Raw genomic sequence first — 144,179 nt, forward strand, 5'->3', positions numbered from 1 at the left:
ACATTTATATGTAAACTGAGATGTTTGAGTGTACTTCTGAATTCTCCTAAGTGGTTAGTCAGTTACCAAACACCACTATTAAACAGTTGATTCTTTTCTTCTTGGCAGATAATTCCATCAATGTCATGAATGAAAGTCCAATTTATACCTGAATAAGTTTTGGTTCTTTTTATTCTATTAAATCACTGTACCCTGATAGATATCTGATGACAATTGTGAGTGTTAGCTAACAGGTATTGCTGTTAATTTAAAGGTTAGAAATGGGTAATACTTCTATTCATAACATACAGCTTAGCTATAATAAGTACGTGGAAACACTGAAGTACACATTTTCCATACTCACAGGTAATGAAATTTGGTCTAATGAAGAGCAGAAAGAATTGTGGGTCCAACCTTGTATTGAAATCTTATTCATATAAATAACAGTAAATTGCCTATACTATCACTGCCATATAATTTTCAACCGTGAAACAAGGCTAATAAAGCTTTGGATAGCTTACAGTGAATGATGTTGGACTCTTGATCTCTGAAGAAGATTTAGCTTCGGGACCAGGGACCAGATTTGATCACTCAAGAGCTTTTGTGTGCAGAGTTTTATTAAAGTAAGAAAAGGGACTGAGAAAGCTTCTGGCATAGACATCAGAAGGGGGACATGTAGTGCCCCCATTGCTGGTGTTGGCAAGGGAGTTATATACTTTTTTAAATTGGTTATTACAATTAATCAAAAGAATGTCTCAGGTTGTAAAGATCTTACTAGACCCACTCCCATAATTTACATTGTAAAATAGCAGGATTAGCCAGAAGGTTTTCAGGAAGGAGACACTGTCCTCAAGCAGGATACATTGTGGTTATATAATCCTTGTCCTTGGTACAGAGTTTAAACTGAATTTTTTGTTGTGTAATCATCAGTTCAAGGCTTAAAGAAAAAACCATTGTATGTGACTAAGACTAAGGGATATAGAGGGGAAAAAAGTTTGTCCTTTCCCTCTCCTTGAGAGTTTCAGACCCCTATATCCTTCTTGAGAAACGGACCATTTTCTCCTCCTCAGGGACCCTGGACTTCTTATCAATCTGCCTAGGAATTGACTCTTTAATTTTTTCACAAAATAAACTTCTTGCAACAGTATAAGCACTCTATGAAGATTAATGCTCCCTCATTATCATAACATCAGAACATTTCACTTTAATTTACATCATAGTATGTCTTTAGCCATGTCCTTCTCTTATACCTTTTAACTTTCAAATAGGTATCATTTCTCTGGAAATCAGGATAGAGCTGTAAATTTCAATTCAATTGAAGGTACTGCTTTTTCATAGAAAATTGTAACTTATTTACAGTTATGTAAATGTATAAATGTTTTTGAGCTTATTTCTCCTATCCTAGTTGACTTTTATTATTCAATATCCTTCCTATTGCCTTTGCTTTTCTTCTTTTCTACCTGATAATTTGTTTTCCCCTAGTCAGTACTTTCAAGCTGCTTTGTGTGAAATATACATATATAGATATATATTTTTTCTCAGTGTTTATCTTCATCATTTTAATGATTACACTTAAGCATAGGTTTATTTATTTATACAAAAACCAAACATTTTATAAGTCTTTACTTCCACTAACATATTTCCTCATTTTCCCCAACGCACACAAACTCTTAAGTTTCATTAAATAAACTTTTGAATTTAAATCCAAGTTATTTTTTTTTCTTACAGAATGCTTCTTATATCAACAGTATTTTTCACAAACTATTATCAATTTGTACTAAATATGAGTTATACTGGATTTATTTTAAACTGTGCTTCCCTGATTAACTTCTGTTTTTAGATATTCTGATACCATTTTCACTCAAATGTGGGGTTTTCTTGAGTAATTTTCTTAGAATATGTGTATCTCTTAAAATTGTCTCAGAAAAATATACCTCCATGTGGCAAGTATGTGTGTATGTACCTAGCTTGCTTCTTTTTTCCTTCTTCCCCCCCCCTTTTTTTTTTTGTTTCTAATTTTCCCTTTTTCTTTGACAAAAGAAGGAGTTCATGGTTTAGTCTCATGCTATCTTCCAGACTTCACTGATGCAGATGAGATGAGGGACAAAAAATTGACTCCTTTTACTCTCATAAAATTTATATACTTTTTCAGTTTATCCTTGGAGTTGAGGAACTTTCACCAGGCTAGGGGTCTGGAAATGTATCTTCTTTTGATTAATCACACTTCGCACACTTGGTAGGCATGACTTAAAAGCTCGGCTGTTTTTCAGATAATGTGAGTACTCTCTTCATGGTTTATGTGTTTTCTCTAATGGGTTTCCAGAATGCCAGTCGTTCAAATTGAATCCCTGTGTTAGGTAGGTAGAATAGGGAAAAGGAGTCCAAAATAGCGGTGGCTAAAAGACAAAGAAGGGAAAAGCCTGCAAAAATACAACAAAAGAAGGTCCGAGGACCAGAGTGAGGACCTCAGGTAAAACAAACAACACTCCTGGCTGGCCCAATTTACATAGGACAGGCCCAGGGAGAGATAAACATATAAAAAGAGGAGCCAAAGCTAGCTCCCCCAACCCCCCCACCCCCCCTGCCATTCTTCTCTTCACGTCTTTGGGTCAATGTGCCCTCACAACTCAGAGATGGATTTTCCTGCTATCTTCTAAATAAAATAGAGCTGTAACACTGAACTGTAACACTGATTTGTCTAAGAGCTTTAACATGGTCCTTTTGAGACCTGAAAGCTATAACATGGTCTATCCAAGACCCGAGAGCTGTAACACGCCGAGGGGGCTTTAATGTCTGTCACTCCAAATCTTTGTTGTGACGAGACAAAGAACCGAGGAACATACACTCATGTGACATCTACGGTGCCGTGACTTGGATTTAACCTGGCTGAAACAACCTCCCGGCGGCGGAAGAGGCCAAGCACAGCAGGAGCCCAACTCAGCGAGTGGTAGAAGCAGAATGTGAAGGAAATCCAGCGCAGGGGAAGGCCCATCGTGCTGGAAACTGGGACAGTGAAAAACAAACTCTAAGTTCATGCGGCTCGGTCTCAGATTCCAGAAGACCGCCGGTTAAGGTAGGAGGTCCTCGCTCCTATGGCTTGAGGGACTTGCCTACTGAAATCTTAATTCCTTTACAATCTCTCGTTTCTTGTTTCCTGGAACCTCCCTTGAACAGGAGGGCAGCAGTGGGCACAATTGGGGGACCTTGGAGAGGCTACTCCTCAGCATGTCCCAGAGGCGCTATCTGCTGAGCCCCAGTAGCTGTTACACAAGCCAGTGAGGGTTCTTCTGTCCTTTCTCTTCTTTGTGCCAAGGATCAGACCAATGAAACTGTGAGCACCGGTCAGATATTTAACACATTTTCCGGCACGTTTTCCCCACTGCTTTTTCCTCCTGTCCTTCAGCTCTCTTTCCCTGACCAAAACCCAGGATGCCTGGCTTCAGGACCTAATGAAGCTCAGGCTCTGATGTCTCATTGCAAAAATTCATTGAGAGTCAAAGCGATAAGTAAGAGGTGGATCTCCTAGGATTCAGAGAAAAAGTGCCCCACTCTACAGAGTACAGGCTAAGGAATGTGGCCTGGTTAGGTTTTGCGAGCAGGGTGAATTCATATGCTAATGAGTGAGAGGATCATCCCAGCCTTTGGGGAACCACCCAGTCCTCCCTCTTCTGACCTCGTGCCTTGGAGCTGTCCTGCCACCTCTGTGTGTGTGTGTGTTGGCTTATAGATTGGAGATTAAGGTTTCACTGTGTTGGCTTATAGATTGGGGATTAAGGTTTACTTGAATTTGACTTGTCATCTTGGACCCAATTGATTTTAATTGGTTTACTTTATACCCTTGTGCTACTTCATTCTTTCAAAGGTTGTGCTCTGCCCCATCCCCTCCTGTTTCATGCTCTTTTCCTGAGCCCCATCCAGGCCCACAGGGTTGCCTCTACAATCTTCTGGAGAAACAACCAGAAAATAGCTGGCCTTGGGAGGGAAATACTGTGTAATATCCAACCCCCTAATCCTACCCAGCACTGGTCACGCTGGAGACATTGGGGATGCCCAAACTCCAGTCCAGGGGTCCCAGGAGGTCATCATACTTTGACCTGCCTAGTGATCTGGCCCTCAAAATGTTGTCACGCCTCAACCTGCTCGGGGATCCGCTAGTCCCAGGGGTCTCAGGAGGTCGTCATGCCTTAACCTGCCCAGGGACCCAATTCTCTGGAGGCCATCACGCCTCGACCTGCCCAGGGATTTGATCTCTAGGAGGCTGTCACACCTCAGCCTGCCTGGGGATCTGCACCCTGACCTGGGGACGCCTGGCTCTCAGGTTACAACAGTACTAGGTAGGATGAGCTTACATCATGATATCTATTCCTGTCCACGGTGGGCAAACTAGCAATGAGCTACAAACCCCTTAATTCTACCCAGCACTGGTCACGCTGGAGACCTTGGGGATGCCCAAACTCCAGTCCAGGGGTCCCAGGAGATCATTACATCTTGACCTGCCTAGGGATCTGGTCCTCAAAAGGTTGTCACGCCTCAACCTGCTCGGGGATCCGCTAGTCCCAGGGGTCCCAGAAGGTCATCATGTCTCGACCTGCCCAGGGACCCAATTCTCGGGAGGCCATCACGCCTTGACCTGCCCAGGGATTTGATCTCTAGGAGGCTGTCATGCCTCAACCTGCCTGGGGATCTGCACCCTGACCCAGGGACGCCTGGCTCTCAGGTTGCAACAGTTCTAGGTAGGATAAGCTTCAGAAAGACTCACCCCTAAGGAAGTCCACCCATGGAAACAGAAGGAAGCCTATTATTTGTGGGACTGTGCCCAGTCTTAGCAATAACTCAGGAGCCCAATGAAAACCCCATTGCCTTTCTGGAAAGGCTAAAAGAGGCCCTCCAAAAGTTTACCAATCTGGACTTAGACTCTTACGAGGGATAGGTGATTTTAAAGGACAAATTCCTGTCCCAATATGCATCAGATATCAGAATTAAGTTACAACAGCTACAACAGCAGGACCCTGCTGCCTCTTTAGATGAGATGGTCCAGACAGCCACCAATACCTTTTATAACACAGAACAGGAGAAGGAGGCCCAGGAGAGGGAGAGAAAGAAAGAGACAAGGCATGCCCAGATGCTGGCCGCCCTCCAGAGAAGCTCTATGGCAAACCCCGAGTCCTTGAAGGACAAGGCATGAGACAAATGTCTGATCTGTAGGCAGGTGGGGCATTGGGCCAAAGAGTGTCCGAACTGTGACAAGACTCCTAGAACAGCTTGCCACAAATGCCATCAACTGGGACATTGGGAAGCACTCTGCCCTCAGGACCCAAGAGTCTCAAGGTCAAGCACCAAGCCTACCCTCTCTAGGACTCAGTTCAAGAGGACTGAAGCGGCCCGCTCTAGCCAGCCTGCCTGTCACAGATAACCATCACGGGGCTAGAGCCAAGGGTGCAACTGGATGGGCAGGTAGGTCCAAGAATTTCTTGGTTGACACAGGAGCTACCTACTCTGTCTTGATCTCCTACTCTGGAGCCTTGTCTTCCCAAACCTGTACCATTTTGGGTGCTACAGGAAAAGCAACTACTAAAAGATTCACCCGAGCACTTCTTTGTTGCTGGGATGGACAAATATTTTCCTACCAGTTTTTGGTGGTCCTTGAGTGTCCTACTCCCTTATTGGGAAGAGATATACTCACTAAACTGGGGACCACCCTTGTGATGGGAAGTTTTTCAGCCCCTAGAGCTCTACAGCTCCTGGTTACTACTGAAGAACCCATTACACCTTCAATAGAGAGGGACCAAAAACTATGGGAGGACAAAATTAACTCCCATGTGTGGGACCAGGTGATTCCTGGACGAGCCCACCAAGCTGAACCGGTCATCATTGTCCTCTGAGATCCCACTCGGTTTCCTAACCGGAAACAATATCCTCTCAAAAGAGAGGCTCGGGAGTGACTACAGCCTTTAATAAATAAATTCCTTGCTTGTGGGCTATTGGTCCCCACCAGTTCGTCATGTAACACCCCAATCCTCTCAGTAAAGAAAAAAGATGGAACCTGGCGAATGGTTCAAGATTTCCAGATCATAAATGAAGCTGTAGTCCCCCTCCATTCCACAGTACCCAATCCCTATGTAATCTTGGGAAAAATCCCACCCAGTGCCAAGTGGTTCACAGTCTTAGATCTCAGAGATGCATTTTTTTTTGCATACCACTGGCTAAAGAATCCCAATATCTTTTTGCCTTTGAATGGGAGGCCCCAGGAGAAAAACACCAACAGATGACTTGGACAGTATTACCTCAGGGGTTCAGAGATAGCCCCCACCTGTTTGCACAGGCCCTTAGCTGGGATCTCCTAGATCTGGACCTGGGACCTAATGGGAAAATATTACAATACATAGATGACCTACTAATCTGCTCTCCAGATGAGAAAAGTGCTCAACAACATACAATTCAGGTTCTAAACTTCTTGGCAGAAAGGGGATATAAAGTCTCCCATGCTAAGGCACAGATGGTCAAGACAAAGGTCACTTACCTGGGAGTTCAGATTACACACGGGTCCAGGAGGTTGTTCTCTGATCAGGTACAAGGAATCCTCCAGTTGCCCTCCCCCACGACTCAAAAACAATTGCGAGCTTTCCTGGGGCTAACTGGGTATTGTAGAATCTGGATACCCCACTATGGTCTAATTGCCCAGCCCTTATATGAAAGCTTAAAGGGATGAGATGATTCAATCCCATTGATGTGGGGAACTCCCCAAAACAAGGCAGAGGCTACACTAAAACAGGCCTTAACTCAGGCACCTGCCTTGAGGTTGCCAGACCCAGAAAAAGCATTCCAACTTTATGTCCATGAAAGAGAGGGAATAGCCTTGGGAGTGTTAACTCAAAGGTTGGGATCTGTGCCCCAGCCTGTAGCTTACTTATCCAAGAAGCTCGATCCAACCACCCGAGGCTGGCCCCCCTGCCTTCAAAATCTTGTAGCTATTGAAATCATGATAGAAGATGCTTTAAAACTCTCCTTTGTATAATCTCTTTAACAAGTGGTGCTGGGAAATCTGGTCAACCACTTGTAAAAGAATGAAACTAGAACACTTTCTAACACCATACACAAAAATAAACTCAAAATGGATTAAAGATCTAAACGTAAGACCAGAAACTATAAAACTCCCAGAGGAGAACATAGGCAAAACACTCTCCGACATACATCACAGTAGGATCCTCTATGACCCACCTCCCAGAATATTGGAAATAAAGGAAAAATAAACAAATGGGACCTAATTAACCTTAAAAGCTTCTGCACATCAAAGGAAACTATTAGCAAGGTGAAAAGACAGCCTTCAGAATGGGAGAAAATAATAGCAAATGAAGCAACTGACAAACAACTAATCTCAAAAATATACAAGCAACTCCTACAGCTCAACTCCAGAAAAATAAACGACCCAATCAAAAAATGGGCCAAAGAACTAAATAGACATTTCTCCAAAGAAGACATACAGATGGCTAACAAACACATGAAAAGATGCTCAACATCACTCATTATCAGAGAAATGCAAATCAAAACCACTATGAGGTACCATTTCACACCAGTCAGAATGGCTGTGATCCAAAAGTCTACAAATAATAAATGCTGGAGAGGGTGTGGAGAAAAGGGAACCCTCTTACACTGTTGGTGGGAATGCAAACTGGTACATCCACTATGGAGAACAGTGTGGAGATTCCTTAAAACACTGGAAATAGAACTGCCTTATGATCCAGCAATCCCACTGCTGGGCATACACACTGAGGAAACCAGAAGGGAAAGAGACACGTGTACCCCAATGTTCATCGCAGCACTGTTTATAATAGCCAGGACATGGAAGCAACCTAGATGTCCATCAGCAGATGAATGGATAAGAAAGCAGTGGTACATATACACAATGGAGTATTACTCAGCCATTAAAAAGAATACATTTGAGTCAGTTCTAATGAGGTGGATGAAACTGGAGCCTATTATACAGAGTGAAGTAAGCCAGAAGGAAAAACATAAATACAGTATACTAATGCATATATATGGAATTTAGAAAGATGGTAACAATAACCCAGTGTACGAGACAGCAAAAGAGACACTGATGTATAGAACAGTCTTATGGACTCTGTGGGAGAGGGAGAGGGTGGGAAGATTTGGGAGAATGGCATTGAAACATGTAAAATATCATGTAAGAAATGAGTTGCCAGTCCAGGTTCGATGCACGATACTGGATGCTTGGGGTTAGTGCACTGGGACGACCCAGAGGGATGGTATGGGGAGGGAGGAGGGAGGAGGGTTCAGGATGGGGAACACATGTATACCTGTGGCGGATTCATTTTGATATTTGGCAAAACTAATACAGTTATGTAAAGTTTAAAAAGAAAAGAAAAGAAAGAAAAATAAATAAATAAAACTCTCCTTTGGGAGCAAACTAGCTATTTTTACCAGCCACCAAGTAAAACATCTCCTAAATGGGAAAGGCCATTTATGGATGTCTGATCAAAGAATCCTCAGATATAAAGTAATGCTGATGGAAAATCCAGGCCTCACTATATCCCCTTGTGAGGTTCTTAACCCAGCCACCCTCCTGCCTACCCCCGAGGGCTCTCTCTCCTTTCACTCTTGTCTAGAAACCTTGGACCACTGGACAAAACCCCGAGAGGGATTGTCAGAAGATCCTCTGACCAATCCTGAGGAAATCTGGTACACTGATGGAAGCAGCTTTGTTTTGGATGGAAAAAAAAAAGAGCCAGATATACAGTAGTTTTGAGACCATAGAGGCTAAGCCTCTGCCACCAGGTACTTCAGCCCAATTAGCTGAGCTCATAGCCCTGACTCGAGCTTTAGAGCTGGGAAAAGGAAAAAGAATAGCCATTTACACTGACTCCAAGTGTGCCTTTCTGGTGCTACATGCATATGCGGCTGTTTGGAAAGAAAGGGGCCACTTGACCACCCGAGGGTCCCCAATCAAATATGGCGATCAGATTCTTAGACTCTTGGAGGCAGTCCATCTGCCCACTGAGGTTTCAGTCTCCCACTGTAAAGGACACCAAAAAGAGAGCACAGAAGTGGCACGAGGGAACCAAGCAGCTGATCAGGCAGCTACAAGAGTAGCATTACAGAACCATGACCTAATAGGGATTGCCACCTTAGTTACACAGACTAATTTGCCAGAAACTACTTCATATACTGAAGGTGAGACTCTTAAAGCTAAGAGCGAGGGCTTTCAAGAAGATCATGTGGGGTCGTTCCAAAAGGAGGGAACGTCCTCCTTTTTTCTGCCTAGGAACGTCCAATGGAAGTTGGTAACTCCTTACATGCCACCACTCATTTAGGAGAAAAGTCCCTCCAAAGATTACTAGAAAGGTCCTTCAGAGGGACAGGCTTCCAAACAACTATAAGACAGGTGGTCTCCTCTTGTCCCACTTGCCAATTAAACAACCCCCAAGGAGCTTGAAGACCCCAGCTGACCCAGCCCATCCAATGACGTGGGACCTATCCAGGAGAGGACTGGCAGATGTTCTTCACCCAGATGCCAGTTTCTCAAGGGCATAAATACATATTAGTCATGATAGATATATTCACAGGATAGATTGAAGGCTTTCCCACCCAGACTGAAAAGGCTGAGGAGGTGGTAAAAAAAAAAAAAAAAAAACTGCTCCATGAAATCATTCCAAGATTTGGTCTGCCCAGGTCATTACAAAGTGACAATGGGACATCATTTACTTCTAAGGTCACAGAAGGGGTCTTGAAAACACTGGACATTACTTACTATCTCCATTGTGCCTGGAGGCCTCAATCTTCAGGAAAAGTAGAAAGAGCCAATCAATTCTTAAAATTAGTGATAAAAAAGATAACCCACGAAACCTCCCTGGGATGGAAAGAGGCTTTACCAATAGCTCTCCTCCGCACCCCTATTGCCCCTAAGGAACAGGTTGGTTTTAGTCCTTATGAGATGCTATATGGGAGACCTTTTGTTTATGTCAATGACCTCTTCCTAGATCCAGAGGTTCAGACCCTCCAGTTTTATACCATGGCCATTGGGCAATTCCAACATGACATACACTTGTGGGGTATGAACAGGACCCAAAAGATTCTAAAGAGTCACCACTATATGCTCCAGGGACTCAAGTCCTAATTAAAGTCTGGAAAGATGGGTCCCCAAAGGCTCAACTCCAGCCCACATGGAAGGGCCCCTACCCTGTAATACTTTCTACCTCCACAGCAGTCAAGGTACCAGGACATGACTCCTGGATTCACTACTCATGAATCAAGCCATGGAAGAAAACAGAAGAGGACACTCAATACACCTGTGAGCCCCTGGGAGATCTCAGATACCTATTCAGGACTACAAATGAGTGCCATTCTAATGAACATCCCCAAAATCTGGCTTCTGGGGATAAGATTTCTCAAGATAGCTCTAAAGAGCCAACGCAGCTTGACAGAGATTGTACTCCAAAACAGACAGGAGATAGATCTTCTGATCCCTGAACAAGGAGGGACTTGAGCCATCCTGGCGATGTGGATTTAAAATTGGCTAATGCCCCTACTAGTCCTTGTTGTGCTATACTGATGATGCTTATGATTATTCCATGTACTGTCAATTGTCTAACCTGTTTTGTCTCTGCCCAGGTCAACAAGCTACAACATGCAGTGCCAGTTCAACAAAGATATAAAACTACAGCCGACTATGGAAAATATCATACACCCTGAGATGGACACTGCTATAAGGACTTTGAGGCTTGAGACTGGCAAGAGGGAGAGGCCCAATACCCCTCGCCATCCCAGTTCAGCAGGAAGTAGCCAGAAAGACCTCAACGCCCCTATTCCCAAAGAATTGGGCCTCCCATCTCTTGAGGAGGGGAATGTTAGGTAGGTAGAATAGGGAAAAGGGGTCCAAAATGGCGATGACTAAAAAACAAAGAAGGGAAAAGCCTGCAAAAATAGAACAAAAGAAGGTCCGAGGACCAGAATGACGACCTCAGGTAAAACAAACAACACTCCTGAGTGGCCCAATTTACATAGGACAGGCCCAGGGAGAGATAAACATATAAATAGAGGAGCCAAAGCTAGCTCTCTCTCTCCCCACCCCACCTCCACCACACGCTGGGGCGCTCTTGTCTTCGCATCTTTGGATTGATGTGCCCCCACGCCTCAGAGATGGATTTTCCTGCTATCTTCTAAATAAAATAGAACTGTAACACTGAGCTGTAACAGTGATTTGTCTAAGAGCTATAACACGGTCCATCCAAGACCTGAGAGCTATAACAAGGTCTATCCAAGACCCGGGAGCTGTGACACACAGAGGGCGCTTTAATGTCTGTCACTCCAAATCTTTGTTGTGATGAGACAAAGAACGAAGGAACATACACTCGTGTGACACCTGGATATGTTCATTTCTCCTGTTGCTCTTACTCCTGATTTCCAGTTCTTCATAAGGTTCTTTTGAGTGGTGGAGAATTTTGCCAGTTTCCAAACCATTAATTCAGCTTTCAGCATGTTTTCCAGTTTTTCTACTGAATATCTTAAATTCAGAGATCACATTAAAATGAGTTGTTAAACTCTTATTCTAAGATTTTTATTCTGTAATAACTCTGTCTCCTTTAAAATTACATTCTGTAAAATATATAATTTAAATAAAACTTTACTGAATAAGGTGAAGAGAAATTAGCTTCTGGAGGCATATTTCTGAAATCAAATCCTGATTTTGCCAGTTACTAACTTTTTACTTTTCATCCTTGGACAAATACTTGGCCTTTTAAGCTCAAATTCAAGAAATTGTTCAGAGGATTAAATGAAATACTTTGAGAAGCAATGCCTAGTTCACAGTAGGTGCTTAATAAACTGAATTATTTGCATTAAAGAAAATGAAAACTCCAGGGCGGGGAAAAAATGTCTTTTACATGAAATCCTTTTAACTAAGAACAGTTTTGTGTATTGAATACCATTCATTATTATCAAACACAATGTCTTTGTGTTCAGTGTTTTTACAGATTATACTTGATTAAAAGTTATTACAAGATAATGGCTATAATTTCCTGTGCTGTACAATATATTGTTTTTGTTTTTTTTTTCTTTTCTTAAACAGGCTTCCCTGGTAGCTTGGGCAGTAAAGCGTCTGCCTATAATGCAGGAGACCCAGGTTCAATCCCTGGGTCTGGAAGATCCCCTGGAGAAGGAAATGGCAACCCACTCCAGTATTCATGCCTGGAAAATCCCATGGATCGAGGAGCCTGGTGGGCTACAGTCCATGGGGTAGCAAAGAGTCGGACATGACTGAGCAACTTCTCTCTCTCTCTCAATGGCTATAATTCCCTGTGCTGTACAATATATTGTTTTTGTCTTATATATTTTGTACATAGTAATTTGAATCTCTTAAACCTATATGCCTAATGTGCCCCTTCCTCATTCTTTCTCTCTACTGGTATTCACTAATTTGTTCTCTATATCTGAGTCTATGCGACAGTGCAAGAGCGGCTGAGAGGAGCTACCACATGTCCGAGGTCAAGGGTGGCAGCCAAGAGGAGTTACCCTGTGTCTGAGGTCAGGGGCGGCAGCCGAGAGGAACAACCCCACGTCCAAGGAGTGGTGGCTGTGCGGGCGCAGGAGGGCCTAGAGGAGCTACTCCACGTTGAAGGTTAGGAGGGGCGGCTGTGAGGAGATACCCCTCATCCAAGGTAAGGAGCAGTGGCTGTGCTTTGCTGGAGCAGCCGTGAAGAGATACCCCATGTCCAAGATAAGAGAAACCCAGGTAAGATGGTAGGTGTTGCAAGAGGTCATTAGAGGGCAGACACACTGAAACAATAATCACAGAAAACTAGTCAATCTAATCACACTAGGACCAAAGCCTTGTCTAACTCAATGAAACTAAGCCATGCGCGTGGGGCCACCCAAGACGGGAGGATCATGGTGGAGAGGTCTGACAGAATGTGGACCACTGGAAAAGGGAATGGCAAACCACTGCAGTATTCTTGCCTTGAGAACCCCATGAACTGTATGAAAAGGCAAAATGATAGGATACTGAAAGAGGAACTCCCCAGGTCGGTAGGTGCCCAATATGCTACTGGAGATCAGTGGAGAAATAACTCCAGAAAGAATGAAGGGATGGAGCCAAAGCAAAAACAATACATAGTTGTGGGTGTGACTGGTGGGAGAAGCAAGGTCCAATGCTGTAAAGAGCAATATTGCATACAAACCTGGAATGTTAGGTCCATGAATCAAGACAAATTGGAAGAGGTCAAACAGGAGATGGCAAGAGTGAATGTCAATATTCTAGGAATCAGTGAACTAAAATGGACTGGAATGGGTGAATTTAACTCAGATGATCATTATATCTACTACTGCAGCCAGGAATCCCTTAGAAGAAATGAAGTAGCCATCATGGTCAACAAAAGAGTCCGAAATGCAGTATTTGGATGCAATTTCAAAAATGACAGAATGATCTCCGTTCATTTCCAAGGCAAACCATTCAATATCACAGTAATCCAAGTCTATGCCCCAAACAGTAATGCTGAAGAAGCTGAAGTTAAATGGTTCTATGAAGACCTCCAAGACCTTTTAGAATTAACACCCAAAAAACATGTCCTTTTCATTATAGGGAACTGGAATGCAAAAGTAGGAAGTCAAGAAACACCTGGAGTAACAGGCAAATTTGGCCTTGGAATATGCAATGAAGCAGGGCAAAAACTAACAGAGTTTTGCCAAGAGAACACATTGGTCATAGGAAACAACAACACAAGAGAAGACTCTACACATGGACATCACCAGAGGGTCAACAATGAAATCAGATTGATTATATTCTTTGCAGCCAAAGATGGAGAAGCTCTATACAGTCAGCAAAAACAAGACTGTGGCTCAGATCATGAACTCCTTATTGCCAAATTCAGACTTAAGTTGAAGAAAGTAGGGAAAACCACTAGACCATTCAGGTATGACTAAATCAAATCCCTTATGACTCTACAGTGGAAGTGAGGAATAGATTTAAAGGGACTATATCTGAAAGATATAGTGCCTGAAGAACTATGGACTGAGGTTCCTGACATTGCACAGGAGAGAGGGATCAAGACCCATGGAAAAGAAATGCAAAAAAGCAAAATGGCTGTCTGGGGAGGCCTCACAAATAGCTGTGAAAAGAAGAGAAGTGAAAAGCAAAGGAGAAAAGGAAAGATATAAGCATCTGAATGCAGAGTTCCAAGGAACAGTAAGAAGAGATAAGAAAGCCTTCCTCAGCGATCAATGCAAAGAAATAGAGGAAAACAACAGAATGGGAAAGACTAGAGATCTCCTCAAGAAAATTAGAGATATCAAGGGAATATTTCATGCAAAGATGGGCTCGATAAAGGACAGAAATGGTATGGAACTAACAGAAGCTGAAGATATTAAGAAGAGGTGGCAAGAATACACAGAAGAACTGTACAAAAAAGAGCTTCATAACCAACCAAGATAATCACGATGGTGTGATCACTCACCTAAAGCCAGACATCCTGGAATGTGAAGTCAAGTGGGCCTTAGAAAGCATCACTATGAACAAAGCTAGTGGAGGTGATGGAATTCCAGTTGAGCTATTGCAAATCCTGAAAGATGATGCTGTGAAAGTGCTGCACTCAATTTGCCAGCAAATTTGGAAAACTCAGCAGTGGCCACAGGACTGGAAAAGGTCAGTTTTCATTCCAATCCCAAAGAAAGGCAATGCCAAAGAATGCTCAAACGACCGCACATTTGTACTCATCTCACACGCTAGTAAAGTAATGCTCAAAATTCTCCAAGCCAGGCTTCAGCAATACGTGAACCGTGAACTTCCAGATGTTCAAGCTGGTTTTAAAAAAAGGCAGAGGAACCAAAGATCAAATTGCCAACATCCGCTGGATCATGGAAAAAGCAAGAGAGTTCCAGAAAAACATCTATTTCTGCTTTATTGACTATGCCAAAGCCTTTGACTGTGTGGATCACAATAAACTGTGGAAAATTCTGAAAAAGATGGGAATGCATATAGGTTTCTCAAGATCTGCCTCTTGAGAAACCTATGTGCAGGTCAGGAAGCAACAGTCAGAAATGGACATGGAACAACAGACTGGTTCCAAATAGGAAAAGGAGTACGTCAAGGCTGTATATTGCCACCCTGCTTATTTAACTTCTATGCAGAGTACATCATGAGAAACACTGGGCTGGAGGAAGCACAAGCTGCAATCAAGATTGCTGGGAGAAATATCAATAACCTCAGATATGCAGATGACACCACCCTTATGGAAGAAAGTGAAGAGGAACTAAAAAGCCTCTTGAAAAAAGTGAAAGTGGAGAGTGAAAAAATTGGCTTAAAGCTCAACATTCAGAAAATGAAGATCATGGCATCCAGTCCCATCACTTCATGGCAAATAGATGGGGAAATAGTGAATACAGTGTCAGACTTTATTTTTCTGGACTCCAAAATCACTGTAGATGGTGACTGCAGCCATGAAATTAAAAGATGCTTACTCCTTGGAAAGATGACCAACCTAGATAGCATATTCAAAAACAGAGACATTACTTTGCCAACACAGGTTTGTCTAGTCAAGGCTATGGTTTTTCCAGTGGTCATGTATGGATGTGAGAGTTGGACTATAAAGAAAGCTGAGCATGGAAGAATTGATGCTTTTGAACTGTGGTGTTGGAGAAGACTCTTGAGAGTCCCTTGGACTGCAAGGAGATCCAACCAGTCTATTATAAAGGAGATTGGTCCTGGGTGTTCTTTGGAAGGACTGATGCTAAAGCTGAAACTCCAGTACTTTGGCCACCTCATGCAAAGAGTTGACTCATTGGAAAAGACTCTGATGCTGGGAGGGATTGGGGGCAGGAGGAGAAGGGGACGACAGAGGATGCGATGGCTGGATGGCATCACCGACTCGATGGACGTGAGTCTGAGTGAACTCCAGGAGTTGGTGATGGACAGGGAGGCCTGGTGTGCTGCAATTCATGGGGCCGCAAAGAGTCGGACATGACAGAGCGACTGAACTGAACTGATTAATATTATGAAAACTTATCACTTTTATTTGTACTTAGGCATTCTGTTATATGAGCCATCTAGTATGTTAGTTAGTTTAGTCACTCAGTCGTGTCCGACTCTTTGCAAGCCCATGAATTGCAGCATGCCAGGCCTCCCTGTCCATCACCAACTCCTGGAGTCCACCCAAACCCGTTTCCATCGAGTTGGTGATGCCATCCAACCATCTCATTCTCTGTCTTCTCCTTCTCCTCCTGCCCTCAATCTTTCCCAGCATCAGAGTCTTTTGAAATGAGTCAGCTCTTAACGTCAGGTGGCCAAAGTATTGGAGTTTCAGCTTCATTAGTCCTTCCAATGAACACTCAGGACTGATCTCCCCCAGGATGGACTGGTTGGATCTCCTTGCAGTCTAAGGGAATCTTAAGAGTCTTCTCCAACACCACAGTTCAAAAGCATCAATTCTTTGGCGCTCAGCTTTCTTTATATTCCAACTCTCACATCAATACATGACCAGTGGAAAAACCATAGCCTTGACTGGACAGACCTCTGTTGACAAAGTAATGTCTCTGCTTTTGAACATGCTGTCTAGGTTGTTCATAACTTTCCTTCCAAGGAGTAAGCATCTTTTAATTTCATGGCTGCAATCACCATCTGCAGTGATTTTGGAGCCCAGAAAAATAAAGTGAGCCACTGTTTCTACTGTTTCCCCATCTATTTGCCACGAAGTGATGGGACCGGATGCCATGATCTTCATTTTCTGAATGTGGAGCTTTAAGCCAACTTTTTCACTCTCCTCTTTCACTTTCATCAAGAGGGTCTTTCTCCTTTTACCCTTTCTCCCATAAGGGTGGTGTCATCTGCATATCTGAGGTTATTGATATTTCTCCTGGCAATCTTGATTCCAGCTTGTGCTTCTTCCAGCCCAGCTTTTCTCGTGATATACTTAGCATATAAGTTAAATAAGCAGGGTGACAATATACAGCCTTGATGTACTCCTTTTCCTATTTGGAAACAGTCTGTTTTTCCATGTCCAGTTCTAACTCTTGCTTCTTTACCTGCATGCAGATTTGTCAAGAGGCAGGTTAGGTGGTCTGGTATTTCAATCTCTTTCAGAATTTTCCACAGTTTATTGTAGTAAAGAAGAAATACAAGTTAGTTCAAAGCTTACCTTGAAACATTTTCTAAAAGTTTTATCATTGATCATTTTACTTTTAGAATAAAAGAATATTCATTTTAATTATTTTTTCTATTTATTGGAATATTGTTTGTATTCCTAGTCATTTCAACAAGTAAAGGAAGCTAAACAAACTCTTTAAGTCCTGTCTGTAACCATGGCACCAGCTAACGCACAGAATTTTTTCAATTCTCTGCTTCTCCTTTTAACATATCTGAAATTAGAGTCTCCTTATTAAAGACACATTTTACTAATGTATAATTACTTCCTCCCATTCCCAGTCTTCTGAGAAGCTGATAGTAAATAGTTGGTGAGTATTACAGTTAATATATCAGAGGTACTTTTGTAGCCTGGTAAATCACAAATAAAATGTGATTAGTAATCCACCGAACAATTTTTGTGTTTGCTTCCTTATCTAAAAAAATTGAGTTAAAAAAGCTTGCCCTTTCTACCTAACAGAGGTATTTCAAAGCAAACGACACATTTCAGAAGCACTCTATACTTACAAGAGGTACCCCTTTGTTGAAATCATTATATGCTATGCTCTCCAATAGCAGCACCAAAGACGCTTCACTGCACAGTTGCCTGAGAGCATGCCTTGCAGAGAGCACTATAGGAGCAGTTGCCAAGGGTGGTTTTCCCTTTCTCATTATGCCTGGCATTTCTGAAGTGAGTCTCTGCTTGCCCAGGAGCTTTACATGGCACAGAACAGGGCAGGACTAGACTTTACTGAGTAGTAGGAAGCAGATGCCCCAAACAAATATAACAACAACAACAACAAAAATGAGTGATAGGTTGTAGTAATAAAACAGGAGTCTTGAAATAGAAGTAAAATATTTTGTTTATTCTAATACAGTGAGGGAATACCAGACCACCTTACCTGCCTCTTGAGAAACCTGTATGCAGGTCAGGAAGCAACAGTTAGAAATGGACATGGAACAATAGACTGGTTCCAAATAGGAAAAGGAGTACGTCAAGGCTGTATATTGTCACTCTGCTTATTTAACTTATATGCAGAGTACATCATGAGAAACGCTGGGCTGGAGGAAGCACAAGCTGCAGTCAAGACTGCCGGGAGAAATATCAATAACCTCAGATATGCAGATGACACCACCCTTATGGCAAAAAGTGAAGAGGAACTAAAGAGCCTCTTGATGAAAGTGAAAGAGGAGAGTGAAAAGGTTGGCTTAAAGCTCAACATTCAGAAAAATAAGATCACGGCATCTGGCCCCATCACTTCATGGCAAATAGATGGGGAAATAGTGGAAGCAGTGTCAGACTTTATTTTGGGGGATCCAAAATCACTGCAGATGGTGACTGCAGCCATGAAATTAAAAGACACTTACTCCTTTGAAGGAAAGTTATAACCAACCTAGATAGTATATTAAAAAGCAGAGACATTACTTTGCCAACAAAGGTTCGTCTAGTCAAGGCTATGGTTTTTCCTGTGGTCATCTATGGATGTGAGAGTTGGACTGTGAAGAAGGCTGAGCGCTGAAGAATTGATGCTTTTGAATTGTGGTGTTGGAGAAGACTCTTGAGAGTCCCTTGGACTGCAAGGAGATCCAACCAGTCCATTCTAAAGGAGACCAGTCCTGGGTGTTCATTGGAAGGACTGATGCTGAAGCTGAAACTCCAGTACTTTGGCCACCTCATGTGAAAAGTTGAATCATTGGAAAAGACTCTGATGCTGGGAGGGTTTGGGGGCAGGAGGAGAAGGGGACGACAGAGGATGAGATGGCTGGATGGCATCACCGACTCGATGGATATGAGTTTGAGTAAACTCCGGGAGTTGGTGATGGACAGGGGGGCCTGGTGTGCTGCGATTCATGGGGTCGCAGAGTCGACACGACTGAGTGACTGAAATGAACTGAACTGAATGCAGCGAGATAAAACACATGTCCCGTATTCAAGACTTAAAGAGAACATTCACAAAATAACCGTATTTCCTGATTCTTTTTTTCTTTACTTTGACTGGAAGAAGTTAATGACTCAACTGTCAGTACAGCTTCTGCTTTGGTACTTGAAATGAGGCTAAAATCTGTGCTTAGCATTCTCAAAATGCTTTCCATAAAGAGCCACAGCTGCAGAGATACTGTCATGGATTCTCTCACATATTCCTTGGTATTTTTGGTTTACCATTGGCAAGTCGTGCAACCAGTAAGGAAATTGGGATTTAATTTTCATTGCTACCAAGCAATATCAAATGGTTAGATTAAATATGTAAATGAACAACTATAACTATAATTAAGAATGCCTACTTTGGAAAAACGTGCCTACGTTTCTATAGTGTCCAGTATGTCAAGGAAAAGAAGCATTGCTCACTCACACTGCACTAAACCTTTTTAAACCAAAAAATTTTAACAGTTAGATTAATACAGTGTGTTGCAGCCACAGTAAACTACGAAACAAGGACTATGATAACAGACAACTCAACAACATAAATACATGTTTAACAGTTTCATCTTGTGAAAGCTTCTGTTTCCATTTGGCCAACACAAGGTCTACCATGAGAATAAGAGTCCAAAATAAGTCAAAAGACATAGTAGATGTTAGGTATGAGGCACAAGTTTAAAGATGGTAAAATTAAATTGAGTCTCAGGCTGACATCTAGATTTCATGCAAAAGGAGGAAATATTTTTATAGTATGGACTTAGTGCCAGAAGCCTGGGCTGAGCATTACTTTGGGGACAGAAGTAGGAGAAGAGAAATTTCAATTAGAGTAGCCACTTCGAGGGACAAAACTGAGAACAGAAATGACTAACAAATTTTGTTCTAGTTGTCTGTCAGGGCAGTAGAGTTTGTTGGTAACTTTTACATATGCAATCCCATTATGGTGAGATGTGACTTCAAAGAAAGCACACTTTTTTATCAAGATACAGATCTATTCAGAAATCTTGAAAAGAAAAGTACTATTCATCGGGCTTCCTGGTGGCTCAGAGGTTAAAGCATCTGCCTGCAATGTGGGAGACCTGGGTTCAATTCCTGGGTTGGGAAGATCCCATGGAGAAGGAAATGGCAATCCACTCCAGTATTCTTGCCTGGAGAATCCCATGGACAGAGGAGCCTGGTGGGCTGCAGTCCACCAGAGTATGACACATTACTAGTTCCTAAATCATTTGATCCCCTCACCTTGGGTTTTGTCTGCAAATCTCCAGTGAATCTCTTCTCAAAGCGAAAGTTTCTCAGTTGTGTCTGACTCTTTGCAACCCTATGGACTATACAGTCCATGGAATTCTCCAGGCCAGAATACTGGAATGGGTAGCCTTTCCCTTCTCCAGGGGATCTTCCCAACCCAGGGATCAAAGCCAGCTCTCCCACATTGCAGGCAGATTCTTTACCTACTGAGCTATTAGGGAAGCTCAGGGAATCTCTTCTCAACTTAGACTATAAATACCATTACTGTGTTGAATATATGGAGAAGGCAATGGCACCCCACTCCAGTACTCTTGCCTGGAAAATCCCATGGACCGAGGAGCCTAGTAGGCTGCAGTCCATGGGGTCGCTAAGAGTCAGGCACGACTGAGCGACTTCACTTTCACTTTTCACTTTCATGCATTGGAGAAGGAAATGGCAACCCACTCCAGTGTTCTTGCCTGGAGAATCCCAGGGATGGGGGAGCCTGGTGGGCTGCTGTCTGTGCGGTCGCACAGAGTCGGACACAACTGAAGTGACTTAGCAGTGTTGTATATAATCAGACAAAATACTTTGCCATAAAATAATCTGGCTGTTCACAGACTAAGTCATAATAATGTTTCACTTATATCCCTGATATAGTTTTTTTTTTCCTTCAACTGTTATCATAGATATTTCTATCTGTATCTATAAAAATACCTCCTTATCGATTCTTCTTTTATTTCTTCTTGTTATGTATTTCCCTTTTCCTAGACCTTTTGTTGGAGATTGCCTAAATTTCAATTTCCATGAACCATACATCTTCTAGATAATGTCTTCAAGATTGGAAAGACTTGCTGAGTAATAATAAAGAGATTAGATCTTAAGTGCCTCTTGCATAAGAAGCTACATCATTAGTTCTTTTTCCTCTCTCCATCTTCTGAAGAAAGTACCGTCAAAAAGCACTTAATTTCCTAGGGCTTCCTTCACATTTACTTAACCTATGATAAAAAAGAAGGCATATCTAATGCTTCTTACAAATCCCACCTCCCACTCCAGACCTTTGTACTTAACATTGATGTTTCTGTCAGGGCTGGTTTGGAACCTCTAAGCACATTGTTTACTGAGTGTATGTAAACAAAAGCATCTTTGATACTTTTTGTGAATGAAAGGAAAGAAGGAAGAGGATATAAGAGTACAAGAATTGAAGAGGGAAGCATAGAATTTGGATAATACACAGGGACCAAAAAGTTTTCTAAAAAAAAGGAGGAAAATTCACTAGCTGATGAGTTCTCCAAAGTTAGGAACAAAGTTTTATTCCTCAAGCATATTGGCTTGAAAGAAATTTCTAAATGAATAAATATGAATTCATCCTAAGAAAATTCAGTAAGGGAAAGAGGGGAGATTTTGATGCTCTTAACTAAATTCGGTGTCCTTCAGTGTGTGCACAGGTAATCTAAACACAGAACTTGTAGAACTGGGTTGCAGTGAGTCTCATATCTTTAAAAGTGGGTAACTTCATAAAGTGTAAAAAAGATTTCCTACCTCTGCCCATCTACACAGTTCTTATACCAGTACAAGAAATTCTGCTTAACTTTCTGGCTTATGTCTTTGATTCTTGTTGAAGAAAAAAAAAGAAAAAGAAAATCCTCTCCTTTCTTCCTTCAACCCATTCTACACACATATAGGAAGAGAATTAGTATTAATATTTGAATGCAGTGATGTAAACAATAGAGATTCTTTCTTAAATCACATTTTTCAGAGAGTAGTAAAGTATACAAAAATTAATCTCTTGGAACAGCCAAATGCAACTTTTTCTCACTCATATTAGGATAAGCCTCATTGCTAATTTTCTTACAAGTGTTCATATATCTTAACAAGATGTACATCAGTCAGTTCAGTTGCACAGTCGTGTCCAACTCTTTTCGACCCCATGGACAGCAGCACACCAAGCTTCCCAGTCAATCACCAACTCCTGGACCTTACTCAAACTCATTTCCATTGAATCGGTGATGCCATCCAACCATCTCATCCTCTGTCATGCCCTTCTCCTCCTGCCTTCAATCTTTCCCACCATCAGGGTCTTTTCCAATGAGTCAGTTCTTTACATCAGGCAGCCAAAGTATTGGAATTTCAGCTTCAGCATCAGTCCTTCCAATGAACACCCAGGACTGATCTCCTTTAAGACTGACAGGTTGGATCTCCTTGTAGTCCAAGGACTCTCAAGAGTCTTCTCCAACACCACAGTTCAAAAGCATCAATTCTTCAGTGCTCAGCTTTCTTTATATTCCAACTCTCACATCCGTACATGACTACTGGAAAAACCAAAGCTTTGACTAGACAGACTTTCTTGGCAAAGTAAAGTCTCTGCTTTTTAATATGCTGTCTAGGTTGGTCATAGCTTTTCTTTCAAGGAGCAAGCATTTTTTAATTCCATGGCTTCAGTCAGCATCTGCAGTGATTTTGGAGCCCCCAAAATAAAGTCTCTCATGGATTCCATTGTTTCCCCATATATTTGCCATAAAGTGATGGGACCAGATGCCATGATCTTAATTTTCTGAATGTTGAGTTTAAGCCAACATTTTCACTCTCCTGTTTCACTTTCATCAAGAGGCTCTTTAGTTCTTCTTTGATTTCTGCCATAGGGGTGGTGTCATCTGTGTATATGAGGTTATAGATATTTCTCCTGGCAATCTTGACTCCAGCTTGTGCTTCATCCAGCCCAGACTTTCACATAATGTACTCTACATAAAAGTTAAATAAGCAGGGTGAAAATATACAGCCTTGAGGTACTCCTTTCCCGATTTAGAACCAGCCTGTTTTTTCATGTCCAGTTCTAACTGTTGCTTCTTGATCTGCATACAGTTTTCTCAGGGGGCAGGTCAGGAGATCTGGTATTCCATCTCGAAGAATTTTTCACATTTTTTTGTGATTCACACCAAATTGGTGTAGTCAAAGAAGCAGAAGTAGTTGTTTTTCTTGAACTCTCTTGCTTTTTCAATGATCCAACGGATGTTGGCAATTTGATCTCTGTTCCTCTGCCTTTTCTAAATCAGCTTGAACATCTGGAAGTTCATGGTTCATGTACTGTTGAAGCCTGGCTTGGAGAATTTTAAGCATTACTTCGCTAGTGTGTGAGATGAGTGCAATGGTGTGGTAGTTTGAGCATTCTTGGCATTGCCTTTCTTTGGGACTGGAATGAAAACTGACCTTTTCCAGTCCTGTGGCCACTGCTGAGTTTTCCAAATTTGCTGGCATATTGAGTGCAGCACCTTCACAGCCTCATCTTTTAGGATTTGCGATAGCTCACCTGGAATTCTGTCACCTCCACTAGTTATGCTCATAGGGATGCTTCCTAAGGCCCACTTGACTTCACATTCCAGGATGTCTGGCTCTAGGTCAGTGATCACATCATTGTGGTTATCTGGGTCATTGATATCTTTTTGTACAGTTCTTCTGTGTATTCTTGCCACCTCTTCTTAATATCTTCTGCTTTGGTTAGGTTCATACCATTTCTGTCTTTTATTGTGCTCATCTTTGTATGAAATGTTCCTTTGGTATCTCTAATTTTTTTGAAGAGATCTCTAGTCTTTCCCATTCTATTGTTTTCATCTATTTCTTTCTTTACATTGATCACTGAGAAAGGCTTTCTTATCTATCTTTGGTATTCTTTGGAACTCTGCATTCAAATGGGTATATCTTTCCTTTTCTCCTTTGCATTTCACTTCCCTTCTTTTCTCAGCTATTTGTAAGGCCTCCTCAGACAACCATCTTGCGTTTTTGCATTTCTTATTCTTGGGGATGGTCTTGATCCCTGTCTCCTGTACAATGTCACAAACGTCCGTCCATAGTTCTTCAGGCACTTTGTCTATCAGATATAATCCCTTGAATCTGTTTGTAACTTCCACTGTATAATAGTAAAGGATTTGATTTAGGTCACCTGAATAGTCTGGTGTTCTTCCCTACTTTCTTCAATTTAAGTCTGAATTTGGCGATAAGAAGTTCATGGTCTGAGCCACAGTCAGCTCCTGGTCTTGTTTTTGTTGACTGTATAGAGCTTCTCCATCTTTGGCTGCAAAGAATATACTCAATTTGGTTTCAGTATTGACCATCTGGTGATGTCCATTTGTAGAGTCTTCTCTTATGGTGTTGGAAGAAGGTTTACTATGATGTACATAGATTTGCTATTTTCTACTTAAGTACCTTCCCCATTGGAATATGATCTCTTGAGCATGGATTGTCAATCTGGCACACTAGCTGCAGAGCAGCTGCTCAGTAAAATGGTTGAATCAATGAATGAATGACTTCAGATGTCTTTGACTCTGAATTTGTATTCTAATGCTAGCAAATTATGAATCATTCAGTATTACAAGTTATAAGCTAGTGTTTAAGAACATAATTCATTCACTTCATGAGACTAAACTTTCATACTATGAAGGTCAAGTTGGATTTCCATTATACTGATATGCTCATGATTGCAGAGCAACACTGCTGAGCCTTTCAAATGATGTTTAGAGGTAGCTACACTACTAATGCTGAAGCTGAAACTCCAATACTTTGACCACCTCATGCAAAGAGTTGACTCATTGGAAAAGACCCTGATGCTGGGAGGGATTGGGGGCAGGAGGAGAAGGGGACGACAGAGGATGAGATGGCTGGATGGCATCACCGACTTGATGGATTTTAGTTTGGGTAAACTCCAGGAGTTGGTGATGGACAGGGAGGCCTGGCGTGCTGTGATTCATGGGGTCACAAAGAGTCAGACATGCCTGAATGACTCAACTGAATTGAACTGAACACTACTCCTTATTTGCTCTATTCAGAAATATGTATGTGATGGATGGTGTGTTCTTATGTGGCACCACTGGCTTCCATGTTACAGATTTTTGCTTAAATTTCTTCCCTTGAGGAGTATCTAATGTTTTACTGGCTTCAACATAGCAGAATATCTTGAAAGATCCTTCATGATGTTTCTCTAATTTCTTTATTCCCAATGTCACCAGTGTCTTTTCTGGTATTAGCACTTAGAGCAAATATAATGACCATGTAACTGGATTTCATGGACCTAGATTATTTTCCGTTTCTCCATCTGTTTATAGATTCTTCTCAAAAGTCTTAATATATCCCTGCTATCTAAGATATAAAGCTTGTTTTATAATTAAGCTAGCATTTACCAACTTCCATTAGTGTCTCACAACATTTGACTGGCATTGTAAATTTACTTCTGCTCAAGTGGATCACTGCAACTTTGTGTCTTTGCTAATTCTATTATGCCCATCTAGAACTTATTTCACTCATTCTTCCAAATGCTGAAATTTAAAGAAGGTAACGATAACCCTGTATGCGAGACAGCAAAAGAGACACAGATGTATTGAACAGTCTTTTGAACTCTGTGGGAGAGGGTGAGCGCAGGATGGTATGGGAGAATGGCATTGAAACATATAAAATATCTTATGTGAAACAAATTGCCAGTCTTAGTTTGATGCATGATACGGGATGCTCGGGGCTGGTGCACTGGGATGGGATGGGGAGGGAGGTGGGAGGGGTGTTCAGGATGGGGAACACATGTACACTCATGGTGGATTCAAGTCAATGAATGGCAAAACCAATACAATATTGTAAAATAAAACAAATTAATTAATTAAAAAAACAAAAAAATAAAATAATAGAGAAAAAATGTGGATTCATGTCGAATAGAAGTCTCTTCTGTTTGCGATTAGGATATACAAAAATGATGGTAGAAATGTTTTTCTAGGAATAAATAAAGAGAACATATATTTTTAAGAGCATGAGAAGAGTTCTGTGTAAGGTGGGTTGCTACTCAGACAACTGGAGTGTTGAGGAGAGATTAGAAGGGAGAAAAGCAGAGAGAAAATCAGGAAATGATGTGATCCTGGAGGCTGGGTGCGATTAAAGGATAGTGAGGACTTTCTAGTAGTGGAATATTTGTTCCCTAATACACGCCCTGTCCCATTAACTGAATACTCTATAAAATCTACTAAATCAACATTCTTATAATATCTATTTGTGCCTTTTATCTGCCAGCTGAGGAAGAGGTTGAGCTAGATCATCTAGAACCTCTTTGATCATCTAGATCAAAGAGCATGTTCTCCAACAAGATGAGGAAAAGTACAGTGGAGCTTTTCCATATCCAAGATTCTTCAGCTCTTGGGATGATTTTCATTTGTTAAGGACTGGGAAACAATCACGATATCTGAGATAAGCATACTGAAGGTAGAATTGCAGTTCTCTCTTTCTTGTTCTTGATCGTGCTCTTGATCTTTCTTTCTCGTTCTCTCATTTTATTGAAGAGTCTCTTGTCCACATGGCAGGAGTGACTTCTCAATCTTTATTACACATACAGAATTAGAACACCTGCATTCTTACAGCATCTGTCGTACACTGCCTTGTTTATGATAACTGAATGAATGTATATTTATAGTAAGTCACATCCTTTTTTCCCTTAATTATATTGTTACTTCTTTGAATCTGTTAAAGTTTCTAAAGTTCTAATTAAATACCTTATTGTTGGTGATTGATTTGTTGATAGTAAAGCATACTCAAAAGAAAAACGCCAGTGAAAATGTAGAAAATAGGAAAGGGAAGAATGGCCCTAGTTATCCAAAGGAATCTCTTCCCAAAGCCCAGAGATGTTAAGCTCTGGAATTTGTTGTCATCCAATTGGCAGTATTGGTGAAGGCTGCAGTTCCCCCATATGCTAGTTTTAAATTATACATAAGTATTTTTGATTAATTTTAAAATCTATGAACCTATCTTTTGTCTTCTGTTATAATACAAATAATTAATACCCCCAATTTACTGGAAATAAGAATACAATAAACAAGCTGAAATTTTCTCTTTGTTTAGAGTCAATAATATTTTAGGCATTCAATCCAAATGAAAATGAGACCTTGGTCAGGTCAAATGTTATAGAAAATGCAGTAACAAATAATTGCATTTTCTACAGCTTTTCATTTGAAATGTTATACAATTAGATAAACAGTAATCTTTCTTTTTGGCAATAAATGTGAAATGCTGGGAATTTTATTCTGCTTTCCCCCTATCTTCTATATATTTTAGATGAGTTTCCTCTCTCCGCTTCTGTTTCTTCATCTGTGAAATTATGATAATAATGTCTGCTACATCATAGGGTTTTTGAGCAGCTTAAAGTTATTAATAAAAACATCATAAGTTCATTTAATAGTGACTGCTACTTACTAAATGCTGTATAAATGTTTGCCTAATACTATTATCTTTATTATATTAAGTTGCAACTTTAAGCAAAAAATGACATCAGCACACATAAAATGTCACGAAAGACCTCATGTCTTTTAGATTATATTAGTCTATTAGATTATATTAGTCATGACTATTTTAAGAGCTAGTAATAAAAAGAGAAAAACAATTTAATTAAGATTATTGGAATAGCATTTTAATTTATAAAAATGGTACAATAACATATTTTATCACTAAGTATAGTCATTCTAGGCAAAGCAACAATTTACAAAAAAAAAAATTCTTAAAAGAATATCTTACACCAATGATTTGTGTTTTCGTTTATTTAAAATATGACATATAATTTTTTGGATGGAAGAAAGAAAGATTTTCCTAGAGCAATGCATGACACTATTATGTTTAAAAACTATGTTTTGAATTTAATTATAAGATATTTAAGAGCATTGTGACTGGAAAATAATGTCCATATAAAATTACCACTTCTTTTTATAATATTTTATTATCAGTACATATAAAATCCTTCATGAGCTGGTCTCATAGATAATTGGTAAACCCAATTTCTGTTTATTACTTCTATACAATCTGATTTTAACCAGGTTTCTTTTCTTTCCATTCCTAAGACATACTAGTTTTACACATTTGCAGAATAGTTCACATTTTTGTGGATGGTTTACTGTGTTTGGAATAGCATCTTTCACTCTCACTTGAGTAACTCCCACTCAGAAATCACATCCTCTGTGATGCCTGTGTGGACTTCTTTGGGTTAAGTTAATCACTCTGCTCAGTGTTTAGCTTAGCCCCTCTTGCTCATTTGTGTGCCGCTGGACCAGGGGCCCTAGCTCTGGTCTATGCTCCAGACTAGAGCTCTCTCTCTTTTCACAGACCTTCATGAGGCTGACTTCTGCTTCTCATTCAGATTTCTGCTCAAATGCCATCTCAAAAAAAGGACTTTATTTACAACACAACTAAAATTTACTCCTTATGCTTTTCATCCTAAACATTCCCCAGTACTTCCTTATCACCCTGCACTTTTATTATTTTTTTCCACCATCTCATTCTTTTTCCTTAGCCATGAAAAGGTAATATTAAACACAGAAAAGGAATACATTTCTACAAGTAGAATTGATAGATCAGAGTATATTATGAAGACCATGGATACATTTTGCCAAGTTCCTATCCAGAGAACTTTATTATTATTACTATCATTATGTAGTATGTATAATTTTAATATGGAGGTATAATTATATCATTTATTATAACTATCACTTGTGTTCTTACAATATACCAATCACTGTGCTAAGTGCTATAATACATTAAGTGAATCTTAATATGTATTGTCTATTTGCACTTCCATTGGCAGTATAAAAGAGTGCTAATGTTAACATAGTCTTATCATTATTTTTTAAAGTTTTGATCATTCAGATCAGTTCAGTTTAGTGGCTCAGTCGTGTCCGACTCTGCGACCCCATGAATCACAGCACGCCAGGCCTCCCTGTCCATCACCAACTCCCGGAGTTTACCAAACTCATATCCATCAAGTTGGTGATGCCATCCAGCCATCTCATCCTCTGTTGTCCCCTTCTCCTCCTTCCCCCAATCCCTCCCAGCATCAGGGTCTTTTCCGATGAGTCAACTCTTCACATGAGGTGGCCAAAGTATCAGAGTTTCAGCTTCAGCATCAGTCCTTCCAGGGAACACCCAGGACTGATCTCCCCCAGGATGGACTGGTTGGATCTCCTTGCAGTCCAAGGGACTCTCAAGAGTCTTCTCCAACACCACAGTTCAAAAGCATCAATTCTTTGGTGCTCAATTTTCTTCACAGTCTAACTCTCACATCCATACATGACTACTAGAAAAACCATAGCCTTGACTAGACGGACCTTTGTTGGCAAAGTAATGTCTCTGCTTTTGAATATGCTATCTAGGTTGGTCATAACTTTCCTTTCAAGGAGTAAGTGTCTTTTAATTTCATGGCTGCAGTCACCATCTGCAGTGATTTTGGAGCCCCCCAAAATAAAGTCTGACACTGTTCCCACTGTTTCCCCTTCTATTTCCCATGAAGTGATGGGACCAGATGCCATGGTCTTCATTTTCTGAATGTTGAGCTTTAAGCCAACTTTTTCACTCTCCTCCTTCACTTTCATCAAGAGGCTTTTTAGTTCCTCTTCACTTTCTGCCATAAGGGTGGTGTCATCAGCTTTTTGATCATTAGAATTATATTTTATTTTCTAGATTTGAAGTTCTTTAATGGCACATATCATAGAACATGTCAAATTTTACTGGTCATTTGTATTTTTTGTTTGTTTGTTTATAAACTCAGTGTATTAGTTTACTAGGGCAGACATAGCAAAATACTGAAAACCTGATGGTTTAAACAACAGAAATTTACTGTCTCATACTTCTGGAGGCTAAAACTCTGACATCAGTGTATCAGCAGGGTCATACTCCCATTGAAGGTGTGAAGGAAGGATTGATTCCAAGTCTCTCTCCTAGCTTCTGATAGCTCTTTGGTTTGTGGCAACATAGCTCTAATCTGCCTGAGAAGGCAATGGCATCCCACTCCAGTACTCTTGCCTGGAAAATCCCATGGACGGAGGAGCCTGGTGGGCTGCAGTCCATGGGGTCGCTAAGAGTCAGGCACGACTGAGCGACTTCACTTTCACTTTTCACTTTCATGCATTGGAGAAGGAAATGGCAACCCACTCCAGTGTTCTTGCCTGGAGAATCCCAGGGACGGGGGAGCCTGGTGGACTGCTATCTATGCGGTCGCACAGAGTCGGACACGACTGAAGTGACTTAGCAGCAGCAGCTCTAATTTGCACAGGTGTTTTTTGTGTCTTTATATTTTCTGCCCTCTGTACATGAGTCTCTGTGTCCAAATTTTCTTTCTAATAAGGACACTAGCTACATTGGATTGGAGCCCACTCCACCTATTTTATCTTAACTTTGTCACCTATGAAGACCCTATTTTCGAATAAGGTCACATTCTGAGGTACTAGGCATAAGAACTTCAGCATATGAATTTTGGAAGGACACAGTTCAGCCCATAAAATCCATTTCATGACCTTTGCTAATTTTTCTCTTGATATACTCATATATTTTCATGAGGATTAAGAAAAGTAGAACTATAATCCTGGACACATGTCTGGCCACTCTATTTCCAGTTAGTGCTTATCTTTCACTTTTGTTTATGCACTATTGACATATGAAATGTCATATTTATATATGAAAAACTAATTGTTTTTAGCAATCATCTTTAGGTGTACCCTGCCATGTAAAGGACTTTTAGTTATATAAATTAAAATTTCAACTTTTCATCTAATTATTTGGTACAAGCTATACATGTTAGCTCTCCAGAATTACCCTTCTGCAAATTATTCTTCATTTTGCCAAAAAAGTTTGTCTAACATATGCTTCTAATCATTATTCTATTACTTAAAATCCTTGAATGGCTTCTTATTTTTCATATATTGTGAAACAAAGTTTTTTTGCAGAGTTTGGTTTCTCTAACATTTGGTGCCAGCTCCTTTTCCCAACCACAGCTTTAACACACTCAAATACACACCTGCGCTACTTTGTCATCAGACCCCCTGAAGTCTGAAAATGTGTCACATCCTCCCAGACAAGCAGTCCCGAACTACACACACATACACATTTCCAAACTGAATCCAGGAATCACGTAATTGAGAATGACTTTTATCTCTGATTTCCAAATATTACTTTGGATATCTGCTCTACAAAAAAAAAACAAAAAAGAACAGTGAAAATGAAATAATTAAGTTCAATTAAAATTATTTCTAACACAGATAAGTTATAATTTTGAGAGGAGTTATAGAAATGGCAACCCACTCTTGCCTGGAGAATCCCAGGGATGGGAGAGCCTGGTGGGCTGCCGTCTATGGGGTCGCATAGAGTCAGACACGACTGAAGCGACTTAGCAGCAGCATAGAACTTAGGGGATAGGGTGCAGAAACAGCTGAGTATATTGTGTGGAACTGGTGGGGCAATAAAATCAAAGGCCCAGAACCAGATCTGGGAGAAACACGTCCCTAGCCTTTCTCTAAAGGCAGACTAGCAATTTTGAATGTGCAGAAGATAATTCCACAGATAATATTTAAACTTTTCATTTTGAATTAATTTCTGATTTGCACAGGAGTTAAAAAGACAATACAGAATGTGGCTCTGTGCCATTCATCCAGGCTTCCCTGGCAATAACATAGCCATAGCATATTTGTCAAAACTAAGAAATAAGCATTGATACAAAAATACTAAATAAAATGTACATTTTGTTCGCAGTCCATTCATTTTCTGCTGATGTTAACTTCCTGTTCCAGAATCCAGTCCAGGATATCACACTGTATTTAGTCTTTGTGTCGCCATAGTCTCCTTCATTTTTGATACTTTCTCAGACATTCTTTACTTGTCATGACCTTGACACTTTTGAAGAACACCTATCAGATTATCAGGTATTTTTAGACCATCTTTCTTGTGCATTTGTTTGATGTTTCTCATGGTTAGATTGAGAGTATAGATTTATGTGAGAATACAGCACAGTAGGGGTGATATGCCCTTCTCCCTACATCATATCTGGCAGGTATATGATACTGATATCATTCATCAGTGATTATTTAACCTTGGTCACTTGGTGATGGTGGTATCACTCAGGTTTCTTCCCTACAAACTTGCTATTTTTTCCCTTTCTATAGTTGTTAGAAGTGAATCACTAAGTTTAGTTCATATGCAAAAAAAAAGCAACTTAAGCTCCATTTCCTGGAAGGAAGAATATCAAAAAATTTGTGGACATATGTTCAAACCACCACAGTAATTATTCTGTGGGAGATACTTTGTGGGTATTTAAATACTCAGTCTCTACTTTTTTATCCTCTAATTTTAGTATTCATCTGTGATTTTCCCTTTCTCTCATTTCTTTTACATGTATTAGTTTGACTTTTTCTGAAAAGAATATTTATCCCTCCTTTCCTATTTATTTCTTCTATCATTCACTTAAATAGGTTTGGACCTATGGATATTTATGTTACTCTCAGATTGCAAGTTATTACAATAGTCATTTGTTTTCTTTCTCAAATTGTTCCAGGTTTGGTTATTCGAAGCTCTTGCCTGTTGAGTTCTGTGCCTTTTGATATGGTTCATCTTTAATTTTTTTTTCTGTTTTCTCACTTACTAACCTAGCAAGATGATTTAGGTTTATACAGTATATTCCCTGAACAAACTTAGGCTCATAGAATAAGCCATTTCTCCAATGGCCTCTATTCTCTTTTATTACAGACTGATATTCCAAAATTAAGATTGATTCATAGTAAACAGCTCTTCTCTATTGAGGTTTCTCTGATGTTAGGCCATTTCAATAGAGTTGTGTATGTATAGTTTCCAAATACACACACATATCTATATTTATTTAGGTATTTTATCTATCAGCATTTATATTAAAATAAGTATGTCTTCACCCTTAAATCTCCGACTCTAATTCAGCACATTTTATCCTACTTTCCCCCCTTTTCCATTTGTGACTCTACCTGGACCCCATTATTTACAATTTATGTCAAACCCGGTGAACATGTAAAATTGCTTCAGAACTGATAACTCATAAATCTGTGAAAATAAATTTATCATCTAGAGTATAGTCTTTGATATGTACAGACTTTTTTTTTTTTCTGTAGCGTTAGAGTATCCAGTCAAAATACAGCTTTCCAAAGTTACTTATTTCAGTTCTTTTCCCCATCTTTTTCATTGAGATTATGCCACTCATTTGCAACTAGATTTATTGTCAGAGTTCTGGGCTCCTCCAATATCCTGATTTATTTCCTTAAAAATTTAATAAAGTTCTAGTTTTGAGGCATATTGACCTGTTGGTTTTGCTAAATACATTTAGTCCTGTGTCCTCAAAGTTTCTTACAGCACGATAGTTTCTTACTGCCAACTTCTCCTTTCAGCTTCAGTCTTTCCCAGCATTAGGGCATTTTTCAATGAGTCAGCTCTTCATGTCAGGTGGCCAAAGTATCAGGACTTCAGCTTCAGCATCTGTCCTTCCAGTGAATATTCAAGGTTAATTTCCTTTAAAATTTACCAGTTGATCTCATTGCAGTCCAGGGTACTCTCAAGACTCTTCTTCATCACCACAGTTGGAAAGCATCAATGCTTTGGTGCTCATCCTTCTTTGTGGACCAGTTTTCTCTGTGGCTGTGCGGGTGCAGGAGGGCCTAGAGGAGCTATCCCATGTTGAAGATCAGGAAGGGCAGTGGTGAGGAGATACCCCTCGTCCAACATAAGGAGCAATGGCTGCACTTTGCTGGAGAAGCCGTGAAGAGATACCCCAAGCCCAAGGTAAGAGAAACCCAAGTAAGACAGCAGGTGTTGCAAGAGGGCATCAGAGGGCAAACACACTGAAACCATACTCACAGAAAACTAGTCAATCTAATCACACTAGGACCACAGCCTTGTCTAACTCAAGGAAACTATGCCATGCCCATGGGGCAACCCAAGATGGGCGGGTCATGGTGGAGAGATCTGACAGAATGTGGTCCACTGGAGAAGGGAACGGCAAACCACTTCAGTATTCTTGCCTTGAGAACCCCATGAACAGTATGAAAAGGCAAAATGATAGAATACTGAAAGAGGAACTCCCCAGGTCAGTAGGTGCCCAATATGCTACTGGAGATCAGTGGAGAAATAACTCCAGAAAGAATGAAGGGATGGAGCCAAAGCAAAAACAATACCCAGCTGTGGATGTGACTGGTGATAGAAACAAGGTCCGATGCTGTAAAGAGCATTATTGCATAGGAACCTGGAATGTCAGGTCCATGAATCAAGGCAAATTGGAAGTGGTCAAACAAGAGATGGCAAGAGTGAATGTCGACATTCTAGGAATCAGCGAACTGAAATGGACTAGAATGGGTGAATTTAACTCAGATGACCATTATATCTACTACTGTGGGCAGGAATCCCTCAGAAGAAATGGAGTGCCCATCATGGTCAACAAAAGAGTCCAAAATGCAGTACTTGGATGCAATCTCAAAAACGACAGAATGATCTCGATTCATTTCCAAGGCAAACCATTCAATATCACAGTAATCCAAGTCTATGCCCCAACCAGTAACGCTGAAGAAGCTGAAGTTGAACAGTTCTATAAAGACCTACAAGACCTTTTAGAACTAACACCCAAAAAAGATGTCCTTTTCATTATAGGGGACTGGAATGCAAGAGTAGGAAGTCAAGAAACACCTGGAGTAACAGGCAAATTTGGCCTTGGAGTACTGAATGAAGCAGGGCAAAAACTAACAGAGTTTTGCCAAGAAAATGCACTGGTCATAACAAACACCCTCTTCCAACAACACAAGAGAAGACTCTATACATGGATATCACCAGACGGTCAACACCGAAATCAGATTGATTATATTCTTTGCAGCCAAAGATGGAGAAGCTCTATACAGTAAGCAAACAAGACCAGGATCTGACTGTGGCTCAGACCATGAACTCCTTATTGCCAAATTCAGACTTAAATTGAAGAAAGTAGGGAAAACCACTAGACCATTCAGGTATGACTAAATCATATCCCTTATGATTCTACAGTGGAAGTGAGAAATCGATTTAAGGGCCTAGATCTGATAGATAGAGTGCCTGATGAACTATGGAATGAGGCTCGTGACATTGTACAGGAGACAGGGATCAAGACCATCCCCGTGGAAAAGAAATGCAAAAAAGCAAAATGGCTGTCTGGGGAGGCCTTACAAATAGCTGTGAAAAGAAGAGAAGCAAAAAGCAAAGGAGAAAAGGAAAGATATAAGCATCTGAATGCAGAGTTCCAAAGAATAGCAAGAAGAGATAAGAAAGCCTTCCTCAGCAATCAATGCAAAGAAATAGAGGAAAACAACAGAACAGGAAAGACTAGGGTTCTCTTCAAGAAAATTAGAGATATCAAAGGAACATTTCATGCAAAGATGAGCTCGATAAAGGACAGAAATGGTATGGACCTAACAGAAGCAGAAGATATTAAGAAGAGATGGCAAGAATACACAGAACTGTACAAAAAAGATCTTTATGACCCAGATAATCACAATGGTGTGATCACTGACCTAGAGCCAGACATCCTGGAATGTGAAGTCAAGTGGGCCTTAGAAAGCATCACTACAAACAAAGCTAGTGGAGGTGATGGAATTCTAGTTGAGCTATTCCAAATCCTGAAAGATGATGCTGTGGAAGTGCTGCACTCAATATGCCAGCAAATTTGGAAAACTCAGCAGTGGCCACAGGACTTGAAAAGGTCAGTTTTCATTCCAATCCCAAAGAAAGGCAATGCCAAAGAATGCTCAAACTACCACAGAATTGCACTCATCTCACATGCTAGTAAAGTAATGCTGAAAATTCTCCAAGCCAGGCTTCAGCAATACGTGAACCGTGAACTTCCAGATGTTCAAGCTGATTTTAGAAAAGGCAGAGGAACCAGAGATCAAATTGCCAACATCTGCTGGATCATGGAAAAAGCAAGAGAGTTCCAGAAAAGCATCTATTTCTGCTTTATTGACTATGCCAAAGCCTTTGACTGTGTGGATCACAATAAACTGTGGAAAATTCTTCAACAGATGGGAATACCAGACCACCTGATCTGCCTCTTGAGAAATTTTTATACAGTTCAGGAAGCAACAGTTAGAACTGGACACGGAACAACAGATTGGTTCCAAATAGGAAAAGGAGTTCGTCAAGGCTGTATATTGTCACCCTGTTTATTTAACTTATATGCAGAGTACCTCATGAGAAACGCTGGACTGGAAGAAACACAAGCTGGAATCAAGATTGCTGGGAGAAATATAAATAACCTCAGATATGCAGATGACACCGCCCTTTTGGCACAAAGTGAAGAGGAACTCAAAAGCCTCTTGATGAAAGTGAAAGTGGAGAGTGAAAAAGTTGGTAAAGCTCATCATTCAGAAAATGAAGATCATGGCATCCGGTCCCACCACCTCATGGGAAATAGATGGGAAAACAGTGGAAACAGTGTCAGACTTTATTTTTCTGGGCTCCAAAATCACTGCAGATGGTGACTGCAGCCATGAAATTAAAAGACGCTTACTCCTTGGAAGGAAAGTTATAACCAACTTGATAGCATATTCAAAAGCAGAGACATTACCTTGCCAACAAAGGTTCACCTAGTCAAGGCTATGGTTTTTCCTGTGGTCATGTATGGATGTGAGAGTTGGACTGTGAAGAAGGCTGAGGGCCGAAGAATTGATGCTTTTGAACTGTGGTGTTGGAGAAGACTCTTGAGAGTCCCTTGGACTGCAAGGAGATCCAACCAGTCCATTCTGAAGGAGATTAGCCCTGGGATTTCTTTGGAAGGAATGATGCTAAAGCTGAAACTCCAGTACTTTGGCCACCTCATGCGAAGAGTTGACTCATTGGAAAAGACTCTGATGCTGGGAGGGATTGGGGGCAGGAGGAGAAGGGATGACAGAGGATGAGATGGCTGGATGGCATCACTGACTCGATGGACGTTAGTCTGAGTGAACTCTGGGAGTTGGTGATGGACAGGGAGGCCTGGCGTGCTGCGATTCATGGGGTCACAAAGAGTCGGACACGACTGAGCAATTGATCTGATCTGATCTTTCACATTTGTATATACCTACTGGAAAAACTATAGTTTGACTATTTACACCTTTGTTGGCAAAGTGATGTCTCTGCTTTTTAATACTCTATCTAGGTTTGTCATAGCTTTCCTTCCAAGGAGCAAACATGTTAATTTCATGACTGCCATCAGCATCTGCAGTGATTTTGGAGTCCATGAAAATAAAGTCTGTCACTGTTTCCACTTTCTCCCTTCTATTTGCCATGAAGGGATGGCACCAGATGCCATGATCTTAGTTTCTTTCAATGTTCAAGGCCGTTTTTTCACTCTCCTCATTCACCCTTATCAATGGCTGATTCATGTTGATGTTTGGCAGAAACCAACACAATTTTGTAGAGCAATTATCCTTCAATTAAAAATAAATAAATTTAATTATTTTAAAAAGGCTCTTTAGTTTCTCTTCATTTTATGCCATTAGAGTGGTATTATCTGAATATCTAAGGTTGTTGATATTTCTCTCAGCAATCTTGATTCTAGCTTGGGATTCATCAAGCCCAGCATTTCACATGATGTACTCTACATAAAAGTTAAATAAGCAGGGGGACAGTATACAGCCTTGACATCCTCCTTTCCCAATTTTGAACCAGTCATTTTTTCTATGTTCAGTCCTATACTGTTGCTTCTTGACTTGCATACAGGTTTCTCAGGAGACAGGTAAAATGGGCTGATATTCCCATCTCTTTAAGAATTTCCCACAGTTTGTTGTGATCCTCAAAGTCAAAGGCTTTTCATAGTCATTGAAGCATAAATAAGTGTTTTCCTGGAACTCCCTTGCTTTCTCCATAACCCAGTGGATGTTGGCAATTTGATCTCTGGTTCCTCTACCTCTCAAAACCCAGCTTGTACATCTGGAAGTTCCCTGTTTATGTACTGCTGAAGCTTAGTCTGAAGAATTTTGAGCATACCTTGCTAGCCTGTGAAATGAGTACAATTGTATGGTATCTTGACCATTCTTTGGCATTGCAAGTGTTTGGCCACTGCTGAGTTCTCCAAATTTGCTGGCATATTGAGTGCAGCACTTTAACAGCACCATTTTTATGATATTTAAATAGCTTAGCTGGATTCCAACACCTCCCCTGGCTTTGTTCCTAGTAATGTTGACTGAGCGACTGAACTGGACTGAACTTCCTATATTGGACATATGGGACATATGCAGATTGGACACCTTCTGACCCGGGGGCCATCTTCTGGTGTCATATCTTTTTTTCCTTTTCATACTGCTCATAGGGTTCTACTGGCAAGAATTCTGGAGTGGGTTGCCATTTCCTCCTCCAATGGACTATATTATGACAGAACTCTTCACTCTGACCCATCTGTTGAGTGGCCCTGCATGGCATGGCTCATAGCTTTGAGTTATGCAAGTCCCTTTGTCACAAAACTGTAATCCATGACAGGGACAACACTGTTCCATCATCCTAGAAATTTACTTGTGCTGACTATATGTAGCCAACTCTTGACAACTAATGAACTGTTTTCCATCTCTATAGTTATATCTTTTCAGAGTACAAAATAAATGGAACTGCATTCAATATGTAGTCACTGAGATCTAGTACCATTCACTTCCCTTAAGTGGGAAATGGCAACCTGCTCCCTTATTCATGCCTGGAAAATTCCATGGCTAGAGGAGCCTAGCAGGCTGCAGTCCATGGGGTCACAAAGAGTCAAACACCACTGAAGGACTGAGCAGCACATCATTCTCTTAGCTATTCTTTCCTGCTATGTTAACCACTTCTTTATTCTTTTTATTACTAAGTAGTATTCCATTGTATGAATGTACATTGTGTATATCCATTCATAGGTTGCAAACCTCTTGGTCACTTCCAGATTTGGGCAATTATGAACAAAGATTCTCTAAACATACCTATACAGATTTTGGTATGAACATGCTTTTTAATTTATTGAATAAATAGGAACAAAATCGCTGGATTTTTATGATAGATGCATGTTTAAATTTATAAGAAACCACTAAACTCTTTTCCAAATTTCTGTACCATTTTTCATTTGCATTAGCAATGAACATGATAGGCAGGCTGAAAAGTATAAAACACTGATAAAAGAAATCAAATAACAGAAAGATATATAGCATTCTTGAACTGGAAGCCATGATATTGTTAAAATAACAGTTCTCTCCTGATTTGGTGTGTAAATTCAATGCAGTCTCATTCAGAATCCAAGCAAGCATTTTGAAGACATAGACATTTTTAATCTAAAATTTATATGGGTCATCAAAGTAACAACACCCAAAACAGATGGAAAAATTTAAAAAACCCTCTTTACATGACTTCAAGACTTATTATGGGATAGACAGATCATTCAAAATAACATGATAGTGTCCAGAAATTGACTCCTTCAATTTTAATCAATTTATTTTTGTCAAAGATTCAAAATTAACTCAGTGAACAAAATATAGCCTTTTAAGCCAGTGCTTGGGACATTTGGACATTCATCAGTTCAGTTCAGTTGCTCAGTTGTGTCCAACTCTTTGTGACCCCTTGAACCATAGCATGCCAGGCCTCCACATCCATCACCAACTCTCGGAGTCCACCCAAACCCATGTCCTTCGAGTCGGTGATGCCATCCAGCCATCTCATCCTCTGTCGTCCACTTCTCCTCCCACCCTCAATCTTTCCCAGCATTAGGGTCTTTTCCAATGAGTCAGCTCTTCGCATCAGGTGGCCAAAGTATTGGAGTTTCAGCTTCAACATCATTCCTTCCAGTGAACACCCAGGCCTGATCTCCTTTAGAGTGGACTGGTTGGATCTCCTTGCAGTCCAAGGGACTCTCAAGAGTCTTCTCCTACACCACAGTTCAAAAGCATCTATTCTTCGGCACTCAACTTTCTTTATCATCTTGTTCTTTACTATATCTTTTCTGTGTATTTCTATTTTTTTACTTCTCCAGGGGATCTTTCCAACCCTGATTGAACCTAGTTCTCCCACATTTCAGGGAGATTCTTTACCAGCTGAGCCACAAGGGAAGCCCTAGTGCTCAGCTTTCTTTATAGTCCAACTCTCACATCCATACATGACTATTGGAAAAACCATGGCCTTGACTAGATGGACCTTTGTTGATAAAGTAACGTCTCTGCTTTTCAATACGCTGTCTAGGTTGGTCATAACTTTCCTTCCAAGGAGTAAGCATCTTTTAACTTCATGGCTGCAGTCACCATCTGCAGTGATTTTGGAGCCCAGAAAAATAAATTCAGCCACTGTTTTCACTGTTTCCCCATCTATTTACCATGAAGTGATGGGACAAGATGCCATGATCTTCATTTTCTGAATGTTGAACTTTAAGCCAACTTTTTCACTCTCCTCTTTCACTTTCATCAAGGGACATCCATATCAAAACATAATATAAAATAAGCAGACTCACACCTCACAGCTCAAACAAATTTCACTCAAAATGGATCAACATAAATGTAAATACATGAGAATGTAAAACATCTAAAATAAAATACTGGAGAAAATCTATATGACTTTAGGTCTGATGATGAATTTTTACATACATCAAAAAAATATATATATAATAAATTGGACTATCAAATTTAAATATTTTGCCATAGAAATGAAACTCTTAAGAGAATGAAACTACAGCCCACAGAGAGAAAATTTTTGCAAATCACATGTTCAGAATACATAAAGAATACTTTAAGATACACAATAAGAAAACAGACAATCCAGTTTAAAAATGAGCATAAAAGCTCTTTGAGTCAGTTCTAATGAGGTGAATGAGCCTAGAACCTATTATACAAAGTGATGTAAGTTAGAAAGAGAAAGATAAGTATCATATTCCAACACTTATATACAGAATCTAGAAAAATGGTACTGAAGAATTTATTTACAGGGTAGCAGTGGAGAAACAGACATAGAGAATAGATTTACGGACATGGGGAAAGGGAGAAGAGGGTGAGACGTATGGAAAGAGTAACATGGAAACTTACATTACCATATGTAAAGTAGATAATCAAGGGGAATTTGCTGTATGGCTCAGGAAACTCAAACAGGGGCTCTGTATCAACTTAGAGGGGTGGGGTGGGGAGGGAAATGGGAGGTTCAAAAGGGAGGGGATATATGTATACTTATAGCTGATTCATGTTGAGGTTTGACAGAAAACAACAAAATTCTGTAAAGCAATTATTCGTCAACAAAAAAAATTTTCAAATGTTTAAAAAATAACAGAAAACCAACACCAGATATCAATAAAAGAAGCTATAAGAATGACAAACAAGCATATAAAATGACACTCAACATTATGATTCATTAGGAAATGCACACTAAAGCCACAATGAGATATCATTACATACCTATTAGAATGTTTATATAAATATAGCATATATATATATGTGTACATATACATATATGTGTATATACATATATGTGTACATATACATATATGTGTATATACATATATATGTATATATAATGGCTTCCCTGCTGGCTCAGACAGTAAGGAATCCACTCACAATACAGAAGACTCAGAACAATACCAAACCTTGGTAAAACTGCTCAGCAGCAGGAATCCTTGGGATTCCCTGGTGGTCCAGGGGTTAAAAATCTGCCTTGCAATGCAAGGGGTTCCCCGGTCGAAGGAGATGCCACAGAGCAACTAAACCTGTGCAGCACAACTACTGAGCCCGAGCCCTAAAGCCTGCAGGCCACCAACTGCTGAAGCCGCACACCTAGAGCCCGTGCCCCACAAGAAGAAAAGCACCCTCAGTGAGAGGCCCTCACACTACAACTACAGAGTGGCACACACTCGCCACAAGTCGAGAAAAGCCCACACAGCAGTGAAGACCCAACACAGCCAAAAAAAAAAAAAAGAATAAATAAATAAATCTTAAAACAAAGAAATTATCTTGCACAGAGTTTTAAACTGTACATTATTAATATCACATCATGGGTTTGGTCATTTTCAAATAACCCCTTTTGTTTTTATGATAAAGTTTGTAACATAATTTCAGTTCAGTTCAGTTCAGTCTATCAGTCATGTCCGACGCTTTGCGACCCCGTGAATCGCAGCACGCCAGGCCCCCCTGTCCATCACCAACTCCCGGAGTTCACTCAAACTCATATCCATTGAGTCAGTGATGCCATCCAGCCATCTCATCTTCTGTTGTCCCCTTCTCCTCCTTCCCCTAATCCCTCCCAGCATCATGGTCTTTTCCAATGAGTCAGCTCTTCGCATGAGGTGGCCAAATTATTGGAGTTTCAGCTTTAGCATCAGTCCTTCCAATGAACACCCAGGACTAATCTCCTTTAAGATGGAGGGACTCTCAAGAGTCTTCTCCAACACCACAGTTCAAAAGCATAAGTTCTTCAGTGCTCAGCTTTCTTCACAGTCCAATTCTCACATCCATACATGACCACTGGAAAAACCATAGCCTTGACTAGACGAACATTTGTTGGCAAAGTAATATCTCTGCTTTTGAATATGCTATCTAGGTTGGTCATAACTTTCTTTCCAAGGAGTACACATCTTTTAAATTCATGGCTACAGTCACCATCTGCAGTGATTTTGGAGCCCAGAAAAATAGTCTGACACTGTTTCCACTGTTTCCCCATCTATTTCCCATGAACTGATGGGACCAGATGCCATGATCTTCGTTTTCTGAATGTTGAGCTTTAAGCCAACTTTTTCACTCTCCTCTTTCACTTTCGTCAAGAGGCTTTTTCGTTCCTCTTCACTTTCTGCCATAAGGGTGGTGTCATCTGCATATCTGAGGTTACTGATATTTCTCCCGGCAATCTCGATTCCAGCTTGTACTTCTTTTTTAGTAAGGTATAAAATAGATTAAGAGGAAGTATAGTTATCAGCTTTACTAAATGTATTATTATAATTATTAACCCTGAATCAGAGCAGCTCAACTAGTCAAAGTGTACAATATAGCATGCTGTCAAAGAGAAACCTATCCATTCCTGTTTGGGTGGGTTATGGTTATACATATGTAGGACTGGAAGATATGCACTGTTAATTAGAATAACAGGTATTGACAATTGTTAATAAAGACATGATGGATCTACATTATAAAATGCTTTTAAATAATATAATATTTTTACTATTTATTATATGTCAAGTACTATAATATGTGCTTTGCTAGCTTATTCATGCATAAGAAACAAATTACTAATATTAGGATGAAATACCCTAAAAGAGAATAATACCATTTTTTTCTTTTAAACTTCTGATGAAACTAAGATATTTAAAAATATCTTTATCTAACAATATTAATTAAATAATATGGTTATTAGCCAAAAGGAAACTTCTGTGATTCAATTAAATATGAAAGGTGGCAGAGCATAATTTTCTTGAATGTTTTTTTCAACGTAAATAAAGCATTATTGTTACAACATGCGTAAGAAGGGAATAATGTAAACTTTTCACAAGACAACTTGCTCAATTTTAAATATCTGTCCATGTAAAAACACAGTTAAAAATAAACAGTAATTGAAGATATGGAAAAGGGAAATCACAGCAGGTTTCAAACATAAATCACAGCAAACATCACACACTATTCTATAGCATGTTACTTAACAATAACCATAATTAGCTGTATCAGAGTCTACTAGTTGAAAAGAATAAGCAAAGTGTTTATTTTGGTGTTAACACTGTTTTCCTTTAATATTTTAGTCTAAAATACTGCCAAATGAGAATGTACATTCAGAATAAAATTTACGTTAGCCTAGACGGGTGAGAATAAATAGGCAAGGAACGGATATTTACTGAGCTGCCACCAGCATGCACAGTGAAATGTGATGGGAGTTCCAGTTCAGTTGAAGGTAGAAGGAAAAAGAATGATGAGACTCAGGGGAAAAAAAAGAGAAAGATTCTAGTGATTAACTGTTTATCTCCGGGTGGTCTGAAAGGGATTTATGGACTGTGATCATGAAAGAAGGCACCTCCACAAATAGTTTCTTAAGAAAAGTTACTACAGAGAAGGCAGTTTTGGTTACACAATAATTAGGTTTTGAGGGAGAAAAGAACAGAACACTGCTTTAGATGTTATTAGGGGCAATAATACTTAATGATACATTTCAGTTCTAATTTTACTTAAATTATAAAATTGCAAGCCCTAGTGTTTCCTCACACAGCCCAAGCCCCTCCTCTCTTACTCCATCAGCATTTGGTGAAGCGGTTCTCTTTAATTAACTAAATTGTTGTCTAGCCAGACATCTCGACTTTGAGAAAATGGATGTCTGGGGATTTGCTTGACAGAGGACTTAAGAGTGTCTTCACACAGAACAGAAACATGACATTGGTTCTGAAAGAAATTTATAGCCCTGCTGAACAGAGTTTCTGCTACCAGCAGAAGAAACTGCTCTAGAGGCGGGATGACTAATATGTCACCACATCAGCAGTTCCTTTATGGAAGCTGAAGAAGAACATCCAAATAAATCAGATTTGTCACAGGCCTAAATACCATTAGGCATGTCAGCTGGGCTCTGAATTGGTGTCCCAGAGCAGTGGATGGGAAAGTTCTGACTGCACTTTTCCAGAAGCCTCAGCCACAGCCACCCAGCAGCCACTTTGGTGGCTCGCACCTTCCGTTTTAACCTTAAGGGTCTTTCCTAGATGTGGCTTCCAGATTATCACGGCTGTTTTGTTTATTTTAAAGGACAAAGTAAGGACTGAGTATAGAGAGAACGACACACGCTGCAGCTTTTCTTGGTATTTGGAGGCTTTTCCAGATGTATAATTTCACCCAACACATGCTACAGTAATAAGCAGCCGTTCTGTTTTTAACATAGGCCAAGAAACAATTAGTGATTCATCAGTTCTTTCCAGTAAAAGTTTATTATTATAAAAATGACTATGCCACAGACACAGTAAGAGATTTTTACTGGTTTTATATTTAACAGTATTTATCTATAACTCTGGAGAAGGCAATGGCACCCCACTCCAGTACTTTTGCCTGGAAAAATCCCATGGACGGAGGAGCCTGGTGGGCTGCAGTCCATGGGGTTGCTAGACTCCGACACGACTGAGCGACTTCACTTTCACTTTTCACTTTCAAGCATTGGAGAAGGAAATGGCAACCCACTCCAGTGTTCTTGCCTGGAGAATCCCAAGGACAGGGGAGCTTGGTGGGCTGCCGTCTATGGGGTCGCACAGAGTCGGACATGACTGAAGCGACTTAGCAGCAGCAGCAGCAGCATCTATAACTCAGGCTTCTCATAGATATATATAATATATATAATAATTATGTTTAGTTTTCATGACTAGCAAATAAGCTGGTATCAAATAAATAAAAAAACTATTCAAAAGTAAAAGTATAATACTGATGTTTCACTTCTTTGCAGAAATTTTATAAAATATACCCTGAAACTTGGAAAAGCAGCATATCATAGATATAATAAACATATTTTGAATACTTCACAGTTTAAATTTTATGGGAAGGATTAGTTTTTGGCTTAGGAAATTTTTTAGTTGTAAAACTTTATCTAAATTTTGTGAGTTCCAACCTAAAATATAAGCAGATAGTCATATTAGTGTAGGATACCTTTTCCATTTGCAAAGCAAAAGTTATAGAACCCTCTTCCAACATGATTAGAAAATGAATGTACAAATTTTCAACAAAAATGCCCTTTCTTTTCACAAATACTCCTAATTTAATTCACCCAATTCATTATAGTGTTATATTGAAATAAATCAAGGACTATTAAAATAAATCAAAGATAATTAAAGTAATGAGATGTTGGGGGAGAAAAACACACTTACATTGAACTCCACTGATCTCTGGTAGAGATACTCTGCTTCCAAGACCTTGAGATGTCTTTTCTGACATATTGTACCTTTATTTGAACAAGTAATTTATATTCCCTGAAAGAGTTTGTCTAAATGAATGATAACTATCTGCATGTGTGTATCTCCCCCATGAACTTGGACCTTCTTCATTCATTAAACAGATATTTATTTAGTGGCAGTTTAGACATCAGGGATTCAGAGATGAAAGACATCAATTTCAGTGATGAGAGAACTTAGATTCTCACAGCCAGACGATTGCATGCTCAAACCCCACTCTCCGCTCAGAAAATGTTTATGTTGGTAGTAGACACAAGGTGCATTGGGAGTACAGGAGAGAGACACAGTGTCTGCAGATTCAAGTATGTGTTTAAATAACTTTTATCAAGAATCGTGGAACAACAAAAAATAAGAGGCATGGTATGAAATCTTAATGGCAAAGACCATATTCCTACATGTTTTCTCCAGGTTTTAGTTTTTTTTTTTTTTTTACTAAAATGCTTCTATATATTTTAAATTTTTTATTTATTTTTGGCTGTGCTGGTGCTTTATTTATTTCCCTGCTGTGTGTGGGCTTTCTCTATTTATGGTGAGTGAGGCTACTCAGTGCAGGCTTCTCACTGCAGTGGCTCCTTTCTTTGTGGAACCCAGGCTCTGGAGTGTGTGGTCTTCAGGAACTGTGTTGGTGGGTTCAGAGGTTATGGCGCATTGGCTTAGTTTCCCCACGGCATGTGAAATCTTCCTGGACCAGGGCTTGAACATGTGTCCCCTGCATTCACAGGCAGATTTGTTGCCACGGGACCACCAGGGAAGTCCCAAACTGCTGTTTTAAAAACTAGATATTTAGCAGTCCTAGGAGCATTTGAATCACTCTAAAGCATTGCCAAAGGCTTCAGAGAGCTGATAGAATCTGAGCTGAGAACTAGAGGCTGCTTAGGAAAGTATTAGTTAAGTAGGCACAGGCTAGGAAAGATAACATATTTAGGTGAGCAGCAAGGAGCAGAAAGAGGTAGTCCAAGCAGGGGAACAACTTGGACTTAGGTATGGTCTTAGGCTATAGTAACATGTTCATTGATAGTTCATTATTGATGAATCATAACATAAAATGAAAGTAGAAAGGAAAGGACAATAAAGTGCAGGATTTTTTTAAATTTGATTCCAAATCTCTTAAAGATTTCCTGCATATTGTAGTCATTCAAGAAAAGTGGATGAATGTGTAACTTAATACTCTTAAAGTATTGAATTATCCTGACAAAGTATTTTACAGATATTCTCCTATCATATTTTCTCTCCACTATTACATAACTGTCTTTCTGTGTCAGTAAAAAAAGTCAAATCTAATCGAGATATGCATTGTCTGGATCTGCTAAGAAATGACTGCCAACAGGGTATTAAATGTACAAAATATTTGTTGGGAACTGAACAGAAGAAGGCAGAGGGAGACTTCATTCCATAGGGCAGGTCTGATGCCTGTGAAATGAGAGAAGGAAGGAAGGAGGGTTGAATCCAATGTCTCAGACTCCGGAATAGTTTCAGGAAAGATTTGGTCAGGCCCATACATAGCCCTCAAGCCCAAGTCATCCTTTAGAGGAGCCCTGCCTCTTGCTCAATAAGCCAGCTTTCCTGCAGTATGTTTAGTCACTGCTTGGGAGCAGGCCATGGGAAGCAGGGCTTGGCAACAAACACAATGTTGGATCCAGAGGGGCAGCAGCTGGGGCCAACAGTCCATTATACTCTTCACACCAGGAGGTCTGAGTGGCACATTTTCATGGTTGCCACAATGCATAAATCTAAATGAAATGTTCTCTGAAGACTGATTAAAAAACAGAATTAAAAATCATGTAGAGACCATGTTCCCACAATATCAGAAGGAATCATCTGTCTCTTAATTGATCTTCTTTGTACAACTCTAGTTCCCTGTGGTCTCGTAACAGAGCACAGAAAACAAAGCACTGCATTTCCCTGAAACCGTAGCTGTGGCATTAAGACAGACTCCAAGGCCCTATTACTAACTGAAGCTATATTTGAGGGGAAAGCTTGTGATACATGCTTGTAAAAACCTTATATACGTAATGCAGTTAAATGAAATTTATACCAAAAACATTTTTATATTATTAATAAACTAAAGTATACAAAGAAAATTAAGCTATAAAATTCTGAACCAATTATTTAATCTATCAGTCTCTTTCTCCTGTGTTCTTTTATGATTTGAGGAAAAAAGGCAGTTTTTTTAATTGTAAAATGTATTTCAAAGCTTTTTTTTATTTTCAAAAGTTTAGCTTTGGGGAAAGCAAAACTTTTCATAGATCTATGAATATTATCTAAGGTACACTAGAGGAACTAAAGTCTATATAGCATTTAAAAAATAAACCAGAGGGTTTACAAATATGACATGAGTGAATTTAGTCTCATTTGTACTAAAATGTTCTTTCATATATTTAATTCTTATGACCATATTATGAGCCAAACTTTGAAAGAGATAATAAAATTAAAAGTAATTTAAAAATAAGTGTATAATAGGTCCCTTGTCTTCGAGAACCTCGCAGCCTAATGGAGGAATTTAAAACAGAAATTACAATGGTACAAACAGTGCTTCAGAGTTCTGTAAGAGGAGAAAGTGCATCATCGGGGAGTTCTGAGCAGTCGTCATAGAATAATTACTAGGTGTGAGTCAGGAAGTAGCATGAGGCTAAATGCAAGGGAAAGGGTCTTCTAAGCAGAGGGAACAGTATATGCAAACACACAGAGTGGAAAAGGTCTGGGAACCATACAAAAATCACTATGACTAGAGAACAGAAATACAGAGGAATGACTTCGCATGGTATGAAAATGGTTTACTCTTTCCCCTTCTTTTTATAGACAATATAAGACCATGGAAGAATTTTAATGAAGGAATGGCCATGATTTGATATATAAGTCTAATATATTTGTTACACATGTTAAAGGGATGGAAGTGGAATAGATTGAATGGGATACAGGAGACATTAAATAAATTATTATAAAATTCTAAATAAAATATGACCACTGCTGGGAGCAGCAGCAGAAAAGGGTCAGTATGGGAAATATTTACAATGATATACTGAGTTCCCCACACATGATGAGAAACATCAGAGCAGAGGGAAAGAGATTCAGTGTGCCTTCCTGACTTTGGCATTGGCACTTGGTGGCACTACTCACAGAGAGAGAGGTTTTAGGACAAACTCCCTATTGAACAGATGGGGGAAATGCCACTAAAACCCCTCCTAAGTTGAGATAGCAGCTAAAACCATTAAAAAGTTAATCATCTGAATAATATTTTAAAATGTATGTTCTTCTTTAATATTTCATTCATTTATTCACCAAGTATTCAGTGTCTTCTGTATGCCAGGTTCTATTCTAGTCTAGAAAGATAAAGCAGTGTACATTTGCCCTTTGCTAGCAGCAGCAGCTAATATTTTAGTGGAGAGTGTTAGGAAACAAAAACAGCTAAGATATATAATATGAGAGATTTTATGAGAGTGGTTTGAAAAATAGCAGCAGACAAATGAAAGTGCAGGGGTTGTTTTAAGATGGCGGTCTGAGAAGGCCACAGTGAGAAGGGGCCATCTGGGTGGGGATGTGAGTAGATGAGGGAGATCTGTGAGTACACTGGAGAAAAAAGAGCATTGTGGGCACAGGACACAACGTGTATACCAAGACCAGAAGGTGGGAGCAGGCCCAGCCTGTGCAAGGGGCAACGAGGAGCCTGCTGGGATTGGAGCAAGTTAAGAGAAGGCAAGTGAGGCTTAATTATGGGGGCTTTCATTGTTACTTTAAATAGAGTGAAAAGCTGTCATCTTCCCTGAAACATTCAAAAAAAAATCCCTTTCTTTAAATCTCAGATTTTCAATATACTTTTTAATCATATATCTCCCGGGTTTGTTAATGTTACATTTTTGTTTTTTCTAATATTCAGTCAGACTAAGCTACATTAACAAATTCAAGCTAAAAAGTATTATCCATTTGGACATATGGAGAAGGCAATGGCACCCCACTTCAGTACTCTTGCCTGGAAAATCCCATGGATGGAGGAGCCTGGAAGGCTGTAGTCCATGGGGTCTCTGAGGGTCGGACATGACTGAGCGACTTCACTTTCACTTTTCACTTTCATGCATTGGAGAAGGAAATGGCAACCCACTCCAGCGTTCTTGTCTGGAGAATCCCAGGGACAGGGCATCCTGGTGGGCTGCCGTCTATGGGGTCACACAGAGTTGGAAACGACTGAAGTGACTCAGCTGCAGCAATGCTTTGCCTCAATGCCTCAGTTTTATTTGGAAAAAGTTTTTTTTTAATAATTGCAATAATTTTTGTTTATAACAATGTTTATTTTTATTCATAAATATCTTTTGATTTAAACTCATTTTTATAGTAGAAGCACACTAAAGAAATTAACATGATGTCTTAAGCACTTCTATATAGTTAACAATGCTGAAAGAATCAACAGGTTGTCAGTTAGCAAGGTAATAATACAAGATAGTATGTATTCAATATAAGAAAGTCAGTGTTAAGGGTACCAATATTTCAACTATAAATGTGCCTCTCATAAGCATAAATATAGAATGCTAGTAGATGTTTTATGAATGAACTTTCCACAGCCAAATGTTTCAAAACTTGTTTAATTAAACAAAATTAATAGGATTTCATTAACACAGGACAAAGCAGATCTTTGCAGAAATGAATCTTCAAAAGAAGTGCATGTAGTATGTTGTGCTTCTCAAGTTTATTCGTCCAAGTTTATTCGTCCCTTTCTTTAACAGTGTCTCTCACCAAGACTAAAAAAGAGAGTACTCTCAGGTGGCGCTAGCAGTAAAGAACTCATCTGCCAATGCAAACGACATAAGAGATTTGGGTTTGATCCCTGGGTCAGAAAGATCCCCTGGAGGAGGGCATGGTAACCCACTCCAGTGTTCTTGCCTGGAGAATCCTGGACACAGGAGCCTGGCGGGCTGCAGTCCATTGGATCACAAAGAGTCAGACACGACTGAAACAACCTAGCATGCACACACATGACAGACCCAGAGAGCATATTAAAAGGCAGAGACATCACTTTGTAGACAAAGATTCATATAGTCAAAGCTATGGTTTTTCTAGTAGTCATGTATGGATGTGAGAGCTGATCCGTAAAGAATGCTGAGCACCAAAAAATTGATGCTCTGGAATTGTGGTGCTGGAGACAACTCTTAAGAAACCCTTGACTGCAAGGAGATCAAATCAGTAAATCCTAAGGGAAATCAACCCTGAACATTCCTTGGAAGGACTGCTGCTGAAGCTGAAGCTCCAATACTTTGGCTACAAGATGTGAAGAGCTGACTCACTGGAAAAGACTCTGATGCTGAGAAAGATTGAGGGCAAGAGGAAAAGGGGGCAGCAGAGGATGAGATGATTAGGTACCATCACTGACTCAATAGACATAAACTTGAGCAAACTCTGGCAGATAGTGGAAGATAGAGGAGCATGGCATGCTGTAGTCCTTGAGGTCACAAAGAGTTGGACACAACTTACTGACTGAGAACAACAGTTCGTGAAGACAATTAAAATCACTTTTAATTGCCACTGAGTATGTGAATCTGGAGTTCTGTGTAGAGACCCCTTCAGGAGCTATAGGTTTAGATGGCATTATATTATGTATCACTACCACGGGTAACTATTACTGCTACTGTGCTCAGTTGCTCAGTCATGTCCTACTCTTTGACACTCCATGGACTGTAGCCTGCCAGGCTCCAGTGTCCATGGGATTTTCCAGGCAAGAACACTTGTGTCGATTTCCATGCTCTCCTCCAGGGGATCTTCCCAACCCAGGGATTGAACTTGTGTCTCTTATGTCTCCTGTATTGGCAGGCCTAGTCCCAGGACATCACCAAAAAAGGATACTTCTTTTTTATTCTAGTGGTGAGTAGCAGGTGTTAAACCATAAATATCATTAGGGGGTAAAGCTATTGTGTATAAGGAGCTGAGAAGTGCCATGGAAAAGATAAAACATAATCAGAGGTCAGGAAAAATGGGTTGATGGGGTGGTCATAATGTTGAACAAGGGATAAAAGTAAATTTTGTTGTTGAGAAGACTAACTGTGGGGAAAACTTGAAGGAGATGAAAGATTTAGCCTAAATTCATAAAGATATCTGACAGAAGGAATTTCCAGGCTGAGGATGAAGATGCCTGAAGGCAGGAGCTTGTCTAGAATATTCCTAGAACTGTTCAGAAGCTGATGTGCTGTAATGGAAGGAGAGAGGAGAGGAATTTAGAGCTATGATCAGAAAGGTAACGTGACTCAGACCACATCAGCCATGATGAGGAATTTAGCTTCTACTCAATGAATGGGGTCACTGCAGAGTTTTGAATGGGGAAGAGACATCATCTGATTTATGTATTTGGAAAAATCACTCTGGTTTTTCAGGCTGAGTTTAAAGAGTGGAGACATGAGGGTAGCTTGTAAGAGTCAACTCAAAAATACCTGTTAGAAAACTACTACATACTCACAAGCACAATGATATACTTTGAATCAGAGTAGATGCAACAGAAGCAGGAAAATTGGTGGATATATGAGGAGAGAGTTTATAGGCAAAAAAAAAAAAAAAGACAAATTGAGAGTTTTATAAATATATATATTGTTGTTTAGTCACTAAGTCAAGCCCTACTCTTTGTGACCCCATGGACTGTAGCCCACCAGACTCCTCTGACCATGGGATTTTCCAGGCAAGAATACTGGAGTGGGTTGCTATTTCCTCCCCCAGTGGATCTCCCCAAACTAGGGATCAAAACTGAGTCTCCTGTGGCTCCTGTATTTGCAGGCAGATTCTTTTTCACTGAAGCAACTGGGAAGCTGTATATACATACACACACACACACACACACACACACACACACACACACACTCCACACACACTATTTAAAGATATGGAATTAAATGAGCTCATGGAAGATGAACTGAATGTAGATGGAGAAACAGGAAGGGCCAAGATTGTGGCTTGGGACACTGTAGCAGTGAGAAGACTAAAAGAAGAAGAAGAATCAGTAGTAGCTGGGTAGGACTGTCCAGTGAGTGGAAGCAAAGCTAGGGAATTGCAGTGTCCTGGGAGCCAATCAAGAGTCGTGTGTTAAGGAAGGGTATATAGCCTTAATAAGCAAGAACTATGCTGCCCCTAACCTCCAACCCCATAACAATTATGGGAATCCTGATTTCTAATCACTGTGCAGAGCTCTTCCTGAACAAATGACCGGGCCAGAAGATTTAGCAGAGGTACGATCTTCCAGGTGGTTTATTACCTACCAAATGCTCCTGCCATTACTCAAAAGCCCTTTCTTCTGTGCTTCTTTCAAGCATCTGCCTTCATACTTTGCTCCTTTTCTGGAGATTTTGCTCCTTTGTTATCTCAAGCCCCTTAGAGGTAATTTACATCAACATGTCCAAAATGATTGACTGATTTTCTGATGGGCTGAAACCAATCAGAAAGGAAAAAGAAACCATTTCAGTTTTAACCATAGATATGTTCTTTTTTTAAGCTTTCAAATTTGTAATCAACTACCTGAAACTGGTAGTTCAATATCATTCTCTCTCCCTTAGAATTTAAAATTGTGTTCGAATCAAAAAACAAAACAGAATTACTACTTCACGTTACATTGTAGCATTCTTCTTTTATACCGCTTCTGACCTATATTTCACAGAACCCTGGGTAAAAGTATTGGATGGTAAGCAATTTAACAATGTTATTGTAAAATTGATTAGCCCTTGGCTTCATCTTCCTCAGGAACTCCTGCAGAAGTTGTATAGTTATGTGTAATTGCAATACATAAGAAGAAATATAGGACAACTAATTAGCATATCCTTTGTATCATTACACTGTCAAATACAAAAAGAACAAATACTTTTTTATGTGTTTTTTCTTTTTCTTTTTTGGTACGTGATGGCTCTGCATATCCCTGGCTGGAAAAAAAGCATTCTTAGTACTTAAATTTCAGTTAGTTCAAGGATGAGTCTCTGCATGTGGGTTTTATTTAGTCTATCCAGAGGGCATCTTCACCTTGTTTTTCCCCAGTATAATTACTGTTACTATCATTAGGGGAGAAATAAATTAATTTTGATAAAAGTCCAATTAGTATTGTTACTTGGCATATAGATATAAATTGTGCAGACTCTACAGAAACATTTTTATGACTGGTATTCCTAGGCTAACAACTGAAGAAAATGGGATACACCATTATCATTTCATTTTAAAAAACACCCTATGGATTTGCTTAAGGAGTATTAGCAATTTCCAAAGCCAGGAGTATTTTAATTAAACAGTTATATTTTGTATAGGCAATAATTATTCTGCAATATTTTTTTCTTAAGTGGCCAATTGAAGAGTATTTTCTGGATTTATATGCACTTATCATTAAATTAGGTTGTCCAGAGTAACTAACTTTCATCAGCAGAGGTCAAGATTTAAACTTTATCAGAACTTTGGGCAGAATAGCACATTTGATGATATCTGCTGCAAGTCTCAGTTCAATTATCTGTGCTTTAGTAAAGTTGTGAATTCTAAAGTGGTATCCCCAAAGGGAGATACTAACAGTTTCTTTTGAATAGTTTCGTTTTTAACATTAAAAATTAAAAGAATAAATTGGCACTGTTCCTTCTTTGTCAAGGTAATCCTAGTTCTTTTCTAGCTTTAAAATTTTCTTTTATATACAGTGAACTTTATAATGTATGATTTCACAAAACAGTCAGTACATTATATTTCATATTTCTCTCTAGAAAATCTGTCTTTTAAATAGTTTTCACAGAGAAGTGGTACTTATTTAGAAAATAAAGGAGTAAAACATATAAGTAAGCCAGTAAATGACCCACTTACATTCAGAATGTTGGTTAATTCTTGGGGAGAATTGAGATAAGTTAGTTGGGAAAAGGCACACAGTGTCTGGAGTCAAGGGTCTACATCTTTCCCAGTAGACCCTTTTTACTTATCTGATAGCCTGTTCATTCCAGGGAGAAGTAACTCTGTAGCTTTTGTGATTTGATCACAGTCTGCTCTTCTGGAGAGGCAATGGCAAGTATTTGAAATGATTGCATAGATTTGACGATTATTATGGTGGGAATCGGTGGGATTACTAACCACGTTTTGATGTGGAAAGAAACTAACACGTGGTGCAGTGGTCCATTTCACTATTGTGTAGAAAATAATACTCCTGGAAATCGTCTGAACTCAAAGATTTGATACTTCCCATGCTGAGTGAGATGGAGTTGATCATCCCACCATGATTGTATCCTCTTCTCTGTTATACTAGCTTCCTTTTCTCTCATGGGTTCAAATCAGCCATATCAAAATGTACTTGCTTTCTAGGCACTTTCCAGTACCCCTTGACCACCAACTTTCTCATAATTAAATGCACCTAAAACCTGAGCTGCCAGGAGTCATCATTTGTTATTTGGAAGCAATGCATTATTCAAAACAAAAACTTCAATATACTTTGTCAACATCATACCATGAACTGGAGTCAGAAAACATGTCTTGAAATCCCAGCTTTGCCACTTACTAGTGAGGTTTCAGCAAATTGTTTTACTTGTCACTCTAAATCCTTTGTGGAATAAAACATTGTGCCAATAATAAAACAAAGAAATTTACTTCACTTTCTACATATCACATTGCTCTTACACAAATAAGATCTAATATACAACTCTGTTGTGAATATTAAATGAGATAATATATGTGAAGTTAAGTTCAGTTCAGTCACTCAGTCGTGTCCAACTCTTTGCGACCCCATGAATTGCAGCACGCCAGGCCTCCCTGTCCGTCACCAAAACCCGGAGTTCACTCAAACTCACATCCATCGAGTCGGTGATGCCATCCAGCCATCTCATCCTCTGTCGTCCCCTTCTCCTCCTGCCCCTAATCCCTCCCAGCATCAGAGTCTTTTCCAATGAGTCAGCTCTTCGCATGAGGTGGCCAAAGTACTGGAGTTTCAGCTTTAGCATCATTCCTTCCAAAGAATACCCAGGACTGATCTTTAGAATGGACTGGTTGTATCTCCTTGCACTCCAAGGGACTCTCAAGAGTCTTCTCCAACAGCACAGTTCAAAAGCATCAATTCTTCGGCACTCAGTTTTCTTCACAGTCCGATATGTGTGAAAGTGCTGGGTAAATACTAAAGTGCTCTAAAAGTAAGAGCTATTGTTATCTATGACTTTCCTTTTTATCTTAAGTAATTTTTCACTAATCAGAGTCTCTGTCATTCACATTCAAAGAATTATCTTTTCTCTCACAATCCCTTTATTATTAAATGATGTGTTTTCCAGGGTTGATAAAAATCTCTTGAAAAAGATAACCCTTGGTCTTAAGTTATAAAGACTTTTAACCTCAAAATGAACTACATTTCAGTGAATGAGGTGACTCATATGACATGTTTGTGTTAAATACTTGTTTAATATAAGAAAGAAATAGTGTTCTTAATAGGTCTTCATAGAAGATAGGGCTGCCCAGGTGGTGCTAGTGGTAAAGAACTGACCTGCCAATTCAGGAGACGTAAGAGTCGTGGGTTTGATCCCTGGGTCAGAAAAATCCCCTGGAAGAGGGCATGGCAACCCACTCTAGTATTCTTGTCTGGAGAATTCCATGGACACAAGAGCCTGGCAGGCTATAGTCTGTAGGGTCGCAAAGAGTCAGACACAACTGTAGCAACTTAGCATGCATAAGAGACAGAAATATTTATAAATCATGGAATCATTTATTATAGAAGAGTCAGAGTGGCAAGCTTGGAGAAAATTGAGGTCTATTTAATACCTTTCTCATGTTGAACTGATTTTTTTAATATATTAAATTCTGATTTAGACATAAAACATGTTTGTTTGGTTTACTGTAAATATGCATAGTATGTTTCAATCGCTCTTTAAAATCAGAAAACAAAATGTATAAATGATGGAAAATCAGCATATCATAATCAGGAGGTAAGATTTGGGATCATAAGGGTTACATGAATAAAATAAGAATGACTTGAACTAAAGACTTCACCAACTTTGAAAGTATATATTAGCCATTTGATAAAAAATTTGGACTTTTGTAGAAAAAATTTTTATCCAAAAAAAAAAAAAAAGTCTCAGTTACCAGATACTGATCTCATTCAAGGAGACTAAAATAGTTGAAATACAGTATCCTTTTGGTATTGGATTGTATAAAGAATACATGTATGAAGACAAAGCAGTATGAAATAATGAAAGGTTCCCAACTAAATTGTTTGATAATGATATCAGCAAGCACATGTCATCATTTTTGTGAACTCCAATCACCTTTGCACATTGCAGTGGTATCACACTGGTGCTGAATAATGCTTCTTCATTGATGGCACAGTGCCTGAAAAAAGCCAAATAGAGCCTTTCTCATGCATGAAGCATGGCGTGATTTAGACAGCAAAGTATTTTTAAGTAACTTTAGCTTCTTGATAACTAAATTATAAAGCAGTTGGGAGTTTATTTCTGAAATCATCCTAAGTGTTTTACACTTAAGGAAACATCTTATTTTTTAACAGTGTTATTGAGATCTAATTGACATAAAATAATCCGCCTATACTAAGTGTAAATTACAATACATTTTGATAAATTTATGTATGCATGAAATGCTGTTATTCATCCATGAAACAAATAAAGATAATGCATGTACTATTACTTCCAAACATATCCACATAAATTTTGGAATCTTCCCCTCTCCATTGTTGCATTTATCTATTTGTCTATCTTTATGCCAGTACTTCACTGTGTTATTACTGTAGTTATGTGAATCTTGAACAATCTGTGGGTTTATAGTTTCCATCAAATTGGAAACGTGTTCATCCAGTATTTCTTCAAATGCTTTGTCTGCTCCTCTGCCTCTATCTCCAATCAAGAACTCCATCTACACATTTTAGGTCACTAGAATTGACCCCTAATTCACTGATGACACTGTTCTTTTTTAAAATTCTCCTTTCTATCTGTATTTGAATTTCAGCAGATTCTATTGGTATATCTTTAAGTACACTGGTCATTTCCTGCAATATCTATTCTTACTTTTTAATCCTAACACATGTATTTGTCATGCAAGACATACTTTTCATTTCTAGAAGCTTGATTTAGATCTTTTTGTTACTTCCTTGTCACTACTTAATGTTCTGAAAATACAGAAGACCATTGTAATAATTGTCAAGTGTTTTGTCAGTGAATTCTAATATCTGTGTCAGTTCTGGGTCAGTTTTAACTGATCTTCCTTATTATGGATGGTATTTCCTGCTCCTTTTATGCCAGGTTATTTATGATCAGGTGCTGAATATTGTAAATTTTACATTTTTAGCTGTATAACTGTGAATTTCTACAAATAAATTGGATTTCCCTTGCCCTAGCCCCAGGATGCAATTAATTTAACTGTAAAGAGTTTGATACTGTTAGGTCTTGCTTTTAGGGTTTTTAGGTGTGAAAGAACAGCATTTAGGATAGAATTAATTATTCTGAGAACTGTACCTAAATCTTCATGAATTGTATAGTTTTTTAGTCTGGCTGTTGGGATAAGGCACTATAGCTGGCCCTCTGTGCCTGCTGGGGACTGTTACTTCTCATTCTTTCACGTTTTTCTCGATTGCTTAGGGTATTTTCTTCATGCACAATGCATACAATATTCAGCTGAATAATTGAAAGAAACCCTCTCCAGGACTCCAGTGTTCTCTTTTTGTCCCCACTCTCCCTGAAGAACTCTAGTAGCCTTGGTCTCCCAAACACTTAGCTCTGTCCTCAAGTCAGGAGTCTTCTATGCTCTGCTAGGGCTTCTTTTGCCTAAAGAGCCTGAAAACTCTCTTAAGACATCAATCTGGGACAACCGTTCAGTTTAGTTTAGTCATGTCTGACTCTTTGCCACCCCATGGACTACAGCCATACCAAGCTTCCCTGTCCATCACCAAATCCCAGAGCTCACTCAGACTCAATGTCCATTGAGTTGATGATGCCATGCAACCATCACATCCTCCGTTGTCCCTTTCTCCTCCTGCCTTCAATACTTCCCAGCATCAGGATCTTTTATATGAGACAGAACTTCACATCAGGTGGCCAAAGTATTGGAGCTTAAGCTTCCACATCAGTCCTTTCAATAAATATTCAGGACTGATTTCCTTTAGGATTGACTGGTTTGATCTCCTTGCTGCCCAAGGAACTCTCAAGAGTCTTCTCCAACACGACAGTTCAAAAGCATCTATTCTTCAGTGCTCAGCTTTCTTTATAGTCCGACACAACTACTGGAAAAACCATAGCTTTGACTAGACGGACCTTTGTCAGCAAAATAATGTTTCTGCTTTTTAATATGCTGTCTAGGTTTTTCATAGATTTTCTTCCAAGGAGCAAGCATCTTTTAATTTCATGGCTGCAACTCACCATCTGCAGTGATTTTGGAGCCCAAGAAAATAAAGTCTGTCACTGTTTCCATTGTTTCCCCATCTGTTTGCGGTGAAGTGATGGGACCAGATGCCATGACCTTAGTTTTTTGAATGTTGAGTTTTAAGCCAACTTTTTCACTCTCCTCTTTCACTTTCATCAAGGGGCTCTTTAGTTCCTCTTTGCTTTCTGCCATAAGGGTGGTGTCATCTGCATATCTGAGGTTATTGATATTTCTTCCAGCAATCCTGATTCCAGCTGGAATTCATCCACTCTGGCATTTTGCATGATATATTCTGCAAAAAAGTTAAATAAGGGAGGTTACAATGTACAACCTTGACATACCCCTGTCCCAATTTGGAACCAGTCCATTTTCCCAAGTCCGGTTCTAACTGTTGCTTCTTGACCTGTTTACACATTTCTCAGGAGGCAGGTAAGGTGGTCTGGTATTCCCATCTCTTGAAGAATTTTCCACAGTTTGTTGTGATGCACACAGTCAAGGTTTTAGCATAGTCAATGAAGCACATGTTTTTCTGGAATCCCCTTACTTTTTCTATGATCCACTGGATACTGGCAATTTTATCTCTGGTTCCTCTGCCTTTTCTAAATCCAGCTTGAACATCTGGAAGCTTTAGGTTCACGTACTTTTGAAGTCTAGCTTGGAGAATTTTGAGCATTACTTAGCTAGTGTGTGAGATGAGTTCAGTTGTGCGGTAGGACACTGCCAGACTAGCCTAATTGGTTTCTTGGCTCTCTGGGATCACTGTATTTCATTGCCTGATTTATTTAATATGTTTTGATTCTGATAGTTTTAGGTGATTTTATATATGGTTCCTGTTATTCTCCTGGACCAGGAATAGAACTTGGATGTGTTTTTAAACAAAATTTACAATAAAGCAAACTATAAAAACAATAAGAACAAAAACTTCATTGAAAGAAATGTTTCCTGGAAATCATCAATACGAATGGAACGTAGTTATATCTGAACAATGCTTGCAGAATTTCTTGAATTTATGATACTTCTCCACATCACTTAAGACCTCCTGGGCTAATATAAAGGCATGTCCATTACTAGCTATTGTTTCTCTTAAACTGCTAATCAACCCCTGTAGGGTGTTTGGAGAATGTGGTTGTACTCATGTAACAAATGGAGCAACTATTTCATATCTGAGTTGACTCAACACTGAGAAGAATGAAATTCATCAGAGAAAAAAGAACATTTAATTGGGCAGTCAAAAATTTAATTTCAAAGCTAATCTAAAGTATTGTGAGAATTTTTTCTTGTTTTATAATTTTATATATGTATGTATGTATGTCTGTGCTGGGTCTTCACTGCTAGCTTGCTTTCCTCTAGTTGCCGCAAGCAGGGGCTACTCTCTAGCTGTGATGCACAGGCTTCTTACTGCTGTGGCTTCTTTTGTTACTGAGCACAGGCTCTAGGGCCTGCAGGCTTCAGTCGTTGTGGCATATGGGCTCAGTAGTTGCAGCTGCTGGGCTCTGGAATACAGGCTCAATAGTTGTGGCACACAGGCTTAGTTGCTCTGAGGCATGTGGGACCCTCCTGGATCAGGGATACGACTTGTGTCTCTTACAGTGGCAGGCAGACACTCCACCACTAAGCCACCAGGGAAGCCCTTGTTTGTCTTCTATTAAATGGAAAAAAATGATAATGAAGATACTTAGAAAAAAGTTTGCATTATATTCCTAAATGCCCCCGTAAATAAGTTTTAAAAATTCCCTACGTGACAGCAAACAATTCAACTCAAATATCAGTAAGGCACTGGCACCCCACTCCAGCACTCCTGCCTGGAAAATCCCATGGGTGGAGGAGCCTGGTGGGCCACAGTCCATGGGGTCACTAAGAGTCGGACATGACTGGGCGACTTCACTTTCACTTTTCACTTTCATGCATTGGAGAAGGAAATGGCAACCCACTCCAGTGTTCTTGCCTGGAGAATCCCAGGGACTGGGGAGCCTGGTGGGCTGCTGTCTCTGGGGTCGCACAGATTGGACACGACTGAAGCGACTTAGCATCAGTAGCAGCAGCATGCAGAAAAATGTTTTTTTTTTCAACATATATTCATAATTTTTTTTACTTTCTTTTTTTAAATTTATTTATTTTAATTGGAGGCTAATTACTTTACAATATTGTATTGCTTTTGCAGCATTGAAACATAATTTATTTTTAAAGATAATTGTATACTGCTTTATTGGAGATTGATTCAAAAATAGTTTTTATCCTTTTAGTGGATATTTTTGTGTCTAATTATTTTATAAATTTCACTGAAAATATACTTTATTTGTGACTTTGATAGCATACATGTCTCAGTTTTAGAAGTTTCCATGTTTTGCAAATTTTTAAAATATTTTTAATTTTTTTAAATTGTGAGTTCAAAGAGAATCTCAGGAAGAATGACAAAAGCAAGCTTTCAGACATGTTTCTGTTTCTAGTGAACAGTAAGCCGTAACAAGTCTATTTCTATCAGTGTATTCTGTGTCAGACCACACCTGTAAAGAAAGCCTACAAGGAACATTAAGTATCTGGAAATAGGAAAATTATTTCCACTGATGGGCAGCTGAAATGCACTGAGGAGACAGAGAGAGTAATGGTATCTCTGCATTTATTTTGACAGACCTATGACAGCACCATTCTGTTCCTCGATAGACAAACATAATCTTTGAAATATGTTCGGAGATGCCTTCCACTCAGCTTGTTTCGCTCAAGGCTGCCTTTGATCACAAGCCAGACCCAGCTGAATGGAAAACAATGTCTGTTGTTTCTTGTATAGCTAACCTACTATTTTATCTTTCATTACTGGATTTTGACTTGTATTTGAATGAACATTAAAAAAAGCTTTAAGCAACCATTATGTACCTTACTCATTCTGTCTCCAATCCGACTACCCATTTATCTGCATAACAATACTCATTGTTGATGCATTATGAAGAATAAAAATATAATGCCCTTATCCTACTAAATTTCAATTCATTTTGTAACAATCAAAAATGTCCCAAGTACGATCATGTTATTCCCATAAGTTTCAGTGTCACCACATTAATTAAACAGGTCAAACTTCTGTGCTCTTATACATCCACATATTTTCAGTTCCTTTGGCAAATGGCAGAGTACACTGTTTTCCAGCAACTGTTTGCAGCATAAAAGGAATTCTGAAAGCACAGCTAATGAAATCCATATATTAGAATTCTTGCCATTTCTGCAGAACAAGAGTACCAAATTTACTCTCAATTTTTTATTCAGCAGAAAGAGCATTACAAAATATAGTGTTATGGATATGATTCATGTATATTAGCAGTATTAATTCAGGATAGGAAAGTAATTGCATTTTCTCTCTCAACGTTAATATTTTGTGATTTGTATTTATAGCTAACCAAAAGAAATGTACCACTACCATATCTGTAGAAACCGTCTGTCTCTAAAAATTTTCTGCTTTGAAAAGACACAAGCCCAGAATACACAAAGCTCTACTCATCTATCATATAGATTCACAAATCATGTTTCCACATTTTACAAATATTTCTGTGTGTGTATATATATATATATATATATATATATATATATATATATATTTAAGAATCAGGACCACCCCTGGGGTGTAAAGAAACACCTGAGGAAGCTCTACTCATCTATCATATAGATTCACAAATCATGTTTCCACATTTTACAAATATTTCTGTGTATATATATATATATATATATATATATATATATATATAAGAATCAGGACCACCCCTGGGGTGTAAAGAAACACCTGAGGCCTTCCTTTACTTTCTTTATGACAATATGTATGTGTGTGCTAAGTCACTTTAGTCATGTCTGACTCTTTGCGACCCTATGGACTGTAGCCCACCAGGCTTCTCTGTCAATGGAGTTCTCCAGGCAAGAATACTGGAGTGGATTGCCTTGCCTCCTCCAAAGGATCTTCTGAGCTCATGTCTCTCGTCTCCTGCATTGGTAGGTGGATTCTTTACCACTAGTGCCACCTGGAAAGACCTCATAACAATATAGTTTATAACAAATCTGAATTTAAGCTCTGAAAGAAAATGAAAGTTTAAACTAAGCTGCTGTCTAGACCTAAGATGGAGTTTTCAGTAATTTGTATGAAACATAACGTAATCAAATTTCAAAAAGTTAAAGGGTGCTGTGTACTGACGTGTCTCCCCACCAAAATTCGTGTGTTGAAGCAACAACCCTCAATGTACTGTATCTGGAGATAATCCAGGTTAAATGAGGTCATAAGGATGGGGCCCTAAACCAATAGGACTGTGGTCTTCTAAGAAAAAGAAGAAAGAGACATTGCCCTCTCTCCATTATGTGAGAAAACAGTAAGATAAACCCTCTGCAAGCCAGGAAGAGAGCTGTCACCAGAACCAGAGCACAAACACCAGCACCCTGACCTCACATGTTCAACCTCCAGAGCTCTAAAAAAAATTAAATTTTTTGTTGTTCAAGCCAACTCAGTCTGGCATTTTGTCATAGCATCCTGATTATATGTGGTTTAGTGGATATTTGAGTAGTACCCTTTCACTTATTAGAGGTGTGACCAGGGATACATCATTGAAGCATTTCATATCTGCTTTTCCCATACTTACATGATGAATTATTGAAATAGGTTATTTTTATATCAAAAGGGGCATATCTGTTTAGTCCACGATATGGTTGCATATAGATTCTCAACTTGATAGCCATGATTCAAGGTTATCAGGACATCCAAAGCCCCTAGGATATGAACTCCAGTGAAGATTTACTTCAGTGGTTTCCTTCCAAGAGTAAAGTTTAATTGACCAATCCCTTGTTCTTAATATAATATATAATATGGATCTGAGGCATATCAATAGGTTATATAAAATCTGTACTGCTTTTTCTCTTGGTTACTAACCTAGCAATTTATCTGAATAAAAATCATGTCAAATTATTTAACAGAGGTCACTATGTATGATTGTAATTTCCTTGTACAGCATCTCCAAAATCTTTCAATCTAATTTTTATAAATGTGTCTGTTGCTCTATGTATTTTTTTCCCACATGGAAATGAGGACTATTGATTCTGTAAATATAATTTCTCAGCATAGAATCCCTTATATCCATTTTTCTCTTTCTATCATGGTGATTGTTTTTGTCCAATGAAGTCAGATCAAATTTGTATCATACATAGGCAGAAAAACATGCATGGATAGATATTATTAGACATGTTAGATATTATTTGACTTGTTGGCTTTATTATGATTTCAGTAATGACCAGTATCATGCAAATGCATTCACTACAGAAAGTAAAGCTTTTTTACATATTAGCCATGACTCTGCCTTTCAATCCAGCCAGAAGCAAAGATTTGCACTACGTTTTGTTTATTATGTACAGGTATAATTGTGTCCATTTGTTTAACTGTAGCTTTTTAAGGTTTCAGAGCCACAATCACTCTTCAGTGTTCACAGCACCTTGTACAGCTGAGAATTTAAATAGCTACTTCTGTTACTGATGATACGGCTAATAATGATGATTTTGTTTAAAGGTATTTCAGGCCACATATCTAACTGTAGAACTAGGGCATGAAAATCCTCTGAAATTTTTACACTGAAGCAAAGGATGAAGCACAAATTGTGCAAGGTTTGACTTTGTCTACAATTTTCTTGGGGCAATCATCTGCTCCATAAAAAGAAAAAAAATCCGTACGGTCTTTTCATGATAGAATACCTTTATGACAGCCCATTAGTCCGTCATTTCTAGCTATGTACTGTCTTCCTGTTTTCCAAATCATTTCTGAATCGGGATGAAAATGACATTTCAAGTCATTGTGACAGGTTTCCAGAGGAAATCATACATGTGTTTCTATGCACAAACTTGGAAACACAGAGAGCACAATTTATGGAGGCTGAATAGCTTCTTGTGTCGTGTGGCTCTGAGGGAAAGTTAGACTCACTTATCAATTCACAGTCCATCATCTTCCACTAGTCATTGAAGTTTAGGGCTCAACACTCCATGGCTACTTGTCACTTGGACCAAGAAAGAAATAAGAAATGATGTAAACCAATTTCCCTTGACAGGAAAGACACAGATGGAGACGACATTTGGACCATATTGTCTGCTTTCAGGTCATCCCTGAAGCCATTAGCTATCATAATGATGAAACCTGAGTTATTTATTCCCCCACAATTTTCTAATGTGGCAAAAACAGTATTACACTTGGGGCCTGAGTTTCCTCTGAAAGGTTGTGTTGTCCTTGAGAAAAAAACAACACATATGACAGAATATTTTTAGCTTATAGAAGTAAAAATCACAAATTAGATGAAAGAGGCATAATGCAGGATAAATATCAAGCTTAGTAGTAAGATTAGACTTTTCATAATACTACTTTGATATTTATGTAAAATATATAAACTTTTCTTGGAGTTATTGACTCCTAGTCCTTTGAGTCAATTCATTCATTTAAGACCATTATTTTATGCCTTCTATTCATTTATTCTGTTGGTCAGAATGTTTACTTGGTCAACAGAATAAATAAACATTTATGGAAAACAAAGGAAACAGTGAAAGACATTATTTTCTTTGGGCTCCAAAATCACTGCAGATGGTGACTGCATAGCCATGAAATTAAAAGATGCTTGCTCCTTGGAAGAAAAGCTATGACCAACCTAGACAGCATATTAAAATGCAGAGACACTACTTTGCCAACAAAGGTCTGTCTAGTCAAAGCTATGGTTTTTCAGTAGTCATGTATGGATGTGAGAGTTGAACTATAAAGAAAGCTGAGCACCAAAGAATTGATGTTTTTGAACTGTGGTGTTGGAAAAGAGTCCCTTGAACTACAAAGGGATCCAACCAGTCAATCTTAAAGGAAATCAGTCCTGAGTATTCATTGGAAGGACTGATGCTGAAGCTGAAACTCCAGTACTTTGGCCACCTGATGTGAAGAACTGACTCATTGGAAAAGACCCTGATGCTGGGAAAGATTGAAGGCAGGAGGAGAAGGGGAAGACAGAGAATAAGATGGTTGGATGGCATCACTGACTCAATGGACATGAGTCTGAGCAAGCTCTGAGAGTTGGTGATGGACAGAGAAGCCTGGTGTGCTGCAGTCCACGGGGTCACAAAGAGTCATACATGACTGAGCAACTGAACTGAATGATGGAAAACTCAACATTTACCAGGGCTGATGATGTGTCAGAAAACAAAACAAATCAAAAAGAAGAAAAACATTCCTGTATTGATGAGGCCTGGTTCCTAGTAGGGGAGGCAGTAGAGGAATGAAAGTCAATTATATATAACTGTTAAACAGTGAAAAGTACTATGAGGAAGAGGAAGTACCAGCAGGGCTAGGCAATGGAAAGAAGTGGGGAGGATGAGAGTAGAGTGGAATTGCAGTCTCATGTTGAAAAGCAGAGACATTACTTTGCCAACAAAGGTCCGTCTAGTCAAGGCTATGGTTTTTCCAGTGGTCAGATATGGATGTGAGAGTTGGACTGTGAAGAAAGCTGAGTGGCGAAGAATTGATGCTTTTGAACTGTGGTGTTGGAGAAGACTCTTGAGAGTCCCTTGGACTGCAAGGAGATCCAGCCAGTCCATTCTGAAGGAGATCAGCCCTGGGATTTCTTTGGAAGGAATGATGCTAAAACTGAAACTCCAGTCCTTTGGCCACTTCATGCGAAGAGTTGACTCATTGGAAAAGACTCTGATGCTGGGAGGGATTGGGGGCAGGAGGAGAAGGGGACGACAGAGGATGAGATGGCTGGATGGCATCACTGACTCTTTGGACGTGAGTCTGAGTGAACTCCAGGAGTTGGTGATGGACAGGGAGGCCTGGTGTGCTGCGATTCATGGGGTCACAAAGAGTTGGACACGACTGAGTGACTGAATTGAACTGAACTGAGCTGAGGGGACTGAGAGAAGACTCCCTGAGAATATGACATCTGAGCACAACATTTTTAAAATATCTATTTATTCATGGCTGCACTGGGTCTCAGTTACTGAACATGGGATCTTCATTGCAGAATGCAGGCTTCTCGGCCTGGGCCTGCTCAGTAGTTCTGTTGCCCCACACCATGTGGGATTTTAGTTCCCCATCAAGGATCACACCCATGCCACCTGCATTGGAAGGCAGATTCTCAACCACTTGACCACCTGGGAAGTCCCTGAGCAAAATCTTAAAGTGAGGATTTCACCACATGAATGGCTTAGGGACAAGCATTCTCTGAGGAAGGACAATTCATGCAAAAATCACTAGGTGGCAATGTGCTTGGGCTGCTCAGCAAGCAGCCAGAAGACTAGTGTGGCTGGAACAGAGTGAGTGAGGGGAACAATATGGAAGTATAGAGAGTAAGAGCACAGAAACACCAGGGAAAAATTTAAAAAAAAATTTTTTTTTTTTGGTCATGATAAGGATTATGGCTTTTGATTTCAAGGAAAAGGGAACCATTGAAAGGAATTTGAGAAAAAGCATACATACCCTGAATTCCTTTTGAACCAACTGAAGAAGGAGCAAGGTGGGAGGTAAGAACTCAATTAGGAGAGCTTGCAATAAACCCAGGCTGAAGAAAATAGGCATTGTATAAAATAATGAACAAATTTAAGTCACTCTTAGTAGAAAACACAGGCATGGGAAATTGTAATTGTGTTAAAGACTGTTACATGTAATAACTACCAAGTGTACTCAAACAGGATATTGGCACCGGGAGGGAATGATCAATTGTGATTGGGTGCTGTATCAATGTGACTGGGTTTCTTACACAAGAGGAAACAAAATCCCTCCTCTTTAGAAAATGATATTTTCATTATAAAAAGTAAAGTTGACTTGTCAAATTGTATATCAATTTTCTCAAATATGAAATCAAAATTGCTGGTAAAGTCACTGAAGGTGTGAGCATTAGAAATGTATATGACATTACAGATTGCATAATTTGGAAAATTACTGAAGTTAGTGTTTTTCCTTTTCCTTCTTCATAGTTCAAGTGGCTTAAAAAGTCTTGTTAAATTAAAAACAAATAAAAATTAAAAAAACCCTTAACTTTCTATATTTAAGATATAAATTTTCAAATACAGAACATTAGATACACAGAACAACCAGATGACCTATTTTCCCTGTTTATTCTTTGCATATTCCTGCTTTACTTGTTTTTAAGTATCTCTCTTCCTCTTTGAGGTTTTTTTTTTTTTTTTCTTCTTGGGCAGCATCAAAATCCATACCAATAATTTAGACTTGCAAATATTTACAAAAGATTAAGCAGGCTGCAGGAGGTGTCAACCAATCCACATTTCACAGGAGAGAAAACATTGTAAAGAATATAAATTCCATGAAATATTGCTCTATTGTAAGTTACCATTGAAAAGGCTCCATAATTCATTGGTTTCTTATTGAAAATGTACTCATCCAACCGCAATAGATGCTAATATGTTGAATTGCAAAAGTCAGGAACTGTTTTGTGGTTTTCAAAATGCAAAACTAACAATGCATTTTGTTTTCAAATGTTGGTATTCATATTCAAAGTGCAATTCTGTTGAAGTAGATAAGGTTATATTAGATAAGGTTAGATTATAAATTATATAAACCCATATAATATAATTAACACATAAAGTACTATACACAACCAATAGGTTAGATGTTACCATATGATTCTTCTAAGCACTCAAGAAACATCCATTAAAAACTGTTCAAAAAGGGCTAAATTATGAAGTTTGAAAATACAGTTTCCCTGGTGGCTCAGATGGTAAAGAATCTGTCTGCAATTCAGGAGACCCAAATTGGGAAAATTCCGTGGAGAACAGGACGGCAACCCACTCCGGTATTCTTGCCTGAAGAATCCCATGGACAGAGGAGTGTGGTGGGCTACAGTCCACTGCGTCACAAAGAGTCAGACACAACTGAGCAACTAACACTTCTATTTTCATCCTACACTTACTAATTTAAAATTCTTAGAATCATATACGGAGAAGGCAATGGCACCCCACTCCAGTACTTTTGCCTGGAAAATCCCATGGACAGAGGAGCCTGGTAGGCTGCAGTCCATGGGGTCGCGAAGAGTCAGACACGACTGCGCGATTTCACTTTCACTTTTCACTTTCATGCATTGGAGAAGGAAATGGGAACCCACTCCAATGTTGTTGCCTGGAGAATCCCAGAGACGGGGGAGCCTGGTGGGCTGCCGTTTATGGGGTCGCACAGAATCGGACACGACTGAAGCGACTTAGCAGCAGTAGCAGAATCATATGCTTCCAATCTAGATTTTATACACTATTTTATTTTTTATATAAATATGCACTATATATATTTATATAGGTGTTTTATATAAATAATTGTAAATATAACATACAGGTATATTGTAATACTTTTATCATCAACAGCTAATTGAGTCTAATATTCAAGTTTCTATGAAAACATTTGCCATCTAGTCATTATCATTTACCTTGAGTAATAATATGTGATTTTTTAATAGCAAAAAACATGAGAAACCTGTAATTTCACTCAGAAAAAAATAATGAAATGAAGATAGGACATTAAACATCTTTATGTAAATGAATCATTTTCAGTGGCAAAATGGTATTGTTTCCCATTGGTTAATCACATAATATATCTTGATATTAAGTGCAAATAAAACTCAGGAGAAATAAACTCTTTTCATGGAAAGAATAAGCCCTGGATCTAAAAATCCTTATCACATGTCCCTGAACTCAGGTAAATAACTTGTGTTTGGGAAAATAGCTGTTCACAGACTATTTTTTAATAATGCAATGCCTTTGTGCCGTAGTGGATATGATTCAGGCACCATCATCCATGTCATTCAGCACTGCTGGACAGAGTAAACATTTTTCTAAATCATATCATGACTGAAGAAAGACATATTTTCAATTAGAAAAATAATTTAAACATGTTTGCAATTCCACATCTGTGCCACCTTGAAAGGACTATCCACTTTCTTCCATCTGTCTTTTAAAGGCTACTGTTGAAAGGTCAGTTGAGAAAAAGACCCGCCTGACAAGCATGAGAACTGTGCTGAACCATGTCGATTAAGGTTGTCTAGAACTTCTGTGTTACCAGTACAATGGGAATTGTTACCAAGAATGCAAAATCGATAGCTAAAAAGTCGAACCAACTTTCCTCTCCTAAAAAAATCCTGAATAAAATAATTGGTATAAGTGTGATCAATATAAAGATTTTCTATATTGCCAGTATATATTTTAATTCTGAAAATTGGCAAATTAAAAACAATTCTTGCCAATGATATTATTTTTTATTTTCAAAATTTCATGTAAATAATTTCTAAAACTCCCAAACCCCATATGTTTACATTAGAACTTTTTAATAGTTTGATAGAAAAAATTCAAGTTATTGTTTAATGGGGGCAAGTTTATGTTTTGGATGATAAAGAAGTTCTGGATATATATAGTGGTGATGACTACACAATTTGTAAGTATACTTAATGTTGGTGAATTATATACTTAAAAATGATTAAAATGGAAAAAAGGAAGGAACTGTTTACAGTTCACCAAAACAGTAAGGTACCTATAGGAATAAAACTGAAAAAAAAAAAAACAAAACAGCTCTCTAAGCTCCTCAAATTGTGCCTATTTAAAATCAAAGTGACATGTGGATAAGAATGTGGTTTCTTTCAATGTATTGGCATTCATTTGTATTAACAGTATAGATTACAAAGTGTCATTTTATTTGTAATACACTTTTTGTCTTCTTGATATGCATTTAGAGGTGTTGACATCTGCATTAGTCCTAAATGAAGAAACATAGAAAGAAAAAGGGAAGAAGGAAAGAAGGGAGTGAAAGAGGGAGGAAAAGAGAAGAAAATCTCTCTTGTCTTTCTCGTCCATTCAGCGGTGATGTGAAAATTCTGCTTGCAGTTCTTCTGAAACTGATAATAATTCTGCTTTGTATACAATATTTGAAGCATTTTTGAGGTATTGAAAGTATGGTTTTATGTTTCTAAAGCTGAGTACATTAATTAGTGTAGGAGAACACTAGCACTTCAGCAATCTCTCTTGATTTCTATGAAAGGTTTCCCCATATATATCATAAATTGACTAATTGTGAAGAAGTCTTAAAGGAAGAAGAGACATTAAAACCTGGGAGATAATAAGTGGCTGAAAAATCAAAAAGAAAGAAATGCTGGCTTTAACTGCTTACTGAAGTAAAAGCATAGTCCAACATAGATACATTGGGCTTCCCTGGTGGCTCAGATGGTAAAGAATCCTCCTGCAGTGCATGAGATCTAGGTTCAATCCCTGGGTTTGGAAGATCTCCTGGAAGAGGTCATGGCAAACCATTCCAGTATCTTGCCTAGAGAATTCCCATGGACAGAGGAGCCTGGCGGGCTACAGTCCATGAGGTCACAAAGAGTCAGACAAGGCTGAGCGACTAAGCGTAGCACAGCACATGCATTGCTCAAAAATAGAAAAAGAAAGAAATGCTGGCTTCAATTGATTACTGAAGAAAAAGAATAGTTCAACATAGATACATCAAGGTAACCTAAAAAGTAAAGGTGAGTATATTCCAACACAGTGTAGAAAAATTTAAGAGTTTTTTTTTTTTTAGTCCAGGAACTGTTTTGCAAGATGACAAAGAGTAACAGGTCAATAATCTAACAATTTTTTGATGTTCTCCCTACTTAGCAAGCAAAAATATTACCATTGACTAAAGGAACATAGCATCTAGTTGGCTACCTAACAAGTAAAGATGTTAAACAGTTATAGAGCTTATTAAGTTTTGTGAGAGATTTGGAAAAATGCCAGACATGAGAAGATTCCAGGAGACCATCACATTCTTGTTTTGCCACTTCTGCTTCCTTTCCTTCTCTACTTCCTTCTCTTTCTTCTCCCCTAACCCTCCCATTTCCTTTTTCAGGCTTACTTTTTCATGAAAGAAGTGTTTTCTCTATGATAGCATGGGTTAAAGACATATAAGAAATGGTATCAAGAGGTACAAATATTGGATAGGCCAGAAGGTTCATAAGGGAAAAACTCAAATGAACACTTTGGCCAACCCTATATATATATATAAAACAACAGAATGTTTAATATTTACTTTAATTTTTCATAAATACACATACACAAAATATTCAGAAATCAGAGTACTAATAAGTTGATAGGAAAATAAAGCTTAATTACTTCACACCCTTGCTTATTAACTCTGTCTTCCAGCCTTGCTTCTCAGAAGCAGTATTTTACATTCTTTTGGTTATTCTTTGTGGTACATCCCCATGACTTCAAGTGACAATCAAATAAATAAAACATTCTTGGTCTACCAATTTAGGCAGCATCTATTGACTTTCACTATGGTCGTGGAAATTTAGCTTATATAAGAAACTCAATATCATTTCCATATCTTTCCCCTATATTTATATCTCAGTTTTTGGTTAAGTCAATATTAAATTTCTGTTATAAAAATTAAGAGTTATTTCTAGGACAAGTAATATACTAAATTATAGGTTTAATTTTGTTGTTGTTGTTTTTGCTTTTACTGGGTTTAAAATCAATTTTTTTCATTTGCTGCTATATATTATAATATATAATGGGAGAAGGAAATGGTAACCCACTCCGGTACTCTTGCCTAGAAAATTTTATGGACGGAGGAGCCTGGTAGGCTGTAGTCCATGGGATCGCTAAGAGTCGAACATGACTGAGCGACTTCACTTTCCCTTTTCACTTCCATGCATTGGAGAAGGATATGGAAACCCACTCCAGTGTTCTTGCCTAGAGAATCCCAGGGACAGAGGAGCCTGGTGGGCTGCTATCTATGGGGTCACACAGAGTCAGACACAATTGAAGCCATTTAGCAGCAGCATCAATAGTATCCTAACCAAAGAAGGGAATTATAAAATATCCTGTGCCTGTAATTATGTATATATAAAATTGTGTGGGGCCAAATTAAAGGAAAATGTACAACTTTTCACTCATTTGATAAGCAGTCTCTACAACCTAGAAACTAATATAAAATGGTGTCTTAGATTATCTTCTTCCAGAAGCAAAGTCTGAGTGCAAATAGTTTACCTAAGAGGTGATCTGGAAGCACCAGTTAGTGGAGTGGATAATAAGACAGAAGGCATGAGTGCTAAGTTGCTTCATTCATGTCTTGATTCTCTGTGACCCTACGGACAAAGACCTGACCCTAGGCCAGCCGCCAGGCTCCTCTGTCCATGGGGATTCTCCAGACAAGAATACTGGAGTGGGTTGTCATGCCCTCCTCCAGGAATCTTCCCTACCCAAGGATCAAACCTGCGTCTCTTGTGCCTCCTGCATTGACAAGCGGATTCTTTACCACTAGTACCACCTGGAAACCCTAAGACAGAAGGAAAGGAATCCAATACAGAACACAGTAAAGAGCAGATTATTATTTTACTTAACTAGAGCTAGGGACTTCTCAGGTGGCTCAGTGGTAAAGAATCTGCCTGCCAATGCAGGAGACACTGGTTTGAACCCTGAGTCAGGAAGATACCCTGGAGAAGGGAATGACTACCCACTCCAGTATTCTTGGCTGGGAAATCCCATGGATAGAGGAGCCTGGAGGGCTACAGTCCATGGGGTCTCAAAAGAGTCAGACACAACTTAGCAACCAAACAACAACTGTGGCTCAGTTCTACAGAGAACTTTAGAGGGACTGCATGGAAAATCTTCAGGGTTGCCTCACCAAGGAACAAAAAGTTTGCAGATTTATTCATCAACTCCTGTCAGTTTTTGGATGAGAAACACTTCCAGGAAGATCATCACCCCAGCCCTGACACACTTGCATAGAACCAAGTGCTTTCCAGTGGTCAGAGAACCCTGCAAGCAGACACATAAGCATTTGCAATAGAAATCTGCCAGGTTAGCATACACAGGAACTGTGAGTGCAAAACAGAACTGAGTGAAGCACCAACAACACCTGCTTTTTTTTTTTCTTCCCACCTTCTATGAGGATAGAAAATATATAGCATTGATCTCTGCCCTAAATTCTTGAAACCCTTGTAATTTCCTAAATGATAAAAGCACTAGGAACATCTTTTGTTCTAATATTTGGCCTTTGACTACAATCCCTGACACAGAACTTCTAAAACCCTTGGAATTTCCCCAATGATCAAAGTGTTTTGTTCTAAAAAGACATTCCCAGGTGGGCTCCTGGATGGGGACTGGTCACTAGGAAAGCCAAACCATAATTTTAAGCTTGGAATTTTCAGCCCTACCTTCTTCACTTCTACAGAGAGGAGACAGGTGCTGGAAATTGAGTTAATAATTTATCATACCTATCTGATGAAGCTTCCCAGGAAATCCTAATATATACTAAGATTCAGAGGGTGGCAGGTTTGTGAACACATTCACATATCAGAAGAGTGACATGTCCTAAATCCACTGGTACAGATGCTCCTGGGCTCAGGATCTTCCCAGACCTCAGTATGTATCTCTTCATCTGACTGAGCATCTCTATCATTTACCCTGCATCCTTTAAAAGACTGTTAAACATAAGCATGTGATCCCCTGAGCTCTATGTGCCTTTCTAGCAAATTAACCCAAGGTAGGGGTTGTGACATGGGTTTGGATAGACTCCAGGAGTTGGTGATGGACAGGGAGGCCTGGCATGCTGCAGTTCATGGGGTCGCAAAGAGTCAGACACGACTAAGCGACTGAACTCAACTAAACTGGGGGTTGTGACAACTTCAAATTTATAGCCAGTGAGTCATAAGGGCTAGTGACCTGGACTTGCAGTTAGCATCTGAAGTGGGAGGGGAACAGTCTTGTGGGACTGAGCCTGTAACCTATGGGGTCTGAAGCTATCTCCAGGTAGGTCGTGTCAGAAGTCAGTTAAATCACAGGACACCCAACTGGTGTTGCAGAGAATTGCTTGCTGGGACACATCCATCTCAGAAGGGTCATACGTAGAGTAGTAGTGTGAAAGCAAACGAGAAGCACAGGAGGAGGACTGACTGTTTCCCAAGACGTCTTCACAGCCTCAGTAGAAGTGAAGCCATGAAATGAAGCCTCCAACTGCTCCTCAGAGACCTCTGCCTCTCTCTCTCTTTCAACTGTGATACTCAGCCTCACCCTACATATCTGTCTGTATGGAGACTGTCCCTCTCAAACTCATTCAATAGTTTGAATATGAGTTCATTGCTGTTTGCTTCATATATCATGTGTTAGTCCACATAGGCTTCTAGAACAAAGTACCATAATCTTGATGGCTTCAACTTGATGCTGGTAAGTCCAAGATCTGGTGCAAGCCAATTCAGCTCATGATGAGGGCTCTCTTTTTGGTTCACAGGTGGCTGTCCTCATGCTATATCCTCACTTGGGGAAAAGAGAGACAGATAATAGAGCACTCTGGTGTCCCTACTTATAAAGACACAAATTTTAATGGATCGAATCTCTAGCCTTATGATTTCAATTAACCTTAGTTATACCATAATGGCCCTATCTCCAAACAAAATTGCATGAGGGTGCTGAAGCTTCAACATATCAATTTTGGGGGACACAAATATTCAGTTCATAACACATCATAAGAAATCTCATGTTTGATCATTCTTTATCTTCTAGAACCCCGTTCCATAAAGATCTGTTGTTGGTGTTTTTGCTGTTTAGTCCCTAAGTGTCTGACTCTTTTGCAACACCATGGACTGTAACCTGCCAGACTCCTCTGTCCATGGGATTTCCCAGGCAGGAATACTGGAGTGGGTTGCCATTTCCTACTCCAGTTAATCTTCCCAGTCTAGGGATCAAACCCAAATCTCCTGCATCAGCAGGCAGATTCTTTACCGCTGAGCCACTTGGGAAGCCCATGAGGATCTGTACGTCTACTCAAACTCTTAAAATCAGTCACAGAACTCTGAAATGTTTTGTCAGTCATTAGAAAATCCCCTATATCCTAAACCTCCCTTCTGATGTTTCTCTTCATATTCTTACCTCTCTGAAGCTCAAACAATAACATGAAAGATGTGAGAGAACAGTCTGTGTCTTGGGAGTGATAAGTTCAATGAATTTAACAAAAGCAACCCATTGCTCTTGAAACTTTTTCTTTACGTGTGCCCTTTCAGTATTAAGTTCACCTTTTCTCAGTCTTATTTTTTTAATTTGTGTTATTTCTATTGACTTATAGTTGATGTAAAATATTGTATAATTTAAAGGTATAAAATATAGTGATTCACAATTTTTAAATGCTGTACTCCACTTTCAGTTATTTTAAAATATTGCCTGTATTCCTTGTGTTGTATAATATATCCATGAGCTTTTTTTTTTTCTTCCAGTTTTATTGAGATACAATTGACATACAACACTGAATAAGTTTAGGGTGTACAGCATAATGATTTGATTTACATACACCATGAAATGATTATCATGATAAGTTTACTGAACATCCATCATCTCACATGGATACAAAATTAAAGAAAAAGGAAAATATTTTTCTTGTGATGAGAACTCAGATTTACTGTCTTAACTTTCTTTTTTTTTTTTTTCCAAATTTTATTTTATTTTTAAACTTTACAATATTGTATTAGTTTTGCCAAATATCGAAATGAATCTGCCACAGGTATACCCACGTTCCCCATCCTGAACCCTCCACCCTCCTCCCTCCCCTCCCCTCCCTCTGGGTCGTCCCAGTGCACCAGCCCCAAGCATCCAGTACCGTGCATCGAACCTGGACTGGCGACTCGTTTCATACATGATATTATACATGTTTCAATGCTATTTTCCCAAATCTCCCCACCCTCTCCCTCTCCCACAGAGTCCATAAGACTGATCTATACATCGGTGTCTCTTTTGCTGTCTCGTACACAGGGTTATTGTTACCATCTTTCTAAATTCCATATATATGTGTTAGTATACTGTATTGGTGTTTTTCTTTCTGGCTTACTTCACTCTGTATAATAGGCTCCAGTTTCATCCACCTCATTAGAACAGATTCAAATGTATTCTTTTTAATGGCTGAGTAATACTCCATTGTGTGTACCACTGCTTTCTTATCCATTCATCTGCTGATGGGCATCTAGGTTGCTTCCATGTCCTGGCTATTATAAACAGTGCTGCGATGAACATTGGGGTACACGTGTCTCTTTCCCTTCTGGTTTCCTCAGTGTGTATGCCCAGCAGTGGGATTGCTGGATCATAAGGCAGTTCTATTTCCAGTTTTTTAAGGAATCTCCACACTGTTCTCCATAGTGGCTGTACTAGTTTGCATTCCCACCAACAGTGCAAGAGAGTTCCCTTCTCTCCACACCCTCTCCAGCATTTATTGCTTGTAGACTTATGGATTGCAGCCATTCTGACTGGTGTGAAATGGTACCTCATAGTGGTTTTGATTTGCATTTCTCTGATAATGAGTGATGTTGAGCATCTTTTCATGTGTTTGTTAGCCATCTGTATGTCTTCTTTGGAGAAATGTCTATTTAGTTCTTTGGCCCATTTTTTGATTGGGTCATTTATTTTTCTGGAGTTGAGCTGTAGGAGTTGCTTGTATATTTTTGAGATTAGTTGTTTGTCAGTTGCTTCATTTGCTATTATTTTCTCCCATTCTGAAGGCTGTCTTTTCACCTTGCTAATAGTTTCCTTTGTTGTGCAGAAGCTTTTAAGTTTAATTAGGTCCCATTTGTTTATTTCTGCTTTTACTTCCAATATTCTGGGAGGTGGGTCATAGAAGATCCTGCTGTGATGTATGTCGGAGAGTGTTTTGCCTATGTTCTCCTCTAGGAGTTTTATAGTTTCTGGTCTTACGTTGAGATCTTTAATCCATTTTGAGTTTATGTTTGTGTATGGTGTTAGAAAGTGGTCTAGTTTCATTCTTTTACAAGTGGTTGACCAGTTTTCCCAGCACCACTTGTTAAAGACATTGTCTTTAATCCATTGTATATTCTTGCCTCCTTTGTCAAAGATAAGGTGTCCATATGTGCATGGATTTATCTCTGGGCTTTCTATTTTGTTCCATTTACCAATATTTCTGTCTTTGTGCCAGTACCATACTGTCTTGATAACTGTGGCTTTGTAATAGAGCCTGAAGTCAGGCAGGTTGATTCCTCCAGTTCCATTCTTCTTTCTCAAGATAGCTTTGGCTATTTGAGGTTTTTTGTATTTCCATACAAATTGTGAAATTATTTGTTCTAGCTCTGTGAAGAATACCGTTGGTAGCTTGATAGGGATTGCATTGAATCTATAAATTGCTTTGGGTAGTATACTCATTTTCACTATATTGATTCTTCCAATCCATGAACATGGTATATTTCTCCATCTATTAGTGTCCTCTTTGATTTCTTTCACCAGTGTTTTATAGTTTTCTATGTATAGGTCTTTGGTTTCTTTAGGTAGATATATTCCTAAGTATTTTATTCTTTCTGTTGCAATGGTGAATGGAATTGTTTCCTTAATTTCTCTTTCAGTTTTCTCATTATTAGTGTATAGGAATGCAAGGGATTTCTGTGTGTTGATTTTATATCTTGCAACTTTACTATAATCATTGATTAGTTCTAGTAATTTTCTGGTGGAGTCTTTAGGGTTTTCTATGTAAAGGATCATGTCATCTGCAAACAGTGAGAGTTTTACTTCTTCTTTTCCAATTTGGATTCCTTTTATTTCTTTTTCTGCTCTGATTGCTGTGGCCAAAACTTCCAAAACTATGTTGAATAGTAATGGTGAAAGTGGGCACCCTTGTTTTGTTCCGGACTTTAGAGGAAATGCTTTCAATTTTTCACCATTGAGGATAATGTTTGCTGCAGGTTTGTCATATATAGGTTTTGTTATGTTGAGGTATGTTCCTTCTATTCCTGCTTTCTGGAGAGTTCTTATCATAAATGTATGTTGAATTTTGTCAAAGGCTTTCTCTGCATCTATTGAGATAATCATATGGTTTTTGTTTTTCAATTTGTTAATGTGGTGTATAACATTGATTGATTTGCGGATATTGAAGAATCCTTGCATCCCTGGGATAAAGCCCACTTGGTCATGGTGTATGATCTTTTTAATGTGTTGTTGGATTCTGATTGCTAGAATTTTGTTAAGGATTTTTGCATCTATGTTCATCAGTGATATTGGCCTGTAGTTTTCTTTTTTTGTGGGATCTTTGTCAGGTTTTGGTATTAGGGTGATGGTGGCCTCATAGAATGAGTTTGGAAGTTTACCTTCCTCTGCAATTTTCTGGAAGAGTTTGAGCAGGATAGGTGTTAGCTCTTCTCTAAATTTTTGGTAGAATTCAGCTGTGAAGCCGTCTGGACCTGGGCTTTTGTTTGCTGGAAGATTTCTGATTACAGTTTCAATTTCCGTGCTTGTGATGGGTCTGTTAAGATTTTCTATTTCTTCCTGGTCCAGTTTTGGAAAGTTGTACTTTTCTAAGAATTTGTCCATTTCTTCCACGTTGTCCATTTTATTGGCATATAATTGTTGATAGTAGTCTCTTATGATCCTTTGTATTTCTGTGTTGTCTGTTGTGATCTCTCCATTTTCATTTCTAATTTTATTGATTTGATTTTTCTCCCTTTGTTTCTTGATGAGTCTGGCTAATGGTTTGTCAATTTTATTTATCCTTTCAAAGAACCAGCTTTTGGCTTTATTGATTTTTGCTATGGTCTCTTTTGTTTCTTTTGCATTTATTTCTGCCCTAATTTTTAAGATTTCTTTCCTTCTACTAACCCTGGGGTTCTTCATTTCTTCCTTTTCTAGTTGCTTTAGGTGTAGGGTTAGGTTATTTATTTGACTTTTTTCTTGTTTCTTGAGGTATGCCTGTATTGCTATGAACTTTCCCCTTAGGACTGCTTTTAAAGTGTCCCACAGGTTTTGAGTTGTTGTGTTTTCATTTTCATTAGTTTCTATGTAAATTTTGATTTCTTTTTTGATTTCTTCTGTGATTTGTTGGTTATTCAGCAGTGTGTTGTTCAGCCTCCATATGTTGGAATTTTTAATAGTTTTTCTCCTGTAATTGAGATCTAATCTTACTGCATTGTGGTCAGAAAAGATGCTAGGAATGATTTCTATTTTTTTTGAATTTACCAAGGCTAGATTTATGGCCCAGGATGTGATCTATCCTGGAGAAGGTTCCATGTGCACTTAGAAAAAGGTGAAATTCACTGTTTTGGGATGAAATGTCCTATAGATATCAATTAGGTCTAACTGGTCTATTGTATCATTTAACGTTTGTGTTTCCTTGTTAATTTTCTGTTTAGTTGATCTATCCATAGGTGTGAGTGGGGTATTAAAGTCTCCCACTATTATTGTGTTATTGTTAATTTCTCCTTTCATACTTGTTAGCATTTGTCTTACATATTGCGGCGCTCCCGTGTTGGGTGCATATATATTTATAATTGTTATATCTTCTTCTTGGATTGATCCTTTGATCATTATGTAGTGACCTTCTTTGTCTCTTTTCACAGCCTTTGTTTTAAAGTCTATTTTATCTGATATGAGTATTGCTACTCCTGCTTTCTTTTGGTCCCTATTTGCATGGAAAATCTTTTTCCAGCCCTTCACTTTCAGTCTGTATGTGTCCCCTGTTTTGAGGTGGGTCTCTTGTAGACAACATATGTAGGGGTCTTGTTTTTGTATCCATTCAGCCAGTCTTTGTCTTTTGGTTGGGGCATTCAACCCATTTACATTTAAGGTAATTACTGATAAGTATGATCCCGTGGCCACTTACTTTATTGTTTTGGGTTCGAGTTTATACACTGTTTTTGTGTTTTCTGTCTAGAGAAAATCCTTTAGTATTTGTTGGAGAGCTGGTTTGGTGGTGCTGATTTCTCTCAGCTTTTGCTTGTCTGAGAAGCTTTTGATTTCTCCTTCATATTTGAATGAGATCCTTGCTGGGTACAATAATCTGGGCTGTAGGTTATTTTCTTTATCACTTTAAGTATGTCTTGCCATTCCCTCCTGGCTTGAAGAGTTTCTATTGAAAGATTAGCTGTTATCCTAATGGGAATCCCCTTGTGTGTTATTTGTTGTTTTTCCCTTGCTGCTTTTAATATTTGTTCTTTGTGTTTGATCTTTGTTAATTTGATTAATATGTGTCTTGGGGAGTTTCTCCTTGGGTTTATCCTGTTTGGGACTCTCTGGGTTTCTTGGACTTGGGTGATTATTTCCTTCCCCATTTTAGGGAAGTTTCCAACTACTATCTCCTCAAGTATTTTCTCATGGTCTTTCTTTTTGTCTTCTTCTTCTGGGACCCCTATGATTCGAATGTTGTAGCGTTTAATATTGTCCTGGAGGTCTCTGAGATTGTCCTCATTTCTTTTAATTCGGTTTTCTTTTATCCTCTCTGATTCATTTATTTCTACCATTCTATCTTCTAATTCACTAATCCTATCTTCTGCCTCTGTTTTCTACTATTTGTTGCCTCCAGAGTGTTTTTAATTTCATTTATTGCATTATTCATTTTATATTGACTCTCTTTTATTTCTTCTAGGTCCTTGTTAAACCTTTCTTGCATCTTCTCAATCTTTGTCTCCAAGCTATTTATCTGTGATTCCATTTTGATTTCAAGATTTTGGATCAATTACACTATCATTATTCGGAATTCTTTATCAGGTAGATTCCCTATCTCTTCCTCTTTTGTTTGGTTTGGTGGGCATTTATCCTGTTCCTTTATGTGCTGGGTATTCCTCTGTCTCTTCATCTTGTTTAAATTGCTGAGTTTGGGGTGTCCTTTCTGTATTCTGGCAGTTTGTGGAGTTCTATTTATTGTGGCGTTTCCTCGCTCTGTGTGGGTTTATACAGGTGGCTTGTCAAGGTTCTTGGTCAGGGAAGCTTGTGTCGGTGTTCTGGTGAGTGGAGCTGTATTTCTTCTCTCTCCTTTCGAAGACTTGGGATGCTTTTCTGGGTGCCTGATGTCCTCTGCCGGCATTCAGAAGTTGTTTTGTGGAATTTACTCCGCGTTTAAATGTTCTTTTGATGAATTTGTGGGGGAGAAAGTGTTCTCCCTGTCCTACTCCTCCGCCATCTTAGCTCCTCCCCTCCATGAGCTTTTTTTATACACAGTAGTTTGCACCTTTTAATCCTCACCCTATACTGCCCCTTCCCCATTTCTCTCCCAACTGGTAAGTGCTAGTTTGTTTTCTGTATCTGTGAGTCTGTTTCTTTTTTTGCTGTATTCACTAGTTTTATTTTTTATGTCTCACATATAGTATTTGTCTTTGTCTGAATTGTTTAGTTTAGCCAAATGCCTACCAGGTCCTTCCATGTTGCTGCAAATGGCAAAATTTCATTATTTTTATGGCTGAGATGTATTTCATTATACCTTCTTTATTAATTCATCTCTTGATGGACACTTAGGTTGCTTTCATATCCTGGCAGTTGTAAATAATGCTGCCTATGAATACTGAGGTTCATGTATCTGGTGGGAATGTAAATTGGTGAAGCCACTGTAGAAAACTTAATGGAAGTTTCTCAAAAAAGCTAAAAATAGAGCTACCATACAACCCAACATTTTTGTCCCTGGGTATGTATCTGTACAGGCTTTTCAAACTTCACTCAGCTACAACTTACTTCCGCAGTCATATCCTGAGTGCTAAAATCAATGGGAGTTTTTTGATAGGCATGCTGCCTGAACTCTACAACCTTTGCTGCCTTTAGCTCCCTTCATTTTCTTGGATTCCAGAAAATATTCTTTTTTTCTTTATTCTTTCTAACACCTATTCCTCCTAGTCTTTCACTGGTTCATTTCTAGTATCATCTCTCCTAATTAGTAACCTGATCTCCCACATTCATATTTTCTGCTCTGCCCATTTAGTATTCCCTAGATAATTTTATGCCTGGGAAATCCCATGGATGGAGGAGCCTGGTAGGCTACAGTCCATGGGGTCGCTAAGAGTCAGACAGGACTGAGAGACTTCACTTTCCCTTTTCACTTTCATGCATTGGAGAAGGAAATAGCAACCCACTCCAGTGTTCTTGCCTGGAGAATCCCAGGGACAGAGGAGCCTGGTGGGCTTCCGTCTATGGGGTCGCACAGAGTCGGACATGACTGACACGACTTAGCAGCAGCAGTAGCAGCAGATAATTTTATTTCCATTCCTTCCCTTTATCTTTCTTCCATTAACTCTCAGATATCCACCTTTCAAATTTGACTTTTTGCTGATTTACAGACTTGCACTTTTAGTTTTGTATTAAGGTTTTTTTTTTTTTTTTTAATTTTCTTGATTTACTATTTTGAAACATGAACTCAATCTGCCCCTTATACATACACACCTCTTTGTACCCTCTGCTTGGAATCAAGGACTCAGTATCCATCCAATCCAGGGTCAATAAACAACCATCTAAATCATATTCAACTAATTCAGAATTATTATTTTTAATCCCTCTAGAACCACTTCTCTTTATTATAACTACTCGTTTATTTAGGTTCTCCTCATTTCTCAAGGATTATTAAATTAGCTTCCTAATTGACTTCACTGTGAAATGCTATCTTTACACAGCGACCCAACCTGTCATTTTATATTAATACTCTGGTCAAACACTTTGTTTTAAACATCCCCAGCTCCTTTTGATTCTAGAATGAGATGTAAACTCTTTGGCTTGAGAAATAAAATGTTTCCTCCTTTCTTTCATTCAGCTTTGCCTCTGGCCACTCCTTCCCTTGTTCCTTATGTTCACAAGTTCAAACCCCAGTCCTTCCCCACCTATCGCCAGTATCTATGACTTTGTCATATTTTTCCCTCTGGTTTAAGTACTCTTTTGAATGCTTCTCCACCTAAACTTCTTTCAAGACCCAAGTGACTAATAACTCTTATGAAAAAATGAAAGTGTGAAGGAATCTTAATTCTGGAAGATCAGTCAGGATAAATAATCATGATGGCATCTATGTTACTGAAGCACTGCATAAACTTCTAATATAGCATTTATTAAATTGCTTGGTTATTAGTTACAAACTTATACCAGATGTAAGATACTCATAGCAAGCACATCCTAATGTTTGCTTGTTTGTTTATTTTAAAAGAGAGAAAGACCAAATGAACTCCTAGTCCTAAAAACTAAGTTTGTATCTTAGTTCTTCCATGGACCAATACTGTGATCCAAAGCAAATCTCTTAACCTTGTCCTGGTTTCTTTTCCACCAAATTAAGATAATAACTTATTTTGAGAATGTTATGGAATAATATACATATGGTTCCACAGATTACAGTTCCCAGATCATGGTATGTAGTCTGCAATGTTGGTTCCCTTCCTTATTAGCTTATTCCTTTCATCCCTGGACAGTGTCAGCACATAGAGTGTTAAATACATGTATGTGTGTAAATCCTTTTGTTTATTACATTCATTGTACCCAAACCATCTGAAAACTTATTAGCTTACAGCAATGACAAATTTTATGTTCCTGAATCTGTGATCTGGGCTGGGCTTTCTAGGGACAGCTTGTCTGTGTTCCACTCAGCATCACTAAGGTGACTCATAGGTTGAAAGGCTGAAATCATTTGAAGGGTCCCTCATCACCTGCCTGGCATTTGATGCTGGCTGTTGACTTAGACCTCTGCTTGGGCTGTGGCCAGAACTCCTTCACCTCAACATTTCATGTGACTGCTTGTTTTCCTCACATTGTGATGACTGGGTTCCAAAAGCAAGTGTCCTGAGAGAGAGAGTCAAGAGGAAGCTGAGGTACCCTTTATGATTTAGCCTAGAAATTATGCAGCGTCACTTCTGCAACATTCTACTAGTAAAAATTGATTAACTAAGACTAACCCATATTAAAATAGAGGGGAATTAGACTCATATTTTGATGGGAATAGTGTCAAAGGATTTGCGTACTTGTTTTAAAACCATGCATTCCTCCACCAGTCAATACCATGCTGGTGTGTTGACTATATGGATGAGCCCACTTGAAAGCATCAGGGTAATGTACAAATCAAGGATATATTAAAGTAAAGTTTGGGATTGACATGTGCACACTGCTATATTTAAAATAAAATGCTTTTCCATGAAAAAATAAATAAATAAAAGGAAAAACAAACCCAGGCCCAGAATTCCAAAGTATTCCTGTATACTAATTCCAGATGTGCCCAGCCTAAAAACTAGCTAAGCCTTAATTACAACCAAGTCACTTTACTGTTGAGCCTCAGTTTTCCCAGATCTAAAGTGGGGATAATGACTATTATGCAGACAGTTGCACAAAGTTTTGAGACTCAGAACTAGTTCATTAAAGGCATTATGAATTCTGTAACGTAGAAAAAGGCAAGTTATTGGAGTAGAGGTAGATGAGCAAAACCACTCTCCTTTTACATAACAAAGTAATCATATTCTTATCTTTGTCAGATTTGCTTTTACTGTTGGCAGTAAAGCCTGTTTATCATTTGATTTTCCCTGTATAAGAAATGCCTTTTTAAAAGGCCACTATTCTTATCTAGGTACCAGGAAGGTTAATTAGCTCTTGATGCAAGATGTTTTGCAAGTGTCCATTGCAGTATTACATATCCCACCCCATTGATACGGTCTATATTCAGTCTTGTATTTCAAGAGAGTAAAAGCAAGTGACATTTCATAATCTAAGCTTGTTCTGTTTAAAAAAAAAAAAAAAATGGATTCTAGGTTTATAGAAAATGTCAAAGAACATCAAGGAAAATATCTGACATTTAAACAACCAAGAACCTCAATACTCAATATACAAGATGAAAAGGATGACTAATGTGTGCTCTCTTAACTATGTATTACATTTTTTATCCTTTTGCTTAATGATGAATACCTTGTATTTATATAGATTGTTTCCTTAATAACATTTAAATTTTCCATGATTTCACCATTAAAGGATATTATCACCCTTTGGCTATCTGTATATGAAATTCTTCATTACTTAATCTATAATGCACTTTTAAAAATATAAATTTATTTATTTTAATTGGAGGCTAATTACTTTACAATATTGTATTGGTTTTGCCATATATCAACATGAATCCACCATGGGTTTACACGTGTTCCCCATCCTGAACCCCCCTCCAACCTCCCTCTCCATCCCATCCCTCTGGGTCATCCCAGTGCACCAGCCCCAAGCATTCTGTATCATGCATCAAACCTGGACTGGTGATTCGTTTCACGTATATTATACATGTTTCAATGCCATTCTCCCAAATTATCCCACCCTCTCCCACAGAGTCCAAAAGACTGTTCTATACATCTGTGTCTCTTTTGCTGTCTCACATACAGGGTTATCATTACCATCTTTCTAAATTCCATATACATGCGTTAGTATACTATATTGGTGTTTTTCTTTCTGGCTTACTTCACTCTGTATAATAGGCTCCAGTTTCATCCACCTCATTAGAACTGATTCAAATGTATTCTTTTTAATGGCTGAGTAATACTCCATTGTGTATATGTACCACTGCTTTCTTATCCATTTGTCTGCTGATGGACATCTAGGTTGCTTCCATGCCCTGGCTATTATAAACAGCGCTGCAATGAACATTGGGGTACACGTGTCTCTTTCAATTCTGGTTTCCTCAGTGTGTATGCCCAGCAGTGGGATTGCTGGGTTGTATGGCAGTTCTGTTTCAAGTTTTTTAAGGAATATCCACACTGTTCTCCATAGTGACTGTACTAGTTTGCATCCCCACCAAAAGTGTAAGAGGGTTCCCTTTTCTCCACACCCTCTCCAGCATTTATTGCTTGTAGACTTGGATTGCAGCCATTCTGACTGGTGTGAAATGGTACCTAACAGTGGTTTTGATTTGCATTTCTCTGATAATGAGTGATGTTGAGCATCTTTTCATGTGTTTGTTAGCCATCTGTATGTCTTTGGATAAATGTCTGTTTAGTTCTTTGGCCCACTTTTTGATTGGGTCATTTATTTTTCTGGAATTGAGCTGCAGGAATTGCTTGTATATTTTTGAGATTAATTCTTTGTCAGTTGCTTCATTTGCTATTATTTTCTCCCATTCTGAAGGCTGTCTTTTCACCTTGCTTATAGTCTTCTTTGTTGTGCAGAAGCACTTAATTTTAATTAGGTCCCATTTGTTTATTTCTGCTTTTATTTCCAATATTCTGGGAGGTCGGTCATAGAGGATCCTGCTGTGATTTATGTTGGAGAGTGTTTTGCCTATGTTCTCCTTTAGGAATTATATAATTTCTGGTCTTACATTTAGATCTTTAATCCATTTTGAGTTTATTTTTGTGTATTGTGTTAGAAAGTGTTCTAGTTTCATTCTTTTACAAGTGGTTGACCAGTTTTCCCAGCACCACTTGTTAAAGACATTGTCTTTCTCCATTGTATATTCTTGCCTCCTTTGTCAAAGATAAGGTGTCCATATGTGCGTGGATTTATCTCTGGGCTTTCTATTTTGTTCCATTGATCTATATGTCTGTCTTTGTGCCAGTATCATACTGTCTTGATGACTATGGCTTTGTAGTAGAGCCTGAAGTCAGGCAGGTTGATTCCTCCCATTCCATTCTTCTTTCTCAAGATTGCTTTGGCTATTTGAGGTTTTTGTCTTTCCATACAAATTGTGAAATTATTTGTTCTAGGTCTGTGAAAAATACCGTTGGTAGCTTGATAGGGATTGCATTGAATCTATAGATTGCTTTGGGTAGTATACTCATTTTCACTATATTGATTCTTCCAATCCATGAACACGGTATATTTCTCCATCTATTAGTGTCCTCTTTGATTTCTTTCACCAGTGTTTTATAGTTTTCTATATATAGGTCTTTTGTTTTTTTAGGTAGATATATTCCTAAGAATTTTATTCTTTTCATTGCAATGGTGAATGGAATTGTTTCCTTAATTTCTTGTTCTATTTTCTCATTATTAGTGTATAGGAATGCAAGAGATTTCTGTGTGTTGATTTTATATCCTACAACTTTACTGTATTCATTGATTAGCTCTAGTAATTTTCTGGTGGAGTTTTTAGGGTTTTCTATGTAAAGGATCATGTCATCTGCAAACAGTGAGAGTTTTACTTCTTTTCCAATTTGGATTCCTTTTATTTCTTTTTCTGCTCTGATTGCTGTGGCCAAAACTTCCAAACCTATGTTGAATGGTAGTGGTGAAAGTGGGCACCATTGTCTTGTTCCTGACTTTAGAGGAAATGCTTTCAATTTTTCACCATTGAGGATAATGTTTGCTGCAGGTTTGTCATATATAGGTTTTGTTATGTTGAGGTATGTTCCTTCTATTCCTGCTTTCTGGAGAGTTTTTATTATAAATGTATGTTGAATTTTGTCAAAGGCTTTCTCTGCATCTATTGAGATAATCATATGGCTTTTATTTTTCAATTTGTTAATGTGGTATATTACACTGATTGATTTGCAGATATTGAAGAATCCCTGCATCCTTGGGATAAAGCCCACTTGGTCATGATGCATGATCTTTTTAATGTGTTGTTGGATTCTGATTGCTAGAATTTTGTTAAGGATTTTTGCATCTATGTTCATCAGTGATATTGGCCTGTAGTTTTCTCTTTTTTTGTGGGATCTTTGTCAAGTTTTGGTATTAGGGTGATGGTGGCCTCATAGAATGAGTTTGGAAGTTTACCTTCCTCTGCAGTTTTCTGGAAGAGCTTGAGTAGGATAGGTGTTAGCTCTTCTCTAAATTTTTGGTAGAATTCAGCTGTGAAGCCATCTAGACCTGGGCTTCTGTTTGCTGGAATATTTCTGATTACAGTTTCAATTCCCATGCTTCTGATGGGTCTGTTAAAATTTTCTATTTCTTCCTGGTCCAGTTTTGGAAAGTTGTACTTTTCTAAGAATTTGTCCATTTCTTCCAAGTTGTCCATTTTATTGGCATATAATTGCTGATAGTAGTCTCTTATGATCCTTTGTATTTCTGTGTTGTCTGTTGTGACCTCTCCATTTTCATTTCTAATTTTATTGATTTGATTTTTCTCCCTTTGTCTCTTAATGAGTCTGTCTAATGGTTTGTCAATTTTATTTATCATCTCAAAGAACCAGCTTTTGGCTTTGTTGATTTTAGCTATGGTCTCTTTTGTTTCTTTTGCATTTATTTCTGCTCTAATTTTTAAGATTTCTTTCCTTCTACTAACCCTGGGGTTCTTCATTTCTTCCTTTTCTAGTTGCTTTAGGTGTCAGATCAGATCAGTTGCTCAGTCGTGTCCGACTCTTTGTGACCCCATGAATCGCAGCACGCCAGGCCTCCCTGTCCATCACCAACTCCCGGAGTTCACTGAGACTCAAGTTCATCAAGTCAGTGATGCCATCCAGCCATCTTATCCTCTGTCGTCCCCTTCTCCTCTTGCCCCCAATCTCTCCCAGCATCAGAGTCTTTTCCAATGAGTCAACTCTTCGCATGAGGTGGCCAAAGTACTGGAGTTTCAGCTTTAGCATCATTCCTTCCAAAGAAATCCCAGGGCTGATCTCCTTCAGAATGGACTGGTTGGATCTCCTTGCAGTCCAAGGGACTCTCAAGAGTCTTCTCCAACACCACAGTTCAAAAGCATCAATTCTTCAGCATTCAGCTTTCTTCACAGTCCAACTCTCACATCCATATATGACCACAGGAAAAACCATAGCCTTGACTAGACAGACCTCTGTTGGCAAAGTAATGTCTCTTCTTTTGAATATGCTATCTAGGTTGGTCATAACTTTCCTTCCAAGGAGCAAGCGTCTTTTAATTTCATGGCTGCAGTCACCATCTGCAGTGATTTTCGAGCCCAGAAAAATAAAGTCTGACACTGTTTCCACTGTTTCCCCATCTATTTCCTATGAAGTGATGGGACCAGATGCCATGATCTTTGTTTTCTGAATGTTGAGCTTTAAGCCAACTTTTTCACTCTCCTCTTTCACTTTCATCAAGAGGCTTTTTAGTTCCTCTTCACTTTCTGCCATAAGGGTGGTGTCATCTGCATATCTGAGGTTATTGGAATTTTTCCCGGCAATCTTGATTCCCGCTTGTGTTTCTTCCAGTCCAGGGTTTCTCATGATGTACTCTGCATATAAGTTAAATAAGCAGGGTGACAATATATAGCCTTGACGTACTCCTTTTCCTATTTGGAAACAGTCTGTTGTTCCATGTCCAGTTCTAACTGTTGCTTCCTGACCTGCATATAGATTTCTCAAGAGGCAGGTCAGGTGGTCTGGTATTCCCATCTCTTTCAGAATTTTCCACAGTTTATTGTGATCCACACAGTCAAAGGCTTTGGCATAGTCAATAAAGCAGAAATAGATGTTTTTCTGGAACTCTCTTGCTTTTTCCATGATCCAGCGGACGTTGGCAATTTGATCTCTGGTTCCTCTTCCTTTTCTAAAACCAGCTTGAACATCAGGTGGTTCACAGTTTGCATATTGCTGAAGCCTGGCTTGGAGAATTTTGAACATTACTTTACTAGCGTGTGCTTTAGGTGTAGAGTTAGGTTATTTATTTAACTTTTTTCTTGTTTTTTGAGGTATGCCTGTATTGCTATGAACCTTCCCCTTAGCACTGCTTTTACAGTGTCCCACAGGTTTTGAGTTGTTGTGTTTTCATTTTCATTCATTTCTATGCATATCTTTATTTCTTTTTTGATTTCTTCTGTGATTTGTTGGTTATTCAGCAGCATGTTGTTCAGCCTCCTTATGTTGGACTTTTAAAGAATGACAGTAAAAATGGTAAAAAAAAAATATATCTAGGACTTTCTCTGGTGTTGTTGTGGGGAGTGTGGGGTCATTTCCGGATAGTTCCTTGATCTGACTTATATTTCTCAAGATCTATAGGTCCCTTCCTATGTAGTCAGTACTAACTATAGGGTTTTAATCTATTGCACCTGTCACTTCCAAGGCGGTTCCCTATGTTTTAGCTCCTTCTGTTTCCTGGTCTCTTCAATGTCTAATTGCCACCCTGACACAAGGGGGCGGTGGTCAACACTTTTTTAGGCTTACTTGTTCAGTCGTGCTGTGGGGAGGGTGGGATGCTGCAAACAAATAACACTGGCATGTGCTCGCAGTGTCTCAGCCACACTGGGTTTGCCCCTGCTCACGGCGTGTGTGCTTTCCCTGTCTACACTGCTTAGGCTCTAGGTTGCTCTGCTGGGAACTATCTGAGGCCGGCCCTGGGTTGTATGTACTTCCCAGGTCTAAGCCACTCAGGTTCAGGCACTCAGGTAGTCCTCAGAGGCACAGACTCAGTTGGCCCTGCATTTGTGCCTTTCCCAGGTCCAAGCAGCTCAGGTGACTAGGTGATGGCAAAAGCAGTCACTGCAACTTATCGCCTCCCCTGTCCCTTACGCTCGGTTTTCTGGGTGTTTAACTGGCGCACCTTCTCAGGTGGATGTTGACCATCCAGAATCCCAAGAAGTCTTGGTTAGCAAAGAAGCCTGCTTGCAGTTTGGTAGATAATGCTTCTCTGGGGCTGCAATTGCCCCCTTCCGGCTCTGGCTGCCCTCGCCTGCCTGTCACCAGAGGGGGATAGGCTGGTCTGCAGGCGGCTAGCTCTGCTCAGTCCTTTGTTCTGTGAGTGGGCCTGACTGTGTCTTGGTTAGGGCTTTTCGCAGAGCTCTAGTCAGTCCTTTGTTCTGTGAGCAGGCCTAGTGGTGTCTTAGGTTAGGGCTTTTTGCATGGTAGCTATCCCACAGTCTGGTTTGCTAACCCAAATTAGTTCCCTCAGATTGCCCTCAGGGCATTCAGGCCCAGTCCTTACTCTAAGCAATGCAGACTGCACCTCCCTGCCCAGCCCCCACTTGCTAGTGGCAGTTGCAGGCGTCTGTGCTGCTTCTCCACTGGGGGAGTTACCATTGGACATGCAATCTGTGGGTTTTAATTATTTATTTATTTCTCCTCCCGATTATGTTGCCCTCTGTGGTTCCAAGGCTCGCCACAGACTCGGCAGTGAGAGTGTTTCCTGGTGTTTGGAAACTTCTTCCTTTTTTAAGACTCCCTTCCGGGGATGGAGCTCCATCCCTACCTCTTTTGTCTCTCTTTTTTTGTCTTTTATATTTTTTTCCTACCTCCTTTCGAAGACAATGGGCTGCTTTTCTGGGTGCCTGATGTCCTCTGCTGGCATTCAGAAGTTGCTTTGTGGAATTTAATCAGCGTTCAAATGTTCTTTTGATGAATTTGTGAGGGAGAAAGTGGTCTCCCCGTCCTATTCCTCCACCATCTTAGGACTGCCCCCCTATAATGTACTTTTTTTTCCTCTCCTTTGTCTATCCGTATGTATCCATATGATAAGATTCCAGTAATTAGCCAGTTAATCAAAATGTTGATGGATCTACAAAGAAAAGAGACTACCTATATGTCTGGACTGAAGTGGAAGATGCCTCTTCAGCACAAGACTTAGCAGATGAAGTTAAAACAGAAGCCCCCATGTGCAATGAGATATTTCAGACACATAACTGGCAAGGTATCTAAATTTGGAATATATGAAATATTACTACAAATAAATAATAAAAGTAAAACAAAAAATGAGTTTAGAATATGAACAAGAAATGCACTGAAGAGAAAATCCAAATTGCCGATAAACACAGAAAAATAAGCCCCGTATTACTAGAAGCAAGGAATAATGTATTTATATAAAGCAACAAAGAAATAATATGCATATTCATTAAATGGTCTAAGTTGTAAACTTGGACAAAACTTAACAAAACCAAGTTTTGCTAGAGCTACTAAAAGTGAGAATCTCATAATTGCTTTCTGTTAGCCTGCAATATTACATAGTGACAAGTGAGTATAAATAAACACAATTAAAATAAATATTTTAAGAAATAGTATTTGATAGTAACTACATTTGTTACAATCATGTATTCAATCATAAAAGACTGAGTACATTCTAGAGTCCATAGTAGATTGTCCTAAATCTAAGATGATTGGGGTTTAACAGTGAGAAAATGAGTATAGAGGAAGCTTTAAAATGTAGATCACACAACAGGCACTCAACGAAGAGTAGATTTAATACTGTTTCTTGAGGTTTTGAGCTAGTAGTTACAAGGGTTATATGCCATTGTACACAAGTCAGTTTATGATCATTCATAAAAAATACAGTAAGTATGTAAATTCTAGAGATAGGCTGATTTATATTTCCAATCCTGTCCTGTAGGATGATTTCTTTTAAGAAATGGAGTTCTTGCAGCTTAGAATATAATTTCCAAAGACAGCTCGAAATGTGGATTCACAATGTGTTATATCTCAAATAACTTTTATAGAAATGAAATGATGTGCTCTGGGGAAAAGTATGTTAGCCAACTCAAAAAGCATCTTAAGTGATCCAGATGATATTAAGGGCACAAATATTAAATAAGAACTGTGAAATGATAGAGTGAAATAAAATAACTATACTATGATAATGTATTACTTAATATAATGTTATAGTGTATGCGTGCATGCATGTTTAGTCGCTCAGTCATGTCCGACTCTTTGTGACCTCATGGACTTCAGCCCGTCAGGCTCCTCTGTCCATGGGGATTCTCCAGGCAAGAGTATTGGAGTGGGTTGCTATGCCCCCCTCTAGGGGTTTTCCTGACTCAAGGATAGAACCTATATCTTTTATCTCTCCTGGCATTGGCAGGCGGCTTCTTTACTACTAGCACCATCTGGGAAGCCCATTATAATAAATACATGTAAGTTAATAAAATTACACCTACTTCACCAAGAATAGGAAAAACATAATTGAAAAATTGTTTTGCATTTTCATATCTTCCAAATGGGAAAGTAGAGGATGATCTTATTTTAAATATTGGCATATATCCACACATAGTATAATCTACCCTGCTTTAAAATTCTGTAGTGTCTCCTCACTACTATTAGGACAAAGTTTAAGCCTCTTAGGGAAATATGCAAGGCTTCTAGAATCAGGCTTTCCCTAACTCTCTGGGTTTTTTGTTTTACTGTCCCTTAAAGTTCAGCATTACAGAACTGTGTGCTATTCTCTTCAAGAGTTAAATAAATTCTCCCCTGTTCTTTGCCCTGTCTTATCTTCTGGTCCAAGACACTTCAAAGCTTCAATTCCTGTCATGCCTCCTGTTTGAAAAATTCCCCGAACGAAACCTCTTTCCACTTCCTTTTTTCTTGCAAAGCATCTTTTTCCTATCTTTTATATAGCACTGTATTATAATTTTTTTTTCTAAAATACTAACATTGTGAAAAAGAGTACATAGTAGCTTCTAAGTTAGATAGGAATTTTCCAAGCTTTGTCATTCAAAAACTGCATGATCTAGGATAATTTACTTAACTTCTCTGATTCATTTGTAAACTGTGCAAAATAATATTTAATATTATGCAATAACAATAATAGTAATATGGTGTTATGAGGCTTAAATAAGTTATAAAAAGAATGGATACAGATCATAACCCAAATTACTATTATCAATTAATAAAGATACTATTATCATATTATTCTTGCTATTATTAATATTATTTTCTCTTTCCTTCTCATAGCATGTAAGATTTTTGGCATTAAATGGAACTGTTTTATTATTTGCGTCACCTAAGGTTGATGTTTTGACTGGAATATGCTACATGCTTAATGCTTGGATAATTAAATAAATGAATGAAGGGGACTGCTAGAAATTAGGAAATGACAAATTATAGTTTGTCCCATACAGAGTAGAAGAGAAGGACGATTTTCTTTTTTCTAGAAATCATATGTCTACAGCATTACTCTGTGTTGTTGCTTAGCAAAATCTTCCATGACCTAAACATGAGAAGTACACGAAGAACCTTAAATTTCATCCTCTGAATGCAATCATCTCCTTAAGATACTGTGTTGTTACTAGTACTGTTTACCTTGGAAGTTATTAGACCAGAGCTTGCCTTCGCACTCAGTCCTGACACTTAGTTACAGACCCTGAGAAGTCTGAGATAAGAGAAATAAATGTTGCAGTGTCAGGGCTACAGGCTATAGGATGAGGTAAGGAAGGGTACTTTTGAAAAACAAGGCATTGCCCAATAGTACGGGAAGAAATGGATGAAGGAGGAGCTGAGAAGAACTGATGACAATAAGAAAGATGGGAGAGTCTCCAAACCCAAATGGCTGTTTCCTAGCATTTTATTTAAAAGGTTTCAACTGTGGTATTCATGATGTTGACAATGACTTATCTGAACGGGTTAAAAGTACTCTGAGACCGTAATTCCTCCCTCTTAGGTGGCCGAATTACTGAGCAGTCTAGTTTAATTCTGGTAAACATTTTCCCAGTGAGGATTGCTAATATTCCCACTGGACAGACTGGGGAAGCCACTGAAGGCCAGATAGATATTACACTGTAAATAAATTGACATTGCCGTTTATCACTAGTCCCTTGAGACTTTAGTCAGCATCTAATCCACAGAGCCTATAAGTCTTGGTAGAGCTCAGAAAAATTGAATTTTAGAATCTCTAAGAGTAAGTAGTCCCTGAAATAGAAACACATACAACAAAACCAGCAGACTTCTTCCTGCTAACTTCCCTTCCTCTTCCAGCTTCAGGAAATCACTCACGTCATCATCATTATCCTCATCATCCTGCCTTAATTAAACACCACTACCTCTAATGTGTGTACCGTACACATGACTTTCAGTGCCAACGTCCTGTAACAAGATATCTGATTGGCATAGTGGGAAAGTACAGATATGTCTGAGGTCAGCTGCTCAAGGAAATAGATTACAACAGAAATTCTTTTAGAATTAAGATGCAGTGCAGAATAAATGGCCACAGTCTTCACCATTCTGGTAGTATCCCATGAAATCAAATGTAGTGCACTCTATCAGATTTCCATAATGAAAAACTATGGGTTATAGGTCGGTTTGTTTCAACTCCTCCCAGGGAGTAAGACAGTGAAGGCTGTTATGCTTTGCTTGGAGCCAATCACTTTTAGAGTCCAGGCTATGAGTCCTCCACAAGCCCTTATTCTCAAAACTCATTTCTTCTTTCAGGTGTTTTAATGACTCTTTGGGTATGTGCTTGGCTTTTCCCCTATTTGCTTCTCTACATTGCCTTTAGTATCTTTCATTATTACCCCAAGGCAGATGCACCCTCGCAAGTACTTTGGTAAAGATGAAACAGCACAATTTCTCAAAATATTTCTGAAATACATTCTTCTTTATTTTTCATTAAAAATCTTATTTTCCATGCTTTTCAAAAAAGAACAACTTCACAGTGACATCTCTAGTTTGCCTAAGTGGCAGATTTTGGATAAAGTTCCTATCAAATTCAAAATCGGAAATACTAACAGAGAATTTTTGTGACAGTGAATACTGCATCTATCCCTGGAGCATGTTGCTTGCTTTCAGGGATCATACCTCAAACAATATTGACTGATGGGTCCCAAAACAGCCTACCTCTTATGAGGACAGTATAAAGAGCCAGTGGGCTCCACTTCACAAGTATGAAACTGATCCTCTCATTGACATGGCCCTACTGTTCTGTCAACTCTCCCAGAGTGAAGTCTTGGAGAAATAAACTTGCCTGCAATGCAGCTTCATGTCAAATTAGCATGTGGCATAGCATATGGAATGACAATTGGGTGACTGGTTTCTCAGACCTGAGAGGATGCAAGAGAAAATCTGCAGAAGAGACACATCTCTCATTGAAGAGGCAGCTGCCCAACACGCATTGTCTCCCCATAGACTGGTACTGGCAAGGACAACTGTCTTGACTGAAAAGAACACTGCCAAGAAACTGACCTTAGGGGGAATGGCAGAGCACAGAGCACAGTATTTACATTTCTTTGAAGTCTCTTTCAAGTTTTGAAAATCACTCCTAAAAATACACTCAACTGTGACTAGAAATATATTTTCTATTCTCTTAGAATGGTTGTGAGGTTAGGAGACACGTTGAAAATGACACATTCACTCTTCCCCATCTCTGTATTCTCCAATTTTTTATGCAGCCTGACTCAAATAAAGCAGTCCAACAGATTAGCAATACTAAATATATGCATTTAGGTTTCCCTCTTATCTCATTCTCAGTTTAGTAGCTTAGAGTCTCAACTGAAAACTATGCTAAATCCACATTATATTTTGGTATCCCACATGTTCTGAAGAGAGCAAAAATCTCCTCTGATTTTTTCTTTAATTTGCAACTATTGCTAAGTATTTCAGCATTATACCCCTTTACCACACAACTGTCAGTAAAGAACACTTTGAAGATAGCTTATAATCCTTTTTGTGAGTGACAGCTTGTTTCATAGCTTTTTATTTGAGTCAACTTGAAAATCCCACCAATCAGAAATCTCATTCTAGCTCAAAGAAATGAATTTTAATGTATTAAATACTATCCACTGTAGAGAACACCTTGTCAGAAGAAAATATATAAAAAACATCAAAATATATAGACGTTCATGTAGTGAGATTATCAGTAAACATTTCAGAAGTTTTTGTGTTTTTCAGTAGTAGGAGGCTATGATGTTTCTCATAAGTCTCTCAGAAAAAATAATTCACATTAACTTATTTTGCAGTGTTTCTGTCTTTTACCACAAAATGAGGATTCATTTCCTCAGCATCTAAAATTTACAACTCTAAATGCCCTCAGGAGTGAACCTAGTTCACCTGTATTAGTTTTTCAGGTACTAATAGAGCTGCTTTGAACTTCATTCACTAAACTCCATCACATTCACACTGACATTTGCTGACACAACGTTCTATTGTTTAGCTATCACGCCTTAGCCATTGTCAGCTTTCCACTGAAACACAGTAAGAGTTTATTTTGTGTGTACTAAACTATATTGAACCTTTGCATCTGAGCCTTTTCACTTTTCCCATTATGTGATCACCTTTGCTGTCCCTTTTTTCCCCAACCAGTCAGGATTCTAAGATAAGCATTTCAACAACATATTGAACACGGTAAAAACCAATGTCATTTTAAGTCTTTTTTCTCCTCATCAATCAGTAGTCAAGGTCATTCCTGTCTGTTTACTCTTATTTTACGTAAAACCTGCAAAATATTAGCCAGGAATATTAAAAAAAAAAAAAAAAAACAGTGACAAAAGCAAAGCAAAGACTTCTGTTGCAAACATCATGCTGCTACTGCTGCTGCTAAGTCGCTTCAGTCGTGTCCGACTCTGTGCGACCCCATAGATAGCAGCCCACCAGGCTCCCCTGTCCCTGGGATTCTCCAGGCAAGAACACTGAAGTGGGTTGCCATTTCCTTCTCTGATGCATGAAAGTGAAAAGTGAAAGTGAAGTCACTCAGTCGTGTCTGATTCTTAGCGACCCCATGGACTGCAGCCCACCAGGCTCCTCCATCCATGGGATTTTCCAAGCAAGAGTACTGGAGTGGGGTGCCATTGCAAACATCATACAACATGCTTTAGATTCAGGGAAAATTTGAACTTAAATCCCAGCTCTGCTATTTGTCTACTATTTGGCATTTCTCAAGTAACAGAAGCTATCTGAGCCTGTTTCTCCTCTATAATATCAGAAGGTTATCTTCAGTTTTAGAGTCTTTGTGTGAATCATGAAGTCATATTATCTGAGTTTTAACTTACTCAGAATGAAGTAGTTTTGCTCGAGAAAGAGTAACTTAAATGGAACGAGTGATCCCATCAGCTATTCTATCAAATCCATCTCTTCCCCGGAGTAAGCAGGACATGAAGGATGTGTATTGTCTAATTTCCATGCAACATGTTTCCAAAATGTAAGCTTCCAATTTCAAAGAGAAATTGCAGTCTGCTTCAGTGCTAAAGGAAAACTTGGCAGTATTAGATTTAAGGAAAAGCAGTTAAGCAGTCCTTACTTCGAAATTCTCAGTCAATATATTTGAGTATCTGAAATATACCCCCTACTGGCTGACTTTAGAACCTAACACTTGTTCAGATGGTAAAGAATCTGCCTGCAATGTAGGAGACCTGGGTTTGATCTTTGGGTCAGGAAGATCACCTGGAGAAGGAAATGGCTACACACTCCAGTATTTTTGCTTGGAGAATTCCATGGACAGAGGGGCCTGGCAGCTACAGTCCATGGGATCACAAAGAATTGGACATGACTGAGCGACTCTATTCTACAATAACGTTTTTAAATTTCCTACCAAGCCCATCACGCCTCACACATTAGTGGCATTCAATCACATTAGATGATGATTATTCATCATTTTATTGCTACAATAAAATAAACACAACTTCTATAACTTTTTGGCTTCTTGTTGGCATGAAAAGTGAAAGCCACTAAGTCGTATCTGACTCTTTGCAACTTCAGGGATTATAGCCCACCAGGGTCCTCTGTCTATGGAATTCTCCAGGCAAGAATACTGGAGTGTGTAGCCATTCCCTTCTCCAGGGGACCTTCCTGACCCAGGGTTCAAACATGGGTCTCCTGTATTGCAGGCAGTTTTTTTTTTTACCATCTGAGCCATCAAGGAAACTATAGCCCTAACAGTGGTTCTTCCCAACATTTCCACTTTCCTCAAGTCCAATATTCATTCTTTCCTTTGCATTTGTAGCAGACACTCAATTTCCACTATTACTCTCAAATTAAGATTATCTAATATAACTATACCTTTCTCACATTTTTCCCATGTAAAAGCATCACTTTATATTTAATCTTCCTCTCTTCCTTTGGACAGTTTTTCTCCAATTTAAGTTGAAGACCTCACAGATTCTTAAACGTCTTGTTTTATTCACTTTCACATTAATCATAATAGTAAAAACACATTATATTTCATATATCTGGCATATACTGTTTTGCTTTAGATACATGTCCTGTTACTATCTTGCTTTCCTATTTATTTTTAACATATTTGTATGGATCTCATAGAATATATTCCTAAAATTCATCTGGTTTCAATATCTGTAAATATGGGATCATATTGTGTGTAGTAAAGTGTAACTTGCTTTTACCTTTCAACAAAAATTTTTTTGAAATTCTTCCAATATAATATTTTATACTATGATTTTTTTCATTTTCACTGTTATATAATATTCCACTGTATGAATATATGACCTTTTAATTATCCAATCTCCTGTTGATAAATGTTTGTGCTATTTCCATATTTTTGTATTATACACAGTGATATCAGGTCATTTAAGTCACAGTCTATACACAAAGTGTTCTTGTGGATTGGTCAGTGTCATCTATCAGTGTTCTTTCAATTAATGTGAAACTGTAAGTTACTGAATCATAGTTCTCTTTGCTCTTTAAATCCTTCTGTATCGATCATCTATTTAGCAACCTTTCTCTGTATAAAACAGTATTTAAGAAAAACTTGACCACCACTTTGCAAAGAATTATGGATTTTCAATTTGTTTCTTATTAAAAGCAGTTTTATTTCAATGAAAATGACTAATGAAGACACAGTTATATTGCTATTATTGAGTTAACCAGACACAAAATATACTTTCTATGTATTGAATAACTTTAACCTTCATGAAGGACCATATTTTAATCAACAATAGAGATATTCAAAGGCTCCTAAATGTTTGTCTCTGCATGACTAGAGCTTCACCAAAGGATCACAGTGTCTAATGAATAAATCCATTAAGAACTTGTCAATAACATAGAGAAATGTTTTATTTGCTTTACTAACAGCTTATCGGAAAAAAATATCTTTCAATATCTTTGACTAAGCTAATGGGCTAGCATCTGATATATAAAACAAGTTATATAATCATTACAACAGATAATTCTGAGTTTAGAGTCATATATTTAAACCCATTTTGGACTTTGCTGTTAGTCATATCATTTGTATACATTGATTATTCTGATTGGCTAATCGTTTAATTAGGAAATAGATAACATTTGTTAATAAACTGACTTAAGACAGTTCTCAAACTCTGGGAGAGGATTAGTAGTCCTTGTTTTGTGTAAGTATGTACATGAAATCTGACAGTGAAATTTAATATTGCACTAGGTGTAAATTTTTAAAATAATTCCAATAGAAATATATGAAGGAAATATATGCACACATAATTTTGTTACTAATGAAAATAAAATAAACTAGTTAGAAAACTTGAAAACCATCAGAGAAATGATTTTGTTTATTGTGTTTATTTTGTCTTAGGGCCCTAAACAATAAAACTAAAGCCTGTTTTCTAGAATCAGTTAACATAGTTAATCATGTTACTTAAATGTAGAAACACAGTGCTGAAGTACAATGAGAAAGGCCTTAAGTTACACTAGTTCACAGAACATTTAAACTATTATATGTATTCCCTACAGAGCTTCCTCTATTACAAATAACACTGACACAAGAGGAGGAGTTGAACTTTCTGGTTAAATGATAATGGATGGTGCAAAATGTAATGCTATAAAGGTATGAATAAGACTCAAGGAAATTGTTTCAAAGGCCAGTCCAATGTCTCTTTGATACAAACCTGGGCCTTTCCATTTCCAATGAGCTCAATTAGCCCCTTTGCTTCATGACATCACAGAGTGAGTGCTTTAAACTGTGCTTCAAGAGCCTTTTATACACAAGAATTAACTGTCTCATTTAATTTCAGTTAATGTAAGTGAGCTTCTGAGAAGGAACTGCTCAGTTATAACACTGAGCTTGGAGCCAGGCTGGCTGATTAATTCCTAGCTGTTTGAAGTGCTTTCTTCTCTTATCTTGAGCTGTGCAGGCCTCACTATAGCCTGAGGAGACCTGAACCTAAGTCTTAGAGAGATTTTTGTCTCCTCTCTACAGAGAGGAATGGAGAACAGATAAGCACTGTGGCATAAAACCAGAAACAAACCAGGAACTTGTTGCCAATTTTGAAAAAGGCATGGGGTGTGAAGCTGCATAGAAAACCCAAAAAAAGCCCACAATTTGGCGTCCTTGTATCTGACTTTCAATCCACTGATACACTGTGCAATTTTAATTGAAAATTACTATTGCCTAGAAACTAACATTACTCTAAAGATGTCCTAGTTAGTTCCAGTTGAAGTTTTTTTACATAAAATGAACATTAGCAGTGATGAAAAAGGAAGGGAGAGGCTGAACATGGTGAGTCATTAAGGCAACGATTAGGACACTTTCCCAGATTTTATTGTATAACCTTTTGAAATCCTCATATAATTTGCTTTGCAATTCTCAGGAGAGTCCTTTTATGATCTTCAAAGCAAAAATATGCCTCAGCATGAACTTCCTAATAGACATATCACAGCATATCTTCCAGTTTAAGATAAAAAGGGAATCATTTTTCTGTGGTAATTTCATGACTACCCCCTTATGTTTTCCCATCCACCCATACACATGCCCTGGCCCCCATCTCACCTACACTTTTATATTTTATTGAATTTTTATTTTAAGTAGATATCCAGAGAAATGCAGGATGAACTGGCAACTATAGGTCATATAAATATACTTTCTTGCCTCTGCATGGCATTGCTGCAAGGCCACAGCACCCCAAACAGTTACGCAGCCCTGTCCGTGGGCAGCCATAGTGCTAAAGATTCAAATAGCAAACTAAATCATTGCCAACAACTCACAAGAGCCAGTCAGAAGGGCTTAAGCACTTGAGAGAGCAAAATTATTAAAACTAAGCTAGCTCATAGACCAAGACCGTTCCTCTCCAGCTACTGTGTTGTTTGCTCAAATAAACATCCAAAGCAGAGCAAGAAAATAAGAAAACAAAACACCTAAGACTGTAAAACAAAGAACCATTGTTTAAACAACTCTTCCTCCTGGGAAAACTGGAAACCACAATGAATCCAGAGATTCACAAAGCAAAATCTTAAATGCATGTTTACTCTAGGCATTGTTCTCATAGCCAGATCACTAATGTACTTGAGTAGTCTGAAAAATCTTCATAATTCTGCTGAGGGGCTAGGTGATCTTATATTGTACTTCCTATAAAGGTACTTCTAGTGGGATGCTCACCATAGCAACTGAGCACTCCAGTTGTGTTATCTGAACACAGGCTATCCGGGAAAGAGAACATTTCCCGCGTCTTTATTCCAGACTATGTAAGATTAAAGTAGTAATGGTTTGGGAACTATATGGATTTTTGATATTTGGAGATTCACAATCAACTCATGAAAAAGGATATATTTTACATCATTCCCTAGTAGCACACCAATGGCTTAAGAACTTATGTTTGTGAAAAGGAAATGTCTTACTAAAGAAATTTTATCTGTGGAGTATATATGATTTCTCAAATTAAAATGAAGAGTAAATATCTAAATAATCAGATGCCAGATAATTTTGGAGGATCACTCATATAATCATCACATGAAACTGGACCTATAATTAAAATTTCAAAATCATGAAGTTTCTTTACTCTATGTCTTAAACACACAATTCATAATCATGAATTGTTATTATAAATTAATGAAACTAATTTAGGTTATGGGTTCATTAGTTAACTCTAAAATTATCATTTAAAAGTGAAAAAGTGTTTTGATATTGGGATATATAATACATATAAATATATATAATAATAGGTTACTCTTTGTTGAGATCCTACAGCATACATGCACTTTTCACAAATGGTCTAATTTAATGATAAAAAAAGTTGGGAGGCAGCTATTAGACTCTGCTTTTAAAGACAGAGATATTTTGGTGTTGAAAAATAATGCATCCAAAGTCACATAGCTAGTCACTGCCAAAGCTAGAAGTTCCCTCTGTTAGCTCCTTTCCCTATAGCTTTCTTCATACTCATCCATTTCCCATTCTGTTCTTACAGCCCTATCTCCTCCCAATTTTCTCCTTTCTTCTGCTCTACTAATTTCTCTTTAGCATACTACTGAAATTAAACTAAACCTTTTTTTTTTCTCCAAAAGTCCAAAGCTGCAGATGATGCCATCTGCAGTAAAAGGTAAACAATACCTTCCGACATGTTTTGTTTCTACTTTATTCATCAGAATTCCCATTCACAATCTGTATCTGAAGCCTAATCCAAGTGCAGATTCTCTGGGCTGACCTTCATCTGAGCCAGTTTTCCCTTCCAAACCCTCTCCTATCTTAACATTACTACAGGAGATACATAATTCTTTGATTTTGAAACCACTATAAACAGTTTAAATATTTTAAGGCATTTTAGGTAATACAGTTGTAATTGTTAGTATTAATTATGAAATAACCAATCGTTCTAATTTTTATGGTTTCTTGTAAAACTGTTAAAGTGATCATAACGCTCTGTGTGGCAAATTAAGCATAATATTTCCATACTGCAAAATTTCACTTATCATTGACTGGGATCGCACTAACGTGTTTTTCATCTATGTTACTGAAGAATCTATCACACTACGCATTTGTGTTTTTGCACAGCAATGTTTATCTACTTAGCTACATAAGTAAGACATGCCTACACTAACATTACTATAAAGTTCAGGCCAATATTTTCTCCTGTCCTTCCATTTTAATCCCTTTCTGGTATAAAACTACCTCAACAGAAATTAAACTGGAAATGATTTTCATAGATATTTCTAGGGTTTCTCACAAAGAATCAAGTAATATCTTGAATAAACAATTGGATTCAATTTTTTTTTTTCCTGGTCAGGAACAATTCTCATGTTAGTAAACTAAGCTAAAGAGACTAACTAATGGCTTCACATCTGCTTTTATTTTTCTTTTTCTGACTCATACACAGTCTTCAGCAAATTTATATTCCATGAATGTGAAGATCACAAGAATAATGAGGCTGGAATAATGTAATGGATTATTAACATTTAAAATCAATTGTCAGCAAATAATTTTCTATTTAGTCATCTTTCTGGGATTTAGAATTTCACTTTATCTTTTGTCCAACCTACTAAATGCTAGAAAATTCAGAAATCTTTTCTGCAATTTGAGATTTAAAGTTGGAGTCTGAAACTGGTCATTTCTTTCCCTGGGGACTTCCCTGGTGGCTCAGTGGTAAAGAACATGCCAGCCAATGTAGGAGATGCAGGCTCAGTCCCCTGGTCAGGAAGATCCTCTGGAGAAGGTAATGGCACCCACTCCAGTATTCTTGCCTAGAGAATTCCATGGACAGAAAAGCCCAGTGGGCTACAGTCCATGGGGTCACAAGAGAGTCAGACAGGACTTAGCAACAACAACAACAACAACAAAAAACAGATTTTATACCTGAATAATCCCATTAAGGTTTTTTCAGAAAGACTGTAAGCTTCAAGTTAGCATAGAAAAGTTCACAAACTTTACAAAGCAAGAGCTAGAGCATTAAGTTATCTTAAGAATATAATTATGTTGGTATTTATTACTACCGTATCTTATTTAAAGTTATTTAAAATGTATTTTTAATACTGTTTTCCCAATATCAAATCTTTTTATAGTATTGAGTGCATTTAACTTGTTCTTTGCTAAGACAAGTACCAAACAAAATGTCACTGGAGTCAATATTACCTTGATTTAGAAAAAGTCAAAAAGTGTAGGGGGGCAGGTAGGGCTATGTGAGAAGTGGTCTTGTAGCCATGCGTTCCGGGAAACAAACTCACTCAGAAGGACAATGCAGATAGTGGAGTGCAGTTTATTACACCAGCGGGCCCAAGGCAGAGTCTCCTCTTAGCCAAGGACCCCGACTAGTTTTTGTGAAAACCTTATATACCCTAAGTGTACGTGCCCAAACCCACCTCCCCAAATTCCCTGAAACTAGTCTGAACAAAGGAAAAGAAAGATACAATCAAAGTTAACCCGTGATTCAGATGCCTTAAGCCTAGGTAGTTAACAGTGGACAATTATCAATAGGCCTGTGGTCATACCCCAATAAGTATAATAGAATTTATGATTCTATTTGGTTTCATAGATAATTAGGGTATTCTTTTAGGCTACAGAGAATCTAGGTATGAGCCCTGGGGCTCTTCCTTCCGGGGCATCTGGTTTTCCAGCTGGTATGTAATTTTCCATAGATATTGGGCATATAGCTCAAAGTCCACAGTCCAGCCCAAGATGGAGTTCTGCTCTCTAGATGGAGCCTGTTCTATTTCCTCCTTCAGTATAGATGAAACAAGATTGGCCAAGTATTAACAATTTTTGAACCTTGATGATAGATACAAGAGAGTATGTTATACTATTTGCTCTACTTTTTCTTATGTATTAAGTTTTTTATTAATACAATTGTTAAAGCTAAATTTGCCAAAATGACCTCATATCCCTTTTCCTTTTTGAGCCTCCTAGATGTTCAGATAATTCTTAGAGTCTTTCATTTTAGCCTAGCTTTTATGCACAAGTATATAGAAACAATAATTTCTCATTTATTTTTCTCATCCTCTTTGAAAATCCTATTCAATCTTTAATTGGGCGTTCCATTCCTATACTCTAAACCAATGTATTTTTATTTTTGCAGCCATAGTGTGGTTCTTTCTACTATTTTCAAGTGTTTGGGCTCAGAATTCAGGTGATTTTCTTTTATGTTCTTCAGCAGTTTTTCAAAAAATTCCATTGACTCTTATCTGTGCTCAAGTCATAAACTCAGCTGGACAAATTCACAATAGGTAAGGCAATGTCACTGAAATGTTTCCCCTCTAAAAAATCATCTTCTTCTAATTGCAGGCCAGTGACATGTTTAAGAAAAAGGAATTCCTTGTTTAAGCCGGTTGTCCATTTTGGTTCATTATTTAAGACTAAATTTCATCACCTCAATCAAAACAGTCCTATAATTTTCCTGATGGAACATTATTTGCTTTCTGAAATTTTAAAAAGTGGAAGGCTTTCTCATGCTATTCATTTAATGTGGTCTTTCATATAATTACCATATGCCAGTTATTAGTTCTGTTTCACTTCTGTTCAGGTCGGGGCAAGGCAAGTTAACATATGTCACTGTGTTCAGAATTTCAAAAGGAAGAATCTCAGTTTGAAAAGATGATCAAAACTGTGCCTCCAGGGGAGAGCACCTAAAGTGAGAGGATTTCTCACAACCTTGAGTGTGTTCCCACGAATGGCACACAGGCTCCAACAAGCATGGGTAACAGCTGACGCCACAGCAAAACCAGACTTGGGCTCTGCAGGAATCAGGCACTGAAAACCACAGTGGCTTAAGAGCCTCTGGTGGGAATTTTTAGACAAAAGACCCAAACAGCTTGTAATGTCCTCATTATCTTCAAAACAAAGCATGTTGCTAAGAATGCCAGAGGACTTACTGCTTTCCAAAGACTTGGTGGTACAAAACTTCCCTCTTTTAATGGAGCACTTAGCATGAATCACCATCTTTACAGAGAAAGAAACATGAAAGGAAATTACTCAAACATTTCTGGAAATGTAGCAATTCCTTGAAACATGTAGTTCTTTAGATGATTCCATTATCTCCCATTAAAGAATTGTGTGAAACGTTAGGTAATATAGTTTTAAGAGGATCTCCCCAAGAAAGAAATTTTAGAATTTAAAAAGTGCTTATTTATGTTACATTTGTAGTTTACATATGTAGTTTATAACATACATGTAGTTTATAAGATACATTTTCACTTATGCCAATTTTCAACGTTAAACAAAAAGTATGAATGTTATATGCTCATTTTATTTTCTCTAGTAACATTTATCTTTTAACATTTATGCATTTTCCTTGAATCTGACCTTATTAGCTACATTACTCAAAATATTTATTTAACTTGCCTGAAAGTCACTTGGTCTATAGAGTGAACATACCAAATTCATTTTGATAGAAGATTATTTTCAGTCATCTGCCTGCTGGTTTATTTGAAGGCAAGAAATCAAACAAGAAAATAAATCATTTACTTCAGTATTTACCAGTGAACTGTATTAGTGTCAAATTGTAAACAGGCTGCTTTGGAGGCGTTCCTTAAAGAGAATATATCTGACTCTTGGAGAGTAGTGGGGTGGGGTGGGGTTGGAGGTCTACCCAGAACATAATTTTGGGTCAGCTCTCCATATGTATCTGCAGTTTGCCACCACAAATTCCAACCAATTCATTCATTTAACCAGTATCATCAGGAAGTTACTCTCTGCTAGACGCTGTGCTGGGCCCTGAATGTTCAGTGTTGACAACAACAGGAAATCAAATGGAGAGAAGACAGCATGCAGAATATTGTTTCATGAGGAAGGAAAAATATCAAATAGGGCAAAAAAGGAAAATGATGGATAGAATATAGGAGTAGAGGGATGGAGATGGGCTAATATTGAAGAGGGGAGTTAAAGCTTTAGTGAAGAGATTAGGCAACCAGAGAAAGAACCATTTTGGGCAGAGTGAACAGCACAGCCTGTGCAGAGCTCCAAGTTGAAAAAGAGATTTTCAGGTTTGAAAAACTGAAAGGAGACTGGATGGAGAAGAATTAAGTAGGGGGAAAGAAGAACAAAATCATGTTGAGAAGCAAGTGTACTGGAAATCTTAACATTCAACAGTTTTTTGTTGTTGCTGTTTTATTTATAATATATAGGTACCTACCTCCAACATCATTTTAGAAATCTTTGAGAAAATTAGTGATAATATTCTTTCTCTTTCTAGATCCTTAGAATATAAAATGAAGGTTCAGAAAGATTTTGTGTGTGTGTGAGCAATTTGTTCTTTTCTGAATGAAATCATGGATTCCTTTGATGATTGGGCTCAGGAATCTGTCAACTGAATCATGAAGTTGATTGCCTAAGATTTGAGCAAATCAGTATCTCAACCATGTCCTACTGTGTCTCTTTTGAAACTTTCAATACAAGCTATTAGATACATGTTTGGTGATTGCTTTCTCCTTTAATCTGTAGTATTCTAGTTACTTTTATCATTACTCTTTCCATAGTGAAATATTACTGGTTTGTGTTTGTTGGTATGTTTTTATGTTTCAGTGGAACAACCTGTCTAGGATTTTTTAGGTACTGTTTTCCTTCCTGGAATTAGCTATAATAACTATCTACAAAGTCGATTATTGCTTTTCATATTATTTATTTTTCTAGAAGTTGCTTTTGATGGGTGACCCTTATAACATCAAGGGAAAGAGAACCATTAAGAGTGGCACCAAGGAGGCACCATAACCACCTTTTAATTTGCTTCCTGCTACTCTAGTCCCATCCCATTTCACAGCATCTGTGCTCAGTTAATAAGACATTCTGACTATACCACCTACCAACATACTAATTTCTGCCTATTTATTTAACCTCTTAAAAGAATACACAGAATTTCACAGTTGGACCCAAAACTACTTTTCACAGCTTCAAATGCCACCAGTCCTTGCATACTCTATACTAGTATCACATTGGATAGACAATCTTCAATTGCATTTTGTGGGATGAGCTGCTAAAGTCCATTCACTCAGAGACCGAAGGGAGGCAGCAGAGAGTTAGGTTTTGTGGTGCCTGAGATTGGCCTCTTGTAAAAATTTCAAAATCTCAGAGGTCCCATTCTGAAATGATTGTATTCAAAGGGTCTTCTACTGGGTTGTGGAAAATGCCTTATTAGCCATCAGCTCAGGCTCTTATACAAGTCTCCAGACCATACAGGAGTGTGGGTTCTAGACATAAGGAAACAAGGCTCTTTTCATCTCGCTGCTTTGCAATTCTTGGTACATATAATACACCTAAAGGTCCTATATGGCTACATGAGCTCCAGCTGTCACGTTCATACTCTTATTAGCAGGAAGAGCAAGAGACAAAGAAAGACTGTCTTTCTTCCTGGAGGCTATAAGCCCAGCTATAACCCAGGAATTATTCTACTAAAGAATAAGGGGAGGGAGATGTCCAGTACTGTGTTCCATTATCCAACAGAGTATCTGGCACTTAAATATACTCATTGAGTTAATATTCTGTGAATTTATGTCCCAGTTGCATCAAGTATGTTATCTCATTAAAACCTCACACCAGTCTTCTAAATTATGTATTCTTTTAAATATTTTGCAGAAGAAACAGAACCCCAGAAAATATAACAGATTTGCCTACAATTGTGCACTGAAGTAGGATTAAAGTTCTAGCCTTGAACTTTAAAGGTGTTCTATTGTCTCAAGGGTAACGATAGTCCTTTATAACTTTCCATGCAATCTGCCATGGAAACTGCCTCTTTCTTTGTCTGTTCTCATTACTCCTGGAGGGAAACTGCTTCTGAGAAATCCATGTTTATACTTTCTTGGTCCTGGCCTTTCTGGCCTGCTAATTTGCAACCTGGTGCTACCAACTGCTTCTGCACCTGTGCAGGTTTACATAATTTTTTCTCTAAGCTGAATGGAAAATTTGGAATCACATAAATAGAGGCGTTTAACTGATGTTAGTAATGGTGCTGTGTCACCTACATGTAGACCTATGACTCATACTTACTCTCTTGAAAACATGTAGATTGGACACAATTTTTTATCTGTAGTATTTATTAAGTAGCTATATTGATTTCATGGAGAAACCCTGTACTTACAAGAGCTACTTGATAGGAACCAACAAAAGTAAGGTCACTGTCCTATATCTCAGGTTATACAGAAGAGAGACAAAACAAGGAAATTGTTTCTTTGAATTTCAGTTCTTTCATTTAGTTCATTGAGCCATCTGGCTGCCTTATTTTCCACCCACTACTCGAAATATGTGTTTATAGAAATAAATATGAAACTGCAACGAAAGTAATATGAAAACTGCAAATGCAGAAACATGATACTGACGAATACAAAAGTCTGTGTTATAAAAGCAATTAATCACTCCATTAGCATAGCTTTGAATGTTATAGTTTATAAACTCATTAAAAACATATACACATTTGTTGATATATCATTGTTATATTAAATTCATTAATTTTTAAGTGCATTACTGTGAATATACTACTTTTCTTTCCTAGAGGAACATCTAGGAATAAATATTTCATTAATTTTTTTAAAAAATGAAAGTCAATAAAATGACTTTCTATTCATGCATCTGATATTTTAAAGGAGATTTTCTCTTTTGTTGTAAAAACTATGACTGGTCTTTTTTTTAAGGGCTAATATTCCAAATGACTCTGGTAAAGTTGAAGTCTTTTTTGTTTTCTTTAGTTTTGAGAAACTAGACCTAAAAATCTATCATATTAGATAACTTTAGTTTCTACGAGTGCATTTCAGTCAGTAGGAGAAAGTCCTGTAAACCTGAACATGATCTGTGGTAAACAACAGGAAGAATGTTAAAAATAGCACTAACAATGATGCTAATGTCAGTAAAGACTAAGCAATTTGTTGAGTAACAGCACCAAGAAAACACATACACATAAACACACACACATAAACACACACACGAGCACATACACTGATACACACTTTCTGCTATCTGCATCACCATTTCCTAACGTAATGCTTTTGAGTGTTGCTTGTCTTCCACTTGTATAAAGGATTGTATTCTTCAGTCTACCAGTCTAGCAATCTAACAATCTATTATAAAAAAAAAAAAAGAAAGAAAGAAAGAAAAGATCTTGGACATGTTTTCTCACTGACATAAAAGTGCTTTTGGAATACTGTATGTAGACATGTTTACATCTGAATAGTACTTTCAGTTCAGTTCAGTCACTCGGTCATGTCTGACTCTTTGTGACCCCATGGACTGCAGCACGCCAGGCCTCCCTGTCCATCACCAACTCCCGGAACTTACTCAAACATATGTCCATTTAGTCAATGATACCATCCAACCATCTCATCCTCTGTTGTCCCCTTCTCCTCCTGCCTTCAATCTTTCCCAGCATCAGGATATTTTCAGATGAATCAGTTCTTGGCATCAGGTAGCCAAAGTATTGGAGTTTCAGCTTCAGCATCAGTCCTTCCAATGAATATTTGGGACTGATTTCCTTTAGGATGGACTGGTTGGATCTCCTTGCTGTCCAAGGGACTCTCAAGAGTCTTCTCCAACACCACAGCTCAAAAGCATCAATTTTTTGGCACTCAGCTTTCTTTATAGTCCAACTCTCACATCCATATGTGACTACTGGCAAAACCATAGCTTTGACTACTTTACCACATGCATTTTAGAGGTAGAGTGGTGTAAAAAAGATTAATAAGAGATGATGCCTTCTCTGAACAAGTTCATGGTCTATTGAAGAAATACCAACAGATATATTAAAATATAAAATGGTAAGTACATTTGGTAATTATTTTCAGTTATCATGAAAAACCATCAGTAATAGTGATAGAGCATTCATTAATTGCAGAGCATTATGAGGGGCAACACTTTGTAAAGAGTTGTAGGAGAAATAACACAAAACCAGGTACCAAGTATGTATGTATATACATATAATATTAGTGCATCACAATCAGAGTTGTGTATAAGGAATTCAACATAATGGGTTGAACAAAGTTAAACAGATTTCTTTAATGTAAAACTTCTCAGATCTGCTGATATACAGTTTACACCATGAAACTTTGAAAGGAAGATTTTGTTTAAAATAGTTTTCACCCTCCTCTTTCTTTTTTTGTAGAATATTGAGGCTATTGTTCCATGGACCAGCAGAAACCTAAGGGGCTATGAAAGAAGGTTCATTCCTTTGTCTCCTCAGAAAATGTTCCCAAATTCAATATTTCAAATATACCAATATTTATTATTACACACTTTATAAAATTCTTCTATTTTTTAAAATGTATAATAGTAACATGCCTTAATTATGAAAGCTTAAAAATGTTTAATGTTTTTACAAGCTTTTTTCTGTTGAAATTTATGGAATTCACATTTTATAAATCTAAAGCTATAAATACTTCAAATCTATGACAGCTCAAGTAATATGAATTCAGAATACATTAATTATCTTTTGAGAAGAAACAGTTTTTCTCTCATCATAAATAATAGTAAGCAAAATAGAATTTATGGACAGAAGTTCTGTACAAGTAACTTTTTTCAAATTGTGGTTTAAATATTGTCTGTGTTGTTATGTTGCTATGTTCTGTCCGACTGTCTGCAACCCCAGGGACTGCAGCATGCTAGGCTCCTCTGTCTTCCACCGGTCTCCCAGCGTTTGCTCAAGCTCATATCCATTGAGTTGGTGATACTCTCTAACCATCTCATCCTCTGCCACCCTCTCTCCTTTTGCCTTCAGTCTTTCCCAGCATCAGGGTCTTTTCTAATGAGTCAGATCTTTGCATCAGGGGCCAAAGTATTAGAGCTTCAGCTTTAACAGCAATCCTTCTAATGAATATTCAGGGTTAATTTCCTTTAGGATTGACAAGTTTGATATTCTTGCAGTTTAAGGGACCCTCAAGAGTCTTCTCCAGCATGATAATTCAAAAGTTCTTTGGAGTTTAGCCTTCTTTATGGTCTAGCTCTCATATCCATGACTACTAGAAAAACCATAGCTCTCAAATCCATGACTACTAGAAAAACCATAGCTTCGACTGTAAGCAACTTTGTTGGCAAAATGGTCCGTGAATTTTTTTTAATTGGGGGCATAAACAAAATTCATTCCATATAAGCAGATTTTGGTTGATTTCAATGTTATAAAATATACATTTTATTTGACATTTGAAGTTAGTTTTTATTTCAGCCAGGCTAATCTTTTACCAGATAAAAATACAATCAGTGAAATCCCTATAACCTGCCTTCATTTTTAAAATATATGTTTATGTTCTACCTGAAAAGCCTTCCCCTTCTCAAAGCTAACATAAAACTATTGTTTTAAATACTACTACTAATTTTGACCAAAATTCATATTGTCCTCTAGCTTCATGACTTTGCAACACTGCAAAAGTATAATTTTTCTTTTACCTTAGGGATATTAAAAAGGAAATATTTAAATTACATTAGGGATATACTTCTATTCTATGCAACCCACCTTACAGGTAGGACATAAAAATGTCCCATATATTTGTATTTTATTTAACTTTTTAAACTTTGGAATTGTCAAATATATTTTTTATTTTTAAGAGTTCTTAAAATTAATTATCTTTTTTATTTTCGAGTTTATGAACCATTCAGTCTCACCCAATTTATCTTTTTAAAAAGTGCATTTTCATGTGAACATGTACTTGGGAAAATTACTGAATGGCCCAAATTATGAATTACTGAACTCAAATATTTCAAAGCCAATGTTGAAAAGCAAATATTAGTGAAACATTTACATATCATCAGCAAATACTAAGCAGTTTACTCTGATGCATCCAGTCAGTAAGACTGAACCATAAATTGCCAACATACTCCTAGACCAGGTTTTCTCAAGCGCAGTGAATTTTTCTTCTCAAGCAATGTTTGGCAGTGTTTGAGGGTATTTGGGGTCATCACAACTGGACAACTAAGAGAGGGGCACCATTTGTGTTTACTGGATTGAGGCCGGGGTGCTGCTGTTAAATTTCCTACAACGTACATGACAGACCTCAACAACAAAAAGTGTTCTGGCTGACATATCAATAATGCCAAAGTTGAGACACCTTGCCATAGATGATGCTAGCTCAATATACTGTAGGCATCTCCAACGCACAACTAAAATCAAACTCCTTTTCTTCCCAAAACAGATTCTGCACTGCCTGTTTCTGATAGCACTCTCATCATATTTTAAGATTTAAAACCATAGAATCAAACGTGAGACCTATATCTTTTATTTCTCTAAATAAAAACCCCTGCAAGGTCAGCATCAACCAGCACAGAAGCCCTCATGTGCCTGTGTCATTACCCCACATCATGGACTTTTCCGTAAACTTTCTAATAGCTTCTATCCATCCTGTTAGTAATTCTTCTTTTTTTCCTGCTTCATATTAACGCCCAGATAATCTTCCTAAACTACCATAAAGATTATGTCACTCTTCTACAAAGGATTGTTCAGTAGTTAGGCATTGCCTAAATCATAAAAGATCAAACTTTCATTTTTCATATCCTCTCCCCACTAGAGACTTAACTTTGACCACTTAATTTGTAATACTCGACTCAGACTAAATAACCTGTATAAATCACTGTACCTCCAGTGCAGTTTTCCTCTGATTCTATCTTGATTTCTATTCTATTCTGGATTTCAGCTTGAATAGAGTCATTTGGAATTTCAGCCTTAAAAAAAGAATATGAGCAGTCTTATAGTTTTTACTCCAAAAAGAGAAAACTGTCTCCTTTAAAGTACCTAGACATTGGAATAGGAAGTTATTTTATTGGCTTTCATTCTTTAATTATTTATTCTTTATTTCTCCTGCATGCATGAAGGATAGCTTTTTCTGAATACAGTATTGACAACAAATAATTATTTTCTTTTAGCACTGGAAAAAATACGCCACTTTCTTCTGGCTTTCATGATTTAAGATAAGAAATATGTGATAATTCAAACTGGTTTCCACTGTAGCCAATGTGTTATTTCCTTCTAGAGGTTTTTCCGTTTTTTTATCTTTAGTTCTTCAAAGTTTAAGGATAATGATTATTGGTGTTTTGCATTTATTTCTATTTGAGATGTGCTCAGTTTCTTGAACCTACAGGCTTGTGTATCTCAACAAATTTTGAAAGTGTTCAGTAACTGTTTCTTTAATAATCTTTCAACCTCACGTATTTTCTCCTTTCCTTCTTGGACTCTGATAGCGAAATGTTGCATCTTTTGTTATTGTCCCTAATGGCCTGTTCTTTTCTTTAAATCTATTTTTCTTTTATTTTTCTAATTAGTTAAATTCATTTTTCTGTTCTCTCCCATTAGTCAGTTGTCTCTCTGCTTCAGTGAAAGATCAGTGCCACTTAATTGTCACTCTACTATTAAGCCCATCTGGCAAGCTTTTTCTTTCTCTTATTGTATATCTTTAGTTCTATTATTTTCATGTAGTTATTTTTATAACTTTCATTATTTTAATAAGTTTTTCAATTTTATTTGAAGATAATTTGTCACTGCTCTTTGACTCCTTCTTTATGAAGCCTGCTTTAAAATTATTGTCAGATAATTTCAACATCCCATTTATGTGAATTTGGGCTCAATCGTTTTTCTCTTGTCAGTCACATGTGATCTTCCTGGTTCTTGTTATAAAGGGTGATTTTCAGTGTATCCTGTCAGCAGTTTCTGATTACTAGTTGGATCTTTTATATTAGAAGATAATGACTTTATTTTGGTATAGCATGCCAGTCCTGGTCTACTTTTGTGTAAGAAAGAAAAGAAAGTGAAGTTGCTCAGTCGCATCCAACTCTTTGCAACCCCGTGGACTGTAGCCTACCAGGCTCCTCCATCCATGGGATTTTCCAGGCAAGAATACTGGAGTGGGTTGCCATTTCTTTCTCCAGGAGATCTTCCTGACCCAGGGATTGAACCTGGGTCTCCCTCATTGTAGGCAGACACTTTACCATCTGAGCAACTGTGGTTCCTATAATAACTGAATTTTCAGAGCCTCTAGGGACCCCTTTGGTCTACCTGATTTATTTGGTGCTCCTAGGACACCTATTAGTTATTCTAGGACTGTCTGAAACAAAAGAAAGAACTTACCCAGGCCATACCACCTCCAAGTAGAGGAAGAAAATTACCAACCCATTGAGATAGAGAGGTTTCCCATGCTGGATTATATTTTTGGCTGGATCCTCTTTATTGTTACCACACAGCTGCCTAGTATCTTTGGTTGATGGAAGGGTGCTCTCAAGCCCATGGGAACAAGAGACTTCCTAGTCACGGTGAATCTTGGGCTGGGATGCTCATTATCTGATGTTGCCCAGCCACTTGGTTTATCTCAGTAGGGAAAGGAAATGCCAGTCCTGGTGAAGAGTGAGAGTGTCTTCCCCAGCTCCTTGTCATGAGCAGCACCGTCACACGATTCCCCTTGCTGGTGTTGCAGGTTTGTCTGGTACTGTCAACAGTATTCTAGAGATATGAGGCAGAAATGACCCTATGTGAGTTGCCTTCTCTAGCTGGACTGAAGAAAGACTCTTAGGTCACCTTATTCTGATAGGCTAGAGGGCACTCCACGGCTGTGTTGTTCCTCCAGTCCCTAGTCTTTCTTTCCTTTATTTTAATGTCATTCATAAATCCCATTTGATCGCCTATTACATTGTTTCCAGGACTTATATTTGTGCTTACAACAGAAGAGCAGGAAAAATTTTATTTAAGCAATATTGTCTGGGTCAGAAATATGGCATATTATTTGGAAACCACTATAGAACCTTCTTCATAACATAGACCTAGTATGTATTTATGAGGTTAAACACCTAAAGAAAGCCAAGTTACAATTTGTTGATGTTGAACCATAAATATTTCTTGAAAGTTGCCGAAAATAATCAGTTTTTACTTTGTTAAAATTGGTATTGGGGCTGGGAAAAATAAATCTCTAGGCTACCTGAGTGTTCTTTCCACACCTCTTAGTGGATTCTAACTCCTGGCCATTCATCAGTGACATACCTTAGTTAACTTATTGATCCACTTGTTGTCTGGGTATGTATCACGGAGCTAAAATCCTCTCAGAAGGTCTTCATCAAGACATAACACCTGGTAACAACTAAGTTAAATGTGTTAATTGCTCATGGCATCATAAAATCTGAAATATGTTCATGGTAGAATACAAAGTTCACAACACAAAAGAGTGATGATAAGCAACAGGATCCTAGGTAGACCAAGAGAACAGGTAGAAGCATTACTCACAAGGTCAGAAGCTAGGGAGGTCAGCAGCATGTGGAGAAATAGAATATAAGTCAGTCTGGGAAATGTTTTTCATACAGAGACCATATGCCCATTTAATTTTGACTGAGCACTTGGGACAGCAACAATTTCAACACAGGTCACCTTGTACATGGAGCATGTATCATATGCATGGCTCAGGTTCTGATAGCAAAAGGCCAGTAAAATAATATTAATAAAGGAAATTAGAGAAACATGTCTCCAAATGCTATGCTCTTTTTCACTCCATTGTCCCGTGTTCATTAGCATAAAACATCAACTCTTTCCACTGATTGTCAGGTGAAACTTTGTTAAGTAGTTTTGCATGTTTAATATCTCACACTGCAAAACTGCAAGCCTAAAGTATCTACTTTGTGTGTATTTATATTTTTTCATTTATCTCTGTTGACTACATGAGTTTTATAATTTTTAACAAAAATATAATAAAGCAAAAATTATAAATAATTTTGGGTTTCTTATAATAAAGATGTTAAATGATTTTAATAAACATCTTATCCTAGGATTAGAAAACATGTTTTTGCCACAAAACTCAGGGTATCCTAAGGTAGATTATATAGAAGTATAAGTAAAAAGATCACATAGGCATATGCAGTCTGCCTTGAACTATCATATTATTTGGTGGTTTGCATGACAATCCTCAAATATTACTTCATATTAGTGTATTCATTTCACTACTAACATTAAGTGTACCAATATGATGCCTTTCACAATATGCAAAATTAAATGTTATTCATCATTAAATGCTTTAGCAAATCCATTAGATTCTAATTATGCTTTAATTGTACTCAGTAGCAGGTAAAATATGTGGTTTTCATTCATCCATATAACGAATTACATTAAAATCTTGCTGAAAAGGCACTCTCTTCACATTTAAGTCTTATTTCAATAAAAATGTTGACTAGATATAACAAATAAATTGTCTAATGGGAGGGATATTTTCTACTAACAGGATTAAAAGAGGCTGAATTGAGTAAGTAGTACATATGTAATATAATGAGGCTTTATACGTAGTCTTTCCTGTCTGGTTTAATTGGTTCAAGCATTCACTACAGACTTATTTCTCAATTTGGGGAAAGTAATTCTATTCTCATTACTAGCAAAATACCCAACTAATAAAAATTGCCATGAGTCAGTTTTATTGTTTCACCAATTGATGGGAAAAGGAAAGTATCTTTTAGTACTCTACCCTTTCAAAAATTAATAATGCCTCTGAAAATTACTCCAGATGGCAGAATCATTTCTATCTCCAGAGATCTGTATTTCCATCCACAAAAGCTTTCAAGATATAAACCTGACAAATAACATTTTGTCTTTTAAACTGTGGGGTTTATTTTGTCTTTGGAGGCACTCACAGGCACACGTGGACTGAGAATCCTTAAACGGAAATTATTCCACCAAAGGTATTCTGGTTACCACTCTAATTACAATTATCAGACAATTTGAAACTGTGTAGATACTTTTTAATAGTATATAAAAGATTCTTCTTTACTCTGGAATTTCAAAATAGACAGAACACATATTTGAACATGAAAAAAAATTCCAAAAAAATCCAGTCTATGGAATAATTTGTATATACTAACTTTGTATTTACTATACTAAACAGTTTGTATAACAATTTGTATATACTGTACTAAACAGTTACCTTAAACTTATTCATAACAAGCTATATATAGTATAGTTATATAACTATAGCTGTCCTAATATTGACAACCAAACACAATTCATCAGGGGAAAAAAAGAAAGTTTTACTTTTATGTGACAATTCCTAATAGAAATTTCATTTATTATGATGTAAATAATTGTAATGTCAGTAAAGAATGCCATCAGTCAATTTTCTTCACTAGTAAGGCTGACTAGTTTCTTAGAAAAATAATTTCTTAAGAGACTAGAAAACACTCTCTAGTTAATGGCTCCTTTAATCCACACATATAAGAAATAATTTTATAGCAAGTAGGAGTATATACGGCTTCCCTGATAGCTCAGTTGGCAAAGAATCTGCCTGCAGTGCAGGAGACCCCAGTTCGATTCCTGGGTTGGAAAGACCCCCTGAAGAAGGGAAAGGCCACCCAATCCAGTATTCTGGCCTGGAAAATTCCATGGACTGTATAGGCTGCAGTGCTCCACAGGACTACCTATCCTTCCTGTTTTGAAAGTATTCTATCATTTTCTCCTTAGTGATGACCCTTACCAAGGTGTATTGTTTTGGTTCTAATCATAATATGTATGTATATATTTATACATTTAGGAGGTTTAATTCTAAGAAACTAATAGGTACCAAATAGATATTTAGTGACAATGCTTTTTCAATCCAATTTTCAGATAGTAAAGGCTCAGAATAACCCTATTTCACTAATGACTGCTCTCCAAGTGCAGGTTTTTCATTCCAGTATGGAAGCATTATAATTTAAGGTCAAGACATTACCTGTGATCCAAACCAAATCATATATCTCCTTGTAAGGAATCTTCCAATACTGATTATTCCTATACATTCTGGCTCTTTATCACACACATCTCTGTGGAATTCCTCCAATCACTTTTAGTTATATTGCAATTTTCCTAACTTAAAGACAAAAATTTTCCTCATTCTGACTTATCCCTCCAATTAAAATTACACCCAACTTCAGAGAAGACATTTTCCTCCCCTTCACATAGGGCTCAGTGAATCCTAATGTCTTTTCCTGCAGCCTTTCCCTCCACGAATGCACAAAACGGCTCCAACTGATGTAGTAATGACTTTGGGTCAGTCAATCTAAAGTATTTTTATACCACATCCTACTTGACTAAATTTCATTCAAAATTATTCACATACTCTTTCTTAAAACACTCTTTATCAATTTCCTTGAAACCTCATTTGTACCTTATGTCTCATTGCTCCTTCTTTGTCTCTTTTACTGACTCACTCTCATCTCCCCAGGTGATGTATATTACAATTTCTGTAAGTTTGGTTTTTAGCCATATTTAATCCTAATCCCATATTTCCTCATTCCAACCCATAATTTCAGTTTCAAGCTATTCACAAATGACCCCATATAAAAATATATATATACATATATATATATATATTTTTTTTTTTTTTTCTGTCAAGAATTCTCCTCTGAGGTTTTCCAAAAGCTGAAATCCTCACAGGACCCTCAAAATTTTTAAAACAGCTCTATTGAGATAATTTGTGTGTCATATAATTTACACATGTATATAATTCAATGAATTTTAGTGTGTTCACATTTATGAAAAACTATCATTACAATTTAATTTTAGGACAGTTTTCATCATCTCAAAAATGAATCCCATATACCCTTCAGCTGTTTACCTCCCTAATTTCTCCTTCTATGCTTCCAGCCCTGCAAAACCATTAATCTATTATCTGTCTCTATAAATTTCATTGTTCTGGATATATCATGCACGGAAATCATATTCTATGTAGTGTTTTGTGACAAGCTTCCTTCACTTAGCATATTTTTAAGGTCCAGCATGGCAACTCATCCCAGTATTCTTGCCTGGAGAATCTCAAGGACAGAGGAGCCTGGCGGGCTATAGTCCACAGGGTCACAAAGAGACAGATACACCTGAAGTGTGAATGCATACATGTGGTAACATGTATATAACCCTATGCTTGTTTTTGCTAAATAATATTCCATTGTATAGTTAAACCAATATTATTTAGCATTTTTCACTTGAACAATAAGTTTGTTTCAACATTTTGGCCATTATAATTAGCACTGGCATTAACTTTCATGTACAAGTTTTTGTGTAAACATAAGTTTTATTCCTCTTAGCTATATACCTTTCACTCATTGGAAAAGACTCTGATGCTGGGAGGGATTGGGGGCAGGAGGAGAAGGGGACGACAGAGGATGAGATGGCTGGATGGCATCACTGACTCGATGGACGTGAGTCTCAGTGAACTCCGGGAGTTGGTGATGGACAGGGAGGCCTGGCGTGCTGCGATTCATGGGGTCGCAAAGAGTCAGACACGACTGAGCGACTGAACTGAACTGAACTGAACAGTAAGTCTATGTGAAATATTTTGTTTCTCAAATTGGTTGCACCTTTTAATATTCCCACCAGTAGCATTGTTCAGATATTTCCACATTCTTTCTCACCACAACTTGTTCTTATCTGATTTTTTTTTTTTAATTCTGGTGAATATGAAGAGGCTCTTAAATCTAAATTCATCATCTTACCCAACTTTTAAAATCTGGTCCTTCTGCACATTTCAATTAGCTTTTTTGAATTTATAGTTAGAAAAAGGTGATGTTGATTATTATTGAGATATAATTGATACATTGCATTATATTTGTTTCAGACATAGAACATAATGTTTTGATATTTGTATATTTTGCAGAATGAAAACAAGTTTAGTTAACATCCTTCATCATGATATTAGTTTTTAAGGTAGAAAACTGGAAATATTTGTTGATGGTCCCTCCTCCGTCATCCCCCATATTTTATGTCACAGAGTCCTGCCCATTGTATTTCATAACTATATATTGAACTTATTTTTCTGCTTTTCTACTATGTCTATCCCAGTGTAAACTACCACAGCTCACCTGGACCAATGCAGTCCCTCCTAACCAGTCTTCTCAGATCTTTTCTTGCCCTTGTTTAAACTACTTTCTATAGCAAAGTGACATTTTTCAAATAAATGTAAGAGTCCTTCAAAGTCTTCATTAATTCTCCATTGTCATTTAGGTAATGGATGTAATCTTTAAATTAACCTACCCATTTCAGCATATAGCTGAATTTCAGCTGAATCAGCTGGAATAGCTGATTTTATTGCCTCATACCCATTTACTAATCTCCTCACTGTACTGTGCTTAGCCGCTCACCGTGTCCGACTCTTTGCAACACTTTGGACTGTAGACCACCAGGCTCCTCTGTTCATAGGGATTCTGCAGGCAAGAATACTGGAGTGGGTTGGCATGTCCTCCTCTAGGAGATCTTCCCAACTCAGGGATTGAACCCAGGTCTTCAACATTGCTGGTGGATTCTTTACCAGCTGAGCTACCAGAGAAGCCCTGTCCTTAATTTATTTTCCCATCATGCTATGCTCCTAATCACCTCAGGACTTTATTTTAGAGTAGTGTCATTTAACTTGCAAATTTTCATCCACTCCTTTCTCTGCAGACTCAACTGATACTCTTCCTTAATAGTTCAGTTAAATTATTGTTTCCTCAAGAAGAGTTTCCAATTATTCACTTTCAGAGCATATCTCCATATAGATAGAATTTATCAGAACTGAAATCAAATTCTTAATTGCATAATGCATGCTAATTTGTTCAATCACTAAAACATGAATTTCATGAAGGCAAGTGGAGGAATGTCCATTTATTATCTGTTCTAAGTCCAACGACTGATTAGTATATATGTGTGTGTGTAGTGATTAAATAAATTAATAATACCCTTATTTAAAAACTTAGTTCATGTTGGGGGCCAGAGTGAGGTACTCCGCCCATGGCAAAGGTCATGAGGAAGGAGGCTCGACATACGTAAGGGGGGATCGAGCCTCAGGAGTCCCCCTGGAAATCCTTGAGCATCTACCCCCATAACCAGAGCCTGCCTACTTTACTACTTTGTGCTCTCACCTACACCTCTGACTTTACGGGGGGCTGTCCCCCACATCTTTCGGAGAAGGAGTTAACTTAGAGCTCCAGTTAATAAAAACTCCTGGGCGTGACAAGAGTGTTTTAACCTACAAACTCCTCTGAACTCTGGCCTGCCTGATAGGCTTGTCCGGCCACATGTGATTGCTCACAGCCTCCCAACCATGAGAGGCACGAGATGCTTTAAACCTTCAAAAAACAGGTTCCTTAGAAAAGTTAGACAACTATTAGTATAAGTATAATGGGCTGATTAGAAATTGTATTGGTGAAGGGTTTTTCATTTGTTGAGCCAATGTTTGTTGCTAAGTCTCCACATCCCCTGCCCTTACACACATTAATGAATATATAGAAGAAATAAGTATTAACCTTTGATATTAATCACGTTAGACCTTAGGCTAAGTAAATTCTTTCCTTAACTAAAACCCACTACACCCTCACCCTATAGGAATGTAACTTTATTTGGGTGGCGTCTGTTTTAAGAATAATCACCCCTGGAGAAATAAGTGTCCTGGTTGACTGACCGTTGTCACAAGGAGAGGGTTGTAAATTGTCAGCAGGCCCCCCCAGCCAGAAGATGATGTAACACCCCTAAGACCTCTGTATGCATTTGTGTGAAGCACCTGACTTTAATAAAAGTCAGGACTGCTGACCCCATGTGACTTTTGCATAACATCTCAGTGTATAAAAGTAGACCATGGAAAATAAAGAATTGGGATCAGTTTCTCGAAATACTGGTCTCCCCATGTCGCTCTCTCTCTCACTCGGGCTGAGTCTCCATCTGGAGCGCGGAACCCACCATGCTTACTAATTATGCCTGGGCTTCTAAGATCCGACCAGGGAGGCCTCAGTGTCTCCTCTCCTTCAGGAGAATGGAAGGACGCCTGCAGCCTACGTAAGTGGTGCAAGCTTCTCATCTTGAAGTTTTATTGGTCTCCCGCGTAAACCAAGCTACTCAGCCTCTTTTCTCCACTGAATTTCCCTACTGAGCTATCCTCATCCTATTACTCTTTATATCTTTGATAAAATATTTAAATAAATAGGTCGCCGACGCCGTCCCCGCTTCGAATACCCTGGATCAACTGGGGCTGGACCCCGGCAAGTTCAGTTCAGTTCAGTCGCTCAGCCATGTCCGACTCTTTGCAACCCAATGGTTTGGGGGTCCAGAGCACACAGGCCTCCCTGTCCATTTCCAACTACCAGAGTTTACTCAAACTTATGTCCATTGAGTCAGTGATGCCATCCAACCATCTCATCCACTGTCATCTCCTTCTCCTGCCTTCAATCTTTCCCAGCATCAGGGTCTTTTCAAATGAGTCAGCTCTTTGCATCAGGTGGCCAAAGTATTGGAGTTTCAGCTTCAGCATCAGTCCTCCCAATGAATATTCAGGACTGATGTCTTTCAAGATGGACTGGTTGAATCACCTTGCTGTCCAAGGGACTCTCAAAAGTCTTCTCCAACACCACAGTTCAAAAGCATCAATTCTTCGATGCTCAGCTTTCTTTATAGTCCAACTCTCACATCCATACATGACTATTGGAAAAACCATAGCTTTAACTAGATGGACTTTTGTTGGAAAAGTAATGTTTCTACTTTTTAATATACTGTCTAGATTGGTCATAACTTTTCTTCCAAGGAGCAAGCGTATTTTAATTTCATGGTTGCAATCACCATCTGCATTGATTTTGGAGCCAAAAAATAAAGTCTGACACTGTTTCCACTGTTTCCTCATCTATTTGCCATGAAGTGATGGGCTTGGATGCCATGATCTTAGTTTTCTGAATGTTGAGTTTTAAGACAACTTTTTCACTCTCTTCTTTCACCTTCATCAAGAGGCTCTTTAGTTCTTCTTTGCTTTCTGCCATAAGGGTAGTGTTATCTGCTTATCTGAGGTTATTGATATTTCTTCCGGGATTCTTGATTCCAGCTTGTGTTTCATCCAGCCCAGCGTTTCTCATGATGTACTCTGCTTACAAGTTAAATAAGCAGGGTGACAATATACAGCCTTGACATAATCCTTTCCCTATTTGGAACCAGTTTGTTGTTCCATGTACAGTTCTAACTGTTGCTTCCTGACCTGCATACAAATTTCTCAAGAGGCAGGTCAGGTGGTCTGGTATTCCCATCTCTTTCAGAATTTTCCAGAATTTGTTGTGATCCACACAGTCGAAGGTTTTGGCATAGTCAATAAAGCAGAAATAGATGTTTTTCTGGAAATCTCTTGCTTTTTTAATAATCTAGCAGATGTTGGCAATTTGATCTCTGGTTCCTCTGCCTTTTCTAAAACCAGCTTGAACATCTCTACATTCATGGTTCACATACTGCTGAAGCCTGGCTTGGAGAATTTTGAGCATTACTTTACTAGCATGTGAAATGAGTACAATTATGTGGTAGTTTGACCATTCTTTGGCATTGCCTTTCTTTGGGACTGGAATGAAAACTGACCTTTTCCAGTCCTGTGGCCTCTGCTGAGTATTCCAAATTTGCTGGCATATTGAGTGCAGCACTTGCACAGCATCAACTTTCAGGATTTGAAATAGTTCAACTGGAATTTTATCACCTCCACTAGCTCGGACATGACTGAGCGACTTCACTTTCACTTTTCACTTTCATGCATTGGAGAAGGAAATGGCAACCCACTCCAGTGTTCTTGCCTGGAGAATCCCAGGGACAGGGGAGCCTAGTGGGCTGCTGTCTATGGGGTTGCACAGAGTCGGACATGACTGAAGCGACTTAGCAGCAGCAGCAGCAGCAGCTTTGTTTATATTAATGTTTCCTAAGGCCCACTTGATTTCACATTTCAGGATGTCTGGCTCTAGGTGAGTGATCATACCATAGAGATTATCTGGGTCATTAAGATCTTTTTTTTTTGTATAGTTCTTTGTGTTCTTGCCACCTCTTCTTAATATCTTCTGCTTCTGTTAGGTCCATACGATTTCTGTCTTTTATTGTGCCCATCTTTACATGAAATGTTTCCTTGGTATCTCTAATTTCTTGAAGAGATCTCTAGACTTTCCCATTCTATTGTTTTCCTCTATTTCTTTGCATTGATCACTGAGGAAGGCTTTCTTATCTCTCCTTGCTATTCTTTGGAACTCTGCATTCAAATGGGTATATCTTTCCTTTTCCCCTTTGCTTTTTGCTTCTCTTCTTTTCTTAGCTATTTGTGAGGTCTCCTGAGACAACCATTTTTCCTTTTTGCATTTCTTTTTCTTGGAGATCATCTTGATCACTGCCTTCTGTACAGTGTTATGAACCTTCATCCATAGTTCTTCAGGCACTCTGTCTATCAGATCTAGTCCCTTGAATTGATTTCTCACTTCCACTGTATAATTGTAAGGGATTTGATTTAGGTCATACCTGAATGGTTTATTGGTTTTCCCTACTTTCTTCATTTTAAGTCTGAATTTGGCAATAAGGAGTTCATTATCTCAGCCACAGTCAGCTCCCGGTCTTGATTTTGCTGACAGTATAGAGCTTCTCCATCTTTGGCTGCAAAGAATATAATCAATCTGATTTCGGTATTGACCATCTGGTGATGTCCATGTTTATTTAAAAACCAGATAAATATAATTTGAAGAGTTTGCAGATATCATGTGACTTTTTATTATTTTACATTCAAACAATTTGCCTTCAAATTATTATCAAGTGTTTTATTGTGTTGTTGAACTATAACTGTGACTGGCAATTGCAGAGAACTGCAATCCTGCCTCAGAATTCTCTAAATCTCTTGACCCAGATGGGCTGAATAGAAGCAAGAAGCAAAGTTAAGCTCTTAACAATATACTAAGTAATATCCTAGGAAAGAAAAGCAAAGATATCTGTGCAATTCAATAAAAATATGAACGTTAAATATCATGTGCATGCTAAGGATACTTCTGTATCTGAGTTATTTCAACTCATATATAACTAAGAAAAATAACTCAGGATTTATTCCATAACTATATATTTATCTCAGCACTATCCTAAGAACTATGATTACACAATTGCAAATTTTTTCACCAGTGATTTTAAGCCCAATTAATTCCAGAAGCAGTTGTCTCTACTAAATCATGAGAATAGTTGAAGAGGTTACTTACATTATTTAACCTGAACACATTTCAGTTTTAGCTATTTTATTAATAATTATTCATTTGAATTACATAGATAACATTTCCAAAAAGAAAATCTAATATATTATCCCTTCCCTCTAGGGTCATTATAATCAAATTCCTCAGGTAAATCAGACTTGCATTTTGACTGAGTCATTCAGACTACTTTGATTTTGAATGTCAAAGCTTTCTGGGTCAAACCAGAATACAGCTCATATTTCCAAGCTCTGTATTAGAAATCATGCTGTGAGGGGTAAATATGTTGTCTTAACTACATGAAAATATAGGGCAACATTGTTCAAAAAGTCTCACAGGGAATCCTAGGAAGAGATAATAAATATTCAGAGTCAAAGGGAAAAGGATTTTATATCATACACACACATGCATTATATAAGAAGTTTTTCTATCACCTTAAAATGATGGTAAATCTATTTATTTATCTATCAATCTATTGATAGATTACCTTTCTTTCTCTGTCTCCCTGACTTTAAAAATCCCATTTACATTCAGAACACATACACAATGCTTATTTTTTAATGAATATCAGATATTTGTGCAAAATCCTTACTGCACAAATATTTCTAAAAATTTTATATTGTTTTATATTCAATGGTTTGCATTGAATCAAGTCACCTCAGGCTCCTGTAATTAAGATATTTTGCAATGAAGCAAAATAACTTTTTACACTCAAATTTTAAATTAAAGAGGGTACTTCCATTTCTAGGTGAACAATTTAATTTTGTGACACAGTTTCAGAGTATGTAATAATTATTCACTGAAATCAATATCTTGAGACATTTCTGATTCATTAAGCATTCTTGAAATAATGTACATAATAGGAATCCCAGTAGCTAAAAGAAGAGTAAATGGAAAGACACTGATACTATTTGACAGTAGTGTATAGCTAAAGAAAGAGCAGAATGCTCAGTTTCAGGGGGCACATACAGAAAAGCCCAAATGAGTGATTACCACATAATATATGCCAAACCTTTTGTAGAGAAACTACAGCATGTCAAAAGCTAATCGAATATATTAAAAGTAACTAAAATACAATTCACAAAGTAGTAGCAATTATATTTCTAAGAAACAAGCGCAACAATATTTTCAAATACTAAGACAAAAAGCAATCTACAACTCTATGTCTACTCTCTCTTCACTCCCCATATAACCTCACTAAAGGAACTCCTCAAGAATGTGCTTCAAGAGGAAGAAAATTATTACAGGAGGAGAGTATGATATTTTTAAAGGACTAGTAAGTAAAGAAATTGCTCTTTGAAAATGTTCTGTTTCACAAAATGAGTTTGTCTTCTTTCCTCATTTGCTTATAATGCTATAAAGACCTCAAGGAATGGAACATCACTTATTAAATAACTTATATATGCTAAAATTAATTTTTCCAGCCCTGCTCTATGTCTTTATCTATTCTATGGCTTACTTACCACAGTAATTATGTTCTCATTGAATCTACATCTATGCAGTTATTATAGACAGTGATCTTTTCCTTCATGTTAGCATTCCCTATGCCTGTGTCTGACCTGTCATGACTAAGGAGGAGCTTATCTGCCTCCAGAACTCATTCCTTTCTCTTTCAAGAGTCTTGGGGGCTTCCCTGGTGGCTCAGTAGTAAAGAATCTACCTACCAATACAGGAGACACATGTTCGATCCCTGATCCAAGAAGATCCCCCATGCCACATGTACTACAACTGTCGAGCCTGTGCTCTAGAGCCCAGGAGCTGCAACTACTGAAATCCACACACCCTACAGCCCATGTTCTGCCACGAGAGAAGCCACTGCAATGAGAAGTCTGAGCACCTCAACTAGAGAGTATCCCTCGATTGCTGCCACTACAGAAAAGCCTGCAGCAACAAAGACCCAGCATAGTCAAAAATAAATTTAAAAAACTTTTAAAGATAAGTAAAAATTAAAAAAAAAAAAAAAGAAGAAAGAAAGAAATGTCTTGGGAATTCCCTGGCAGTCCACTGGCTAGGACTCCACGCTTCTACTTCAAGGGGCCTGGATTCAGTCCCTGGAAGGGGAACTAAGATTGTGCAAGCAATGCAATGGAAAAAAGAAAAGTCCTGCACCAAAATTCACTGATGGCTACTACTAAACTTTTCTGATCTGTGCTTTATCATGCAAGCCCACCATTCTCATTTAAGTTCTTTTAAAATGTCTTAAATCAATTTTTATTTTATTCTTTGATTCCTTGTATTACTTTCTATTTTTGTGCCAAACGATGCAAATGACTCATACCCTTTACTCCAATTGTCTACACACACACACAACTTTAATTTCTGTGAAATATCTTCTGCTCTCACCCCCTAAGAAACTGTTCAATCATAACTGTAACCTGCCCACCAAATCTAATATCGTTTTTAAATGGTTTATTCTACTTTCCCTATGTTCTCCATTTCAGTCAGTGACCCTTCTTCATCATAAAAACACAAAGCACTTTCATTTCGTGTTTTTCAGTGGCATCTTTTCTCAGTGACCTAACCCCTAAGTGTGCAGGTTCCCAACAATCTGTTTTTAGAGCAGATTGCCTTCACCTTAAAAGGAGCTGGATTGGATAATCCTTATTTTCCAAACTAAATAGAGTTCTCTGCTTAGAAGCTCATCTGCATGTCTATGAGTTTAATAAATGCTTGATAATAATATTTACTTCATAGGCTTATTATCTGAATTCAGGCAGATAATGCATATAAGATACCTGGCAGATATTAAGCTTTCAATGAATTCTAGGTGAGATTCTTACTGTTATTATCCACTAAATTCACAAGCAGATATAAACTGGTTCTTTCTCTTTTTGATCTCTCCTACCAGGTGAAGATAACATGTAGCAACTTTTCAATACTTTGATTGCAATATTTTCATCCAGGATTGTGGTATCCAATAAATTTGATAAATTGTTCCATCTTCCAATTTTTTTAAATTTCATTTTATTTTTAAACATTACAATATTGTATTAGTTTTGCCAAATATCGAAATGAATCCACCACAGGTATACATGTATTTCCCATCCTGAACCCTCCTCCCTCCTCCCTCCCCATACCATGCCTCTGGGTCATCCCAGTGCACCAGCCCCAAGCATCCAGTATTGTGCACTGAACCTGGACTGGCGACTCGTTTCATACATGATATTATACATGTTTCAATGTCATTCTCCCAAATCTTCCCACCCTCTCCCTTTCCCACAGAGTCCATAAGACTGATCTATACATCAGTGTCTCTTTTGCTGTCTCGTACACTGGGTTATTGTTTCCATCTTTCTAAATTCCATATATATGCGTTAGTATACTGTATTGGTGTTTTTCTTTCTGGCTTACTTCACTCTGTATAATAGGCTCCAGTTTCATCCACCTCATTAGAACTGATTCAAATGTATTCTTTTTAATGGCTGAGTAATACTCCATTGTGTATATGTACCACAGCTTTCTTATCCATTCATCTGCTGATGGGCATCTAGGTTGCTTCCATGTCCTGGCTATTATAAACAGTGCTGCAATGAACACTGGGGTACACGTGTCTCCTCCCCTTCTGGTTTCCTCAGTGTGTATGCCCAGCAGTGGGATTGCTGGGTCATAAGGCAGTTCTATTTCCAGTTTTTTCACTGTTCTCCATAGCGGCTGTACTAGTTTGCATTCCCACCAACAGTGTAAGAGGGTTCCCTTTTCTCCACACCCTCTCTAGCATTTATTGCTTGTAGACTTTTGGATCGCAGCCATTCTGACTGGCGTGAAATGGTACCTCATTGTGGTTTTGATTTGCACTTCTCTGATAATGAGTGATGTTGAGCATCTTTTCACATGCTTGTTAGCCATCTGCATATCTTCCTTGGCAAAATGTCTGTTTAGGTCTTTGGCCCATTTTTTGATTGGCTCACTTATTTTTCTGGAATTGAGCTGCAGGAGTTGCTTGTATATTTTTGAGATTAATCTTTGTCAGTTGCATCATGTGCTATTATTTTCTCCCATTCTGAAGGCTGTCTTTTCACCTTGCTTTTAGTTTCCTTTGATGTGCAGAAGCTTTTAAGTTTAATTAGGTCCCATTTGTTTATTTTTGCTTTTATTTCCAATATTCTGGGAGGTGGGTCATAGAGAATCCTGCTTCCACTTTTTAAATGACATAATATAAAGACCTCTTCAAATTGACAAAGCACAGCACTGATATAAAACACCCATAGACAATTATTTATATTAGCATTATTATTTAAGGTTGGTAGGTCAGGTATTAATTCCCATTTAGTTTCTATTTTATTCATATTGTATTTATATTATAGCATTAATTGCATCTGAGTCCATCCATGTATTTACAGGTCTAGACATAGTGAGCTATTAATAACAATATTTTGAGTGCCTCTGATTGACTAAGTAGCCCAGATGCTAATGCACTTAACAGTGAGGCCTTCAGCACGCTTTTCCCCATTTCTTGATTAATACTTCGTACAAGACTGAATCAAACTCTTTCTGAAGTCAAGATAAATGGCATCTAATGCTTTTCTCTGATTTACTATCCCATTATTCTGTCAATAGAAAGATATCTGCTACCACTGTGACAGAATTTGTTCTTTATAAAGCCTTGTGTGTTTCCCAGTACATTATTCTAGTCTAGGTATCTGAAAATGGGATTTTATACTGTTTTCCCCAGCTTTTGTTAGAGCTTTAATTTCAAGGGTGATGCCTTTTTACTTTTTTAGAATTGGCACTCCCCCCAGAGCACTCAAAGAAATTAAAGATTAAAATTATACTAGTCAACCTTTCGATATCCTATACCTTTAGATTTTAACAGTTTATTTAAGCAATCTCAATACATTTCCCCCTTATTTACACTCTTTACTTTTGCCTTTGCAATTTCTGGTTGCCTGATAACACAGTTTTCAGATAAAAATTGACTTTTTCTGTAAATATACAAGTACTAAATGGTCATTTTAAGTAAGCATAGCAATATCTTCTTCTTTATGAAAGATATTTCCTTTACTTTTCTCTTATGTCTAATATTGTTGCAGAATCTCAGAAATTGCTTATGTGTATTTTCAGTATTTAACCAACAAAATGATACCATTTTTAAATATCTTGACCTATTTTATGATTTCTGTAATGATTACATTTCAGTCCTGGTGTATTAAACAAATTGTAGTATTTTCATGCCATTTGTTTTTGGCAAATATTCTTTTATTACATTTGAGTATTAACATCAGAAATTTATGAAGTAGCAATGTTTTTGATAAGAAATATCAGAAAATGATTTATCAGTGTAACCACTGAATGCTTAATTTTTACATTGGCATTTGTTTCTCCATTTTAAATTATATTTGATGTATATTTAATATTTGCATTTATTTATTTCTGACTTCTTCCATAGATGTATTAAAGCTGACTTGCATAAGTATGTAGATTAGAAGTAAAATTGTAAAACATTTCAAGGGCTCCCCTGATGGCTCAGTGGTAAAGAATCTGCCTGCCAATGCAGCAGACATGGATTCTGTCTCTGATCTGGGAAGATCCCACATGTCGTGGAGCAAATAAGCCCATGCGCCACAACTATTGAGACTGTGCTCTCAAGCCTGGGAGCCGCAACTAGAGCCCATGCACCGCAACTAGGGCCCGCGTGCCCTAGAACCAGTGCTCTGAAACAAGAGAAGCTACCACAATGAGAAGCCCCACACACCACAGCTAAAGGATAACCTCTACTTGCCACAATTAGAGAAAACCCTGTGCAGCAGCAGAGATCCAGCACAGCCAAAAATAAATAAATAAGTAAAATAAGACATTTCAAAATGAGACAAAGGGAAAATAAAATAATATTACAAAGAGTAATAGAGCCAGAATGACCTTAGACTAAACTGCCTATTCTGAGGTGAGCCTCAGATTTGAATAAAAACTCTTAGCAACCAACACAGAAAAGACCAATCAATTCCAAAATATGAGCACATATTAATTCTTCAGAATAGCATTATTATTATTTAAACTGATATCAGGAAGGAATTTCCAAGATACAGTGCCAACCCCAGGGCCTGGTCCTTATTAACTATTCAAACAAAGATTTAAAATGAATGAATGGATAGGCACGTGAATTATTAATTGCAGTCATATTTATATAATCCTTATTACAAATGCAGCCATGAGTTTTAGAGACTTCAACATTGCTTGATATCATCACCCTAAACTCTTAATTATTTACGAGCAATCTGATAGTGAGGCCAGAAGGATTCATTCTTCGTAGTGGATTTCTAAGGGATAGATGTTAGAACAACTGAGGAATGGAAGCGCATCTTTGAGGTTCACCTTCACAACTATCAAGAGAGTGAATTTAAGATTGCTGTCCACTATACTCAAGTATGGGCTATGTGTTACACAGCCAGATACTGGGAAAACATTGTGTCATGTTCTACAATACAGAACTAAACAAGAACTAAAGTACTTATTCAAACATTTGGGTGGTCCAGAACTCTGATATACAGTACTTAATAAATAGTGGTTATTATTATTATTATTATTATTTGTAATTAAGGGTACACTAAAAATATTTCACAACTAATAAACACTAACAAATTCAACCTTAACTTATGCACTGCAAAGTAATATTCACTCTCATCCATAAAGTTATCATCACACATTATTATTTCGTTAAGTCCTTTTAATGTGATGTTATCCTAACCTCCAATACTGAAACTCTAATACTTTGGCCACCTGATGCGAAGAGCTGACTCATTTGAAAAGACCCTGATGCTGGGAAAGATTGAAGGCAGGAGGAGAAGGGGACGACAGAGGATGAGATGGTTGGATGGCATCACCGACTCAATGGACATCGGTTTGAGTAAATTCTGGGAGTTGGTGATGGACAGGGAGGCCTGGTGTGCTGCAGTCCATGGGGTCGCAAAGAGTCGGACACGACTGAGTGACTGAACTGAACTGATTCTAACCTCTTGATATTTGATTATCTAAACTTTAAAAAGTATATTTTAAAAAATATACTTGAAGCAGATACTATTACGTAAGTTTCAAGAGACAGAAACTGAAACGCAGATGTTAAATATTTGTTAATACGTGGAGAATGAATTAGAACTCAGATCTTCATGACTCAAGAGACAGGGCTCTTTATCAGTCATCTTGATTACATCCCAAATGAGAACCAAAGGAAAAAGATATAACCTATCCCTCTCTTCCCTGTGAAGTTTTAGTGAAAAACCTACAAGTCCAATTAGGTTAGAGTCTGTGACTGTTAAAAAAAAAAAGAAAAGGATCTGCTCTTCCTTGAACATTCTGAAGAACTTTGCAAAATTCTAAAAAGTGAATTTTGTAAAGTATAAGTGAGAATACTAAATGGAATTGCTAGGTAATAAATTTTATTCTTATGATGAAAGTTGCTCAGTCATGTCCGACTCTCTGTTACCCCATGGACTGTAGTCTGCCAGGCTTCCCTGTCCATGGAATTCTCCAGGCCAGACTACTGGAGTAGGTAGCTGTTCCCTTCTCCAGGGAATCTTCCCAACCCAGGGATTGAACACAGGTCTTCCGCATTGCAGGCAGATTCTTTACTGTCTGAGCCACCAGGGAAGCTAGACACATATATATGAGAGTGACAGGTACAGAAAGCCACTTATTGTCTGATTAGGGGAGAAATAGCAGTTATATAAGGTATTTTCAGAAATAGTTCTATGCTATCAAAACATGGTTGAAGTTAAATTTGTATTATATCTGAGTATAGCAAATTGATTCAAGTACCAGGGCTATAAATCTGGTCCATGTCAGGTACAATAAATTTACCTGCATTTATCACTTCAGCAGGGAAAATTTTGAGCTTATGGTCCTTTGATATTAAATGTAGAATCTTTATCTAAAAAGAGGAAAAATTGAGAGCCACCACTGAAAATGCCTGTCCTGGGGATGGCCATAAATTTCAGAAAAATTCCATAAGTTAAAATGTAGACTCAAGTAATAGTATTTTGTGACTCTCACATATTTTGTGATAGGAGGTTTTAACCTGAATATCAAGCCTTTTATGACCATTACAAATCTCTGGGTTTCCACTGCCTGGTTAAGGCTTTAATCTTGTCAAATTCCTATCCTTCATCCACAGAGAAAGATTTTATTTTTGAATGTGTATGAGTTATAGACATATTGAACCAGATGTTGACACAAAGAAGAATGTTTTGGTAGCCTCCCTTGGAGTTCAACAAACTCATTCATTCATTTATCAAACAACAATATTTATTGAACATCTAAAGCTTCACTTATTCTTTGGAGGAGTGCTATATATTTTTTTAATTGGGATATATAACTTGCTTCATTTTATATCCTTTTTGTTCACTTCTTCCTTTTCTGATTCTGTCCATTCATTCATAACTTGGGAATTAGGCAGATCTTAGTTTTTCATGACCCAACTTTCTATTCTCAGTTTGATCAAAAATTCTAAAAAGCAAGTGGCTTTCTCCAGTGATTTTTGTTCCCAAAGAGGGAGGATGCAGTTAATAATTTGGTTTACCAAATTTCCAGGAGTCAGAAAAAGAAAAAGCAAATAGCTAGCTCAGAGGTAAATAGGAAAACCATCCTCTATTAATGCATTTATTAATATTCTGTATATTCATAAAATATTTCTGTAATGATACTTTTAAGATAGCATAGAAATTATAGTTGCCTCTGATACAGTCAATGAAGGGTGAGGGTTCAGGAGTGAGAGGAAAGGTTTTTGTGATCTTTGAATTTTTCTTATCCTGGACTTGAATTAATATTTGAAAATTACAGGACAGTTAATATCTTATTTAATTCTATTTCATTGAAATATTCCCCCAAAGTATGTGATAAAAATAGTTTTTGTGTAATCCAAATGCAAAATTATATATTATTTAAAAGTATATATATATATATATATATATGAAGATCAGGATAAAGTAATAACCATAACACACACAAAAGTAATGATCCCTTAAAACATCATTTATAACCAGCAGTATTTATTCATTTTAAGTTTTCAAGTGTTAATTCTATTGAGCAATTCCCGTAAGTTGGTGATGGAAAGGAAAGCCTGACATGCTATAGTCCACGGGGACACAGTAAGTCAGACATGACTGAGTGACTGAACTGAACTCCATGTTTACTCTTCTGACATCATATTTTGCATCTTCTTGATTTGTGTATCCCTTAACTAATTATGTGAATATAGATTATTTATTACTTAAAAAAAAAGAAAAATTTATATTATTTTTCTTTTTTCAAAATGTGTCCCATTTTGTATTTTTGGTAAAAATAATGAGCATACTGTAGATAAGTCTTATACTGTATGATAACAAAGTTGATATGTCTATGTAAAGATTGGGAAAGTAACACCTATTTCTCAGAATTATCTTAAATGTTTACATTTTACAAGTGAATAAGATAAGAAAATAATAGTCTTTACCTTTTCCTGAAAGTGGAAGTAAGCAGACCACTTGATTGTCAAAATTTCTTATTTAGAAATGAATTTGAAATAACATTTCTTCCACACCATGTGTAGATGATTAATATAGTTGTGCTGAAATATGTTGCTTATGACTTGATAATTTTAGCTGTGGATTTCTAATCTGAGGAATGTGTGTAGCATTCAATTGATGCAGTAGTAATTATTCCTAGTCTTAAATTGCTCTATGTAGAAGCAACTGTCTCAGGCATCAACAGGAAGATGATACCTAAAATACCCTAATTTTTTGCTCAGATAACATTAGAAGACTATTGGATTTGTTATCAGTTTGTTATGCTGTAGTCACCAGATCACACATGTTAATATATGTAGAACTTATATATTATGTTAATATATATATAGCATACAAATATTTCTTATGAAAAGAAAAATATAGACACTTATTGCATAAAAAAATTTCTCACTAGCAGTGGATTATACATTAAATGGATAAATCTCTGTCAACATTTTGTATTGCTTTTCATTAACAGATATTACATAAGGTTAATTTTACTATAACTGGAATACTGTGTTATGCTTCCCACTCCCCCCCACACCCCCCTCCCGAGGATTACCTGATAATTTGTGCAGTCATATTTGTTTAGTCATCATAATTGAGAAGACAATACTGATATTTACTTGGCAGGGGATGTGAACCTTTGATACTTCAGTGGTCACCACAGGCCCATACAATGAAGCCTGGGATTCATATTGTTGAACTTGGTGCAGCTGTATTGGTTCTTTGAATACTGTAACTCTTGCTTAGAGGAGCATAAAAACTTCCCTGATTCTCCTAAGCACATACCTCTACCAGGACCTCCACCAGCATTCAACAGTCTAGCTACTCAATTGTTAATATCTGGCTTAACAGAGGTTTCTTGTATCCAGGTTTTCTACCAGTAAGACTGATATCCATTCTGATTGGATAAAATGATAAAGAATGTGAATATTTACACATTGAACAAGAAAAATGTTTTCATGACCTGTAATGACATTCAAATATCCTGCCTAGACATTTAGAGATGAGGTTTATGCTTCATCTTGGGTTCTCTGTGACATATTTTTATTACTGTAATCATATCATAACATAAAATAATTTATAAATGACATTACACATGCAAATACCACACAGTACCTTTGCATGAATAGAGTACCTCGTATTGCAAATATCACCCAGTACATTTGAATGAATAGAATACCTCGGGGGTTTTTTTGTTTTTGTTTTTGTCTACTTCAATAGTGATGTGTCTTGGCATCTAAATTCTACTCCAATTGGAGTTATTTCCTCTTTTTCTTATAAATGTAGTATGTTATTACTTATAAATATGGTTTTATTCCAATATCCTATGCTTCTGTACTTTTTATTTCTCTGTATCCTTTAATGAAGTGTCCTGATCTTCTTTTAAATTCAAATTTATTCATTATAAGTGGATAAAAACATCTGACTACATTTGTCTTCAAGTATACTCATACTTGATTATGTTTATATTGAAATTTATTTTAATTTATTATAGATTACTTTTATTTTATATTTATATTTCAGTTTGAGGGCTGTAATTTTTCTATAACTGTATTTAGATGTAGGTTATATTGTTATGTAGGATTTCAAGTTAGTAAATGGGTCATTAGAAATTGCTCTAACTGTGGGGGTACCCTGAGTCTAATAAGGTTAATAACTACTACTAATTTATTAAAAGTCAAAGCTCTTTCAAATCAGTATATGAAGTATAAGATTATCTTGCATGAATGCAAAAAAGTCTTCTGAAGTCTTCAATAATAACTTTATTTTCTCATTTTTACTATGTGCCAAGCAGTACTGTAAGCAATGTATGTGTATGTGTGCCTGTATGTGTATATATATATATATGTGTATATATATATATATATATATATTTACTCCCTCTCGATTTTCTGAGATACCTGCTATAATTAGCCCCATTTCATAGACATGAAACTGAGTCATAGATAAAGTCATAGAACTAGAAAGTACTGCACTAAATATATATATGGAGACTAAAACCAAATCTTAGAGTAGATCATAGTAGACAAATGCTCTGACTGAGAACTGTTGGGGCCAGCGTGAGGTACTCTGCCCATGGCAAAGGTCATGAGGAAGGAGGCTCGACATACGCAAAGGCAGGATCAAGCCTCAGGAGTCCCCCTGGAAATCCTTGAGCATCTACCCCCATAACCAGAGCCTGCCTACTTTACTACTTTGTGCTCTCACCTACACCTCTGATTTTACGGGGGGCTGTCTCCCACCACCTCTTTCAGACGAGTTAACTTAGAGCTCCAGTTAATAATAATTCTTGGGCATGATAGGAGTGTTTCAACCTACAAACTCCTCTGAAGGTTCTCTAGCCTGCCTGACGGGCTTGTCCGGCCACATGTGATTGCTCACAGCCTCCCAACCGTGAGAGGCACAAGATGCTTTAAACCTTCTAAAAACAGGTTCCTTAGAAAAGTTAGAAAACTATTAGTATAAGTATAATGGGCTGATTAAAAATTGTATTGGTGAAGGGTTTTTCATTTGTTGAGCCAATGTTTGTTGCTAAGACTCCACATCCCCTGCTCTTACACACATTAATGAATATATAGAAGAAATAAGTATTAACCTTTGATATTAATCACGTTAGACCTTAGGCTAAGTAAATTCTTTCCTTAACTAAAACCCACTACACCCTCACCCTATAGGAATGTAACTTTATTTGGGTGGCGTCTGTTTTAAGAATAATCACCCTTGGAGAAAAAAAGTGTTCTGGTTGACTGACCACTGTCACAAGGAGAGGGTCATAAATTGTCAGCAGGCCCCCCCGGCCAGAAGTTGATGTAACACCCCTAAGACCTCTGTATACATTTATATGAAGCACCTGACTTTAATAAAAGTCAGGACTGCTGTCCCCACATGACTTTTGTATAACATCTCAGTGTATAAAAACAGACTCTGGAAAATAAAGAATTGGGATCAGTTCCTCGAAAGACTGGTCTCCCCAAGTCTCTCTGTCTCTCACTCTGGCTGAGTCTCCATGTGGAGCGCGGAACCCGCCATGCTTACTAATTATGCCTGGGCTTCTAAGATCCGACCCAGGAGGCCTCAGTGTCTCCTCTCCTTTGGGAGAACGGAAGGACGCCTGCGGCCTACATAAGTGGTGCAAGCTTCTTGTCTTAAGTTTTATTGGTCTCCCGCATAAACCAAGCTGCTCAGCCTCTTTTCTCCACTGAATTTTCCTACTGCGCTATCTTCATTCTATTACTCTTTATATCTTTGATGAATATTTAAATAGTCGCCTAAGCTGTCTCCCCTTTGAATACCCTGGATCAGCCGGGGCTGGACCCCGGCAGAGAACAAGTAGAAAAGTTCGATAAATATAGATACAAAAGGCATCAGAGGCTATGGAAAAAAGGACTGGAGGGAGTAAAGTTTCAGAGACAAGATGAGGATCCTCAGCTTTCCCAGAGAACGTTTTCTTATTCTAGCTAAGGCTAGAAGTTGAGAACGTGGGCTCCAGACAGAAGCAGAGGGATCTAGAAGACAACAGCTTTTGACAGTGCCACCAGTGACAGAATTGGAAAAATGAAGGTACTCGAATGCTGGCTGACTTCCCCTCCAAACCTATAGATGTTAGTCACTCAGTCACGCCCGACTCTTTGTGACCCCATGGACTGTGGCCTGCCATGCTCCTCTGTCCATGGCATTCTCCAGACAAGAATACTGGACTGAGAGCAGCTCTCCTGCATTGCAGGCAGATTCTTTACCATTTGAGCCACCAGGGAAGCCCCCTCAAGATCTATATAACCATGCATATGGAGGACACTACAGAGCTAGGCCAAAACCTCAGAAAAGTAGAAGGGAATTTCTTTGGGACCCAAGGTCTGCCAAGGCAGCACAAAGAATGCTGGGTGGAACAGAAAGCCCCCAGGAAATTGTTAATTGCTACTGAAGGTCTGCCATGGCTTGTCACCAGGGCACTCTTGCCAATCAGGCCACAACCAGAAACTGAATGGAGATTAGACTCCTGGTAGAGAGCCACTGCTGGGGGACAGGACATTTTGAAATAAAAACTTCCAATAAATGAGACTATGCCTTTGTGGTCTCACTGAATTATTCTCCTTCTGCTGAAGCTTTCTGTATATTTTGTGTTGCTTTCTTTCCTTTTCACTCTCCATCCTTTCCTTCTCCCACACTTGTTATATACAATCCAAAATAGGATTCTGTTATTTTGGATAGGAAAAAACAGATTTTTTTTTATTCTTTCTAATTCCATGACAATATTCTAAGCACATTAACTATAAAAACTAAATTAACCTTAAAACAACACTACAAGATAGGTGATGTTATTTCGTTTTACATGAATGTGGAGATTGAGCCCCAGAGAGGTGAACTAATTTGCCTGAAGTCAAAACCTAAAAACTAGCAAAATTGGCATTCAAGCCTGGAAATCTTGCTCCATGGCCCATGCTCATAACTAGTAAACATTACATTAAAATTTCACAGAAATGAGAGGAAAGGAACAATTTAGTATGTAGAATAAGTAAAGAAATGAATTCATAGTATCATAAACTCATTGGTGACTAAATCAGGATATTCATCCTATATAGCTAAATTAAAGATCTTCACTCCTTGTCCTGTGTTGTTGGTGTTTTAGTCCCTGAGTCGTGTCCAGCTCTTTTGCAAACCCATGGACTATAGCCCACCAGGCTCCTCTGTCCATGGGATCTCCTAGGCAAGACACTGGAGTGGGTTGCCATTTCCTTCTACAGGGGGTCTTCACGACCCTAGGGTCAAACCCATGTCTCCTGCATTGCAGGTGGATTCTTGACTACTGAGCCATCAGGGAAGCCCCCCTGTGCTATAGATGTTTAGATTTAGTCTATTAAACAATGTCAGTTTATCCGTTTATCAGGCCCTTTTAGGTCAGATTTTGTTCTGGACAATCAGTCAGTATTCTTTTTAGTCAAAGAGAGTCTTTTTTTTTTTTTTTTCCTCCAAAGAATTTGCATCTGACATACTAAATTTGAAATTCTTATATTACTATGTTAGTTACATAACATTGGGCAGTTTAGTCTCTCTGAGCTTTGGTTTTCTTATCTCTTAAATGAGAAAATACAATGTTTCCTAATAGATTTTTTTAGGGAATTTGATGAAATGATACAAAATGCCCATCTAGCCAGTGCTTATCATATGTACTCAATACAGAGCAGCTGTTTTATTATATATGTCGATAGGGTACATAGATAAGAAAAACATTATTTACTTAAGGAAGAAACACTAATAAAGTAATAAAACATTTTAAATTTCATGTATTTTAACATACTTTCCTTCTGGAGAAAGAAAAAAATCTATGAGTTTATGAGTTATAACAAATCTTGTATAAACTGTAATGTCTAGAACGATGATGTTTAGATATCATGATAATCACACTTTTCAAGAATGTGTGAGGGTCTTTTCATGTTGGATAATAGAGCTGCAGCTAACAAATTTGTGAGTTTGGAAGATGTAAAACTACTAGATGTAAATATGGCTATAAAAATATAGTTTCTTAAATAATGAATGTAGAACTCTCCCCTAAACACTCTTGCTTTGTTTTAACATAATTGCCTCTCTTTTCACCACTTTATTTTTCTGAAGAAACTGAAAAGATGTAATACAAAATGTTACATGAGTATTTTGAGAGAATGTCAATGACTGAAAATGAAATATATCCCATGCTTAATGTATTTTAGTATTTCTTTCATATTTAATTTTTTTCTTTCAAATGGGGAACCCAAGTTATTAAGGACTTAACTCTAGTTCAAACTCAGTGCCAGAGAACACAGAAAAACCAAATTTGAATTAGCCATAACTTCAGCCCTCAAAGAGCCCTTATTCTAGCAATGAAGACAAGTACACACACGGAATGATTACAGAACTGGTGGGAGGGTGACTGAGATGGAATCGTCTAGTAGGAGGGGTCTTGGGATTCCAAAGAAAAAGTGCCCAAATCACAGGGAGGGATCAGAAAAGGCAAGTTAGCAGACAGGAAGACCAATGTGTACCATAAACCTTCCCATCAAGGAATATTCAGAAGCCTTTAATCCTGAGCATCTATACATTCAGTACTACTATATACTATACCATATACTGGAGAAGGAAATGGCACCCCACTCCAGTACTCTTGCCTGGAAAATCCCATGGATGGAGGAGCCTGGTAGGCTGCAGTCCATGGGGTCGCAAAGAGTCGGACACGACTGAGCGACTTCACTTTCACTTTTCACTTTCATGCATTGGAGAAGTTCTTGCCTGGAGAATCCCAGGGACAGGGGAGCCTGGTGGGCTGCCGTCTATGGGGTCACACAGAGTCGGACAAGACTGAAGTGACTTAGCAGCAGATACCATATACTATGAGGAATAGTTCATTGGGACTTTGTCAGCGGTCTGGCTCAGAAGACTGAGGTAAAAAATCTATTAAGCTATTTAGTCCCTCTTTGTCCTCAAAGGGAGAAAAGATCTCCAGGAAATTATTAATGTACTTTGTTTGCTTGTCTGAAGCATTCTCTTTATGGTTTTATCCAATAAATACATTTGGTGACAATTCTAAGGTCTTTGGTGTGTACAAAAATATAGTTCCTGGTTGGACATATTTTGTATATTATGGCCACTTCCTACTCACAAGCTGCTTACTTTTGAATTAGGGAACTTATTTGAAATACAGTAAGCAGGATACAGAAACAACTGTATTGTGTTGGAATGTCTTATAAATTTAACAATCATGTAGGTGGAAGGAATTTCTCACATAAATAGATTTCAGCATGTACAGTATTGAAGTGTCCATATTCCAACTAAGACTGTAAACTAAATGAAGCTGAAGATGACAGATATCCATTCCACAGTTGTCCACTCTACCAGCTGAGCTTTGGAGTAGTGGGGATAGGAGCAGGGAAAGGATGACTGGGTGGAGCATGGGGACTTTAAGGGCAGTGAAATCACTCTATATGGTACTATAATGGTGGGTGCATGGCATTATGCACTTAGCAAAGCTCTTAACTTTAATTAATAATAATGTATTAATACTGGTTCATCAGTTGTAGCAAATATACCACACTAATGCTAGATATTAATAATAGGGGAACTGAGGATTGGAGGGACAGGGTATATAAATGAATTATCTGAACTTTCTGCTCATATTTTCTGCAAACCTAGGACTACTCAAAAAATGAAATCTATTTAAAAGACAGAGAAATGGAAATGACAGATTGGAAAATATTTTATAAGAATCTGATAATGAATGATTAATATCCTTTACAAATAGGGATCAGGCAGAGGAACCAGAGATCAAATTGCCAACATTCGCTGAATCATCAAAAAAGCAAGGGAGTTCAAGAAAAACATCTATTTCTGCTTTATTGACTATGCCAAAGCCTTTGACTGTGTGGATCACAATAAACTGTGGAAAATTCTGAAAGAGATGGGAATACCAGACCACCTAACCTGCCTCTTGAGAAACCTATATGAGAGACCACTGACTCAATGGACATGAGTTTGGGTGAACTCCGGGAGTTGGTGATGGACAGGGAGGCCTGGTGTGCCTCAATTCATGGGGTCTCAAAGAGTCGGACACGACTGAGCGACTGAACTGAACTGAAAATAATTAAAATTTCAAACACAGTGAGGGCAAAAAGATAAACTAATAATGAACATAAGGAAAATACTGGCATTATTATTGATAAAATAAATATAGAGAACTACATATTT

This window comes from Bos taurus, chromosome 6 (genome assembly GCF_002263795.3).
Source record: "Bos taurus isolate L1 Dominette 01449 registration number 42190680 breed Hereford chromosome 6, ARS-UCD2.0, whole genome shotgun sequence".
Classification (NCBI taxonomy): domain Eukaryota; kingdom Metazoa; phylum Chordata; class Mammalia; order Artiodactyla; family Bovidae; genus Bos; species Bos taurus.